At 38.7% G+C, this 109,036-nt stretch overlaps 9 protein-coding genes, 2 long non-coding RNA genes and 1 other non-coding gene across 23 annotated transcripts; 5 read left to right on the plus strand and 7 right to left on the minus strand.

Annotated features, from left to right (window-relative positions):
• Positions 1-5,660: 5,660 nt before the first annotated feature.
• On the minus strand, positions 5,661-6,786 carry PEX11B (peroxin 11B). The gene has a single exon (XM_077378256.1). It carries the CDS (start codon positions 6,553-6,555, stop codon positions 5,857-5,859), a length of 699 nt encoding a protein of 232 aa, XP_077234371.1. The 5' UTR covers positions 6,556-6,786; the 3' UTR covers positions 5,661-5,856.
• Positions 6,787-10,388: 3,602 nt separating this feature from the next.
• On the plus strand, positions 10,389-20,122 carry LOC143877323 (LUC7 N terminus domain-containing protein). 7 transcript variants are annotated; one of them, XR_013250596.1, is made up of 9 exons: positions 10,389-10,470; positions 10,607-10,651; positions 10,749-10,877; positions 10,965-11,004; positions 17,363-17,438; positions 17,537-17,737; positions 18,678-18,890; positions 18,970-19,564; positions 19,710-20,122. XR_013250596.1 is itself a non-coding variant. In XM_077379320.1 (8 exons), the coding sequence occupies exons 1-7, from the start codon at positions 10,609-10,611 to the stop codon at positions 19,375-19,377; spliced, it is 1,110 nt and encodes a 369-aa protein (XP_077235435.1). In that variant the 5' UTR covers positions 10,393-10,608; the 3' UTR covers positions 19,378-19,416; positions 19,508-19,678. The 7 variants fall into 7 exon arrangements, 2 of the variants coding, with proteins under 2 accessions (XP_077235435.1, XP_077235434.1); XR_013250594.1 differs by having other exon boundaries at positions 10,393-10,651; positions 19,710-19,799; positions 19,918-20,122; XR_013250592.1 differs by having other exon boundaries at positions 10,393-10,651; positions 18,970-19,416; positions 19,508-19,564.
• A 3,022-nt stretch (positions 20,123-23,144) lies between these two features.
• TRNAA-AGC (transfer RNA alanine (anticodon AGC)) lies at positions 23,145-23,217 on the minus strand. Its single transcript has one exon. It is a non-coding gene; the product is annotated as a tRNA-Ala (tRNA).
• A 4,715-nt stretch (positions 23,218-27,932) lies between these two features.
• Positions 27,933-37,489, plus strand: LOC143877325 (vesicle-associated protein 1-2-like). Of its 3 annotated transcripts, none has more exons than XM_077379322.1 (9): positions 27,933-28,297; positions 28,642-28,712; positions 28,847-28,928; positions 29,014-29,129; positions 29,254-29,424; positions 29,547-29,591; positions 35,513-35,590; positions 37,028-37,140; positions 37,234-37,489. In XM_077379322.1, the coding sequence occupies exons 1-8, from the start codon at positions 28,246-28,248 to the stop codon at positions 37,136-37,138; spliced, it is 726 nt and encodes a 241-aa protein (XP_077235437.1). In that variant the 5' UTR covers positions 27,933-28,245; the 3' UTR covers positions 37,139-37,140; positions 37,234-37,489. The 3 variants fall into 3 exon arrangements, with proteins under 3 accessions (XP_077235437.1, XP_077235438.1, XP_077235436.1); XM_077379323.1 differs by having other exon boundaries at positions 37,262-37,489; XM_077379321.1 differs by having other exon boundaries at positions 27,934-28,297; positions 37,028-37,489.
• Positions 37,490-39,696: 2,207 nt separating this feature from the next.
• On the minus strand, positions 39,697-44,937 carry LOC143877326 (KOW domain-containing protein). 4 transcript variants are annotated; one of them, XM_077379324.1, is made up of 6 exons: positions 44,787-44,937; positions 44,024-44,136; positions 43,849-43,944; positions 43,587-43,690; positions 43,333-43,469; positions 39,697-39,985 (listed from the first exon to the last, which is right to left on the minus strand). In XM_077379324.1, exons 2-6 carry the CDS (start codon positions 44,081-44,083, stop codon positions 39,903-39,905), a joined length of 480 nt encoding a protein of 159 aa, XP_077235439.1. In that variant the 5' UTR covers positions 44,084-44,136; positions 44,787-44,937; the 3' UTR covers positions 39,697-39,902. The 4 variants fall into 4 exon arrangements, with proteins under 4 accessions (XP_077235439.1, XP_077235442.1, XP_077235443.1 ...); XM_077379327.1 differs by having other exon boundaries at positions 44,024-44,149; XM_077379328.1 differs by lacking the exon at positions 44,787-44,937 and adding an exon at positions 44,461-44,658 and having other exon boundaries at positions 44,024-44,149.
• A 3,863-nt stretch (positions 44,938-48,800) lies between these two features.
• On the minus strand, positions 48,801-53,402 carry LOC143876331 (uncharacterized). The gene is made up of 3 exons (XM_077378053.1): positions 50,186-53,402; positions 49,663-50,023; positions 48,801-49,284 (listed from the first exon to the last, which is right to left on the minus strand). Exons 1-3 carry the CDS (start codon positions 53,400-53,402, stop codon positions 48,801-48,803), a joined length of 4,062 nt encoding a protein of 1,353 aa, XP_077234168.1.
• Positions 53,403-60,071: 6,669 nt separating this feature from the next.
• Positions 60,072-62,148, minus strand: LOC143876545 (uncharacterized). The gene is made up of 3 exons (XR_013250415.1): positions 61,982-62,148; positions 61,567-61,648; positions 60,072-60,440 (listed from the first exon to the last, which is right to left on the minus strand). It is a non-coding gene; the product is annotated as an uncharacterized LOC143876545 (long non-coding RNA).
• Positions 62,149-65,239: 3,091 nt separating this feature from the next.
• LOC143877327 (leukocyte receptor cluster-like protein) lies at positions 65,240-79,773 on the minus strand. The gene is made up of 2 exons (XM_077379329.1): positions 78,849-79,773; positions 65,240-65,815 (listed from the first exon to the last, which is right to left on the minus strand). Exons 1-2 carry the CDS (start codon positions 79,505-79,507, stop codon positions 65,809-65,811), a joined length of 666 nt encoding a protein of 221 aa, XP_077235444.1. The 5' UTR covers positions 79,508-79,773; the 3' UTR covers positions 65,240-65,808.
• Positions 79,774-81,509: 1,736 nt separating this feature from the next.
• On the minus strand, positions 81,510-89,198 carry LOC143876546 (uncharacterized). Its single transcript, XM_077378257.1, has 6 exons — positions 88,770-89,198; positions 85,664-85,768; positions 85,391-85,552; positions 85,204-85,264; positions 82,316-82,440; positions 81,510-81,999 (listed from the first exon to the last, which is right to left on the minus strand). Exons 1-6 carry the CDS (start codon positions 89,151-89,153, stop codon positions 81,922-81,924), a joined length of 915 nt encoding a protein of 304 aa, XP_077234372.1. The 5' UTR covers positions 89,154-89,198; the 3' UTR covers positions 81,510-81,921.
• A 1,820-nt stretch (positions 89,199-91,018) lies between these two features.
• On the plus strand, positions 91,019-92,833 carry LOC143876547 (uncharacterized). Its single transcript, XR_013250416.1, has 3 exons — positions 91,019-91,182; positions 91,968-92,049; positions 92,545-92,833. It is a non-coding gene; the product is annotated as an uncharacterized LOC143876547 (long non-coding RNA).
• A 5,545-nt stretch (positions 92,834-98,378) lies between these two features.
• G3PP1 (putative glycerol-3-phosphate transporter 1) lies at positions 98,379-104,248 on the plus strand. The gene is made up of 4 exons (XM_077379330.1): positions 98,379-98,529; positions 99,366-99,493; positions 99,633-100,717; positions 103,451-104,248. Exons 3-4 carry the CDS (start codon positions 99,724-99,726, stop codon positions 104,014-104,016), a joined length of 1,560 nt encoding a protein of 519 aa, XP_077235445.1. The 5' UTR covers positions 98,379-98,529; positions 99,366-99,493; positions 99,633-99,723; the 3' UTR covers positions 104,017-104,248.
• Positions 104,249-105,611: 1,363 nt separating this feature from the next.
• LOC143876332 (uncharacterized) lies at positions 105,612-107,858 on the plus strand. Its single transcript, XM_077378054.1, has one exon. It carries the CDS (start codon positions 105,612-105,614, stop codon positions 107,856-107,858), a length of 2,247 nt encoding a protein of 748 aa, XP_077234169.1.
• The last annotated feature ends 1,178 nt before the right edge of the window (positions 107,859-109,036 follow it).

A 109,036-nucleotide genomic window follows, 5' to 3' on the forward strand; every position in this document is an offset into this window, starting at 1 on the left:
ATAAACTAGATTGACCTAGTGGTCCATTCTCCAAGGAACTCTGTTTAAATCATTTCAATGAATTCATTCCATTCGCCTTATTTGATGATCTTATTTGAAATCATTTAAATGCAATTCCTATTTGATATAGTTATTTGTGCAAAATATATTAAGAAGAAGAAGCGAATGCCTCTTGTACAAATCATATCTTAATCGACCGTAACTATAGGATAATTTTTTTCTCACATGAAATCAGTTGATAAAACATATCTTAAAAGATGCATGCGTGTACCTAAAATAACACCATCTGTTACATTGTGAGAGTTGTTAAGTGATTACTGTGGTACTTAATCCTCGTTTCTAATCGAGAACTAAGTACACTGGAGTTAACCATTAGATCACTTAAAAAAGGGTTCATTCCAAGGGAATTAAAATCAGCTGCTTTGAAATATGGCGAATCAAGTTTCAGGCACTGCAACCATAGCATTCAACAGGACAAATTCTATCAGTTATAAATGGGAAGCGGTCATACATTCAAATTTCGAACAAGGTGGCCAAAAGGATAGCGAAACTACAAAGAGACTTATGGGAGTAGGAAGAATCAAATGAAATCAGGCATCTTACTAAATGGAAGAGGGTTTGTAGAATTAAAAAAATCTAAAGGTTAATGTTTGGGAATTGACAAAATGTTAATGTTTTGAGGCAATTTCAACATTTGCGAGAAAAAAATAATTTTGCAATTAACTCGTCTACAAAGGAGTGAAGTCATCTCTTTGATCTTGTGGGCACATGGTTGGGTTACATTCTTTTTTACGCTTTTTTTACTTTTCAAAAAAAATATCTATAGGCAGTTTGGGAAATGACAAAATTGGATTGTGCAACAAGGAATTGTTGGGGAAGTGGCTGTGGAGATATGGGAGGAGAAAAGTGCTGTTTGGCAGAAGATAATTGGAGACAATTATGGGTGGGCATGGAGGATAGCGAAACTACAAAGAGACTTCTTATAGGAGTGGGCAGAATCAAATGAAATCAAGCATCTTACCAAATGGAAGAGGGTTTGTAGAATTAAATCTAAAGGCAGTCATCTCTTTGATCTTGTGGGCACATGGTTGGATTACATTCTTTTTTACGCTTTTTTTACTTTTCAAAAAAAATCTAAAGGCAATTTGGGAATTGACAAAATTGGATTGTGCAACAAGGAATTGTTGGGGAAGTGGCTGTGGAGATATGGGAGGAGAAAAGTGCTGTCTGGCAGAAGATAATTGGAGACAACTATGGGTGGGAATGGAGGATAGCGATACTACAAAGAGACTTCTTATAGGAGTGGGCAGAATCAAATGAAATCAAGCATCTTACCAAATGGAAGAGGGTTTGTAGAATTAAATCTAAAGGCAGTTTGGGAATTGACAAAATTGGATTGTGCAACAAGGAATTGTTGGGGAAGTGGCTGTGGAGATATGGGAGGAGAAAAGTGCTTTATGGCACAAGATAATTGGAGACAATTATGGGTGGGAATGGGGGAATTGGGAGTAGGAACTTTGTGATAGGAAAAGGTTCGGGAGCATGGAAGTCTATTTGCGAGTTAATTACTTTGTATGAACCCCTTGTTAGATATAGAGCATGGAGGAAGAGGGCACAAGGTTCTGGGTAGACTCATGGTTAGGGGTGCAACTCGGGTCGGTTTTTGGGAGTTCGGGCTGAGCTTTTACCTTAAAATCAGGTCGGGTTGATTCCAATTCATTTTTTATCAAATGCTCAACCTGACCCGACCCATGCTACCAAGTGGCTCACATATTAAGAGAATGGCAAACGATCGTGAAGAGCAAGGAGCAAAGAAGATCATTGCTCCCAAATGGCAATCACCACTGGCTGGCTGGCTAAAATATAACTTTGACAGGAACTCAAAAGGAAAGACGGGACCCAGAAGCATCGGATATATTATCTGTGATTCAAGTGGTAGGATGGTAAGGCCTTATTTAGGAACAGCTGGAATATGTGACTCAAATAAATCTAAAGCTAAAGCCGACGTCCTTCCATGGGAGGCCAACAATGCGAAAGGCCCATGAAAATAGCCAACATCATAGATGAAATTAGGGACCTTATTCGGATTATTGATCCTCAAATGCAACATATGAGGAGATCAACAAATAAAAGCACAGGCAAATTCATAAAAGAAAAGGTGGATAAGACTAGAGAACAAATCGTAGAAGCCTATATTACCAGTGTCAAAGAACTGACCTCAAGGGTGGAAACCATAGTTCCTGTGGCGAAGTACAGGTTGAGGCTTGGTGCATAGATGATTAGGGAGTCACATGGAACCATTAAATCACTTATGCAGATTTCATTGGCTGCTGTGCCTGTACATGACGAGACAACTGCACTTGGTGGCATTCTTCACATGCATAATCTGGAAACCTATCCTCCTTTTTTCTTTGTTGAAATCCTCTTGGCTCTGTGTTATATGCATTTCCCTTATTACTTTTAGATAGGTCTGTTAGAGTGTGGGGGAACATTACTATAGATGCTTATGCAGGGGAGGGATGCTTTTGTAATTACATTAGTGGGACGACTTGTCCCTAAGGAAGCAATTCTTGCTATTGATGTTTAGTAAAATTCAGTTACTTTAAAAAAAATACAGTCAACTTGAGGAGACCAGGAGGGTAAGAATTCAAAGATACCTGTGTTTAGTTTTCTTATTCATATTTTCGTGTTTATCTGTTTATTTTATTCATGCAATATTTACTCTGTAGGGATATCAATTACTGAAGGGACCTGTCTACTGTCTTGTGTATTCTTTAAAATTGGCTGAATAAATAGTCGATGGTTTGTTTTCAATTTTTCTTTTTTTTATCTTAGATACCTAAATGGAGAGAAAGCAGGTTTTCTTAAGAACGAAATAATTGATCTGTTCAGTTCAAAGTAGAGCTCGATGACATGTGAATACTTCCTAATTCCTATACAAGAGATGTACAGCAAGAAAACACAGAAACAACAGAGCAAGTATTTTTTTTCTCAGTTGTGCCACCTCGAAATATCCACAACTCTGAAGTGGATGGAAAGCATAGACCAGTGGTCACAATCACTGTTTAAAAACTCACACCGCCAACTCACCTTATCCGAGTTCTCGTCCAAGTCTGGGTTTTGCCTACCAGGTTGATCAAAACTCTGGCTCACCTGAGTTGATGAAATATTAATCGCTGGCTCACCCAAGTCGCCTCCCTTTTACCATGGCCGAGCTGGTTTTTTAAAACATTGGTAAAGGTTAATGTCCATACTTTTGGCACAAAGCATCGCCTTTTCTTTAAAACCATAGAGATTTACATACTCCTGCCGAACTTAGAAGTGATTTTACTGCGCGTAGCTTATTTTGCAAAATTTCCTGATTCTTACTAGTTGTCACCTCCAAAATGCTACACTAGACATATGGGTATCATCTTAGCTTATTTTACTGCGCTTAGCTTAAGGTCTGTGTTTTTTATTCTCTTTATTGAATGGTTTTTTGGATCATGAGAGCAATGTTTCAGAACCCAAAGCAGGAAACTAGGTGGAAACAATTTAATGCAGAATGATACCCATATGTCTGGTGCCTGCAAAATGTGCATAAGAAAGCATGGTTACAGGGCAGCCTGCACAGACAAAATAATTAACTGATTTTTATTCCCTTACAATTTTAGCATTGGAAGATGGACTCGAGCACATGAAGATGGTGGGTTACGAAGTGGTTTATAGTTCACCCTCCTGAGAATATAGTGGCTGATAAACTAACTGATCCATTGGACATCTCTTGGATTCGGAAATAATTATCTCGAAACAGAAAAATCTTGCGAAGAAAATAGGCCAGCTAGTGGAACTGACCAGCTCAGTAAGTATTTTCTTGTCTTGGATTAATTGATTGATTCAACACTGGGAATTTCCCATCTACTGTTAACCATTTTTTGATAATTTTAGAACAGAGGTGAACATGTCTTTCAGATAAAGGAGCAAATAATACAATTGAGTGCAATCTGATGATCACATTGCATGGTAAAATTGAAGCGGAAGAACAATTGGACTAGTTTTTAGCCAATTTATAAGATTATTTTCTGTTAGGAGGATTATCTTTTTGTGTTTCCATATCAACATTATACTAATTTGAAGTTGAAATTCAAATTTGATGAAAATGATACAGTAAAACAACTCAGGTCAAATTCAATTATGATACTCAACTCAACTCAACTTAACAAAGACTTTGTCCCAAACTAGTTGGTGTCGGCTAAATGAATCCTTTAAAAAAAAAATCACGAAGAACGTGGAAGGAATCTACCTGGCTCTAATCCTGGCTCTAGTTGGGTTCTTCTACGTGGATCATTTTCTTCCATTCTATCCTATCCAAGGTCATGTTCTCTGTTATGTTCCAGCTATCAAGTCTTTCCTCACTATTTCTACCTAAGTTGTTTTCGGTCTGCCCCTACCCCTTTTTACTCCATCAACTTGGCACGAGTCGCCTCTTCTCACTGGAGCATCCAAAGGCCTACATTGGATATGTCCAAACCATCTCAAGCGGTGCTCTCTCATCTTCTCCTCAATTGGTACCACCACCACCTTTTTTCGAATGTCTTCATTTTTAATTCTATCTAACTTTGTGTGGCCGCACATCCATCTAAGCATTCGCATCTCCACTACACTTATCTTATGCACATGCTGCTTCTTGGTGGCCCAACATTCTGAGCCGTACAGCATGGCTGGCTTCACAGCTGTCTTATAAAACTTTCCCTTCAACTTGGTAGGGATTTTACGGTCGCACAAAACTCCTGAGGCAAGCTTTCACTTCAACCAACCTGCTCTTATTCTATGGTTAACATCCTCTTCAATCTCTCCTTCCTTATGTAGAATTGAAACAAGATAGCGAAAGATATCCCTCTTAGGTACCTCCTGGCCAGTCTAAAACCTTTGGATTCCAAAGTAGTTCTCCATAACTCTAACTTAGCAAATTCAATTATGATAAAGTTAATTTAATTGTCGTTGGCCATTTTTTTGTCCTTGGCGATTTTAAACACATCAACTAAAGTAAACAAAGAAGAAAAGCTGCAAATTGAAATAATGGAGCATTTGTTTCCACTGATCTCCTCAGCACCACAATCACATATGAGATTTTACTTTGAAGAACAACCCTCAAAATTTAGAAATAGAGAAAATTCAGTTCAAGGACCACTTGTACAAAGCCTAACCCCATTCTCAATCATCTTGTCTGTAAAATATGAGACTGACTTTTATATCTGAGAAAGCTGTGTCTATGGCATTAATCTCTACCCTTTAACCATCTAGGCATTTCCATTTACTTTTTCCCCCCCACAAAAATAGCATCCTAGAACACAAATATCAATTCAATCTTTGAAACATTCTCGAGTGACATTATTCAAATCCTAATTATCTGCAAGATCCCATGAGTTAAGGCTTCCTACTTTTAACTACAGTGTAAGCAGAAAGAAAGATAATACCACACTTAGCTCTCTTGATTCATAAGATTTATATATTCGTGGGCAGAGTTGATAGGGTAATTTTAGGGATTTCAACTGATCTATAGCAGTCAATGTACCAGCTTCTAAGTGTGGGTAGGTTAGTATATGCAATAGACTTGATCGTTAGAACCCATCTGCTCAGAATTTCAGTAAATACAATTTCTTACAAGCAACAAGCAGAGCTAACAGGGCAATGAAATTTTATTCACTAGTATGTGATAAGATGGTTGCCATTCCAAAAAAAAAAAAGAGTATGTGATATGATGGTGAATTAGGCTCTGATTGTGGCCCAAACAAGTTTACCATATGTTGAGATTTTCTTCAACGTACAACATTCAAGTGGCCTCACTGTAGTTTGTGGTGATTCTTGGAATTTATTTCATGAGGGCCAGTTTCTATACCAACCTGCCCATGCAGAGACCAACCCACTGATTCCCAGAGTTACCGCGTGGTTGCACAGAGGGTTGGGCTCAATATCAGCCAATGCTATCACCAAATCAGCAAGGTTGGCTGACACTGCCATCAATCTCATCACCCTATCTGCTTTAATCTTCCCCACCTTTTCTTTTCTCTCTGCAATTTTCTCACTCAAACAATCCTTATCAGACATGTTTGCTTGCAGATTTCTCTGTGCTTCCAACCCTTCTTTAATCATGATAAAGTCTGATATAATGAAGAAAACATAGCCAAAAGCCTCGCCGAAGGCAGAGATGAAGCTCATCCTCTTTGCTAAATTGGCATTTATCACCCCAACTCGCGATAGCCACAAAAAATGATCAAAAAAGAAGTAGATCATCTCTCCTGCATTGGCAAAAACAGCGAGAAAGCGAAAAACAGGCGTTGAACCAGGGCTCCGACGGAGAGTGTTGAAGCCAGTGAGGAATCGTCCGGTACGGAAAGCTTTGCGACTTAGACCAGAGGCCACTTCCCATTGTTTTGCTCTGTGAGCAATGTCAGGGTGGGTGGATTCGACGTGCCAGTTAACAAGCTTGGAGACATATTGGAATGTCTTGACTAGCTTGTCTATGCCATCTCTCTTTGCTAGGAAGATGACTAGCTTGTCTACTGTGTCATTCATGGTTCTAGTGAGGTGAGTTTGGTCTGGTGAGAGTACTGGGGATGAAGAGCTTACCTTGTTACTAAGAGAGGTGGATTGAAATAAAAGTATTGTGCACCGTAGAAACTTGTTTTGGATAATACACTAGCTATACTTCTGGTGGAACTGGATTTTTCAGTTTCTCAAAATATAAAAAGGATTTGTTTTGAACAAGGAATGGAGGAGAAGCCTTCTATCAGTTGGATACTGGCCACCACAAAGTTAAGTCCTTGTTAGTTGTCTTTTATTTTCAACAGTCAAGGTTTTGAGCCCATTTACCTGCACATCTAAAACTGCAGCTTTTTACCAAAGCTTGGCTATTTCTTTAAAGGCAGAGATTCAAGAAAATTGAGAAACCGCCAAAAAGATAAGAGGGCTGTTTGGAAAATTACATGAAGTAAAAAATAAAAAAAATAAAAAAAATGGGGTTTTTTGATAAGATGACAAATTTAGTGGTGTAGATATCAACTCCCAGACAGAAATTATTTTCTGTGAAAAAGAAAAATAGGGAAATGATATCAGCACAACCATGTTTTAATAATTGCACAGAACCATTTTGTCTTTTCTTTTTTAATTATTTGCATATGTTTTGAGTTTCCTAGCATATGCGCTTTAAAGTGTTATTAGCAGTGCTTTAGTGTTTATGAACCTTTGTACAGCTCTTTAAATGCTAAAAGGCAAAATGTGTTAGTGCAAATAACAAAATGTGGTTGTGCTGATATCATTTCCCTATTTATCTTTTCTCACAGAAAACAATTTCTGTCTGGGAGTTGATATCTACACCCTTTTGTCTTGTTATTTACTCTCAAATTGTTTGATTGGCTTATTGGGAATTATAGCAACCGATGAATCTTTTGAAATAAAGATAAGGGGTGTTTCTTAATCTACCAAATCGGGTGGGTGTAAATATCATTTCCTCTTATATTTTCACTGTATAGGCAGGACTGAATAAAGGGTGATCCTTAAAACTCTTTTTTTGCATGGCAAAAAAAAAGGCTTTGAATGTCACCAATTAATGGATTGACATGTAAGGAGTTTCTTTATGAAATGTGGCACAAGTTGGTCCACTTATTCGAGTTCAGATCTTCCAAAATATTCTCCAAAGGAGTCAGATGACACGCTACAATCACCCAACACCATCTTCTCTAGAGGCCCTTTCTAAAATGTTTCCATCACGGTCGAAGCCATGGAGTTGTACTTTGGCCCCGTTTGTTTTGGATTATTAAAATAATCAGTTATGACAAAAATAGCATTCATCTAACATCAATTCATAAGCATGGTTTCGTTTCGGCCGAAATATTTCGGTTGAGCACAAACTGGAAAGAAATTCACATAAAGTCGTTTCTTTACAAGATTTCACCGAAATTCTGAAAATGTCCTTCCGAAATTTCGATTGAAATTTTACTTTTTGACTTTTTTACAAAATTGACACCGAAATTTTAAAAATGTACACCAAAATGTAATAATTTCCACCGAAATAGCCGAAATCGATGAAATTGACACCGAAATTTTAGACATTTCGGTCGAAATTAAAAAAATAAACGAAATCATAATCATATTTTTACATGATTTTAGCCCGAAACTAAAAACATTTCGGTTTAGGTGGTGGCCAAAACCGACACCGAAACTGAAATTTAAAACCTTGTTCATAAGTAATTATGATATGTCATCCTTATTGAACCCTTTCTATAATGATTTATTGGCTGATATATCAGGAATATTCCTAAAAATTCATAAATATTCGAGATATATCAACATCACATAGACAGACACACACAGGGATTGTCTAGGCAATTTTGCCAAAAAAAGCCATTTCGCAGCTCACTTTTCGAAGAGAGAACAGCCACACACTAGCTGAGTAAGACAAAATCTGCCCGAGTGGATTGTTCTCTCCTGAAAAAGTGGGCCGCAAAATGGTTTTTTTGCCTGTTTTTTTAATCTTCAACTGGTTAAGGGCTATCCTATTGGTCTTCTTAACAAGGTGCATTTATTGTTTCTTTAATTTTATATGGGCGATGATATTTTCACCCTGCAGTACCCATTTGCCCCCCATTTAACATGATTTGACGTCAAAAAGCGTTAGTTGCCCACCTATCACGTTAGAGAGAGAGAGAGAGAGAGAGAGAGAGAGGGGAGGGAGGGGGGGGGGAACCCTAGTAGCTGGTTTTTGCAAGGGCGCGCTTAAATTTATCATGAAATCATCAGTTTATCAATCCTCTTAAAGACAAATGAGGATGGAACCTACAGCAGTAAGTGCTTCTGTTCCAAAGAAGAGCTATTATAAATGGCTAGAAATGACAGGAAGACACACTTATGCCTATGCTGTCCCAAACAACTCTCTTAATGTTGTGAATTGAACCAAATCAGTGATATGCTTGTCATTTAATCAAATGATTGGGATAGTTTTGCATGAAATTATCCGTAGATCAGAGGATCACGATCATCCAATTAATCAATTATAGGCCGTAGCGCAAGGCTACTAGGATGACGGTTTGGAATTCGGATCACGACAAATGGGCCCCACATGAACATCTGCAGACACATCTTATACCAGCTCTATATTAATTAAAGCCCTACTTGGATTAGAAATTTTTGGAAAAGTTTTTCTTCTCTGAATGATAGAAATTTTTATTAAGGATATCAGGGAAAGCCCTACAACCGAGATGGTCAAAACACACACAGAAGAAAGGAAAACAAAATGCACCACGGATCAAAATTCCTCAAGGGGAAAGAAAATAAACAATTTCCAAAACCTATCCCTTCAAACTCTCGCTTGGGTTGACTTATTATTAGTTGATCTCCTCATGTGTTGATGTGAAATCAGGAAACTCACCACTCGGTCTTGAATCTCATCGAATTTCACTCGCAAATGTCCAAGGGAACAACTCCCATCCAACCACCGGATAACATTGAGGGAATGAACGTTCAAGCTGCTCATGTCTCTGCTCTCAATAATCCTAATGTCATGTAAAGCCACTCTAATTTTCGCTTCATTAGAACCCATTGTCCCAACTGGGCCCGAGAAGGCCCACCTGGTTGAACCATTATCTTCCCCCAGGACTATGCCTACTCAGTCAGGCCCTGAGTTACCCAATTTCAATCCATCAAAGATGAGCTTTAACGGTCTTGAGTCAGATGGGGCCCACATAGGGAAGGGTCTCTACTCTCTACCTGCTCTCTACCAAGGTTTTAAATTTCGACCTAAATCCAAAATTTCGAGTTTCGGTGGAGAGCGACACTGAAATTGTGTAAACTCGAAACGCTACAAAATTTCAACCGAAATTTAAGGAAAATCCCCAAAAAATCTGGAATTTTAACATTTTTTAATATTGGGTGAAATTAAAGAAATTTCGGATTTTAGGACGAGATAAAATGCTGATTTATTGGTTTCGTCTGATTTCGTCCGAAATTTCAGTTTCGGTGAGGACCGAAACGCATTATGTTAAAGTATAAAAGATAAATAGCGCCTTTCTCCAACAGCTTAAACTTTTGTTGAAGTTGGTACGTTAACATGGTATTTAAAGTATAGAAGAGAGATAAATAAGGCGAAATTGCCTTAGAATACTTAATATAACGTGTCTCTCAAGCCCCACCAAGTGTACAAATCCGGCTTGGGTATTTTCTTTTCTCTTGCTTGTTTTGGCAGTGGTCTGCTAGTGTATCATCAATCTTTATTTAGAGTGGCCTTCCTTAATTAACCATAATCATATTATTTCCCTCAAAATTGTGAAAAGAAATTTTTTCCGGGGAAAATATTTTCACGAGAAATATTTTTCTTTCAATCCAAACCAGGCCTAAGAAAGTACAAAAACCGAGAGTTTCTCCAATTTCTCTGTAGAGTTCACTACAAACCACAAAATTGCCACCAACCCCCTCTCTCTCTCGGCCTCTACTTAGGTTTCCTTTCCCTTCCCTTTACCCCTTTATCCTTTCCTTGATTTATAGGGTTTGGTTGTTCTATTCCTTTTTCTTCTTTATTATTTCACTGCAAGCTAGGGTTTACTTTGAGGGTGCGTTGTTGTTCTCAAATCAGCGATGGATGCTCAGAGAGCTTTGCTCGATGAACTCATGGGTGCAGGTACCTCTATTTTTCGTTTTTTTTTCCTAATTGGATCAGGTCGTGATTGTTTCATGTTAGGGTTTATATTTTTATTCGTTTATTTTGGTGTGGTTAGCTCGCAACCTTACCGACGAGGAGAAAAAAGGGTTTAGGGAAATTTGCTGGGACGATAAGGAAGTTTGTGGATTTTACATGGTTCGATTTTGTCCGCACGATCTTTTCGTAAATACTCGCAGTGATCTCGGTATGTCTCTCGCTTTTCTGTCTTGAATTGTTGTTTTTTCGTTTACAATTTGAAAATTTCATGAATTCCTCTTTTGTATTTTGCCAGGACCGTGCCCTAGAATTCATGATCTGAAGTTGAAGGAGAGGTAGTTATGATTCAGTTTAATCTTTGGTACCTTCTTGGATTTGAATTGTATTGCTTGAGATTTGTTTTTTTGTATATTTTTCTTGTTATCATGAGTCCTTTTTGTGAATTTCCAATTTTTTTCATAGTGGGTTTAAAAATTCCTGGAGCTTGCGGAACATGTTATACCTGTTTCTTTCTTTGTTGTTCATCTTTTGGGATCACACACGGCGGGTGTTATCTATCTTGAAATGTATGATTGTTTGATGATTATTAATAACCTTCTTTTATGTTATTGCGTTTCTCATTTAAAGAAATTTTGGAAGTAAGTTACCTGCTTTATATGTGTGGTGTAGGACAGTAGGAGGGAACTTTTATTGAGTTACTGGCGTGCTATGCTAAATAAGACCTTTGGAGTTCTGGCTGTTGCAGGTTTTTCCTTTGAGGTAACTGATCTAAAGCTCTTCGATCAGATCCTTGTATGGAAGGGAATTGATTATGTTTCCCTTACAAGGTATCATGTAGATTTCATGGGCTGTTACCTCCCATTAGATCTCAGACCATTATGGTTTTTAGTCCTACTGGTGCCAAGACATAAACTAGAGCACAATAACTTTGATCACAATATTCATCATGGTTTAACTTACGGTAGTACAGGCAATTCTCACGTCAAATATTAAGTTGGTCAAAACATTTTTCACTACTTAGTGAGCAATCAAGGATTCGCTTGGCTTGTTGAATTAGCAGCTCGTGGTCATGTATAATTTTTTATTTTTTGGTTTTGATCCATTGAGGATAGTTCAACTTTCAAGAATGTGTGTGCCTGCTTGATATGACTTGGCCTTTGTTAAATGGTAAGAAATTCAGTTATGAAGATCAGGAACAGGTTTTGAAACATGTTCTTTGAAGAGCAAGGTCCACTTGTGCACTCTAATCCAGAAGGTGACCATTCTACCTCTAGATCTTCTGTAGGTGTCGAATCAATGGTCTATAAATGTTACTTATTGTTTATAGTTTTTACTGATGTTACCATTCCAAATTTTTTTTACTGATGTTGTGCTGTTTCGACCATGTTTTAGATTATTGTATACAAATGATTTTTGTTTATGATGAGTGAGAACCTTGATGCTGTATTGAAGTGAGAACCTCGATACATGGCAATGGTTTTGAAGTTTGAATTCTGAAGTTTAAAAAAACTCACTTATTTTTCTTTTATATACTGCAAGTAGTGTGAGCAGTTGTTGACTCGCCTGAAACATGTGAGAAAATGTTAACTTCGAAAGTTTTAAATGCTATATCACCCCAAAAGAAAAAGTTACAATATATTTGGAATTGGTAATGAATTTCTCAGCATGGCTGCTCTAACTTTTGGATGGAAAAGGTGCAGTGAGAAATGCTGTGTGCCTTCAGATGAGCTGAAAACCCTTTATTTTATTCCTATTATAAATGAAAAAAATAAATCAAAAGTAGATACTTGGAAGAATTTGGGAAATTCAGAAATGTTTATAGCTTGAATGCGAAGTAATTTGTTACACTTGCTTATGGCTAAATGGGTATAATTGATAACAAAATTAAGTTTAATAATGGTAACGTTTGACATCTACAATTGAGATGAAACTGGGCTCAACTAAAAATAGTGGAGCAATATGTAGAGATGAAAATAAGGGGAGGACAACAGAGGAGCATATATAATACTCAATTCACCAACACAAAATTTAACCCTTTCACTCATATTGAAGCAGTTGGTAATAGATTTGGGAAATGGATAATGGGAGCAGCTGTATAAAATGTCATCATACTTGTATGCATGAATCAAACTTTTTCTCTTAGAGGGCATTATTGATCCAAATGGGGGAGTAATAGACACCACTAGACCCAGTGATGCAGGAGCATCCCCTGGGAAAGACTACATCAGCCTTAGGATCTCTTTAGTGTAGGATTTCCTTTTGTCATTAGTAGTCATCACGAGTTGGGGTAATTTATTTTTTTCCACGTCCTTTATATTCATTTTTCAAAACTAAGGGTACATCAGCACTTTGCGAAAAGTTTATGGGTAGTTTAGGAAATTAGTGTCCATTGTAATTGGCTAAAAGCCAATTCTTTCTTATTTCATGTTGGTCTTTTGAATTGTAAACGAACTTGAAATTGGGGATCTGTATTTTCTTTGGAGGGAAGCTCTCTCTTGGAGAAAATTCCTCTTTTGAAATTTTTCTTGAGAATAAGTTGTTATTGTCTTGATTTTCAAGCTATTTTCTTGTTCTTCATCTCTACTCCCTTGTCAATTGCAAGGGATTATTCAGCTGTAATTAGGACCGAGCATCCCCTTGCTCAGTCCAATTGTTCTGTGAGAATGTGCTGGATTATAGCACTTTGGCTTGTGCAATAATTCTCCATGGAATGTGTTTTTTTTAATGGGTAAAAATTCATTAAAAGAGACCGAGATGGTCAAAAAATACATGATAGAGTAGCAATAGAGGAATGGACAAGAACATGAGAAGAAAATATAAAGCCACAGTCAAGGTGGAAGAAAATCGTATTGCTCCAAAGCCTCTGGGTTTGCCCCTGCTTTAGCAAGCTTATCCGCCTCACCATTGGCTGACCGTCTCACATGTCAAAAGGAGATGCTAGAATAACCCACAATATCCTTAATCTCATTAAAGAGATCCACGAAACGCCATGGAAAAATGTGAGAACCGGCAAGCCATAGTACTGTTGAACTCAAGGTTTTCTGGATGTTGCCAATCTTGCAAATTTTACTGTTCATGGTGTGCTATAATGAAATGACATTGGATGGTTTTCCTCTTAGATCAACAGGTACTTGAATTCATTGCAAGAAATTTCAAGAATCAAAGCAGAATTTTCATAATCCTGTACGTGTAGATTGGACTTGTAAAATCCTGCATTAAGGCCCTGTTTGGATTCCAGGAATTTTCTGGAAAAGTTTGGAAAGGAAAAATATTTGTAAAAATATCTACATATTTAACACGTGTAAAAAGATAATTTCAACCAAATTTATTCAATTTTTATGTAGATGGACCTTCAATTTACGATGATATCTATATGAATTAACCATAATCATATCATTTCGTTTTATGTTGTGTGAAGAAATTTTTTTTCCAAGAAAACATTTTTTCGTCTAAAATGTTTTTCTTGCAATCCAAACAGGCCATAAGAGTTAGTACTTTCAAATTACAATCCATGAGTGAAAGTAGCAGTACCATATTTGCAAATATAATTTTGAGTTTGTGAGTTTTATAGATGCTATTTTAAATTTATTACTAGTGCATCATTTTAAGTTGAATCTAGTCAAGTTTTATGATACCGTGACTTATCTCATGGTATGGGACACCTATATCCGTAACCATGCCCTAGTTTTTGGAAAATGCTGATTCATATCTTTGTTCCTGTGTTTGTGTTTGTATCTTATATCCGCATCTATGTCGTCTATATCTGTAATTGCATCTTGGTATCATAGCTTTCTGATTGATGAAGAATGATTGGAAGAAAGTCACGCTTTGATCTGATACCAAATCTGTTGTATGATGGATCTATAGAAGGGACAACCGTAGGAGGTGAAAGGATGGGTAAAAATTAGGGTTTCGGATTCTAAAATTTGTGATTAAATTGCCATTATAAAGATGTGATTAAATTAGAAAAAAAAAATCTACTAGGTTTCGGGTACGACGGGAAGGTGCAAACATATGTCAGGAAGCTCTACACGTATGTTAGGAAGCTGCAAACAAGGGTTTGGGGCAAAATTTAGGGGAGTAGGGTTTAGGATGAGATGGAATGGGTAAAACAAAAAGAAAAATTAAGGTTTCAAGGTTCTAGTTAAGGGAGAAAATATTTCCTATTCCCGGGCATATTGTTATTGTATGGGAAACCTATAAAGAAGAGATAAAATAGAAGAGATCTAGATTTAAAATAATGAAAAAAACAAGATACTTATCTCATGGCATCCCACCAAGAGTTTTTCTTGGCATCTCACCAAAGATGAAGAAGATAATGCTAGAATCACATTAGCAATTTTGGGACTTCGTGCTTTAGGAAAGATCAAGGCATCACTCCTTGATTACCTTTCAAAAAAAAAAGCATCACACCTTGAGGATGAAGGCTTCACACCTGCAATTTTTTGGAAGCAGCAAAGAACAATCTTTTTCATTCATTCATTCCATCGTGGCTAAAAGAAAAGTGCTCTGAGGCTACAAATCTAAGAAAAGAAAGAGAGCTTGGAAATTCTAGAACCCTAAGGGGCTTCATGATCAAGCTGTTGTATGCTGTCCTAACAGCGTTTCTTGGATTTTAAGTGAGAAATTCAGGTTTTAAAAATCTCTCCTGCATCCTGAGATTTCTAGAACCTGAAAATATGGGAGGATCTGCTACTCTCTTGCTGATGGAAAGAAGGGTGAGAAGTGAAAAACGAGTAAAAAACGACGGCTGGTCCGCTTCTGCTTTTGTCTCTTAGCTACAATTTTGAAGAAATCCCAGATTCTAAAATCCGCGTATCCAAAGGGCCCCTAAATAAAAATCTAATTCTTTTGGACTGAAATACGATTAAATGACTTAAAAACTTGCTCCCCACTTAAATATTCCTGTAATACCTCTGTGAGGCTTATCTAAAATAGTCATAACTCAAAAAACTTAAGTGATTTTTTATGGGAACATATTATGGTACCCCTACTATAACTCAAGGGACTTAAAAGACACCTAAAAGTTAAAAGTTGAACCTTAGGATGGTCCTTGTCACCGATGCATTATCTTTTGGGTGTGCTATTTGGTTTACAGAACATTGTACTTTTCCAAGTGGCTATGCTATTTGGTTTACACGATATCGTACGTTTCCAAGTGGTTAGGCTTTTGTTATTTGATAAAAAAATATATCTTGAAGCCCACTACAGACCAGGACCAACAATGAGTCAAATACCCACAGGCTAGTCCAAATGTGAACAAGGAAAACATGAAGACGTTAATCTTGTCAGTCCTACAATCATGGGATATAAGTAGAAGCCATGCCAAGCACATTGAAGGTGTTTCTAAGTGCACAATTTTATGTAATCTTCACTGAACCCCAGCGCTCGCCCATCATGTCTTCATTTAACTTGCATGCGTTAGACATTGAGTTGCACACTGGTAAATGCTTTTTTTTAATGGTAGAAATTTTATTAAGACTAGAATACAGAAGAGACTGAGATGGTCGGAAGAAAGAAAGAAGCCCAAAAACAAAACGAAATTTGCAAGCGCACTTGTAAATTTATTATGAATTAAACTGAAAATTTAATCATTTAAGTTAGTTTTTGAACAATCAAGATGTTTATGTTAACTCTTTTTTTATTTTCCGATTTATTCAAGACTTCTTATTTGCCTGAGTATGTCTTGGGGATTATATAGTATCTTTACTCAGCTATTACATACTGTTTCAAAGCACTTTTAACCGATGAAACATAGATCTCAGCATCGGTATTGGCAACCAATACTAACCGGTACTTGGGGCATCAAGCATTCGAGCCATCAATTTCATTGAGCTTTTAAGAGACATTGCCAGTTTTCATTCTCTATGGTCACCGTCTCGACTGATTATATTCAAATGCATTATTTTCTATTCTATTGATATTCGCACGACCATGTTTCAATAATGGGGTGAACTCACCTCGTTTTACATTATTTAACCAGCTGTCAAATTTGATTACAATTCCCAAAAAGCTGTAAGCGGTCAATTAAAAAGTGTAAAACGAGGTGAGCTTGCCCCATTATCAAAACATGGTCATGCGGATATTAGTAGCCATTTTCTATTGTTCACCTTATATTCCATTGCATTTTTTAATTCAACTAATTGTGATTTGGTCATGAATTTCCATCTAATCTGAGATGCCATTGTAATGTTTACCAAATAAATCTAGTCTAGTCTCTCCCGCTCATAATTGCTGTTAATTAAGCATTCCACAATGCACGCACATTTTTTGCTATTATGTGCTGTGTTACTGATGATGAAGTTCAAATACAGTGATTTGACTACTAAAAACTTTATTTTGTATCGTATTATTTGTACTTTTAACTGATAATGGATATATTTTGAAATTAAAGAACACATGATAAAATCAGATGCCGGTTTTGTTTTTTGTCCACAGCAGAGTGAAAAAGCAGAGCCCCAGTTGTAAATATCTGTACATTGTTAGCCAATGATTTTTTATTTTATTTTTTGAATGGTAATGGTTTTATTTTCTTCTCCTCTTCTTTTGTGTTGGTCTGTCCCTGACTTAAGATTTTTCTATAGACAACTGCTCTTCTCATGCTTTGAAGTATCATCATTACTTTATAAATAAGATATGTCCTCTCGCTCTTAGCATCATCTTTGTTAGAGTTTAACTTGTTTGTGGCTTTAGTTTTGAGAAGTCCCCCAGACACGACACATATGTGCCCAAGTTTGAAGCAGAGCTGGCACAATTTTGTGAGAAGCTGGTGGGTTTCTTTCCTAGTGGATTTTGTCTGCAGTAATCACTTGTTATACTGGTACACTGCTCTTAGATTATTTTCTTTCGACCATTATTTCAATTCAGGTGCTAGACTTGGATAGAAAAGTTAGGCGTGGTCGAGAGCGGCTTGCCCAAGAAGTGGATGTTACACCTACTGCTCCAGTTACAACTGAGAAATCTGAGCAGTTATCTGTGCTTGAAGAGAAAATAAAAAAACTATTGGAGCAAGTTGAAACTCTCGGTGAAGCTGGCAAGGTGGATGAGGCCGAGGCACTCATGAGGAAGGTGCGGCTAAGACAATGTTGTTCCTTCTTTGTCCATGCAATTTACATATAACTTTAAGAGAGCTGCTAGCAAAACAGGAATCTGTTTCCCTTGAAAAAGTGGGGCCTTATAAGAGTGACATGTGCAAAAAGAAAAGAAAGAATTTGGTGTCTCTCGGGGTCAAATATGGCTTCAAATAAGATGACCAAAATACCCATATGTTAGCAGTAAATTTTCAAGAGAATTTCCTGTAATCCCTGGTGGCTGGACATGACCAGCACCGACTGGATTCTATCTGGCCAATGCAGTATGTTGCATCAGTACATGTGAGTATCGGAATCTGGCATGTGTATGAGTGTCAGATTCGTCAAACCTGAAAAGGAACGATTCATGGATTCGCCAAATATTTTAAGCAATGTCTCAAATTTTAATTTTTTACATAATAATATGATTATAACAACTAATACATTAAAAACTATAATAGATTAAGTAGATATATTTTGCTTTCATGTAAGTAACTTTTTCAGATTAAACCTACCTCGAGAAAAACAGACAAAAGAGATCTGGAAGTGCCTCAGCGAATCGTAAAGTTATCAGAATCCGTGACATGACCAACGTGATTACTTTGCCTAGTTAGAAGAATCCATGCAACATGCCGGCATCAGAGGAGAGTCCTTACAGTGGAAGGTGGCCCGCTGGCTGCTGGTTTTCCAGTGGTTGAACTTTCCTCCGACGTCATATTGGCAGGGTGAAGAGAATCTGGTTGGCGTGGGTCACATCCGGTTGCCAGTGACTGTTTTAGTGGCGATGGCATTTTCATCACCACTAAAACAGTGGTGTTTTGGTTACCCTTAAATAATGCTATTTTTGTAATTTTCATCATTATTTTGTTTACCAAAACTGAACCGTGTTTTAGAAGTGTTCCTAACTTTAACGTGGAGATTGTGCCCTCTTTTTCTAGGTGGAGATGTTGAACATTGAGAAGACAGCCTTGACCCAACAATCATCAAATGATAAAGTGTTGATGGTTACACAGGAGAAGAAGATGGCACTGTGTGAGATATGCGGCTCTTTCTTAGTAGCAAATGACGCTGCTGAGAGGACACAGTCTCATGTAACTGGAAAGCAGCATATTGGATATGGCATGGTACGGGATTTCATCAGTGAGTGCAAGGTTAGTATTGACTCTGACAATGCCCACTTTCTAAACTTTTGCCATTTGGCGGATGAAGGTCATTGAGTTTATTCTGCAGGAATCTAAGGAAAAAGCAAGAGAGGAGGAGAGACTGGCAAGGGAGAAAGAAGCAGAAGAAAGGAGAAAGAAGAGAGAGAAGGAAAGTGAGAGTAGAGATATGGGAAACAGGGAGAGGCACCGTGAGCGAGATAGAGATCGAGATAGCGATCGTTACCGAGAGAGGGACTGGGAACGGGAAAGGCCTCGAGAGTGGAGTGGAAGAGGAAGCAGGGACGGAGGGAGGGGTATGGACTGGAAGCACAACCATTACAGGAATGGGAGGGACGGGGTTAGGGACAGGTATCGTGACCGCAATGGAAACATGGATATGCCACGGGACAGGGGGGGTTGGGAGAGGAGCAGATCTCGTTCCCCTGTTAGGCATCGTCGCATGAGGTCTCCGAGAAGTCCAGTTCAACCATATTAATGGATAGTGTAGATAAATCACTCAGCTGTGAAACCAGAGGTAGACCTTTTTAGTCTCTCTTTTTCTAAATTGCACTTTGGGTGTGAATCTAAATGTCGTTATGGATGAAACTCTTTCTGCCATCTAACAGCTCAGTTGAGATCATATATCATCTCCCCATATCAATGTTTTTTGAAGAACGGACGAGGTAGGTAAATTATATCCTTTGTGACTTCATTCTTGGTTTGTTCAGATTTGGGTCGAACCATAATCATTTACCTGCTAAAGCTATTTTATGCTATCTCTTAACCTTGTTTTGAGAGCATCTTTTGTTGGGTGAATGTGGGTTACAGTTTTCTCATGTTAATTAAGATGAGAGATCCAAAACCTTTGCTGAATGATGGTGCTGCCACGGATGATGGTTGTTTCTGAACTTTTAGAAGGTAACACATAACCTCAAACCTTGTTTATGTCCAGGTCTATGACTTGGAATTTCCGGAGCCTTGTCAATTCGGTTTTCTGTTCTCACTATTCTTCCATTTATCTTTGGGATGCAAGAAGTTCTTGTGCGTATTACATGCACAAACTTGAAAATGGGTTTCACAAACGATTGTGCGGAATATAGCAATTGTTGGTAAGAATTGTTCTCTGGGTTAATCCTCAAGACACACCATGTCTATGTAGACTGTGAAGTGTCTATTATTACAGTCGTATCCAAAGTTATTATTTTCTGCTTCATGGAATATTGCTTGCAGGAATGAGAATCTAGGAAACAGTCTCAATTTTTTGTTCTTTCCCTGAACTGCAGTTTTAGCTCAACATAATATTTTAGTTTATGTCATACCCGGTTCAGAACATCAAACCTAAATCAAGTATAACCCACACAACTGATACAAGTAAACCATTTCTTGTCAAGTGGAAATTATTCAAAGAAATAAAAGAATTTGTGCAAACCACTTGCATAACTGCTACTACATGAATTTAGGCATACGGTGCCATGTCATTAGCGAATCACTATTCTGTAATTGTCACTAATTTGTCAGCCTGGTATTTTATAATAGGAAACAACAGGGACTTTATTTCAAGTTTATATAACAGAGCCCTTACCAATAGTCTTCTTCCGGTGGGCCGAAATTGCAGGGCTATAGTCATTTGAGGTTCATCTTTTGGTAACCTAAAAATCTCATCTTGGATGGCTTCATAAGTTCCTAAGATGAGAAGACTACCCAGAAATCCACCTATACGATTAGTTGGGGTATTACTCCGATCACTTTTAGAACTCACTTCACAACATGAATTCTTAACTAATAAGCCACTTTTACAATCAGTTTTACCATTTCTGGGATATGATGCTGAACGCAGCACATGATCGTGAAAGCTGAGCCTGTGTGACTCTCCTGGATGTGACGTGGAATGCGTCCAAGAAAAATCCTCGTCGACTCAGTGCGGACCCGGCCAAGAATGCAGTTGACGTGGTCATAACTCGGGAGAGTCAAAGGAGTTTTTATTGACTCTGTAGGGGAAACACGGAATGCGTATGTGGTGCAACGCGGAAGGCGGCCAAGAAAAATCCTTGTCGACTCGTGTGACTTCCTTATCGTGTCAACGAGTTTTTAAACACTACCTAAAAATGCCCTGTTGTTTTATAAAATTAAATACAACAGGGGTGTTTTTACCAAAATAAAGTAGGACAGGCAAGTTGCTAATGTGCTGTATTGGGGAGCAGCTGGTGCATTAGGTCATTTTGGTGGTTGTAGCATTTGCTTGAAAATTTCACTACATTATTTGCATCAGTGAAAGCTTGTAACCCAAAGCTCAGAGAGAGTTTCTGCTCTGTTTTCTTTGTTTTTTTTTTCATTTCCTCATCCGTCGATCCGCTTTATTTTCTTTAATTCTATTTTTTATTGATCCGGGTTTGCATTCTAGATGCTTTCCTGTTTCATAACATACATGTTGATCTTTACAGAACTTCCCAGACTGGTTTCTTTTTGGTCCAACGTACAAGAGTACATGGAAAATACTTCAGTTGATGGATATCACCATCTCTATCATCTACTGAACTCATATCAACGTCTTTCTTTTTCTTTTGGTGCTCAAGAAACGCCCCCAAGTGTAAAAAGCCATGGTTGCAACGGGAGGTAAAAACAACTTATATAATAAGAATGCTGCTCTTTCTTCCTCTCTCATACACACACATCACTAGAGTGAAATAAATCTTTAGAAAAAAGTAAAGTGCTTAGAGAATAAGTACAAAATGCATCACTAAACTAAGTTGTTATTTGTTTTCGAACACAAAAACTTTCGAAACATATTCTTTTGGGCAGGAGTGCATGACATCTTCACCGGTTAATACGATTCATTTCTCATAGCTGCAACAAATGGGGCATGTTCCAAAATTCTCATTTAAGAGTTAAATCTTAACCTTTTGATTTGTGACCCTGAAATTCTCTTGGAAAATTTAAGGACAATGGTCCACATTTCACTGAGAAAACCTCCATAATCAAAGGGTAGGGAATTTAGGATGGTTGGAACGGGAGTGATCTGCGTGATGGTTCCAGTTTGGTCCAATTCCAAACGTATGATTGTAAAATCCAGGTTTTAGCCTCAAGATCTAGGATTTTGCAATCCCGTATTATAAAATCCTTGTATCCAAATGGCCCCTTAGAGCCCAAGGAAGAAGTAAGACCCTGCTCTTCTTAATCAGCCGGAATTCCAATCCCGAGGGACGAAATTGATTACCCCTCGAATTGAATTTTGGACATTCACTCCGTTCATGTGCTCACAACACTAATCAAAATTTACTGTATCAGTTGGCAGGATACAGAGGTTGATTCCATTTTAAAGAATAAATAAATAATCTATATTGTAACTTGAGAGAAACCTTAAAAAAAAAAATCATTGAGGCGGTCTCGTGAATAAAATGGTGCATAAATCTTTATAAATATAGTTGGTTCAGGAAATGGTCAGATGTTGATTTTTGTACAAATTTTGCCTTTCATTATGCGTCAAATTTTGGGGCTGAATATGCAGGCAAAATGAATACGCTATTGATATCTGCACCACCATGTTTCTATAACGGGACAACTCATTTTGTTTCGCTTCACTGGTTGGCTGCTGAGACCTTTTTGGGATGGGGACTGATATAATCCGGCCCCCACTTTTTTTTACTTGGGACAGCGAACTCTTCCTGACTGTAGAGTGTAGAGGACTAGAGGGGTTGATTTATTTCATTGGGACAGTGTTCAACGGGCCTGGTTGCCACGCACATTGGAGGTGGCTGTCCCATGTAAAAAAAGGGGTGAATTTATCATTTCCCTTTTGGGAATTGTAATTTTTTTTTTTGGCAACTGGCTAAATAAAAGATGTAAAACAAGGTGAGTTTGTCCCATTATCAATATGGTGGTGTGCTATGCATCAGTATATATCACGGCAAGTCGGAAACTGAATTTTTTTATAAGCATGTCTACTCATTTAGGCACTGCAATGTTTTGATAGTTGTACTAGCTCACTTTGTCTTTTACGTTTTAGCTGGCTTTCAAAGGTTATCACAATTCTCCAAAATGCTCCCACATGCTAATTAGAAAATTTCTAAAATGAAGGGCGCCCTTGCCAAAAAGGGTAAACTAAATTTTGGTACCATGGGAGTATCGGACAGCCACCTCTATATTTTGGTAATATGAACGGGAAAACCATATCCGCATAGTGCAGTAGTACTTTAGAAAGTAGACAAGCATGGCATGGAAAAGATAAATTTTATTTATCAAAAAAATAATTTCAATGCTTTACAATGGAGATGCGGGGTATCGATCCCCGTACCTCTCGCATGCTAAGCGAGCGCTCTACCATCTGAGCTACATCCCCAACTTGTTTTATTTCCAAAATAATATATTTAATTAAAATCAACTACAGTTTTCCCATCTATCGGCCGCCCAATTTAAAGCATTCGCATCACATGTACAATTAAAGAAAGGGCAGTGATAAATCGACTCGACCCACATATAGGGCAGTGTTTATATATATATATATATAGAGAGAGAGAGAGATGGGGTCAATTTAATACATTAGGCCAGAAAATGATATATTCACCTCTTTTTCTTCCTGGGCTGCGCCTTATTGTGTAAAAAGAGGAGCCATGAATACACTAGAGGGAGTGACCCAGGGAAGAAAAGGGGGCTAATATGTCCCTTCCTACAATTAAAACCAATATCATCAACCCTAAGTCCTTAATCAGGTTTGCTCATGGCAACTTTTTTTTTCTGAAAATTTACCAAAAAAAAAAAAAAAAAAAACCGTAGCAAGCTCAACATCACTGAGATGCATCCCAATCTGAAATGTTTTATTGTTTGATCAAGTTTACGAAACAACATCCGAAACTTCTGATTTCCATTGAAAGACTCTAATTCGATTGATAATTAAATACGTAAAGAAAAATGTCCTAAACTTTTCTGGCAAAGACAAGATATTGTTACAGCATATATACTGATCGAGATAGAATATAATTACATGGAAAATGTTCTCAATCACCAGGAAGAAATAGAGCTAGAGATTACAAGATTACAGATTACATCACAAGTAAGAGTAGACCCGGGATAAATTCCTTCGAGCCCTGGACTTGGCCAACAGATCTGCAAGGTCATTGACTTAGCTAATCTATACATATCAATACTCACACCTAGAGCCCAAGTACAACATTAGAAGAGTCACCTTCTACCTCCAACTTACCTTGTTTAATCCTTAAATATACACGAGCCGAATTGAAGAGCAAGAGCCTCAGCTTCAGTAGAATCAATTATACCAACTAGGCTAAAAAAGACGAAGATAATGGTACCATTATTATCTCTAAATACCCCTCTAATTCCAGCTTTGCCGGGGTTGCCAAGGGACCAAACATCAAGATAACAAACACCCTGCAAAAAATGGTACTTGGTCAATGTTGGTGTCGCTAATAGAAATATATTCTGCAGTGGCTCCAACTGCTGCGGTAAAGTAAGACGACATCCACTAACATTGGTCACATTGGTATGGGATATGCAATAAAACTTGGGAGAGGAAAAGCACTGGGCCCGTCCTTACAAGACCACATTGGTATTCGGGAGGCATCATTATTTGAAAAACAATTGGAATTTTTTTATATGGAAGATATCTTTTCGAGCATTTTGTAAATTCAATGTCTAATGAAATTATTTTCCAAAATAAAAAAATTTACCTATTTTTCAACAAAAATTGCAAACCTGCTAGAGCTTGATTTTTTATTTTTTTTTTTTATTTTTTTGTGAAATATGATTTTACAGGCATTTTTTCAAATGTCATGCATATCATTGGTGGGGCCTCCATTTACACCTCATGCTTTGATAGGGTGGGGTCCACCATTTTGCTCCATACAAAACTTTTCATGGAGAAAACAAATGTCGGCAAGTAGGGCTGCAACAGAGTCGGGTTGGGTCAGGTTTTTCAAAACCCTAGCTCAACCCTGGATTCCATTATCTCGGCCCTGACCCGCCCTAACCATAAGTCAAGGCCGAAAAGGGTCAGGGCCGAAGAACCTCAACCCATTGCCCACCCTACAGGGCTCAATGCAGCCTTGGCCCGCCCTGATTGGCCCTGATTGACCCTAGTGCAAATACTTGTTAAGAGTGCCAAAAATAAAGCAACCACATATCATATAGAACAAAATGATCAATAAACAGAGAAAGGAAACAAATAAGATAAAATGAATTCAACAACATGACGGGCAACAGAGATAATTAATTGTAATATAAAGAAACATCAACCTAAGATTATAAAAAACATTAGCAAAAGAAAAATACATAGATGGTTCAATTCTATAATAGAAAACTTAGGGTCGGGTCCGGGTCGGGCTGACCCAAGGTATTAACCCTGAACCCGACCAGACCCTGAGTCAAGGCCTAAAATACGAACCTTGACCCGCCCTCAGGGTTGAAAAATCTAGCCGAGATCCTGTTCGGGCTCAGAGCGGGTAAGGGCTGACAGGGCCAAACTTGCACTCCTCAGTAGGTATGTGAAGGTATTTATTCAAGAAAAAAAAAGAAGAGAGAGAGAGAGACCCCCTTGTTTGTAGATCCAAACTGTTCATTTGTTGGCCCCAATGTATACAGTGTTCTGAATCTCATCCCTTTATGGTGAAACTAACCATCTAATCTAAGCTATGGATGGAAGATACATTATAGAGACCTCTATTTGGGGGTGCAATCTATATTGAGATGTAAAAAATTGATGTAGACTTTTGAGGTTTCTGAGGTAGATATGCTGAGAGCTTTCAAAGTTGATCAAGACTCGATCAAAAACAACAATTGAATGCAGAATTTTAACAAAAATCAGTTTAAAATAGTAAATTGCTGATCAAGAACAAAATATAAGCAAAAAATATTATAATTGACGAAAACAGTAAGTAAGATGATAAAAAAAGAGATGAATACTTATAAGAGAATTTATATGATGCCCGACCGTCAAAATAGCAAGGGCTAGGTGGTAAATTACCCAGTCGGCCATCATATAAAAACTCTACTTATAAAATGAGTTTTTATTGAAATTTTGATAGAAAACAATAAGTAGTTAGCTTAGTGATGAACTCGTGCTAAGAAGAGAAGTGACTTGTGAGGTCTTTATTATGCAAAGGACTTCCTCTCTAACTTCCTTCAAAGAACTTCTTATAAACTGGAATTTCTCCCTCCAAGCTAGGGTTTACAAGGGAAACTCTCTGGTCCTTTCAAAAGCTGTTGAAAATTCCCCCCCCCCCCTTTTACATGGAAACTCATTACAGTCTACATCCCCCTCAATTGCCCTATTATGGCAAGTACACCCTTGCACATTATACCCCTATATTTCATGGCATTGCAAGGCTTACCCACACACACTACTACCTATATTCAACTAGGCTCTCACACTTTGGCGTGGACCCACTACACATCACAAATGAATGGTTTGGATCTTCGAACAAGGTGGGCCCTAGTAGTTTTTCAAAAAATATAAGTCCAGACGGTTTAGCTCATTCAGAGGTAGGACCCACCCACTTGGACACCAACACAAGTGCTTCTCACTTAAATTATTTGAATGTGCAACAACTTTCTAGTCTCCTTTAAAACCTGGCACATTTCTCAACAAGACAACTAGGGCTGCAACTCGGGTCGGGCGGGTCGGGTTTTGGAGAACCCAACCCTACGCGAGAAATATCTCGGGTTGGGTTGGGTTTTTTCACGTTGACGCAATTTTTTAAGGAAAATTCTTGTTTGGCAAGGCAACTCAACTCATAGAAGCAGAAATTACACTTGAATCAAACAATGATGTAATTACACTCACATTACACTTGAATCAAACAATGCTGTAATCAAACAATGTTGTAATTACAATCAAACAATGCTGAATCAAACACTTGAATCAACTCAACTCATAGAAGCAGAAATTACACTCACATACAATAACAGTGGGTGCGTGGGTTCACTTTTAACTAACAATAGAAAAAAATGTACATACTATAACTTATGTAACTCGGGTCGGACCCCTTCAAACCCGGCTCGACCCGAGATTCATGCGGGCTTTTGAATGCTCAACCCGGCTCGACCCGAGATTCATGCGGGCTTTTGAATGCTCAACCCGGCTCGACCCGAAACCCATGAAACCTGAACCCAACCCAGGCTATTTTCGGGTCGGGTCGATGCGGGTCGGGTAAAACCCGGCTCGAGTTGCAGCCCTAAAGACAACAACCCAATATTGTCTTGCAATTATGCAACCTTCAATTTTCATCGTGGATTACATTGGCATGAAAATTCCAGAGCAAATGCTTGGGTTTCCTATTTTAAAATGCCTGAGCATGAGAGAGCAGTCACCTCACATGAATTAAATGAATAAGACAAAATCTCAGCATATGTGGCTGCTCTCTCTCTCATGCAACAGCTGGCCCACGAAATCCCTTCTGCTATGGTCCCTAGCAAATCCCTTATCAGAGGGGTCCCATATTTAAATGACATAAACCATTCATTTGACAACTCATGAATTGGATCTTTCATGATAAAAAAAAACACAGTCAATTACATTCACTATTATTTACTTTCCTTCCATGATATCTGTATGGTCAAAAGATGTATTTAATCAATGGCCGATATCTAACAAATTAATACTCCGGGCCGTGTTTAGATTGCCAGAATCAAGAATCCATTCTATTCTGATTACTCTATAAATGGAATAAAATTAAAATTTTAATTCATGAGAATTCCAATCAAAATGTCATTCTGACCAGGGCAGAATCAAATCCCCCTTTAATTTTTGAATCAAATGTCAGGCGGAATCGAAATAGGATACCAATTCCTACTCCTGATTCCGCCAATCCAAACAGAAGTGAGGTAAATGTGATCTAAAGCACGATCTATCAAATAGACGATCCAGATCATTCAAAAAACGGGACCCAGTATACAGTCATACTTGTACGGAGTTCGAAAAAGGAATAATAAGTGTTAAATAAATTCCCAACTAATATTTCAATGAAATGACTAAAACACCCTGGAATATTCAATTAAAAAGCATTTTTTAGGGGGAAAAGCAGCAGCACTGGAAAGGGCAAAAAATAATATATGAAAAAAAGGGTGGGAAGAAAACCACATTTTGCCTGGCAGCGATGTTTCCTCTTCGTCTTTAAAACCTAACCTCCCTCCAATCTCCTCGATTCTCATCTTTCCTTTTAGAAAAGAAATAAAAAAAGAAGCCCTTTTAGAAAGGAAATAAAAAAGAAGAATCAAAGAAAATCCCAGGAAGGAAAGAAAATCGAGATAAAAGGCGAAGCAAAAAAAAGAAGAAGAAGAAAGAGACAGAGAATCTTTCCGGTTCCTAATCTCTCTGACAGCGTTGAGAAATCGGAGTTTTGGTTGCTTTTTCAATATGAGTTCCGGAGAGCTTCTCGGCATCGAACCTCAAGAACTCAAATTTCCCTGTATGCTCTGTTCTGTTATCTCTCTCTCTCTCTCTCTCTCTCTCTCTCTCTCTATACGTTCGATCCGTGCTGTTTTAGGGTGTGCATTTTATTTTTTGATATTTTTATCTGTTTTTCCCATGATTTCGACTCTCTCTCTCTCTCTCTCTGGTACGTTAGATCCGTGCTATTTGTATTTTAGCGTGTGTAAAGGTTTGCATTTTATATTTTGATTTTTTGTATCTGTTCTTTTGTTTTCCTATGATTTAGAGCTCGCTCTTTTATTTTATCTGTACGTTAGATCTGTGCTATTATAGTGTTTTTATTTTTTTTATTTTATTTTTTTTCTATGTTGTGTTCGGAAGTCGAGCTGAAGAAGCAGATCTCATGTTCTCTTCAATTGTCAAATAAGACGGATAATTATGTAGCTTTCAAGGTAATCTTTCTCACCCTTTTTTTTTTTTTTTTCAATTCCTTTCAATTGTTCTGTAATAAGGATGCCCTAAAAATGAGATTTATTGATAGTAAGAATGCAGAACTTTTTTTCTTTTTTTTTTCCTTCTATTTTAGGTAAAGACGACGAATCCGAAGAAGTACTGCGTTCGTCCTAACACCGGAATCGTCATGCCTAGGACCACATGCGATTTCATAGGTTTTTAATTCATGGTGTTTTATCTAATTTTGTTATTTATTATTGCTTAGTTATTAATTTATTTTTTTTGTCTTTCACTGTTTAGTTACAATGCAAGCTCAACGAGAAGCTCCCCCTGATTTGCAATGCAAGGACAAGTTTCTCCTTCAGAGTGTCATTGCGAATCCAGGCACGACCGCAAAGGACATTACCCCTGAAATGGTAAGCTATTCATGTATGCATAAATCTCTGTATTGTATGGGTTTTGATTTTGCGAGGGTTAAATAATATGGGATTATAACATTGGTTTGAATTTTTATTTTCTTTTTGAATTGGGTTTGTTTAGTTTAATAAGGAGTCGGGGAATCTCGTTGAGGAGTGTAAATTGAGAGTAGTCTACGTCTCTCCTCCTCAACCACCCTCACCTGTTGCAGAGGGGTCCGAGGAGGGCTCATCACCTAGGGCTTCTTTATCGGACAATGGGAATTCACATGCTTCTGATTTTTCCTTTTCTGCTGTGAGTATTTGAAGTGTTCTAATATTTGATTCCAATGATTGTTCCTTTTCTCTTGTTCTTATTTATGTATTTATATATGTTTTAATAGAAATGGCTTGGTTCATTTCTTATGATTCTAATAGGTTACGAGAGCGGGTCATGTTGATTCTCAAGAGAAATCTTCGGAGGTGAGTTTCTTCCTTAAGATTTTGGCAATCAAACTTTTTCTTTCGACTTTCAAGCGCAGGTTTTAATGGTTACACTTTTATGGATTTGGTGGATTTGCTCAAAAACAGAGTTTTCATGAGTTATAAGAGACACAGCTATGACTACATGTTTACTCTCAATATGAGCACATGGTAAATGAGGATTTTCTTAAGCTAGGTTAGGTGTTTGTTTTGATCTTAGCTTTATTGGTTGTTTGGAGCTAAAGAGCTCTGGTGCCAAATTTGAAAGTTTTAAGTCGTTTGTTGTCTTTTCACATTCCTTATATAGCAATAGGAAAATACCAGTTAGAGTGGTAAGAGATCGTGCAAGGTGATGTTGGACATAGATTTGGCTAAGAAATGTAAGTTGCATTCTCCAAAGTTTGTTTAGGGTCATTTAATGTCTTCTAGGGCAATAACTGAAAAAGCTAATCGAAATTCACCCTTTTCTATTGATCCATTTAGGACTTCTATGCACTGTATTTTGGTCCCCTGCCTCGTACAATTTAAAGTCTTTCTGATAAGCTTGAATGGATCCTACTATCGAAAGGCTTCACTAGATTGATTTACTGCAAGGGTGCGTCACACTAACCTGTAGTTTGTTTGCCTTGTAGTTCGCACAACATTATACATTTACCAGTGCTATGGTTATTAACCATTTGAGTACGCTCAATAGCATGAAAAATTTACTTTTGAGGTATATTAACTTTAAGGTGGAAGATTGAAGGACATTTTTTGGTTGGATATTTCATCCTAGGTTATTTTCTTTGCTAAATGTGTTTCTAGATTTGTTTGGCTAGTAGTGGATATTATGGTAGGGTTATGCGAGTCAAAATCATAGTTATGTTGTTTTGATTCTTACATGCATCATGCATGTCTTCACTGTTGTTAGAGTGTGGCTAGTAGTGGATATTATGGTAGGGTCATATGAGTCAAAATCATAGTTATGTTGTTTTGATTCTTAGATGCATGTATTCGATTCTTAGATGCATGTCTTCACTATTGTTAGAGAGTTCTTTAGGGTATTTAAGTATTTTTCATCACTGTTGTCGGATTTCTTTGGGGTATTTTGTAGGTGCAATTGTTATGGTACTTTTACCTACCAACCTGGATAGTAACAGATCCTCTACTTAATGTATGGGCTAGATAAACCTTCTTGGCAGGAGAGAACATGGTAATGTTGTTTTAATTCCTATGAGAAAGTTGTCTAAGCAGCTGTCCATGCCAGTCGCTTAGGGACTAAGGGACTGCCTAGAACCAAAGTCACTGCTTGGCCATAAGGTTGGTAATTTGGTATCTGCCACCAATAGAAGGACAAGCTCTCAACCACCAGTTAGATAAGTTTAAGGTGAAGACTGGTTGAGAATATATTAGCTCCTTGAAGTTATTTATAATCTTTTACAAAAGAAAACATGCACACGCACATCAATTAGCAATTTTATCATTACAAGTGAATTATGTGTGCCAATCTGCTCTATATTTATTTCTATATTTTTAGGTGTTTTGTCTTACCTTGTTTAGTTGGAAAAAAAAAGAACAAAGAGAAAGATAAATGAAGAGAGGAGAGGAGAGAAAAAAAACATGGAAGCGAAAGTCAAATCTCCTCGCAGAGATGACTCTTTTATCTTATTCACAAAAAATGATATTTACACTATTGCCATTAATGAAACATCATAATAAACACCAAAATGACCCTAACAAAGTATACTAACGCTCCTTCTCAAGCTGGCATCATTTCCAGCCTGTTAATGATCGTTTGATGTTGGCTTCTTGGTAACACTTTGATAATAACATCTGCTAGCTGATTTGCTGTGTGAATATAACACCTAGTTTTAAAACTCCTCCATGTCATCGTTGATTCCCCCGAGTCGACTCCCTTTTCCCTTGTTCGTATTCTACATTTTTTCCCTACAGAGTGAATAAAAACGCCTTTGACTCTCCCAAGTTATGACCGTGTGAGCCGAGTACACAACCGCGTCAACAGTGTTCTTGGCCGCGTCTGCACCGAGTCAACAACGATTTGTCTTCGGCCGGATTTCGCGCTGCATCCGCATTTTTAAACACTGATATAAGGAGTTTTGATATCCTTTGCATCTACTTTCTCAAGGACAAAATGACAATCTACTTTGATATGTTTAGTTCTCTCATAGAAGACAATGCTGTATACAAAATGTGTGGCAACTTGATTATCACAAAACATGTGCATACTTGTAACCGCTATAGCTCACTACTTAGAGCAACTATACTCTGCTTCTAGCTTGTCCAACTCACCAAATTCCTTCTGTGAAGGTGCAATATCATGTGAAAATTCAATGATTTCCAAATGACCATTATTCTTGCATAACACAACATGCCCTAGTGACCATTATTCCCACCCCTTTCTTTCCCCTTTTTCTCCAGATCAGCCTCTGAGCAGCTTTCTGTCCTCTCTTTTTCTCCACTTATTTCACTGCTGTTACATCGATTCTTCACCTCTTTTCTCATCCTCTGTTGGAGCAGATTGCTGCCTCCCCTTCGCCCCATTTTTACCCTTTGTTTCCCTATTCTTCATCCCCATCTTTTCTTCCATCCCACCTTTGCTTTCCCCATTTCAGATCCTTCTCTTGTGGCTAGAATAATCCCTTTACTTCTCATTTTTACGGCTATTTCTCTAGCACCTCTTAGAGACTCCTAACTCCTTCACCACGAAGACCAAGGTCGAAGCCTTGCATGACCAAGGTACGATTTCCCCTACATCCTTGCTTCATTACAACTTGGCTTAGTTATTTGAGCCTTCACCATCAGATTTACGACCCCTTATTTATCTAGACCTGCCCATCTTTGTCAACCTTAATCTCTCATACCCTACATACTCTCTTAACCCACTAACCCTCTAGTTTCCTTTGCCATAGACAGGTATTTTATGAAAGATCAGTTTGTTTGATAGACTTGTTAGAAACCTGAATTTTTTTTATTATTGATATGTTTTTCTTGATTTGGGGTATACTTATGGTTGACCAGCTAATCTCATTTTTCATTTTTGTCATATTGGGAGAGATGCTAAGCTGGAAGTTGACTTACTACTGCCGAGGTGGTCTGAACATGCTGGCTTTAGTTGTTAGTGGACACTTTCCGACAGTTGAAGATGGGCTCTAGGCATCTTTTCATATTTATGCAACTCTTGTATCTTCTCTTCTTTTCTCCATGGATAGCTCGGTCATATCTTTCTGATTTTTGTTTGCTGGTTTGAGAAACATCTATTTATATTTTTAGAAAATGTATTACGACGGATTGTTTCAAAACTCTGCATCAATCGTCAACTGTCTGTCTTGGTCGTGTTCTTGTTCAAGTCTGCATTTTTTTTCCTACCAAGTTAATCCAAACTCCTTTGACTCTTGAGCTTTGATCGCGTCAACCAAGTTCTCAACTGTGTCAACCGGGTACTTGGCTGCGTTAACTGAGTACGCACCACGCGAGTTGACTAGGATTTGTTTTGGCTGCATTTTGGACCCCATCCACATTTTGAAACACTGTTATGGTGTTTAATGAAATATTCAGGGGTGATATATGGAAATCTTTGTGCTTCAGGTTTGGCAGCGATTGGTTGTTTGGATAAACAAAACACTGCTAGCTGCCATATTCTTTACTACAGAATATTTAGGTAGGTAATTACAATGGCACACTCGGAATTGGTTTGTATTTTGTATTAAGGTTCCTCATGATTTTCAAGTAAGTGGTTTTCCTTCATTTTCTATCATCATTATAAAATTACTCGGCAAACTCATCTAGTCCTATTGACTTCCACAGCATCTTGTGCCACCACACTTGCACTTAATAAGTGTATTTATTGTCAGTGGAAAACTAGAAACAAATAACTTCAGAGGATGGCTGTAAGGCTAGTCAGTAGAAATATATAATCCAACCATCCAAGTCAAATTACTTGCACTCTATAATAACATTCTAACTTGCAGCCATTCAGCTTTTACATATGTAAGACTTGTGTTATTCATGAAAACGTTGAGTAGTTTCCTACTGATGTGAACTCCACGCAAAATTTTATGATTCAATTTGTTATTATTATTTTTGTTTGGTTTATGGGAGATTTTATATTGTGCCCGAGCATGAAGTCTATTGTAGGCATTACCACCCTTGATATTTGATCCAACAGCAGCCCACCTTTTAAGAGGCTGCTGTTGGATCAAATCTCAAGCGTTGCATGGATTCTTTGCCCCCCCTCTGCCGAATCCGTGTCGACACGTCTTCGCATCCGAATCGGACATGGATTCCCATGAGACACACCCGGATTCTTGTCGTAGCCGTGTCCCGTACGAATCCTGTTTTTTTCGGGCGAATCCGATTCATCGTTGTCTCTTTTGAAATGCGAATCCTTTATATTTTCTGTTAAACATATTTTCTTCTTAACTGTTTTTTATATGAAAGCATTGCACATACTCTTTTAATAAAAACCCTAGCGCCTCGGCCCTCGAACATCGACTCCCTTCCTCCTTAAACTCTTTTAATACAAAAGTTGCTTGAACCCTCTGCCCATTTTTTCATCCCACAAATGGACACCCTAAGATGATCCAATGGAGCTGATTTTTGGTGGACACCCTATCCATGAAAGGGCCTTCCAAATGAATGCTTTGGATCCCCCCAACAATGTGGCCCCAACCTTGTTTTATGCTACTGTTAGCAGCAACCCTTTCCTATTTATATCTACTACTGTATAGCAGAAGAGAAAAGATTGTAATTTTTTGATTTATTGGTAAACTCTATGAATTTAACATGTCGACGTTATTGATTTTTACCGTTTGGTGCCCTCGCCACATACATATTTTAAATCTATATGTGAGGGTAGTTTTGGATTACAGAAGGCCTATCTTATCCTATATATATATATATATATGAGAAAAGTGAAGCTACACTTACGTGTAGCTAACTTAGCTACACCGACGCCTTAAAATAAGGTGGGCCCCACATTGTTTCGGTGATGCAAACCATTCATTTGATGGGCCCTCACATAGATAGGGTGTGCCCAAAACATCATCTCCATAGGATCATCCCAACCCTACGATTTGTTGAGGCAAAAATGAACGTGTAAAAACCTTCACAAATCTGTCCATTTTTGCCTCCTCAGTTTGAAGGGTTGGGATCATCCAATGGAGCTGATTTTTTGGGCACACCCTATCAATGTGAGGGCCTATCAAATGATTCATTTGGATCACCCAAACAATGTGGGCCCACTGTATTTTAAGCCGTCAGTGTAGCTAAGTTAGCTACACGTATGTGTAGCTTCACTTAACTCACTCTCTCTCTCTCTCTCTCTCTCTCTCTCTATATATATATATATATATATATATATATATATATATATATATAATTTTGAAAATTTTGAAAATTTTGTTTTATTTGAAAATATCCAAATCCTACTTTTGGGGGCTTGCCGAATCCGTGTCGGATCCCGACACGCGAATCCGAATCCATGCAACACTGAGTGTGGTACTGCTGTCGTACTGCCCACACTGGACTTCACGCCATATAATATCGCTGGTTTCTGGATGGCGATGCGTTCATGGTACAAAATACTGTTTATCCAGTGTCCCAGATAATGTTGCGGAATCGTGTTTGAGGAGTTTTATGAAGGGAGTTCCCTTTTGTTTCTGAATTAAGCTTTTAAAATTTTTTGACCTGTACTTGCAATTTGATTTTCAGCCCTTTAGCAACGGGTGCTTGCTGTTCTGCTCACCAGATGTTCCTTATGATTTCATGTTGTTATTCCTTATTATGTAGACTGTTTGCTTAAAAGGTTTCATTCTGTTAGAATTCTGCTTAAAATAGATACTACTTTGATGGAAAATCTACTTGATCTATTTTCAGCACATCAGATTGTAGATACATATGTAATACTTAAAAATGTTTTCCAGGTGAAGGTTCTAATTTCAAGGTTGGCTGAGGAGAAAAATTCTGCCATTCAACAGAATAATAGACTTCATCAGGAGCTGGTGAGGGAATTTATTCTGACTTAAGCATTAGCCTTCTTATATCTGTGGAATGTTCACATGCTGTTGATAATCAGTTAACGTCACATAAATGATGGAATAAACTCTTTATATTATGCTTGCATGCTTTTTTTTATTATAATAATTGAACTATGTACGTTGTTTTCATTCCTATAGGATTTTATTTTTTTTTGGATTTTTGCTGAAATTGCTCTATTCTGCAGTTCTACCCTTTATTGTCTACTTCTACCCTGCTAGTTTATCAAAAGCCCCAAAATTGCTGGTGGGAATTTTTATATTTTTCTTATTGTTTTTTGGCAAAATAGTACAATTGACTTGCATTGTCTTCTACTAGTTTTATATATATTTCCTGTAGCAAGCATGTTAGCTTGAAAGTAAAGGTACATGATGCAGATTGTTGCTCACATGGTTATGCTTGAACTTTGGTCACATTTTATGTGTTATTTCTATTTTTTTTCTTTTTCATTTCCTATAATTTGGATTGTAACCTTTTTTATACCGGGATTTGCTAGTGTCCATCACAGAAGGCATGTCGCGGAGGGTCCGTTGCATGTGAATGCAGCCACCTCATGAGCCACCTCGTGAATGAAGACATAATCTGCTGAAAAGTGAGCCTGTGTGGCCGCACTCACATGCAACGGACCATCCACGAAATGCCTTCTGCGATGGACACTTACAAATCCCTTTCCCAAATATACTGATTGATAAACCCTATCGAATACCTGCTATTTCCATTTGGAACTGCTCTAGTATATTCAGTCATTGTTTATGGTTTTGATGTACCTTTTCTCGAATAAGCTAATATGATTTAGGTGTTCCCCGTAAGAAAGGGGTATCAATGCCCCGGAACATGGAATGAGTTGTGGCAACCAATTGTCAGCCCCAAACCGATTACTAGACTCAAAATTGCAGTTAATTTTGGGTCCAATAATAGGTTTGGGACCCACAATCAGTTCTCACATTCCAAAACGAGCAGGGCCTTAATGACGTGTTGTCGCACATTTATGATGATTCAGTACATAGCACATACTAAATTTCATATGTAATTCATATGAATATTTATTCATAATATATACACTACATTTCACATGCAATTCATATAAATATACTCATGTATTACATGCCACTAATGCACTTACAATTTTTGTTTCGGTATGCTTTTATGTGGGGCACAAGCTATTAATGTTTTGGCCCTACAATTGGACGGTTTGGATCATCCTATGGAGTGGGCCGTACTGTACTTATTGAAAAATAATGGACTCTCATATGTAAAATCTTTTTCTTTGCGCCCTTCTGACTCTGTGTCCGTTACATGAGAATCAGTTCACAGTTCCTGGTGTAAAACTCTAACTCAATAATTCCCAATTCGTACTCTTGGATGAAGTGAATGGCTTCTCATTCTTTAACTACTTTTTGTAGGAGCTTATGAGGCGAGACGGCAGTAAAAGGCATGGGGGATTCTCCGTCATGTATGTGGCGCTGGTTGGGTTGCTCGGCCTTCTTTTGGGGTATATTATGAGAAGAACATGAGGGTATGATCTTGTGTTTTTCTGTCTCGTCTTTCCGTCTTCTTTCTCATCCCCCCTCCAAAGTAAGAAAAATGATTTGACATGATAATTTGTTAGGTTTATTGGGAGTCTTATTGTTACATAGGGCAGGGAAAGACATCTGATTTGATCAGTTCTCAGTGGGGTTGGTGGGAGTTGCTTGTTTAAGTGTTTTAAGAGTAGGAGCTCATGATGGATGTGTAGTGATGCCATTTCTGCTTTGTAAGTAAGAGGTGGGTTATTTTATTAGCAACTATCTACCCAATTCTTTTGTTTCTCCTTATTTTAGAAGAATAAAGCACTGCTTTTAAATTAAATGGAAATTGCATTATAATTCGGAGAATATTGATATCTTAGTATCAGTAAAAAATGATATCTTAGTGACAGTTGTGAGTGCAGAACTGATTATGACTGTCTGCAGTAAATCCTGTTTCCTTGTCCGACCTCTCATTTTGCTTTTCTATTTATGTTTTTTCTTCTGACCAACACTTGATCAATGCATTCCTATGTAAACTAATGCTCATATGGCTATATATCCCTTCCTTTTTCAGACCCGATATTTAGGATTGTCCAACCAGATCAGTTCTTAGGCACAATCTTAGGGTGCATTAGGTGGAGATGGTATAGATCAAGGGAGATGATTTTTTCTCACCCCCTTCTTTGGATTATGCGCCTCCCTTTTAAGTGAATTGTGGCAGACTTTAACACTTTTTTTTATATGTCAGATCACGTTAACAGGGGGGCGCGTAATCCTACAGTGGGGGTGGAAAAAAACATCTCCCTAGATCAATCCATGTTAGGGCTAAACTGTACACGTTGGTCCACTACATCAACGGACCCACATTGTACTGTGTTGGGTAGGCATGTGGCTGGTTCGTTTTGGATTTTGAGAATTGATTTTGAGTCCAAAACTGATTCATGGAATCAAAATTGCGTTTAATTTATTAAAAAAAAAAAACTCAACAGATTGTAAGGGTTAGGATCATCCTACAGCCCCCATTTTGTGGGCCAGGCATATCTATGGCTATGACCAAAACTTGAATGGTTTATATCATCAATTCATGTGGGCCTCACTACTTTTTGACCTACACGAACAGTGCATGGTCGTGCACCATATAAAAACTACACTAATATGTATACGCGAGAAAAAAGGGTCTAATTGAATTGGGCGTAATGAACTGTGGCCCCGGTAGATGGATGGCCACATCTATGGTGTTTGAAACTGGGTCCATCTGAAGAGATTGAATTGCCCTAGTACGCAAATATCAGGTCATCTTTCCTGGTCGTCTTCAGACTTCCCCCTATCTAACAGGAATGCTAATTTCAGGCGCACAAAAGCCACATACGCAATCAGCTTGACAATAGAACCCATCATATCATTCCCCTTACTTCTCTCCATCTTTTCAATCTCGCAAAATAAATTAAGGCAACAAAGAAAGCCCGAAACATGAGCCCACATAACAATTGTTATTTCACAGATGTAGAGAACCCGTTTTTCATTTTAGTGACAGTAAAAGGTAGACGATTTTGCCGGTAGAGGGAGGGGGGAGTGATATTTCCACCCTCTTTTGCTTGGGTTTTCTGAAATTGACTACACTCCCACCCTTTTTCTTCTTCAAAGTTCATGTTTTGCAATCAGGAAAAATTATTCCATGGAATAATCGTGGTCACAAGTGGGTGAGGGGCGGAGCAGGGAGAGGGAGATATTTGAGCTGGTGAAAGTGGACAGCATCAACAATCCCTAAAAAAATAGTGGAAAACTGTTTTGCTCGTTTTTAGGTGCTTTTCAATTTTCGTGCTCCCCCCCCCCTATCAAGTTTCTCCCTTGGCCCATATTTCTCAAAAGTAAAAACTAGCCCCCCCAAATATTCAATAGAATATTTTTTTCAAGGTTGCCAAACATTGCCTTAAATCTTTTCCTAAAACTGAAATCTTTTATCTATCTAGTACATGGACACAAAAGGGGATGGAAATGCTGAGATAGAGAGAGCGTGGAAAGACATTCAAACAGGTTGGGCACAAGTCTAAACATATTTTAAGTCAATCCAGACTGTTGAAAATTGTCAATGGGGAAAGTTGTCGATGGCAACTGTGGATGAGTGATAATCCCAAGACACTCTGATTGAATGATCCAAACATCAATGGCCACTGATCCAATGGCAACATATTTCCCGAGTGGATTGTCTTGCCCGTAGGGCCTACCAGATGCATGGTTCGGATCATTGTACACCAGACGGTAGAGAACTAGAAATTGGGGTGAACTTCAAGCTAGGCAAGTGTTGCAGGCCCACTAACTGGAATTCAGAAGAAACCCAATAAGCTGTAATTGGCAAGCAGGGAAAAATATGGTGTTGTGGACAGAAAGCAATATATTGAACATAGATCATCGGGACACAATCAAGATGAGAGTAACACCCCTGAGAAACATTTTAAGTTGAAAAAAGATCGAGATCAGCCTCTTCAAATTTCAGGATATAAAACACCCCAACAAAATCGCATCAAGATCAGACGGTGGTGATGTCTACCGACCAAAATTCGGGATGGGTAACTCGAACCAAGTCTTCTTTATTCAACAACTAGAACAAAACATAGAGAAATTTTCATTTCCAGCTCCACAACTATTGTATCAGGGGTTGTGCTTGTAGATACCATGGGTTTAGTAAACATATGGATTGCAACACCCTTTCCTAAGACCAATGGGAAAGTATGAAAAGAGAAACTAAAACACCTACCATGCGGGCAAAAGTCTAAAGGTCCGGCATGCCCCTTCCAGCTTTAGCGTCGTACGTCCTTTCCAAGACAAGGTCCATCGGCGTATCTTTCGGCCCAACTGCACAAGCCAAAACACGTCTTTCTTCATATGCATTTTATGTTCAATTACCGAAATAAAATATGCGTGCCTGCTTATGTACCGAAGCACAAATATACAACTCAACTCAACTCAACTCAACTCAACTAAGCCTTTGTCCCAAACTAATTGGGGTTGGCTAATGAATCCTTTAGAAAATTTTCATGATACCGAAGCACAAATATGTGAAATAAAAAAAAAGCCATTTAAGTATGCTTACGCCACGGAGGCCACGCTAGGGAATTCTATAGACAACTCCAAAACTTTGGGCCTCTTTTCATATAAATTTCATAGGCAAATGGTTTTGAACTCAAATATGACTATTTGCAAATAATGGTTATAATAGTTTTAGAAATGATATAGTTAGTGGCTTCCAAAGGAGACCTTAATGCTGCACTTGAAATTAAGATTAAATTAAAATACTCTTAATTGCAAAGAAGAACCAACATTGGTAGTATCCAAAAAGGTCCTTAGCTAAAAGATCAACATTCGATAAAAACATCTATAAACATTCATGATACCGCAACATTAAAGAACCAACACTGGAAAAAAGGCCCATTAATGCCCAAGAAGGAAGCCAAACATTGTAAAAAACCAGGTCAGTGATATACTATGTTAAAATTGACAAAGGCCAGCATCAACTCACTTGAGCATAATACAATATGATGATGTACAATATAATATAACATGGAATTAACAGAGCATACTTTGATGCATAATGTAACTAACAATGAGATAGAAATGAATTCATTTGTGTAAATAATATTACGAAAATAATATATTATAGAACATAACACATAAACAAAGCAATGGCATGCTAAAATTGCAAATACAACACATTATGAGCATTTGATACGTACATACAGCAATTGAGATGGTCAAATCACAAAAAAATAATAAATTATAAAAATTACTAAATCTGGGAAAGCTAACAAGTTCGCGTGAGATCGTCAAATCACAGAAGGGTCACAGGTGATGATTCCTTCAGGTCACAAACAAGTCCCAAGTGGAGTCTCAGAACTCAAATGAATCTTTCCAGCAGAGGGTCTACTGCAAATGTGTAAATTCAGAAAAGTAACATGCTTATACTAGAACAACAATCTGTGATATTCAGCCACTGGCAGGATATAAGAAATGATGAAGGCTCGAGTATTTATACTTCAAAATTTTAATTTTCACAATTACTTTTGAGTGCTGATAAATTCATCCCCCAAAATTCCTTCATTCGCCTCTTTTAAAGTCCGATTCAGGTGGATTACCGGCTGAGGTGAGCAACTGGTCACCCTCAAAAATTTTTGAAAGTTAGGTCCTCTCTAAAGGAAAAGCATTTTGTAATGAAAATTGATGTGTCCTTAAAAACTACATTTATAAGGCCCCACATCTGCCTCCTGACTTTCTAAAACCATGTTATTACTTTCTTCTTCTGAAACCCAGCATCAGAGCCCCTCGACAACCCACCCATCAGAAAGGCTACCGCTGGAAACCTTCATCTTTAGATCGAAAGTCCCCGACATCCCTTATTCCAAACCTTATGTCTCTCCACACATATTGCTCATGCGAAGTGCCTGCTCTCTTTTTTTTGTAATTTCTGACACGAGAGGGAATTACCATCTGTTTTAGGCCTTTTGGCATCACCCCTGTAGAGAATTCAAACTGTTCTTCTCTGCCTATGCAAACATTGTCACTGGGATGTCTCCGGCCAAGACTACAGTGCCTTCCATGGTGAGGGGAATGGAGAGGCAACCGGTGCCGTAGACGGTTGAAACACAAGTCTGCAGCAGCAGCATCCTATCGTGCCAATACCAGTCACAGGCAACACATGATTCCAGCTCCAACAATGGTCGTCCATAGGTTAAACATGGCCTCTGGATAGGCAGCTCCAGAAAATCCAACGAGTTGGAGACTCTCCTCGTGCTTCCTTAGCAACAAAGTTTATGTATCAAATCACATTGTGGATCGCCGTATATGGAACTGTAAATAAAGGCTTTTTTAAAAAATGGGTAGGAAATAAAAGCCTATTCACAATCAAATCCGTTTTTCAATGTCAATGAAAAGACATCCAATCTCCTCTATCCATTGCGCAACAACTAGAGAAAATCGGATGAGAAATCTTTGAATGGTTTAATATCAATTGGGTGTTCCATTGCTCCTTCAACACCCTTTTCAACAATGGTGTAGTTGGTTCCTAGGTGCTAAAGATCCCTCTCTATTGAGTATGGTCCAATTTTCCATCTCTGGGGTGTTGTGGAATGAAGAGACCGTAGAATCTCCCAGAATAACGCACGATCAAGAGTTAGACTGATCTGGGAGGTGAAGAGTCTCATAGTTCATTGGGTGCTAGCTCATGATGAGTTTAAACAATTTTTTTCAAGAGATATTTAAAAAGTGTGGTGTCATTGCAATGCTCAGCAACCACGAATTGTAAAAAAAGGTGGAAATTACCCAATGCCGACATGCTGAAATTAAACTTGAATGGTGCTCTTTTGGAATCCCAGGGATAGTGGAGGTTATCTTTCGAAACTCTAGTGGCGAAGTCATTTTTTCCAAATCCAGGTCTATCGGTAAGACAGAATCTAACTAAGCAGAGGTTTACATTCTCCTTACTGGTCTTTATATCTTTGGAATGGGAGTTTTAGGGTGGAACCTGGGGACTCTTCTAATGCGATTTCATGGACTAAATGCCATTGTATGGGGACCTGGAGAGTTGCATCATTTATCCAACAGGTTTGGTCATTTGGGACATATGTTTGGGGAAAGACATAAGCTTCACTCTTATTCAAAATCTTTCAATGAATTCGAGAGATACAGCTGGTAAGCAACTTCAATGGAAAATAAGACGATGAACCCATACTTCAAGTGAACTCATTTGAATATGTGAGGTTAAATGCCAAATGGGTAATGCATGCAGTAAATTAATTAGTACACAATCCAGGTCCTGCTTTTTTATGTAGTGTTTACTGAATCTCATTTCATTAATGAAAAGAGAAGAAAAATGAACTACATCCACTCACAATCACATTAATATTATGCTACACGGAAGAAATTGCATTACACTTCTAAAATGCATGCAAGTATCTAAATAGTCGCTCATATAAAGAGTCAAAACCAATTCTACTTCTAATTTCTATCACCATAAGGCACAATCATGCACAATTTGATTATGATTCCATAAATTCTAATTCCACATAACAAGTGGAATTTCTCAGGTCATGCATTGCAAAGAATCATATAGATTAAACACAACACAGACAACTATTGCAGGAAGAAAAAAGTACCAGTACAAGATAAAGCATGCAATAGTGAAAATTATGAGGCTAGTACATAAATACCTATAGTAGGTCTTGGAGTTGTCCTTATTTTCAAGATCTCGGGACGAGGAATTATAGACCCTGATGCTCCTTGACCTCTAGAAATCCTTACTTTGGTACCATCTTCCAGATATCTGGTTCCAATTTTACAAGGCTTCCTGTAGAAGTAAAAACTAGCAACAATTAATTATACACAACGAGAAAGAAAACTGAAGATAAGAGAGGGCTTCAATTGAACATATATTCTATGAATAAAAAATCAAACACAAAAATACCCGGTGGCTGGGTCAACAACTTGAACATTGGAGGCATGGAGAGGAGCTTCTACTGTAAAAATTCCACCTTCATGGCCCTGCCCTTGCTTGATATGTTTCTTCACCTGTAAAGACCAAAACTCTCATCACAAGAGTATACAGAGGGAGAGATTGCTTGATTTAGAGGATAATTATATGTTGTAACTGCTTGATTTAGGGAGTAATTATGTGGTTGAATTAAGGAGTTAATTAGAAGAGACGAGTTAGGGTTTTAGGAAGTGACCAGATTTTTGCCTTCGACAATAACTCGATTCTGAGAGCGAATAACGCGCTTGATGACACCGGTCTCTCCCTTATCTTTGCCCCTGGTTATCATCACCTGCCATTGCAAACCAAATCAAGGAAAAATGATTCCATCTTAAGGGAGAGGAACTGAGTTTCGAATCATCTAATCTTACATTATCTCCTCTGAGAATTTTCCAGTTCTGTATCAGCTTCTGAGCAGCTTTCCAACCCATTTGAGTCCCAGCAAACACCTCTCTGCCGCTGCTTTACTACTCTCTCTGGGTTTCTAGGTCATAAATCTAGGGTTATAGATAGAAATACATAAACCCTTTGAGAAAAAGTAAAACCCACAACATGAAAAATCTAGGAAAAAAAAATTCATCCAAATAAATGCATAAACCCATTAAACCCTTTGAAAAATAAATAAATAAATAAAAGCAACTTCGACACCCTATTTAAAAAGAAGAAGACACATACCAAAATCAAAGACAAACATTATAAAACCTAAAACCGTAGATGAAAAGAAAACTGAAATAATTGAAGAAAATGATGAGAAAAACAAGTGAAAAAAAAAAATCAAAGTAAAGAGACTTTCCATGGAGAAACTTACAGAATCAAACCTTGAAATGAGTCACGGATGGTGTTTTACACTGCGATTTAGGGTTTAGGGTTTAGGTTTCGAACTCTCTCAAGACTCAAACCCTAGGAATCGGAGAACGAGGATGGGAGATGGAAGTAGCTAATGTCATATAGCTAATAAATTAATCCTTTAAAGAAGGGGTAAAAAAATCGAAGGATGCCTCTTCTAAAATATTTGAAACATTACCAATATAATAAGTTATAACTAGTATACAATCATTCTGAAAATATAGGAAGCTTGTACATTTATTAATAAGGGATTGATTGAAAAGGAAAAGAAGAGAAAAGAAAAAATACCTTGAGAGAGGCAACTCCAGTAGGCGGAATCCACGCCAATGACGGATTTGAGACGATGGCATTAGAGATTCGGGCATTAGAGAGGGTTGATCCTAACCCTCTATAGATCGGATGGTTAGGATCAACCTATGAAAATGATTTTTGGCCATCTAATGGACTGTTTGGAATTTTGGATCATCCTATGGTTCGGGCATACCGTACTTTTTAATAAAGTGAGGAGAGTGCGATCATCAAAATACGGCAGTGGTGATATCATTTCGCCAAAAAAGAAACAAAAAAAGGGAAGTGATATATCCGCCCCTTTTGATCATCAGAAACACCCCCGGTCAGTGTTTGTGGCATAACTACATAAGTAGAACAGCCCCTCTTTAGTCATTGATACACTTACAACGGGGTGTTCCTGGCGATCAAAAGGAGTGGGTATCTCATTTCCCAAAAATAATCTCTCTTAATGGTTGGATATATCCCGTAGGGCGCGTCCTCATTCATTGTCGCTACGATGGCGGACGGTGGATAAAGGTAGACCTGGCAAATGGGCGGGTTGGGTTGGGTTACCCACGGGTCATGCAGGTGCGGGCCAAACGTGTTGGGTAAAAAATGACCTGCATCCCTATGGGTCAGCACTCCAGTAACCCACACCCACTGCGGGTGGATTGGGTCAACCCGCTTTTGGTGAATGAGGAAATTATAGCAACAAAAATAGAAGAAGAGACTTAGAAAAATGCCTGGAGTACCCCCATTGCATTCGAACCCTTATCCCTTTTATACTGGGTTGCATTTCCTCTTAGGGTACATTTGGATCGTTGGAATCGGTTATTGGTATCGGCATTTGATACCGACCTAGGGGATTCACGTGTTTGGTTGAATTTGCTAGATGGAATGGTAAACGATTTTTACTCCCGGCGGAATAAAGGGGGGAATTTTAGGCGTATTTTGATACCCGCCCAACGCGGGGTGGTATTCTGATTCCCGGAATCAAGGGAAAAAAACTGGGCCAAATCTCGACTCAATTTTAGATTTGTAATTATATATTTTCTCGCAAGAAAGATGCTTCTCTCGTCTCCTCACCTCTCTCGTCTCCGGCGGTTCTGCAAATAGCAAGCAATAGGTTCTTCGGCAACTCTGCAAATTGCAAGAAATAGGTATACATCTCACTAAATCTCTCGTTTAGTCGAAACCCAGAGAAGGGTTTTGTTGGAAAAAATTGAGGGTACTGTTGTCGATAGAAAACAGAAACTTGTTGCTTCAAGGCGTGATATCACTTTCTTTAAGACAAGATTCGCCCCCACTAGTAGTGTGCAAAGGGGATCCGCGAATTGCCTCCAAGATACAATGAAGCCCAGTAGGGAAGCCCTACTAATGTTTGATGACGCGTAGCACTAGCGGAATCAAACCCGAAATGCCCTTCCGAAATTTTTAGATATTGTTTCTGCAGAAAAAACAGTATCTAGAACAGTAAACAAAAGAAAAACAGTATGTAGAAATACTTGGGGATTTTGTAGGAGTGTAGAAGAGAGTGTAAAGTGTAACGCCCCGGTTTTTCTTGAAAATACCAACTCGGTGCGTAGAATAATATGACATCATCTTTCTCAAAAACTTTCATTATTCTCAAACACTTTCATTATTCCCAAGATCTCAAATACGTTTAGAGGATTTACAGAAATTAGGTCTAACTTATTACATCGTAATTCAAGACATAGTTGATACACATTTAAAACATAATTGTTCTTTAGAACAGTTCTGCATTCAACTCTAGCATTCCTCATCTTCCATCTATACTTCACCTGGGTTTTGGAACCATAAAACAAGGAAAAGAAGGGGGTGAGCTCAAATAGCCCAGTAGGGTATAAACAACAAGTGATGTAGAATTGTCAAGCTCATAAGAACATGATATTTTGCAGATATGACATCTCATATGGAAAGAAAGAATAAGCACAACAGGCTTTCCAAACGTATAGAGAAAACTTTTAGAACTTGATATCAAGATATATAGACTTCATTAAGCATAGATGCTTTCATTCATAGCCATATCTCGGCTCATTCATAGCCATACCTCGGCTCATAATCCTCTAGATTTACACTCTCTAGAGTCGTCATTACCCACGTGCACATGGAGGACTATAACGCGTCCATCCGTCATCATATCATAACTCAGTCCATATTCAGAATTAGGGTATCACAAGATAAACCCTAAACATAAACATATCTCATTGAAACAAGTTTCGGAGAAGAAAAACCTTTATATCAGCAAAAGAGAATCAATAGATAGGCAACCCTTACCTCAAAAACATAAGGCAACCCTTACCTCAAAAACATGAAAGGAACACTCCTTACTTCAAATATAGCAAAAGAGAATCAATGAGAGAATCAATGATAGGGGACCCTTACTTAAAAGAGAATCAATGATAGAAAACCCTTACGACCCTTACCAATAGTTTTCCGGTCACAGGTTTGTTTGAGCTTACACCTTGGAGTGAATAACCTGTAAATATTCTAATTTGTATCAAAGTCATGTTTTAAGATCATGTGGACCCCACATGCACTATTCATGTGGACCCCTCATGTTACTATTCATGTGGACCCCACATGTTACTATTCATGTGGACCCCACATTTTACATTCATGTGGACTCCACATGTTACCATTCATGTGGACCCCACATGTAAATTCATGTGGACCCCACATGTTACTATGCTCAGCAGGTTTACCATTCTTTGATTTCGTTTATTTCTTGGCTACTATGCTTAGCAGTTCGCCTATGCTTAACAGTTTGCCTTTCTGTGCTGAAAGTTTACTTACGGTTACTATGCTTGCATTTCACCGTTCAAATAAGAGGGTAAAACTTGCATAATCTATAGCGAGTTATCGCCTCTTATACATGTTTTATCCTAATTTACATAGATGGATATTTACATAGGTGGTAGAACCAACCATTTACTTTACTTTACGGTTACTATGCTAGCATTTCACCGTTCAAATAAGAGGGTAAAACTTGCATAATATATAGCGAGTTATCGCCTCTTATGCATGTTTTATCCTGATTTACATAGATGAATATTTACATAGGTGGTAGAACCAACCATTTACTTTACTTTACGGTTACTATGCTAGCATTTCACCGTTCAAATAAGACTTGCATATAAAAGAAATACTTTAACTATTGAAAGATTTACCTTCTCCTCTCTCAGATTTCCTTTTCCTTCTCCTCTCTCAGATTTCCTTTTCCTTCTTCTCTCTGATTTCCTTTTCCTTCTTCTCTCTCAGATTTCCTTTTCCTTCTCCTCTCTCAGATTTCTTTTTTTTTTTTTTTCCTTCTCCTCGTCTGCGAGCCTCTATTTATAGCCTTAACCTGAATTATTATATTATTATTTTATTTATTATTTTATTTGCATGAACAGTAACTTGAATTATTATATTATTAGTTTATTTGCTTGAATAGTAACTTGAATTATTGTGTGGGACCTACTTGTTGTGGGACCTACTGTTGGTAGGACCCGCTTGTGTGGGGCCCGCTGATGTGGGACCCGCTTATGTGGGACCCGCTTGTGAATAGTACTCGGTGGGTCCTACTGTGAATAGTAGTTTTACATAGTACATCTCAATAGTAAACTTGCATAGTATTTCTGCATAGTAATCTTGCATAGTGACTGTTGTGAATAGTAATTACGCATAGTGACTATTGGTAAGTTTTAATATATGTAAATATCTAAGCCTTTTTAGTTGACATCTGGGGCGGTGGCTTAGTGGTAGGAAGCCGTTCAATCCTAGCTCAGGATTGGGTTCGAATCGCGTATGCCCCATTATGCCAGATGTCCTCATGCCCGATTAACTCGGGGAAAAATGAGTAATGGCCGATGATTACCCACCTATGAGGCCATTTTTTTTTTATTTGTATGTAACATATATATATATATATATATATATATATATATATCTATCTATATATATATTTTACCGGTTCTTACATTCTACCTCCCTTAAAAAAAAAATTTCGTCCTCGAAATTTGACGTACCTTAAGAAGTAAATAGATGAGGATACTTTTGTTTCATCTCCTCCTCCGGTTCCCATGTTGCTTCCTCGGTGGCTTGGCTCCTCCACAGAATCTTCACCAGTGATATTCTTTTTGTCCGAAGAATTTGTTCCTTTCGATCAAGGAGTTGTACTGGTTGTTCTTCATAAGACAAATTTTGTTCCAACTGCATTGGTTCTGTTTGTAATACATGTGATGGGTCCGCCAAGTATTTCCTTAAAAGTGAGACGTGAAACACATTGTGAACATGTGACAAGGCTGGTGGTAAAGCTACACGGTATGCTACTGGTCCAATTCGTTCAAGTATTTCGTATGGTCCAATATATCTGGGACTGAGCTTCCCTTTCTTTCCGAACCTTATCACACCCTTCCAAGGTGATACTTTTAAGAATACACGGTCACCCACTGCAAACTCCAGGTCTCGACGTCGATGATCGGCGTAGCTCTTCTGTCTGCTTTGAGCCGTCCTCATATGTTGTTGGATCATACGTACTTTGTCAGTAGTTTCTTGTACTAACTCTGGGCCTAGAAGTTTTCTTTCTCCGACCTCATCCCAACACGTCGGTGTTCTACACCTCTTACCATAGAGAGCTTCATAGGGTGCACTCTCTATACTAGAGTGATAACTGTTATTATAAGAAAATTCAACCAATGGTAAGTGTTGGTCCCAATTACCTTGGAAGTCTATTATGCAAGCTCTAAGCATATCCTCCAGTGTCTGAATTGTCCGTTCGGATTGACCATCTGTTTGAGGATGAAAGGCAGTGCTGAAGTTCAACTTTGTCCCCCAATGCTTTTGTATACTCTTCCAAAAATTAGATGTGAAGCGCGGGTCACGATCGGACACAATGGATGCTGGTATGCCGTGTAATCTGACTACTTCTTTGATGTAGAGCTTCGCCAATTGATCTAAGGAAAAAGTTTCTCGTATTGGGATAAAATGAGCGACCTTCGTTAATCGATCAATGATGACCCATATTGCGTCATTTCCTTTCGTAGTCCTCGGTAGTCCTGTAACGAAATCCATTGCTATCATATCCCACTTCCATATAGGCACCTCAAGTGGTTGTAAGGCTCCCTTTGGTAGCTGTCGTTCTGCTTTAACTTGTTGGCAAACCAAGCATGTAGACACGAACTCAGCAATCTCTCTCTTCATATTATTCCACCAATAATGGGTTCGAAGATCTCTATACATCTTCGTACTCCCTGGGTGTATGGAGAATGCCGAACTATGTGCCTCAGTTAGCAACTTCCTTCTTAATTCTGGATCGGAGGGCACACATAGTCTTGTATTGAATCTTAAGATGTCATCTTTATCAACATTGAATTCGGAAAGTTTGCCTTTCCGAACTGCTTCGATCTTTCCTTGTAATTCAGGATCGTTGACTTGAGTGGCCTTGATTTTCTCCAATAGTGATGGTTGAGCAACCATCTGTGCTATGTAGCCCTTAGTTCGCGGTTCTACTATTTCCATATCAAGTTTTCTCAGATCTTGGAGTAAATGCTTTTGAGTGGTTAGCATTCTTGCCAAGGTTCCGGAAGTTTTTCTACTTAATGCATCTGCCACTACATTCGCCTTTCCAGGATGATAATGAATGGTGCAGTCATAATCCTTGAGTAACTCTAGCCACCTTCTTTGTCTCATATTCAGCTCCTTCTGGGAAAATATGTATTTAAGACTCTTGTGATCAGTATAAATTTCACACTTTTCCCCGTAGAGATAATGTCGCCAGATCTTCAGTGCAAAGATTACTGCCGCCAATTCCATATCATGCGTGGGGTAGTTTTGCTCGTGGTATTTTAGTTGGCGTGATGCATAAGCTATAACTTTATCATTTTGCATTAATACGCAGCCGAGCCCTTCCTTTGATGCGTCACTGTAGATCACAAATCCTCCGGTTGGTGTTGGTAATGCTAGCACAGGTGCGCTGACGAGTCTCTTCTTTAACGTTTCGAAGCTTTCCTCGCATTCTTTGGTCCAGATAAACTTCGCGCCTTTCCGAGTTAATTTCGTTAAGGGATTTGCTAATCGAGCGAAGTTTTCCACGAACCTTCGATAATAGCCGGCAAGTCCCAAGAAACTCCGAATTTCTGTTGCTGTCGTGGGTCTTTGCCATTCTTCAACGGCTTTAGTCTTCGCTGGATCCACAGAAATTCCTTCTCGGGTGACTATGTGACCCAAGAACGCCACTTGCTGCAACCAGAAGTCACATTTACTGAATTTGGCATACAGCTTCTTCTGTCGAAGTGTTTGTAAAACAATCTTCAGATGTTCCGCATGTTCTTCGCGACTCTTAGAATAGACAAGAATGTCGTCGATAAATACCACGACAAACTTATCAAGATACTCGTGAAATACTCTGTTCATTAGATCCATGAATACGGCTGGGGCATTCGTGAGTTCGAATGGCATGACAATGAACTCATAATGTCCGTAGCGTGTGCGGAACGCCGTCTTTGGAACGTCTTCTTTCCTTACTTTCAGTTGGTGATAACCAGATCTGAGATCGATCTTGGAGAAGTACATGGCACCTTGAAGTTGGTCGAACAAGTCGTCGATTCTGGGCAACGGGTACTTGTTCTTTATTGTGACATTGTTCAATTCTCGATAATCAATGCACAACCTCATTGATCCATCCTTCTTCTTTACGAACAGGACGGGAGCTCCCCAGGGTGATACACTGGGCCGGATGAATCCTTTGTCTAATAGTTCTTGCAGTTGCTTCTTTAGTTCCTCCAGTTCTATCGGCGCCATTCGATACGGTCTTTTGGATATTGGATTTGCTCCCGGTACTAGCTCGATAGAGAACTCCAGTTCTCGATTCGGTGGGGTTCCTGGTAGATCGTCAGGGAATACATCCACGTACTTTTGTATAATAGGCACGTCTTCCAATTTCATCTTCTTTTCACTCGTGTCCACAACTTGAACTTGAGCGAGATATCCTTCACAACCCTGTTTTAATAATCGTCTTGCCTGCAACGATGATATTAGTGCTGGAGTTTTGTTTATGTCAAGGCTTTTATATACAAGTTGGGGTTGATCAGGCATAGTAAACCTGACTTCTTTCCGGTAACAGTCTATGTTGGCATGGTTTAAAGTCAACCAATCCATTCCTAATATAACATCGAATTCTAAAATAGGTAAGGAGATAAGATCTACTGATAAGTGTCTACCACAAATATCAACAGAGCATGCTCGATAAACTCCTGATGTAACTAGAGAATTTCCACCAGGTGTTTTAACAGAAAGTTCAAGATCTAACTTCTGAAGCGGTATGCTTAAATACTTGGCAAACTTTGGTGAAACGAAAGAATGCGTAGAGCCAGAATCAAATAAGATATGTGCATTCTTCGAATTTACAGACAAAGTACCTGTTACCACATCATTCGTTGCCTCCACTTCAGCAGTTGTGATAGCAAAAGTACGGGCCTGTCCCCTTGGCTGTTGATGTCGACCTCCTTCTACTGCTCTGGGCTTGGTGCATTGATTTGAATAGTGTCCCATTTCGTTACAATTGAAACACTTGATGTCTGGGTGAGCATTCAGAGTCTGCTTGAGGGTTGGCTGACTGTTCCGAGTCAAAGTTGGATTTTGTTCCCGTTTTGGGACCATCTTGCAGTCCTTTGCCACATGTCCTTCCATTCCGCATTGGAAGCATTTTTGTGTCCCCGCGTAACAAACACCTCTATGTCTCTTTCCACATTTGGAGCAATGTTGCTGGTTTCCTGCTTCCTTGATATTCGGTCTCTTTGTTCCAGATCCTCCTGGTTGGCTTTCATTCGTTCTCTTTACGCCGGTCAACTTGTTTTTGGACTGCTGAAAGTCCAAATGTTCAATTTCCACTTTCAAAGCACATCTCACCACGACTTCGTAGCTTTGAAAATCTAAAGCTGCTAATGCTCGCCTGACACTAGGCTTTAATCCGTATTGGAATTTGTCCACCTTACTTTGAACGTCAGTCACTAGGTGGGTTGCATATCGAGCCAGTCTTGTGAATTTTGCTTCATATTGAGAGACTGTCTCTCCCTCTTCTTGCTTTAAGGAGATAAATTCTCTTACTAGCTGAGCTTTCAGTGGTTGTGGGAAGTACTTTTCGAGGAAGATGCTTTTGAATTCATTCCAACACATTGCGTTCATTTCTTCTTCAGTTTTTGTATTTCGAAATAAATTCCACCACTGATCCGCGTCACCGTCCAATCTATACGTCGCCAATCTTACACGTTGTTGGCTGGTGCAGGCAATCACCGAAAAGATCTTTTCGATGGAGTGAATCCATCTTTCAGCTTCTAAGGGATCTGTAGTTCCCAAGAAGGCAGCAGGACGTTGCCTGATAAACTGTTCCAGTATAGCTCCTTCGTTTTGAAGTGGAGCAGGTGGGGCTCGTTGTTGGTTCATGTTTGTCATTGCTTGGGCTAGCTGTGCCAATGCAGTGGCAATGGCATCATTTCCTGCGTTGTTATTTCTAGCGTTGGCTGCGTTGGCTGTAGGTTGTTCGTTTCTTGCTTGCCTTTCTCTGCGTGGCCTGCCACGTCCCCTCCTTGCCTCAGCCTCAATTGCAAAATTCTGTTCCTGATTTTCCGCCATCTTCATATCATAGGATCACATTAGTAATCTAAATTATAACTCATCTTAAAAGCATTTAGATCACAGAAATCATAACTAGCACAAGTTCTATATTAACCAACGACTATTGGTATACTTAACATCTTTTAACATAACATTTAGATAGGGTAAAATCAAATCCTATCTTTTTGAATCCTAATTTCCAAAATCGACTAAACTTCGCTCTGATACCAAATGTAACGCCCCGGTTTTTCTTGAAAATACCAACTCGGTGCGTAGAATAATATGACATCATCTTTCTCAAAAACTTTCATTATTCTCAAACACTTTCATTATTCCCAAGATCTCAAATACGTTTAGAGGATTTACAGAAATTAGGTCTAACTTATTACATCGTAATTCAAGACATAGTTGATACACATTTAAAACATAATTGTTCTTTAGAACAGTTCTGCATTCAACTCTAGCATTCCTCATCTTCCATCTATACTTCACCTGGGTTTTGGAACCATAAAACAAGGAAAAGAAGGGGGTGAGCTCAAATAGCCCAGTAGGGTATAAACAACAAGTGATGTAGAATTGTCAAGCTCATAAGAACATGATATTTTGCAGATATGACATCTCATATGGAAAGAAAGAATAAGCACAACAGGCTTTCCAAACGTATAGAGAAAACTTTTAGAACTTGATATCAAGATATATAGACTTCATTAAGCATAGATGCTTTCATTCATAGCCATATCTCGGCTCATTCATAGCCATACCTCGGCTCATAATCCTCTAGATTTACACTCTCTAGAGTCGTCATTACCCACGTGCACATGGAGGACTATAACGCGTCCATCCGTCATCATATCATAACTCAGTCCATATTCAGAATTAGGGTATCACAAGATAAACCCTAAACATAAACATATCTCATTGAAACAAGTTTCGGAGAAGAAAAACCTTTATATCAGCAAAAGAGAATCAATAGATAGGCAACCCTTACCTCAAAAACATAAGGCAACCCTTACCTCAAAAACATGAAAGGAACACTCCTTACTTCAAATATAGCAAAAGAGAATCAATGAGAGAATCAATGATAGGGGACCCTTACTTAAAAGAGAATCAATGATAGAAAACCCTTACGACCCTTACCAATAGTTTTCCGGTCACAGGTTTGTTTGAGCTTACACCTTGGAGTGAATAACCTGTAAATATTCTAATTTGTATCAAAGTCATGTTTTAAGATCATGTGGACCCCACATGCACTATTCATGTGGACCCCTCATGTTACTATTCATGTGGACCCACATGTTACTATTCATGTGGACCCCACATTTTACATTCATGTGGACCCCACATGTAAATTCATGTGGACCCCACATGTTACTATGCTCAGCAGGTTTACCATTCTTTGATTTCGTTTATTTCTTGGCTACTATGCTTAGCAGTTCGCCTATGCTTAACAGTTTGCCTTTCTGTGCTGAAAGTTTACTTACGGTTACTATGCTTGCATTTCACCGTTCAAATAAGAGGGTAAAACTTGCATAATCTATAGCGAGTTATCGCCTCTTATGCATGTTTTATCCTGATTTACATAGATGGATATTTACATAGGTGGTAGAACCAACCATTTACTTTACTTTACGGTTACTATGCTAGCATTTCACCGTTCAAATAAGAGGGTAAAACTTGCATAATCTATAGCGAGTTATCGCCTCTTATGCATGTTTTATCCTGATTTACATAGATGAATATTTACATAGGTGGTAGAACCAACCATTTACTTTACTTTACGGTTACTATGCTAGCATTTCACCGTTCAAATAAGACTTGCATATAAAAGAAATACTTTAACTATTGAAAGATTTACCTTCTCCTCTCTCAGATTTCCTTTTCCTTCTCCTCTCTCAGATTTCTTTTTTTTTTTTCCTTCTCCTGTCTGCGAGCCTCTATTTATAGCCTTAACCTGAATTATTATATTATTATTTTATTTATTATTTTATTTGCATGAACAGTAACTTGAATTATTATATTATTAGTTTATTTGCTTGAATAGTAAATTGAATTATTGTGTGGGACCTACTTGTTGTGGGACCTACTGTTGGTAGGACCTGCTTGTGTGGGGCCCGCTGATGTGGGACCCGCTTATGTGGGACCCGCTTGTGAATAGTACTCGGTGGGTCCTACTGTGAATAGTAGTTTTACATAGTACATCTCAATAGTAAACTTGCATAGTATTTCTGCATAGTAATCTTGCATAGTGACTGTTGTGAATAGTAATTACGCATAGTGACTATTGGTAAGTTTTAATATATGTAAATATCTAAGCCTTTTTAGTTGACATCTGGGGCGGTGGCTTAGTGGTAGGAAGCCGTTCAATCCTAGCTCAGGATTGGGTTCGAATCGCGTATGCCCCATTATGCCAGATGTCCTCATGCCCGATTAACTCGGGGAAAAATGAGTAATGGCCGATGATTACCCACCTATGAGGCCATTTTTTTTTTATTTGTATGTAACATATATATATATATATATCTATATATATATTTTACCGGTTCTTACATAAAGTCTGTCAGAATTGTCAATTCGTTTTCCTATATGAAATGACTGAATTCTACACATTTTGTAGACCACCTGGTGTCTTTTCAGTGTGAAAAACACATCTACAGGGCACCTTTTCAGAATGTTTGAAATCTGACCGTTAGATCACACTGCGCCTAAAAAAGTGTCACTATGCGCCCTATAGCTCATTGCCCATGCCGCGCGCGCGTGCGCTTGTGCTAACGGTGGGTTGCACCGTCCCGCGGGTCCAACCATGGGTTCAACCTAATGTGCAATCAACAAGTATTAGAAAAGTATAGTGCTTTATAAGCCCTTCTCTTTTCTTTCTCTCATCCGGTACGGGACTATCTTTTCAACTACACTTCTACATCCTTTTGTAAAAGCAAATCTTTCCAAGAAATATTTTTTTTTTTCAAACGCTTTTGATAAAACATTTTCCAAAACACTAAAACATGCAAAATATATGATTTTGAAAATCCAAAATCACTAACAGGTTTTTCTATCTTATGAAAACCCAGAGATGGGTTTCTCTCTCTCTCTCTCTCTCTCACTCTGTTTTTTGAGAGATTCTCATCTCTCTCTCCCCCAGAGATGGGTTTCTCCCCTCTCTTTCTCTCTCTCTCTCTCTCTCCTGGCTGAACCCAGAGCCCACTCTCCGATTCTTTGCTGAAACCCGGACTGACTTCTTATTGCCAAAGACGATTGCAAAGCTAATGTGTATACATATTACAAACAGGGGCTGAACATATTAGTGTTCTTTCTCATTTAATAGCCCCTTTTTCAATATGGTGACTAAGCTTTGAAGTTTGGTGAAACCTACTAGTTCATTAAAGAAGCATATGGCATGTTTTCGTAGGATGATCACCAATCTAAAGAAATGGCTTAAGAAATATATGTCAGCATTATGTTTCTAATAGATATATATTTATTAATTAATTAAGCTCCTGTAGTTGAAGTGGGATGTGATGAGGAAGTAATGATCCGAGAGACGATAAGGTAGGTTGGTCGTTAGCCTGGCTGCAATTCAATGGCTGAAACCAGGTTTCCCCATTCTCTGTTGAAACCTCTCTCTCTCTCTCTCTCTCTCTCATTCTCAATTATGTGTGTTTTTTTTTCTTCCTTTGATTAATCACAATTTTATATGGGAAATGAAATTTCCATCCTTTTCATATTAACTATGTGGTACAATTCTTATTGATTGAAAGATACAATTATTATTGATTGAAATAATTATTCAAAATTTGATTCCATTCCGACACTGGTATGGAGGGTACCAAACGCTAGAATGGGAATCATGATTGATTGCCTAGACAAATTCCAACGCTTATCCAAACACTAGAATTGGAATCACTATCCGTTTGTGAGGGGAATTGGAATTGGATTGGAATGTGATACTAATACCGATTCCCAATTCCGGCTCTCCAAATGCACCCTTAATCTAGATAGTCCATTTCTCTTTTTCTTTGATCTCACGGTTCGTATGGATGGCTTCTCAATGAAGTAACACAAAATACCTGGAGTACCCTCCAATAGAGACAAATCTCCTCATTTATCTGAAAGCTGCCCTTTGATGCGAGTTAGGAAATGCAGCCGGTATCTATTCGAACAAAAAAAAAAGGAAATACAGGAATCTGCGGGTTCACCCGACCCAACCCATGTTTTGGTGGGTTGGTGACCCGCGGGTCAATTTTGACGGGTCACTCAAATGCCACACATACCCGCAAATTTGCGGGTGGGTTGAGTCGACCCCCCTTAAGCTGAATGAGAAAAAAAAATTAATCCGGTAAAATTCTATTCCAGCCAAGGTAGAATCAGAATTACCTTTGGGGTGGGATACAAATTCTGTCATTTCCCTTGTCTAGGGCACTTTTGTCTACCATGAATTTTTTTTCTCCAATGGTAAACCAGTGTCTGGGTGAAGTGGCTAAAAATTAGGAAACTAGCGTCTCCTAGTGGTGAGAAGTAGCTAAAAATTAGGAAACAATACTCAAAATATGATGAATTTTTTTCTGATTTTTAGCCACTTGTCACCCTCAATGTGACCTCACCTCTCACATTTCTCTCCTCCTTCCACCTACTCTACCCCTCTCTCACCACTTGGAGACACTGATTTATCATTAAAAAAATAATTCATGGGTGCCAGACAAGGACCTTATTGCACCCGGATGACAATTCTATCCTCTTGATTTTCCTTCTTTTAAACAAATAGCATAATTGAGAACGTCAATTCCAATTCTAGTGTTTGTATAAACATTAGAATCAGTATTAACACCTAAGACTCCATCATCCTCAGGAGTTTAGAGAGAATGTGATCGTTGATCCTTCCCTCTTCTTTGAGAATCCTCAGCACAAAGAAGCCTACATTGCCTTGAAGGCATGGAAGCAGGCTATCTTCTCCGATCCTCACAATATGAACAAAAGCTATATTGGATCAGAGGTCTGCAACAACATTGATATCTTATGCACTCCATCACTCGCCAATCCAATGGTCCATGTCGTCACCAATCAGCATGGCATACTGAATGTAAATAACGTGCAGCTTGCATAGTCTTGACTGAAATTTCAGGGGGAAAATTGAACTTTCCGAAATGGAGATTTTTTGGATGCGTTGAAATTGGAGAGAGAGGGAGAGAGAGAGATTCAGGAGGGTGCATGGAGAGATTGTCACAGGAGAGAGCCATCCGGAATTAAAGAATACCACTTCTTCGGGCAGTTTCAAAATCCACCCAAAATTCGCGCAAACATTCCACTCCAAGTTTCCCTTTATGCAAACAATGCCAACCCAAACATCGGAATCGCAGATAGGGAATCTGACGCCTATTCTGATTCCCAATTACAACAATCCACACGCTGCTAAAGAGTGTCAGTTGGGAATGTGTGAAACAACCAATTACTCCAATACTCCCCTTCCACCTGTTGGTGTTATTTAATCATTTAAGACGTTGGAGTCGGTGTAATTTAATCATTTATACTTCAGTACTCCCCTCACGTGTGGCCCCTCTTTTTTTGGGTTGGCTTTTAACAAAGAGTCGTGAGTTCTAAACCAAAACCTATTGCGCTTTGATACCCTGTCAATAGACTCAATACAACCTATTGCGCTTTAAAAGTTCTAACCTGCTATTTGTAGAGGCCTGGTATCTTGATGACATAATGTGAATCACTACTTTAATATTAATCACTACGTTAATTAATCACTACTCTAAACATTTCTAACCATTTGAGTCTTAGAACTTTAATATGGATCGTTGGTCATTTTTATTAATTACTTTTTTTGTAAACCACTAGTTAGACAAGCAAATCATCTAACGACAGAAAATTTTAATGGGCTGTTCAACAAGAGGATAGCTATCAGGGGATACTTATCCCTTTAGTGGTCGACAACAAAAGGAAAGGGGACAAGATAAGGGCGGGCACGGGCAAAGACAAATCCCACTAAGAGGGAGGGAGGGGAGGGAATTAGGAAAGTAGTTGATTTCCATTTTCCAATCACATGTCCAATGGTTTTTTTCCTTTCCTTTTCTTCCCATCACATCATTTTCAAGGTCATTCCGACCCACAAAACACAACTGAATGGAAGCGAAAGATGATTGGAAAGGATTGAAAATAACATTAAGTGGAGGAGGAAGATGATGGCATGTCATACTTTTCTAGTCCACAAACTGAGGTGAGAGAATGGGAAGCAAGTTGCACTGGAAGGTGATGACATGACATCAAGAGAGATTTTAAAAAGCAATATAGTGATGGCACCAAAGGAAAGGTAGAAAATGTTTGGGCTCATAATCCGATAGGGGCCCCTAGAGGAACAATACAATGAGGGTCTTGGCTAATCTAATTTCAATATGATCAGGCGTTTTCTATGCATTTCTCATACGATCAAGGTTTCTTCGTACTATCATATTATATTTGCTTTTAATTGGACTGCTAACTCGGTGGCCCTATCGTGGAAGAGCCATGACCGGAAAATCAAATTATGAAGTAATCCTAACCGTCCGACGGATGATCCGGACCATTACCCATTTTATTTCAATGGCGGATTTGCATACCATTAGATAAACATTTTGGATCATCACACATGCAAAACGGAGAAATTGCAACTGTAGGTATTGTATGTCATAGGGAAAACTTGGGTGGCCCCAAGTTTGATCTTAAATCTTGTAAATGTAAAGTTTTCTTTAACTATTAAATACCTTATAAATTTAAATTACTTAGAGCTGTTTCAGATTATGCCAATTAATCATTTATACATGAAGTTGGATCAATCTTGACCTAGACATGGTGGATCCAATCGAGTTGACACCCCTAGTTTTCAGCCATAAGTTTTTTTCTTTTTCTTTTTCTTTTTAACATACAAGTGTAGAGAGAGACAAACTGGTCTAAACATAGCTGAAAATCTTATGCATCTTTTTCCATTCGGAAAATCCTTTCGCGACGATCTGTTCTTCAAATCCACGACGCCTCTCACAGTCACTTCGCCTTTGCCTACGTCTACCACATAATCCAGCAATCCTGCTAAATCTCCATGCCAAAATAATTACGAGAGAATTAAACACCTTCTAGTGGATTTGAAATTAGAGGAATGCTGAAGTGAAGGGTGCTCTGGCTGAAACCAGACTCAAGGGCGTCCCATTGGAACCAAGTCACCAAAGTTCATTAATTATTTCTTTACTTTAACAATTTTCAGTGCTATTATAAATGCATTTTGATGATGCATATCCAATGGGGGCGCCCTTGCAGCTGATTTTTTGTAAGGATGCCCTTCAATTTAGCATTCCTCTCAGCGCCCTTAAAATTAAGAGAAACTTAATGCCGCCCTTGTAAAAGCCAGCCACAAGGGGCCCCCATTGAATCCATGCCACTAAAGGACATTTATATAATGAGAAATTATATGGTGGCCGAACATGAAGTTCCGTCACGTACCACCCTTGATATTTGATCCAACAGCAGCGCATGCACTTTTTAAGATGACGCGGCTGTTGATCAAATATCAAGGGTGGTACCATTTTGACCCATATGAAAACTCTCATATAATAGAGGAAAGAGGAGTTCTAAAATGAAGGGCACCCACGCAAAAAGGGATGAAAGGGCTCCCCCATTGGCTGTAAAGCACCAAAGTGCATTAAATATTGTAAAAATCATCTAGCAGAAAATATAATAGTAAAAGCGCAATAAATTAATGCTGTTTGGTAACATGGATCCAATGGGGTGCAAGGGCACCCTTGGCTGATTTTTGCAAGGGTGCCCTTCAGTTTAGCATTCCTCATACTATAATAATATACATTTCATCAAGGACAATTTGTTTTCCTTAATTGGTAACCACCCAATCTCCAGCAAACACGTGGCCTATGTGTTTTGATTGAAAACGCATGCAAATATTTCTGGCCAGGAAGGTAGCTACTTGCTAGCAATAATCCTTTTTCCTATGAAGACTTGTAAATATCTTGTATCACCATAATTCGGATTTGAGTAATGCTAAACTCAAGGGTACCAAAAAATGTAAAAAATCAAAGATATTAAAAGGACTTTGGTGACTATCAACCAATGGGGTCGCCCTTTCATCTTATTTATTCAAGGGCGCCCCTAAGTTTAGCATTCCTCTTCTGGTTTATGTTCTGATTTTTATGTGACATTTTCTCACCGTTCATCTTAGAGATGATGTCAGAGACTCTTTGGCGGCAATGGCTGCAACTCATATTAGCCCTCATCACAATCACCTGAACCTGTATTTGTATCACTAAAATCAATCATCCATGCGTGCATATATGAGAAATGATATTTCCACCCCTTTTCCAGCATTTCCAAGCAGGTAAATGATATCTCTATCTATCTATCTATCTATATCTACATCACGAGAATGATATTTCCACCCCCTTTAGTGTCCAAGTCCCATGTGAGTTCTCAGGTGTGATTGGTAAAGAGAGAGCAAAGTTCACAATCAGCTAAAGAAGTAGTTCTCAAATCCTTCCAAATTTCAGACCAAAAGATGAGAAGAAGAAACAGAAAAACAGTAAAACAGAAACCTATTGAAACCAAAAGAAGAGGAAAAAACTCACAGTAGGAAGGGTTAGATTCTCAGCGATTCTGAGGGCTTGTTTGGTTACCACCTCCGTCATCTCACATTCCCAAAGCCCCTTCTGCCTCCCTTTGAATTGCACAAAAAATTCTACATCCTTTATATGTATAAAAATCTCTCTCTCTCTCTCTCTCTCTCTCTCTCTCTCTCTCTGACGTAGGAAGAAATGATGCAATTTGCAAACAAAAGAGACTTTCCTTTGTCCAAAATCCTTAACAGCCGCCCGAAATTCCTTTAATTAACCTATCCTTTTCTAAAAAAGACAAGAGTATCCTAACATTTCCGTAGAGTCCGAGTCTGGTATTTGGGTCCGACAATAGACCAGGTCGTAACAAGTCAAGTTATTAACCCCGGACGGCTCAATACAGGTCAAGCTTGACCCGCTATGCCCCGGCCCGATAAGGTCAGGTTTGTTCACATTTCATACACACCCATATCCAAGTGCATTATCGTCTTTTTAATAAACTTTCAGTTTTGTTTTCTCTACTTTTTTTATATATTATTAATCTAGTAGCTTGTAGGCTCAGGCTAAGAGTTGATGGAATCTCGTCCTTCACACTTTAAGGGGGTTTGTTAACTTACTCCACGTCGGGATTTAACAAATCCCAATAAATTACACAGTAAGGATCTTATATATGAGAATTTATAGTGATTAAGCCTCTAGCTCAATGGCTAAGGCTTTGTTCTTCTACCTAGAGGAGGGAGGTTCAATCCAAGAGAACCTCCAACCTTACCCCAAAAAAAATAAAAAATTTGAGATTTTATATGATGCCTGGCCTTATAATAGTCTAGTACTTTTCCAAAAGTGCTGTGCCCACTTCATAGGATGATCCAAACCATTCACTTCTTAGGCAACACCATACATACCAAAAATCATTTCCATAAGTCCTTTTAAGAAGGCTGTACATTACTTACTTTTGGAAAAATAATGGACACACCATATAAAATCTCTAAATGAGGTGGCTGCTTTTGTAACGTAAGGATCATATTTTATAGATGTGGCACATGTTTGACATGTGGAAACCTACCAATAGGTGGGCCCATCGGCAACTGATTGGAAACCTAACATCTCATTCATTGGTTCAATATTTGGACCGTGTATCATTGACAATTAGATATCACTGGTACAAATATTAGCCACGTGTCCAGGATAAAACCTATTTTTTTTTTTAACAAAGGCTTACTGTCCCATTGTATCCGCCATATGGGGCCCTTCTCTCTAACAATTTTTCAAAAGTATGTCCCCCGTTGGCAATTCTCTTATTTTTATGTCCCCCATTCGCAATTTTTCCCAATTTTACGTTGAAAGAAACAGAGCATACTATTTAAACTTATGAAGGCGTGACCTATGTGTGGGATACAGCCTCAGTTGCAACTGGGCCTCGACGCACAGAAAATCAGCCATACAAATTTGAAGGATGGTTGATATTGTGAACAAAAAGAAATAAATCATTTTGTTTTGGGGTGCTCTCACAAACAGTCCCAATAAAACCTTCTTAAACTTAGAAATTATAACTAAGTCACTGCTTTTTTACATAATTTAAACAGCTGACTTGATAACTGATAAAGAGATGAAACCTTTAATTTGCAAAAAGGCAAACGCATAATGAAGGGTATTATGATCATTTTTAAAAATACTGGCAGTGATGTTCGATTATATAAAAGTGGACTTTAATTACAATTTATAAATTTAATAAGATGTTGCTATAACAGGAAAGGTTCTTGGAGACTTCTTTATAAATTTCATTTGTTTATGAGATTAGATCACCATCTAAAGGGCTTGAAAATTTCTTTTGCCTGATAATTTCAACGAAATCCAAATCCAAGGCACTCATTTTCAGATTTTAAAAACCATATTGAGAGAAGTTTCCATTTCTAATAGGCGGTGGTGTTTGGCGTCTTAGGCTTGTCAAACACCACCAAACTAAAAACCTTTCTTGCACACCGCAATAGGAAAATTTCCTCTCTATGGGTTTTTAAAATCTTAAAAAAAAGAGTGTCTTGAATTTGAATTTCAGGGCCACCAAACCAAATCCTTTCTTGCACGCCTTGTTCAATATACTATGGTCTTCACCTTCCCCACCCCGGCACCCTTTAAAAAATAATAAGGTTTTTAGAAAGAAAAATGACATGTTGGTGATAATATCTGGATAGACTTTCGGGGCATTCACTTGAAAATTGCGGATATGGTCACGGTAAGAGACTTAGGACATGTTTGGCTACGATGGCTTTTTTTTTCCTAGAATATTAGCTTAACCAATGGTGAGCGAGGGAGGGTAGGAGAGGAATAGACACGAGAGGGATGGAGGAAGGAGAGGGTAAGAAAAGCATGAAAAACAAGGGAACAAAAAATTCCATCCACAGTGACTCATTTTTTCCTTGTTTTATTGCCACTTCTCACCATCTACTCATTCAAGCCCTCTAAGTCTCTCTTTTCCCACCTGCTCTCTCTACGCCTCTCTCACCACTTGAAAAACTAGTTTATCATGAAAAAATATTCATGGTTGCCAAACATGGCCTCAAGTTCTCATCTTAGGACCACAAGGTGTGCTCGAAAGTTCGCCTTTATTTATGTGATCTGGTCCATCGATGAGCAGCAACCACAAGTCCAGTCATCTACAAGATTACAAGGTGAGGTGTCCCCATCAAGATGTGATGGCTACGGGTGAAGCCTCTCATATGCTTCTCCTAGATAGTATGTTATGGTAAAATAAGACAGATGTTAGGGTTGGCAATTTCACCCGTGAAACCGGGGATCCGCCCCGCCCCGAACAGGGCAGGGACAGGGATGGGGACTTAAAATATTCCCCGAAGCGGGGACGGGGCAGGGATGGACCTGCCCCGTTTTACTATGCAAGCCATTATCAATATCCTCTTATTTTAGTATTGTTTTAGTGTTTTTTAAGTTCACAGTAAATATTTTTTTTATGCTAGTGATATTGGCACTACCATATTTTGATAAGTGCATAAATATGGCTTGTCTTTTTCTTTTTTTAGGGTGTTAAAAAGCTTTTTTGAGGTGAGGATTTTTGTGTGGGGCGGGGATGGGGATTAGGTATTCCCCGCGGGACGGGGATTCCCCATCATCCCCGAAGCGGGGATAGGGACGGGGAATGCAACATCCGGCCCCGCCCCGTTGCCAGCCCTATGATAGAATGCTTGATTGGGCATTTTTGAACTAAAACTTAAGTAGCATGATTAGGTACATAAATACCACGCTATCCAAAATCCTAGGAAGTGAGGAAAATGCAACTCAGGTTGCACTTTCATAATTTTTTTTTAAATTTTAAAATGAAAAAAAGGAAAAAAATAAACATAAAAAAAGAGAGACAAGGATGCAATTATTGCAATACCAGAACTTCTCAGCAGGTCACCCATTCTAGCACTACTCTCACCCAAGCCCACTTAACTTCAGAGGTTTAGTGCATTTCTGCTGCCATGATCGCACTTTTGTGGCACTTTCTGCCACTTTCACGGTAACTTGACCTTGCTACTGATTACTATTGTGTACTGTCCTTGGTTCAGAATCTCTCAATTGTAGAGCTTTTTTGTGAGTAGCCTATGCTTCTAGTGGTACAATGCACATAAAGACATGTTTCTATTGTCTGATATGTGTTCTGTTGTGTCAAAAAAATAGAGCATATCTGATACAATGCATGGGACTATACTGTTTGATACAAAATGGATTCCGATGGGTCTGGGACATACTGTATTTCTGAAACTTTAAACCATGTCCAAACATAAAACATAAGCTGCAATCTTTGGTAAACTTTTTTGTGAGTAGACACCTCTTTGGTTGACATCCTTCTATTTCCTGGAATTCAAATTGTGTTGTTTGGTTGATATTGATAACCATTTTCATGAAAATTTATATATTAACAAAAAATAGAGCTTTTTTATTCTTTTGAAAGTAGTATAGCGCTAATCTGGTAATGCATAAAATAGTAACAATGTCCAAACATAAAACAAGTCACATTACATAACACAATGTCTACATAAAATAAAACATGCTCAAAAGTTACAGAAACAAGTCCACATCAAAGAAACATGTGGACACATATAGCATAAAAAAGTTTCAAGAACATATTCTTCAGTGAGGAAAATGAAGCTACAGCTATTGATACTTCTCATGCTCATCAAGCATCAACAATATGGTTGATCAGTTATTGCTGTCTTTTTTTATGGAATTCGGCTTTGGTGTTCTCGTTGTGTGAGTATTCTTCAGGCAGTTATTGCTGTCAACGTTTGATATGTTCTTAATCTTCACATACAAAACCATAAAATTGTTTTTTATGGGACCAGGCTTCACGAAAAAGAAAGGGGGCTAAATCAATACTGGGGTTTATTACGAGTTATGTTGGAAGCCTATGGAAAGGAATATATAACAAAAGAAAGTTCTGAACAATTGCAGGGAATTGCAGATCTAAAAATGCAGGGTTCTCAAACAAAGAAAACACAGATTTAGAACCCAAAAAAAAAAAAAAAAAAAACTGTTTGTGGCGTTGGAAACAATTGATTACAGTCCAAGGTAACTAGAACATTGGAAACAGAAAATCTATTGGATGAACTATGGAGAAAATAAAGAACTAAGAGGAAAAGGCTAAAACAACAATCGGGAGACACAAAATAAAGATCTTAATATGTAAGATAGGTTGAAGGGATATATTTTCAGGATGGAATTCACTTTTGGTTGTCTAGGAATCCAGCAAGAGAAGAAACACATTGATATCAAAGGAATCTACCTTTGATCTCTACGAATCCACCTAGAGGGTCTGCTCCTCTATCAATGGAATTCACACTGAATCTTCTCTCCTCCTTCTGCCCCCCCCCCCCCCCCCCCCCCCCCCCCAACACACACACACAGATTTCTCCCATGACTTACTAGAGACTTGGGCTCCCTAAAAACCCTGATGTGTGAAAATAAAAAAAAACACTAACATGTTGGTCCTACGTCGCTTACCCGAAACGGAGCCTGTGCGGCCGGCAACCATTGGCGTAAGATCCAATCTTGAACTTGACAAGTGTAAAAGAAGACACTGTTTTCATATATGCAATTAAAAGCTCACGACGTTGATTCGAACCACCAAAGAGGCTACTTTCCTTTATAATAGATCGTGAGATGGCAGTGGGCGACCCTCTCGAGTTTCCGGCTCTTCCCTAAATTGAAGTAGCCTTTCGTTGCTTTACTAATAGATCCCGCCGCCCTTGAGTCTTATGCAAGCGATTATACCTTCCATTTTTTATTTTTTTTTGAATGGTACCTTCCCAATTACATTAAATTAAAATTCTCAATATGACCAATACAGTCATGCCCCCTAGTAAAATAAAAGATAGTTATACCCTTCCAAATAAACTAAAATCCTAAGGCACTTCTAATGGACTCCAGTATCAGATTTAGACCCTTTTCTTTATCATGGAGGCGGGTCCCCATCATTCTCCACAACTTGAAATCATTTGTCTCCGACGAATGAATGCAGATGCATTGCTTGTAGAGATTTGGATTGAAACATTGAAAATCCATTGCCAATTGGTGTAGCTATCCAACTTTGGATGACTCTTCCATTTAAAGTAGCCTTTCGTTGCCTTACTAATAAAGCCCGCCGCCCTTGAAGAAGTGGCTAGAGAAATCTTCGGGGACTTCAGCAAAATATGAGGTCCTGGAGATTGCTAATGGGGAGTTCGCTATAACTTCCTCTCCGGATTCTTCGAATGTTGATTGCAGGTTACAATGGTCTAATGCAGAGGATAACCCTTTTGAAGTGTTATGTGACTGGAAGGATAGATTTTTAGGGACTCTTACTTCTTCGTGGTGGTCGATTGAAGGTCTTCCTCCCCATGCATGGCTAGTGGAAAATTTCAGAAAGATAGGATGTTGAATTGGAAGAGTCTTGGCAACAGATGGTTCCTGTGTTGAAGGTGGCGGCTATGAGAAAGCGTTGATCCTGCTTATGACTTCATTATCAGCCCCAGATTCTATAAAGCTTTCGGTCTGCATTGATGAAACAGTACATTGGGTGTTGGCGTCAAGAAGTTTCACTCACCCATCTGTATATAATGTTCGACAATCGGAGGAAACAACAGCTTTATTTCAGCAACCTTGGTCGGGTTCTCTCAGTTGCTCTGGAATGGGTCCCCCAGAGAAGATGGTGGCACTCGGTAGCAAACAAGGGACAGTGGGGCTAACAGGCGCTTCTTCCTCTTTTCACCTACCGAGCTACGTGTCTCCTATTGCTAGAGATAGCGTGAGAAATTTGGAAGATGTGACAAGAGATAAGTACGAAGATTCTGGGTTACAGTGGCTGGGAGACGTGTCGTGCGGTGAATGCTCTCCCATTCGGCGGAAAACAGCTTTTCTCTTTTCAAATCCCTTTGTTGTTGCACCTCCGTTGATTAGATTGGAGAGTCCCCCTCCGTCCGATTCTTTTAATCTTTCTTCTTGGGAAACCCGGAGCCCGCGAAATGTGATGGGCTTTCCAAAAAGTTATTGTTATGGGCTTTCGCCTATTCAGATGGCATGGACATCGAAAAGGGGTGAAGTCCATCATGGATTATTAAAAGGCGGTGAAGTCCATCAGGGATTTTTAAAAGGCGGTGATTGCAGTCCTTCTTCTCCGTTGATTCTTTTGACGGAGTCTGTCGAGCCCCTTCTCAAGCTTCCAGAATCTAGTATTGTCATGCACGGCGATAAGGGCACTTTTGGGAACTCTCGTCTATTTGTAAACCTCATCGACGATTTTACTGATATTTCCCATGATGTGCCAAGATTAGGAGATGGTCAAGGGGGTTTTGGTCCATTACAGGGGGTGTGCCAGGGCCAATATTGGTTGGAATCTACAGAACCGGGCAATATTTCTCTTGTTCCAAGTGAATCGATGCAAAACTCCGGGGAGGACCGCAGGGGCTTTGATTCATTAAAGGGAGTATGTCATGGTCAATTATGGTTGGAATCAGCAGAGCAGGGCTTAAATTCTCTCTGTTCCAGTGATCCGTCGGTTGGTATTGCGCAGATCGATAGATGGGAGAACATGGATGAGGAAGCATATAGAGGTTGTGAGTCATCCACCCGGGCCACTTCAGATAGGGATAGCCTAGCTTTGGTTATAGGTGTGGAGGAAAATCTAAGACCCATTTCCTGGGTTGACCCTAAATATGAAATTTTAGAGATTTTTGTGAATCATATCATATCCACTAGCGCAGGGTTTTGGGGTTGTCATATTCAGGTCCGGAAGAAAGCTGAGGAATATGTTCAGAGTTGCGGAGGGAAGAGAAATGGATCAGCGGTTTTGTTCTGATCCTTCAAGCTTTGAAGGGGTTAGGAAGTTGCTACGGGAGTTAGCAAAATTAAAATCAGATGTGAATTATGGAGACTTTGCCGCTAGTAAGCAGGATGTTCGAAATTTGAGGGGTCATAGGAGAAATTACCCTAGGGGAAGTGTATCTCAGTCATCTGGTTTTCCATGAAGATAATATCATGGAATGTAAACGGTTTGGGGTCCTTAGAAAAAAAGGCTCAGGTTAAAGAAGTAGTAAAAATTAATAAGCTTGTTTTAGTATGTATCCAAGAAACGAAGATGGGGGCAGTTAACAGAGCTATAGTCAAGAGTTTAGGAGGAAATGCGAACTGGGATTGCTTATCTTTGGATGCAGTTGGAGCTGCAGGAGGCATATTATTTATGTGGGATCAATCAAAATGGGAGATCCAAGATTCTTGGCTAGGCAAGTTTTCTGTCTCAATAGTTCTCAGAAAGGTGGGAGAATCAATTTTGGTTAATTTCTCCGGTATTTATGGTCCTACAGATAGGGTGGAAAAGCAAAAGCTGTGGGAGGAACTTACTATAGTTAGAAGTAAATGGGTTAATCCTTAGTGTTTGGGGGGAGATTTTAATGAAATTAGATGTGTCGAAGAAAGGCTGGGGTGTAGAAGATCTACTCAGAATATGGTTGATTTCTCAGACTTCATTGCTGAGAATGAATTGTTTGATATTCCAATGATGGGGGCTAAATTTTCTTGGTCCAGAAATTCCAGTAAAAGTCGTTTAGATCGTTTTTTGTTTTGTTCAGATTGGATATCCCTCTTCCCGGAGGTGTGCCAGAAGGCGCTCGTCCATTCCGTCTCTGATCATTGCCCGCTTTTGTTGGCTTCCAAGACTGGATTCGTGGGGCCATTCTCCGTTCAGGTTCGATTTAGCGTGGTTAGAAATTCCGAAATTTGAAGAGATGATGGGGGGATGGTGGGTATCATACAAGGTTGAAGGGGCGGCGGATTTTATTATAAGGGAGAAACTCAAATTTGTGAAAAAGAGACTCAAAGAGTGGAATTCCCACAAGTTAGGGGCAATCTCTGAGAGGAAATTATGGTTACAAAATCGAATCAAGGATATTTCTTTGGCTGATGAGGGAGGGTTAACCTCAGAGGAGGATTTGAATGATCTGAGAAGAGCAAAGGAGGAACACAGAGTTCTTCTATTGCAGGAAGAAATATCTTGGAGGCAGAAGTTCAGAGTAAATTGGTTAAAGGAGGGTGATAAAAACACTGCTTCCTTTCACAGCATTGCAAGTGCTAGGAGACGAAACAATAGAATCGAGGCTTTGGAGGTTAATGGAACTTTATCTTATAGCAAGGATGTGATTTCCAAGGAAATTGTGGACTATTACAGATCGTTATATTCTTCGAAAGAACTAGTCAGGCCTAGGCTAGATGAGGTGGTTTTTAAATCTCTTGATGAGAATTATAAATCGGCATTGGAAAGGCAATTTTCGGAGGAGGTGGGGAGAGGGGTTTTTTCGATGAATCGTGATAAAGCTCCGGGGCCGGATGGTTTTTGCCTAGCTTTCTTTCAGGCATGTTGGGAGAGTGTGAAGAAAGATAAAATGTCATTTTCCCGAGAATTTTACGAAGGCATGGAGTTGGAAAGAGGAACTGGCGCCACCTTTATTGCTCTTTTGCCAAAAATTAAAGGTGCTGTGAAGGTTTCTGACTTCAGGCCAATTAGTCTTGTGGGTTGCCTTAATAAGGTTTTGTCAAAAGTGTTGGCGGATCGTATAAAGGTGGTCCTTCCTCTTATTATCTCCGAGAATCAGTGTGCTTTTGTTCAGAGGCAGATATTGGATTGCTCGTTGGTGGCAAATGAGATGGTGAATTGGATGGCAAAAACAGGTGAGGAAGGTGTTATTTGCAAGTTGGACATGGAAAAAGCTTATGACAGAGTGGAATGGCACTGTTTAGATTATTTTCTTGAAATGATGGGTTTTGGTAATAAATGGCGGGGTTGGATGAGAAGTTGTTTATCTTCGGCCTGTTTCTCCATTCTTATTAATGGCTCTCCAAAAGGTTTTTTCAAATCTTCGAGAGGTTTACGCCAAGGGGATCCTTTATCTCCATTTCTATTTGTGATTGTAGCCGAAGCTTTGAGTCTGCTGATGGAGAAAGGAAGATCTTTGGGTCTTGTCTCTGGGGTTAAATGTAGCCAGAATGGGATTGAGGTATCGCACTTACAATTCGCGGATGACACTTTACTTTTAGCTCCCTTCAGGTTTCGAAGATTCTTAACCTTAAGGCGATTCTCCGATGTTATGAGAAAGTTACAGGGCAAAGATCAAATTTCTCAAAATCAGGGTTGTATGCTGTGAATGTTGAAGAGGCAGAAGCCGCTAGCCTAGCCAATCTTATGGGTTGCCCCTTAGAAAGGTTGCCTTCTTCTTATTTGGGCCTCCCGTTGGGGATGGGAAGACCTCACAAATGTGCGTGGGATCCCATTGTGGAAAGAATCGAAAGAATACTTGATACTTGGAAAAGGAATTTGGTCTCTAAAAGATGAAGGTTAACTTTGATTAAGGCAGTTTTGTCTAATATTCCCATTTATCAGTTATCTTCATTTAAATGTCCTGTGAGTGTTGTCAAGCGTATTGAACAGATTCATAGAAGATTTTTGTTGGGGGGATCAGAGAAGAAGAAGTCTTTGGCTTAGTTAGTTGGAAAAATGTCTGCATGCCAGTCAAAGGAGGAGGCCTCGGTATTAGAAGGATAAAGCAGGTTAATCAAGCATTAATGGGGAAATGGTTGTGGCGGTTCGGAGAGGAGCAATCGCGACTATGGGCTAAGTAATATCAGGAAAATATGGTGCTGAACCAGATAACTGGCGTTCTTTAAACTGTTTTGGCAAACCTGGAGTGACAATCTGGCGGGATATTCTATGTTTAAGTTCCAGTTTCGATCATGGTGTCAGATATAGAGTGTATTCTGGAGATAGGATTTCTTTCTGGTCCATGCGTTGGTGCTCTCTTTCCCCTTTAAAAGATTTATTCCCTGATCTTTTCTTAGTTGCTGTAGATAAGTCAGCGTTAGTGAAATATTGCTTTGAGAGAATAGCTGGAAAAGTTATTTGGAAACCTACTTTTCGGAAGAATTTCTTTTATAGAGAACTGCCTTCGGTGCTCAGATTCTTCCAGGTCCTGGAACAGACGTACATCAGTTTATCAGGGGTGGATAAAAGGCTGTGGGTTTTCGATTCTTCCGGTTTCTTTTCAGTAAAGTCTTTTTATAAGGGCTTGGTTCCTTATCAGGAAAATCCAATGGCAGCAAGGATGTGGAAAATCAAGGCTCCTCCAAGAGTTTGTTTCTTCGGCTGGTCAGCGATATGCGGTCTGATCCAAACGGTGGACTTTCTGAGCAAGAGGAAAATGATAATTGTTGATCATTGTGCTTTGTGTATAGAATCAGGGGAGTCGGTAGATCACATTTTCATTCACTGCAAAGTCGCCCGTGAGGTATGGGGCAGGATATTAGCCAGGTTTGGAATTGATTGGGTTTTTCCTTCCACTCTTAAAGATTTATTTGAAGGTTGGTCCTGTAATTCTTGGGGGGAAAAAGGAAAGGTTTTATGGTGGCTCTCATTGGTGGCCACGTTGTGGGTTCTGTGGATCGAAAGGAATAATAGAGTTTTTGAAGGTAAAGCTAAATCTTCTTATTTTCTGTTTATCAAGGCCATTGCTTTAACTATCTCTTGGGCTAGGGCTCTTCCGCTTTTCCAATTTGTTTCGGCTTTCGAACTTTGGGAGAGTTGGAGAGTAGTCTGTAATAGTAAGGAAAATGTTGATGTTATTATTCAGGCCTGGAATCCTCCCCCTGATGGGCTCTTAAAGTTAAATTTCGATGGTTCTAGTTTGGGTAATCCTGGCCCAGCCGGGATAGGGGGTGTCCTGAGAGACTGCGCCGGAGAGGTCATTAAGGCTTATTCCAGTCCGATTGGGACAGCTGATTCGAGTGAAGCTGAGGTAAGAGCAGTTCATCAGGGCTTTTTGCGTATGGAAAGGAATAGGTTAGGCAGTTGCATTGTAGAGGGTGATTCGCTTAATGTTATAAGGTGGCTCAGGGGCTCATCGATTCCTCCGTGGAGATTTCTCCGGTTCTTTGATGAGATAAAAGACATATCGGAAGGGCTTTCGATTATATATCAGCATGCGAGAAGATCTGCTAATGCGATCGCAGATAAGTTGGCAAAAGATCGAGTTTCTAAGCAAGTTTTAGAACTTTTTGATTTTTTACCGCCCTAATTGTGTAATGGTGGGGTTGTCTCTGTTTTCTTGGTTTGTATATGTGTCCTTGTACTTGAAGGGGGACCTTTTCAGTCTTCTTTTAATGCATTCTGTTACCATTCAAAAAAAAAAAAAAAAGAACCAATCATATAGTCCTTCATCCTAAAAATTGTCTACCACTCAACACCATGTTGAATTCTAATTTGATTGTATCCACACTGTAAATCGATCCTAGAAAAAATTGTAAAACCCGAAAGCAAGTCCTACATCCGTTAAGATGAGTAATAAGAAATCGATACTTCATGCTGATCTTTTTTTTTTTGGAATGGCACTTAATGGTGATCTTATTAGTAATTTTACGATGCATACTCCAAGATCCATCTTTCTTTGACGAGCATTGTCAATGGAATAAGACTCTCGCGAATGAAACCCTTACTTAACAAGTCTTCCACTTGCATCTTCATCTTTGCATGTTCAGTTGGATTCATACAGTAGGTCCGTAAGTTATGCAATACGAATCCCATCACAAGATCGATATCATGTTGTATAACACGCATTGGTTGCAGCTCGTCTGGAAAGTTATGATGACACAGGGGAGTTTTAAAACTATGTGAGGAACCACCCTAATCTATGGATCCATATATCCTCAACCAGTTGATTCAATTCTTCATCCCATAGTTACCAGAGTAGGAAGCAAATGCGAGAAGCAATGCCAGAATCAATGGGTCTGAAAAAGAGAAAATGGGGGGAATCGTGAAATCACCAAGGGTCCATTTGGATGCCACTGAAATTAGGAATCACTAGGATAGAGGTAGAAAATGATGTCATTTTCTCTTTCCCAGAGCAATTTGGTAGGTTTTCCCTGGCAGGACAACAGTCCCTGTCGGTCCTTATTTTTTCAATTAAATGCCGTTCCTCTTTCCTCTCAAATCGAGAGGAAAAAGGTGAAAAGTCGGGTTGGGGTTCGGTCAGGGTTGCACTCTCTATCCCAAGAACATGAGGGTGGTACCTTCTTGTGAAAATGGAGCATATGACGAAGGCATCTGGTTTGAGAGTATGGCTTTTGTTCTTTGGGATAGAGATCAGTTTTTTAATTTGTTGCAGTGTGGGTTCTGATTTCTTATTAGAGTAACCCAAATCAACCAGCAGTTACTTTGAGTGGGTTCTGATTTCTTATTTCTATTGCAGAGTGGGTTCTCATTTCTGATTTCTGGGTTCTGATTTTTGTTGCAGAGGGGTTTTTACAGTGGGTTTTGATTTTTGATTAATGTAATCCTTCAATAAAAATATTAACCAGTAGTTACTTTGATGACTGATTTTGCAAGTTTTTTTTTTCATTGCAGGGTAGGTTCCAGTATCAGCTATTGTTACTGATTTACCTTAGTCAATTTTACAGTTATTCAAAGGAGTTTTACACCATTTTAGAATCTACTCTACATCTCTTCCTCCCCATTTTCATTCTCAAACTACAGTCAACCAAATGACGCTTGGAATTTTTTTTTCTTTACTTCTACGTAAAAAATATGAGCTATTTACAATATGGAAGGGCGAGGGGGAGGGGGAGGGGCTTGCAAAGCCAAATCTCCCAAACTTCCTGCGCACTTTTACCCTTCCATCCTTCTTCAACCTAGAGTTTAAGGTAGGATGTCTAGCCTCGACAGTGACAAAAGAATCAATGGGACCACTTAGCATCCCACTAATCAGAACCCCTCTCCACTTGGGCTATCTTCACTCCTAAAATACCTTTTGCAAGAAGTTCATTTCTTAATTTTTAATAACTTTTATAAATTTTCAAAGCATTTAAACATTCTTAACTAACTTCGGGTGGACACTTTCTTTATGGTTTTATTCAACAATATGTTCCCGCCGAATTATTCTTTAGGTGGTTATTACCCATTGTGCGCCTCTGGTCCAAAAATGAACATTTGATATATCCTCTCTCCCCGCCTCTCCCTTGATTTCTGATGCATATTTCCATGCAAAAATCATATATGCTTCTATAAAAAAGATCAAATGCACTTCAAAAACCACTAAATCTTCGAAAAGAATATATATATATATATATATATATATATATATATATATATATATATATAGAGAGAGAGAGAGAGAGAGAACGGTTCCTACACATATGTGTAGAGAGTTCTCTACACACTAGCTTAAAATACAGTGGGGGCCCACATTGTTTGGGTGATCCAAGCCATCCATTTTAAAGGCCCTCACATAGATAGGGTGTCTACAAAAAATCAGATCCATAGGATCATCCCAACCCTACGATTTGTGGAGGTAAAATTAATGTCTTTAAACCTTCACAAATTAGTCCATTTTTTGCCTCCACAGTTCGAATGGTTAGGGTGATCCTATGGATCTGATTTTTTGTGGACACCCTATCTATGTGAGGGCCTTAAATATGAATGGTTTGGATCACCCAAATAATGTGGCCCCCAATGTATTTTAAGCTAGTGTGTAGATAACTTATCTACACATATGTGTAGGAACCGTTTTCTTTTTTTTTGAATGGTCGTATGATATAAAAAAGAAGACTGAGGGAGTCCCCCTTACAGAACTAGAAGAGAAACAAAAACAAAATACAACAACTGCTGAGAGATGAAATTAAGGAGGGAGAAAATCATAAAGAGTGAGAACTTGATTTGACACTCCATCTTTTGCTAACTTATCAGCCACCTCATTAGCCGATCTTCTCACCTGCTGAAAAGATACCGACATATCTTGGACGAGGTCTTTTATCTCATCAAAATATTGAAGAAAACGCCAAGGGGGATCCCGCGAGCCACTGAGCCATCTTATAACATTCAACGAGTCCCCCTCCACCACACATCTAACTGAGCGCCCCTTTAACAAACTTAAAAAGCCTTGATGCACTGCCCTGACCTCTGCCTCGTTCGAATCAGCCCTACCGATGGGCCCCGAAAAAGCCTGGAGGACTACACCGTTACTATCTCTTAAAACACCCCCAATCCCAGCTGGTCCAGGGTTCCCCATACTGGAACCATCGAAATTGAATTTAACGATTCCGGCAGTAGGGGGGCTCCATTTAGGGGTTAAAACAGGCCTGGTTTCCTGACTCTCGCAGACCAATGTCCACCCTTCCCACAGGTCATAGGCCGACACAAATCTGAATAAAGGGAGTGCCCTTGCCCAAGATATAATCAGAGTAATGACCTGAATAAATAGTAAAAGCGGAGATTTAGATTTCCCTACAAAAACTCGGGAATTCCTTTCTTTCCAGATGACCCATAAGAATGCCATGAGTGTCAGCCACCACAAACTCTTGCCTTTTCTGCCCCATGGTATACATTTCCATCCGACAATCAAATCTTGCAAGCCGGAGGGGAACACCCAATTGATGCCAAATCTTACTAGAATCTTCCCCCAGACCTCCCTAGCTACTCGACAATGAATGAAAAGGTGATCCACAGTCTCCCCAGATTCAAGGCACATAGAACAGTGATCTATAATCAGCATATGCCTCTTTCGCAAGAAATCCACTGTTTGGATCCTATTTCTAATGGCTGACCATCCGAAGAAGCAAACTCTAGGGGGCGCCGCAGATTTCCACACCTTTGCTGCCACAGCATTGCCTCCAACAGACACCATACTGTTGTAAAATGACTTTACCGAGAATCTACCTGAAGAAGTGTTTACCCACAACCTTTTGTCATCCCCCTTGCCACTGACGTAAGTCTCAGCAAGAAGCTGAAATAGATTGTTCACCGATGGCAGCTCGCGGTCAAAAAAGTTCCGACGAAAGAGAGGCTGCCATATAACTTTACCATTATAGCACTCGAAGCATTCTTGGACAGAAGCAAACTTATCTGTAGGAACCGTTTTCTCATATATATATATATATATATATATATATATATATATATATATATATATATATATATATATCTTTGTGCAGTAAAGCATACCCGAACAAAAAGGAATGCTTAACCTATAATAGGAAAATGTTCAAATGGAAACCCAAGATGTGAAAAGTGAACGCGAAGTAACAACGTTTGTGATTGGAATAAACAGGAAAAGGTGGTGGCTAATCACCTTGTAACAGATCCCCTGATATGGAAAAAAAGTCATCTCGTCAAGTGCTCCATGAATCACAACAGCACAATAAATGGAGGGACACACTAGTGCACTGCAAAATGCAAGCTCCTGATTGGGTCCAAAACACATGCAGAATCCACATAAAGAACAACCACTTGACTCTAAAAGTTGAGAATTAATCATCTGAACTCACCAAAGTCAGCAGGCATCAATTGCTGCATGAGCCATCATATTTCCAATTCCGTCCTAGACCTGTTTCTCTAAGATTGATTCGAACAAGTGGGTTTCCAAAAAACCATTTCATTTTTTCTTACTTGAGCCCACAACAACTAGCTCTACCATAATATGTAGATAAATAAGCCTTAAGCAAAATTGGATTTAGGGGCAACTAACATATGATGAATAAGACAGGCAGACTCAGGCACTTTGAACTCCAGTACATGGATGTGAACCTGTCCCTACATCTAGAAAACATGCAAAGGACATCGTCTCCTCAGGGAGAACAAAATATACCCCCAGCCTCAATTGTAGACTAAAAACCAACATCAATCACGGCTATCTCTTACCGTTCAAAAAAATCATGGCTAACTCTCAACTCATATGGCAATACAAACCCATCAAGTAGGGCATGCTAGAAACTAATCCGTGTCCGACCCCTCAACCTATTGTCCACCATCTCCCACCATAAGTAATAGCGTTCAAACCAAGGACAAGACGGAAAGTGAAACATAGAGAACTAAATAACACACAGCCATGTGAAGTTCAAAGTCGATTCACACACAATATAACACTAAAAGTTATCTCGCCTCAAAATAAATGAGTAGAACAAATTGGATGAACAACATTACCAGCAAAAACACACCTATCCCTCTCAGAGATTAGTTCTTTGCCAGATGGAAGAAAATATCATATTAGCCAGGCCTTCAAATTATGACCCATGCCTGTAGCAAGACTGACTCAAGAGAATGACGAAAACATGAAATGCTACTTGTATTACTATGTGACAATGGCTGCCATTCTGTTAATTAAGGCAGAATAAACCTCACACAATAAGATAACACATGCATATATATAATTTACAAAATGCATATCCAAATGCAGAAACAAAAGTAAATCATAAGAATTCTACAATGTACCAGAGTTCATAATCTTTGGTGGGCACAAGAGTTCTCAAATTATATAAGAGCCCCTTAAAAGAATCCTTAAACAAAGACAAAAAGCATATTTAAGTACACATAACGCATTACCTAGAAAACCCTAGGAGCTTCTCAGCAGTTCCGCCTCTGCTCTTGTTCTTCCCAAACATCAAAGCTCGTTCTCTTTCCTTCTCTCTCCTTTCCCTCTTCACTCTCTCCTCTCTCAATTCATCCAATGTCTTTTTACCCAATTTCTTCTCCGGCCGGCACGATCCAGAACCATTCAAATCTCGTTCCGCCACATCAGCATCAGCACCATCGGACGGCCTCGAAAGGTACCAAGGCGCCTTCACGCCTTTTCCTGCAACCCCATAACCTAGCCGGAACTTCTCATCCTCCGGTAATACAACGGCCTTGATAGATTCTCTCTCTTCCTTCCTCTGCTTCTTGTTTGGTTCGTCTTTTCTAGGGTTTTCGGATTCTCCGAAATTGGGGAAATTGGATAGGCCTTGGAAGAGATTGATGTGTTTTGTTTCGGAAAATTCAAGAGAGGGATTAGGGTTAGGGATAATTGGAGGAGGAACCACGCCGCGGGTTGTTCTGAGTCTCTCGAGGCGGAATTCGGCGTCACGCTTTCTGGATTGTTCTCGCTTGAGCTGTTCTTCTTTGGCTGCAGCTTCTTCGTCGCGGCGGACTTTCTCCCTGTTATCGTTTCTGTAGACGTTCCATCTCTTTTGAGGGAGGATGTTCAGACCTCCATGCCCTCCCATTTTCTTCTCTCTTCGGATGATAATCGAAACAGCGAGGGATTTTTTTGTTCTATAGAGATTTTCTTTTTTGTGTCCAGTATTCTGTTTGCAGAAGAGGAAAAGGAAGGGTTTTCGTGGGGATTTCAGGTTTGACGAGGAACAAATTGGAATCCCGGTAAAAGGAGGAGGAAACGGATGGTTGGAGGTCAAGAATAGGAAATTAGGGTTTCCGTTTTGGATTCCTCTGTTTTTTTATTGGGTGACGATGGAATGAGATAAAATTCAGTGAAAAAATCATCTCACTGAATTTTTTAATCTTAGCCCGTGCCTGGCAGCCAGGATTTTTTCTCACCACTTCTTGTAACTTTTGTTTCACTTTTATCCACTTCACCTGCCCTACCAAGGATTTGTTTTTTTCATGCTAAATTACTGCCTCCCAACTTGAGTAGTTTTTCGTTTCCTGATTTTTAACCACTGGCTTTTGTTTCACTGCTATCCACTTCACCTGCCCTACCCAGGATATTTTTTCATGATAAATTAGCGCCTCCCATCTTGAGTAGAGTTTTTTGTTTCCTGATTTTTAACCACTTGGAGACAATAGTTTCCTGATTTTTGCTTCACTTTCACCCACTTCACCTGCCCAACCCCTCTCTCACCACTTCAAGACACAAGTTTATCATGAAAAAAAATTCATAATATAAAAACATGCCCTTAGGGGACGTTTGGCTGCCATGATTTTTTTTTTTTTTAATGATAAATTGGCATCTCCAACTGGAGATGAGGGCGAAGTCACCAAAAATTAAGAAACAAAATCCCAAAAACTAGTCTCCGTTTAAAAGAAGTTGCTAAAAATCAAGAAACAAAAAACTCTAGGATCAACCTATTTTAAATGTTTAGCAATTTCTCATCACCGGAGGCACTAGTTTCCGAGATTTTGTTTCCTGATTTGTAGTGACTTCACCCTCATCTCCATTTGGAGAAGCCTATTTATCATTAAAAAAAAAATCCTAAAAGCCAAACGTGCACTTAAAGTTTTTCTTTTCCATTGCACACATGGGTGCAACTTGGGTCGGGTTCAACAAAAAGTCGGGTTGAGTTCGGGTTCCGGTTGAGTTTTCCCAAACCGGGTTGAGTTTGGGTTAGGTTCGGGTTGAGGGCTTGGGCAACCCGACCCTGAGTGTAACCCGACATTTTTTTTATCGTTTTTTTCAAAAGTAAGCTTAAAAATTCAGGTTGAACTCCGGTCGGGTCAGGTTCAAGTTGGGAAAAAGGGTTCTAGGGCTGGAATTTGGGTCGGGTTCGGGTCGAGTAAATGGTTCCTGGGGTTGAGTTCGGGTTGGCCTCAACCCGACCCAACCCGAGTTGCACCCATAGTTGCTCGCAATAAAACAAGATGTAAAACAAATACAACCATCCAAAACCCACCAAATAAATCACTACATTCTTTGTCATAATTAGTAATTTCATAAATTCTTGAGCTTCCACTGCTCAAGATTGGTTGGCATTCAATTAGTGGCTTTACTAATGAAGATCTAATCTCTCTAGAGAAACGAAAAAGACATGGGCATGTTTAGGGTTTTTGTTTTTATGAGGAAAGCATTTTTCCGACATTTTTGGGGGTAAAACAGTAACGACCTTTTGTCGTAAAATGGGGACCTTTTGGAAATAGTTTGACCATATTAAAGAGACACTTCTGTTGATTGGAACACGTACATGAGGTATACAAATATATTTTTTTCATGGGTTTTACATCAATTATGATGAATTAAGTGAAAGTGAAGTACCGTTTAAAAATATAATCAAGTTCATTTGTTAAAAAAAGAAGAAGATGAAGAAGAAAGGGTGCAACTTGGGTTGGGTTGATTGGTTGAAGCCAACTCTCTCAACCTTAACTTGTGTTGGGCCCTCAGCTTAGAGTAGGGCAAAAACAAAAAATAAATATAAAAACTCAATCCTGAGATGTAGAAAACTGAAAAATACCTTCTCAACAAGAATCAAACGTGATTTGCATGCTACAAGCGGATGAAAATAAGAGAAACACAATCACACAAAAGCAAGAAGACAATATTTACATGGTCCGCGGAAGAAGAGTTTCACTATTTTAGTTTTAGGGACTAAGAAAACACAGAAAAAACCATACAAACTGTAACCCTAATACGCGGCTTATATCAATGCCACTACATCATCGGGAAATTTTCTGAATACACTTAGCACGAAACTGAAAATAAATTTTCCTTCCGGACGCTGCCCGAAAACCCCGTTCACCAACTGCTACTGCCATTTGTGCTGCCTGTCATGCATTACTTGATATGGACGAAGAATGCACATCTGACCCATCAAAAAAAAAGAATGCACATCCAACAATTGCTGATAGCTTCCCAGTGACATCAACTCATCTTAACATTTTCTGAAGTAGCTTCCCATGACTCGTGACATCAACCCATCTCAACAGTTTCCGAACCTTGGATCATGTTGCATCGTGACATAATCATCCGAAAATCACTCAAATTTAGCTGCAAAAAAAAAAAAAACATTGGACAATTATTTTATTTTATTTTTGAATGGCAAGCATTGGGCAATTATAGATGATCAAAGACTGAATATATCCACGATCATTTGGAAACATGCTCATCATGAAATCCAAAAAATTGTGCTACAAATATAGCCTGGTCTTTTTCTGTAGAATGTCTAACCTAAATGGACTGCTTTTTTATTTTTTCATTTAATCCACAAACCCAAGGCAGTGCAGCCAATTTTCCTAAAGAGAGATTACAGTACCAAAATGATCCAGGATATAACAAGTTACAGCGACAAATTTTGCGCACTGACCTTCCCATGTCCATCACCATCAAAGCAATCAATCATATCAAACACCTCCTTGTCTGTCCAAACAAAATCATTGGCTTTCGCTACCCTCTGCAAATCTCGAACTGTAATGTTCCCCTTTCCTGCTTCTGTACACAAAACACAGTAAGTCACAAGCGAAACTGTGAAGGAAATACCAAAACATCAAGAAATCCCAACATTGTAGGTAAAGCTGCATGATCTTAAATTTCGGTTTCGGTTTTGATTTCGTTCACCATGGAAATGGAAACGTTTCGGGTTCGGTTGGAAATTTCGGTGGAAATCCTGTAAAATAAAGGAAACGTATGCAAACATATGCAAATGAGAGTTTTTATATGGTGGCCGACCGTCCACCAACAAGGGCAGAGAGAGAAAAAGCTCTCCCCCTTGATTTTTGATCCAACATGAGCCTCTTTTTTTACTTTTACCTTGATCAAAAATCAAGGTGGTTGATATTTTCTCTCTCCGCCCTTTTTTTTTACTTTTACCTTGATAAAAAATCAACGTGGTTGATATTTTCTCTCTCCGCCCTTTACATATAAGGGCGGCCACCATATAATTTCTCTGCAAATGATAGAATTTAAAGATGAAACTTCCGGAGATGCTAGAATAAGCACAAATACACACTTAGAAACCATCATATAAGCAAGAAAACCATCTATAATGGTTTAAAAACACCAAATACCTAATGACATGCACTGTCTCGCATGTCTGAGAATTTATTAACTACCAAATTTCACATGTAATTCATATAAGTATTTATATATCATGCATGCACCGCATTTTGCATGCAATTTGTATAAATATAATTATATAATACATACTAATACAGTATACGAATACTACACTTACGGTTTCGGTGTCAGTTTCAGTGGAAATTTAAAACCATGATATCATTAGTGAAGAAGATATACCGAAAGAAATTCATGCATCTACTTCATTTTTTATCATTCACAAGTTAGATCAGAATGGCAGGAGGAGATCAAGGATGGCAAAACTACTGTTAGAGTGTGCCAATGGTGACCCCGGCATGTCACTGTTGAAAAGATGCATATTCTTTTTTGTATTTTCATATTGGTGGTGTATGTAAAGAGAATGCTGGATAAATCTAGTATCTTCTAGCAGGATGAAGAAATATCTGAAGTATCTTAGTTAGCAAATCCCTGAAGCGTTTCTAAGGAGTGTCAAAATCCCATAGGAGCCGTTTGGATACGCAGATTTTAGAGTCCAGGTTTTAATTTGAAAACAGTGTAAAAGAAGGTTCATGATCAAGCTGCTGTACACTATACTGACATCGTTTCTTGGATTTTAAGTGAGAAATCCAGGTTTGGTAAATCACTCCCCATCCTGCGATTTCTAAAACCTGGAAACATGGGACGATCTCTTGCTCTCTTGCTGTCGGAAAGAAGAGCAAGAAATCAGAAAACGACGGCTGGTCTCTTTCTTCTCTCATCTCCCATCTACAATTTTGAGGAAATCCAAGATTCTAAAATCCGCGTATCCAAACGGCAAAATCCCTGAGAGCCTGAGTTCAGTAATCATTAGTTATCTAGGGGTCTCAAAATAATGCATAGCATGGAGATAAATGGATTAGGACTTTTTGTTTTTTGAATGGCAAATGGATTAGGACAGATGGAGAAGACAATATTTCTGCACCAAAAACTCAACAGAAGATAATCAGTGTGGCGTGTGAGTTTCTCACGGGGATACCACTTGTGGCTTCAGGAGATAACGGAACCTAGATATTGGTCCGTATTTGCTTCTGAATCTTCACAGAGCCTAAAAAAGCTCAAGATAGATACTAAGAATGTGATTGACTAATTTTTTTAATCAACATTCATTATGAAAGTAGCTTTTACTATAGGTTCCAACACCATGTAAAGAGAAAAAAAAAAAAAAAAACCTTGGCAGGGTAAAATTTTGGAGAAGAAAACTAAGAGGAAGGTAGATAGCAAACACAAACTATAAAGTGCCTGCTCTCAATAGCAGGAGCAAAGCGGGCCCTATCAAATGATAGAGACCCTACTGCCACTCATTCCAATGACACAACCAATGGGAGTGACACACTATAATCTTATAAATACCAGAGTTGCCAGAGTGGGAAGTGAGTGCGAGAGAAGCGATACGGGAAAGCGAAAGTGGGACAAGCTCTAAAGGAAGTAAAGAGAAAATGTGAGTCAATCATCATCGAAAGTCAACATTAAGCACATAATAAGCCTCAGGGAAGCAGGGTTAATATAGGTCAGGATTACAAATAGAAAGAAGACTTCACAACTAATTATGAAAAAAATTGAGATAAATTTCATTTGAAACTTAAGTTTTCAATTTTTAAATGCACTCTTTTTTTAAAAAAATGCGCTCATTCGGCATTATCAAGAGGAGAAAATATTCTTTTAGGAAGAAATTATAACCTAAAAGGGAAGAGTACTTTCAATTAAGAAGAAATGTGCAGGAAGTGTCTGGGAAGCGTGCTTCCCCGAAATTTGCGAAGCGAGAAGAACTTAGCTTCCAAAGCGAGTTATGGGGAAGCGAGCTTCCCATCCAACTAGGAAGTTTCCGGTAACTATGATAAATACCAACAAACTGGTCCTCATTTTTTTAAACACAACTCTTCCATCTTAAAAACTTACAATGGAATACTCATAATTCTGGTCCTAAACAGAACCAACCAAGGGTGAAGAATTAGATAAACAAAACTGTGCTCAGTCTTTGAAGCTTGCTACAAATACAACACAACAGTGATCATAAATAACTCAATTGGAGCAAAATGCATGAACCAGTGAAAAAATTCAGTCAAAGTAAAAGGTTATTGGAAAATGCGCATTTTACAGTACTTAAACAAAAAAAGGCCAATAATGTAAGAAAAAATTTACCATCAAACAAGAAGAAGTATGCAATCATTTCATCTTCAGACATTTGCACTCGACTGGTAGTCTGGCCACAAACAGAAGAGGGGGAAATACATCGTAAATATGCAATCAATGCATTCCAGGGTATTTAAGAAAGAAAACAAAGCAACTTCTTATAAAATCGATGACGTGCAGAATCACATAGACGAACCATTTTCCTTTTCTTCCTTCTTCCGAAAGTTTCTTGCACTTTGGTACCTTCTTTTCTTCGGTTAAGACCAGCATTATCCATGTGTGTGCTAGAATTTAGAGGAGACTCGCTAACTAAAGCACCTGAATCCTCAGGTAGCCCTCCAAGTGAAAGAGCAATGGCCTATGTATGAATTTTGAAGAAGTATAAATGTAGCTGCAGCATCCATCTAAAAAATAAAGGGGAAAATTGACAAGGAAACCGAAATTTCTGTAAGCATGCACTGTTACCTACCTGCTGTAAAGAAATATCATCGTCAATGGTATCTGAATCATTCACGAGCCTTTGAACAGGTAATTTCTTAAACTTTGTTGCATTCAATGGACTTTTGTTCTTTTCCTAAAAAAATAAGATAAAGAGATCTCAATAAGAGATTGCATATGTAAAAATCATTGTTGCATCAGTACAGTTACGAGTGTCGGAATCCAACACGGATATTGAGCGTCAGATTTGGCAAACTTCAAAAAGAAAGATTCATGGATTCACCAAAATGTTTTAATCAATTCTTAGATTTTAATTTTCTTTTTTACATAATAATATGGTTATAACAAGTAATATATTGAAAGTTTAAATAGGCTAAGCAAATACAAACTTTTTATTCTATGTAAAAGCTTATTATTAGGATAGATAAACTGAAAAAAAATGCGGTAATTGTAAAGTTGAGGTATTAGTAGTATTCAGGAAAAAAAACAGATAAAAGCGATAAGTGTCGCAAAGAATCCTGGAGTATTGTAAACCGACACATGTCCGACACGGATACTTCACCCATTGAGAATAATCCATGTAAAATGGGTAAAAATATTCCAAATCAATATTATATAAATCTAAATAAACATTCAGGTGCTAATCCAACTATTCCCGTTTCATATATGAAGCAATTCTATGTTCACAGTTACATTGAAAAGAGACTACACTTTATGTACCACACTGTCCTGCTGCAGTCATCAATTAACTTGGTTGAGCACCATGAAGAAATTCTTGAATTTGAAAAGTAGGTAGTGAATTATAGACCCAATGTTGAAGATGAGAAGAGAAGATAACCCCAATTTCAGAAGTTAGCATCGGTGTAAAAAAATAAGATTTTGGGAAGTCCTCACAAAGCACCCCATGACAAAGTGCCAGTATCAAATTGGCACACCCAACATATGACTAAAATGAGAGATCATAACTGCATGATCAGTGTCCAAAGAGAATACCAAATGAAATTCATAATAAATTAGTTTAGCATAGAAACTATTTAGGCCCTGTTCGTTTCAGATTATGACAACCGATTGTATGTCCAAGACCTATTATTGGAATCAAAATTACATTTAAATTTGCGTCCAATTATAGGTTTAGGGCTGACAATCGGTTGTCATAATCTGAAACGAACAGGGCCTTAGAATGATCTGTGGAGAAGCTACTTTAACAATCTATCTGCATGCAGCCTCTTAGAAAAATGTATGAATACAGCACTTGAGATCACCCTCACCATTGGATGGGAAAAATCAAGATTCCAAAATCTTATTCACAGTTAAGTGTGGCAGTGGCTGGTCTGTGATAAACCAGTTGGGAAGGAAGATGGAAGCACATTCAAAACACAATGAATGTTAGGAGAAATTTCAGGGCATAGGTAAGCAGTTATGTGGCTTATATCATATAGAACAAATTTTTTGAACAACGGTATCATACAAAGAGAAAATGGAATTCTACGAGAGAAACCAAACGATTGAACTGCCATCACAACAATACTGGTGGAAAGAGGCTTGTTATTTATTTCTAAGAAACATCACAGAGAGCGCACCGGGTGTACATGTTGAGATATGTTCCAACGGTGGAAAGCATCTTCTGATTATAGACGTCAGTTTATGCAGATTTTAATCATTTAATCATCTCCATCAATTCTTCAAAGTTTCTCACTGGTTTAACACAAAATAATATTCGGAAAATTCCTTCAAAACAACAGTTTAACATATAACTTAGGGATTAGTTACTACCTGAAAGAAACTATGACATCACAACCCTGCATCAATTGACTAAAAAACAAAAGTACAATTCTTCCCCTCTTACTTGTAATTGGTGCACCGTTTAAAAACTCCCAAGTCAACTAGCTTTTACCTTCATCGGAATCTGAGTTTTGCCCTACCAAGTCAATTAAGAGTTCTATTACTAACCCGATGTTGGGGTTCCACGCAAAAGCAAATAGTGCCATGCTGGATAAGTGAAACGGATGGGGATGGGTTATAAGGGAATGGGCACCCTCCCTCTAATGGCTAGCTTATAGGGGTGAGTTCTACACGGTTAAATTCCCTACAAATGGTATCAGAGCTTAGGGTGTGGTAACCCCAGTTTGCCTCTGAGGGCGGGAATGTCCCTCAGGGAAGATCACGGAAACCCCGGTGTAGTATCTCTTGGTTCCCACGTTGCCTCCGCGTGGAGGGGCGAGATTTTCCACATTGCTTCCGCATGGAGGGGGAGATTGTTGGGGTTCCATTCAAAAGCAAATAGTCCCAGGTCGAATAAGTGAAACGGATGGGGATGGGTTATAATGGAATGGCCACCCTCCCTCTAATGGCTAGCTTTTAGGGGTGAGTTCTGCCAGGTTAAATTTGCTTTGAGGTTGTGGTTTGTTGGCAATATTTTCTCCACCTTGTTTGTGCAAGATCTTGGGTATTTCCGTTTGTTCGCTGATGGTAGAATGTCGGAAGTTATTGGCGGTGGGTTCGGCAACAATTGTGTCTTCCCAATTATCGTCCGACATGGCAACCAGTTCCCCCCAACACACACACCCCACACCACCACCCCAAGCTCTGTGATACCCAATTTGGATCAACAAGTCTTTTACCTACATTTTGTCAGGGAACTTAGACCAATAATCAGTTTTGGAATCACAATCAATTCCCAAAATACATAAGAAACAGGGCCTAAGTTGACCATTCAAAAAGGAAGAGGGAGTGAAGGGGGGTGCGGGGGTCTAAGCTGAAGAAAAGAGCCCTAAAGCAACAAATCAATCACTTCTTCACAAATAGAGTTGAAAATCTATAAAGATAAAAATCAGTAACATCCAAATAAAGTACAAATAATGCATACCCAACAAATGAATCGAAATGCAAAGGCTTAACCAAAGTAAATCCGAAAATTTAAAGCATAGTGGCCAAATAAACTATCCAACAGCTACCCATTTCAATCAAAGAACAACAAAATAAGATTAGGCAAAATAAACCTTACAAAACATGAACTTCAGTAAAAAAGAAAAAGAAAAACATAATGCATAAACCTTACAAAACATGAACTTCATAAAAAAGAAAAAGAAAAACATAATTAAAAAGTTAACTTGAAAGGAAGAGAAGATAAAACCCACCTTACGAATCGAACCTCGGTGCAATCGAACATTTAACTCTTCCTCTTCGTACTCTTCGCTTGACGAACTCTCACCATTTTCTTCCTCTAGCGGTCGGTATTCGTCATCATCGTCTCTTATTTTCCCTTCAAACTTTTTCTTTCCCTTTGCCTTCCCCTTCACCTTTCCCTGATGCTTTGGGACCGAACCCAATAAGGAAGACGCAAGATTAGGCAATCCCAATGCTTCCAATCTCGCCCTGTTTTCCTTAATTCTCGACATTCTCTGCTTCTCGTATTCTGAAATCACTTCGCCTCCTTCATTTACGAGGTCTTTCTCTTCGCTGGAGCTCGATTTTCCCGAGTTTTCATCCGCTTTTGAATCGGAAGGAGCTCTCTCTACCATCTTCTAAAATTGGGTTTACTCGTGTAATTTAGAGGGGTGTGATGCCTGTTGAAAGACGCAGCCCGTATGCATATTTATTTCTCTCTAAAGTACCGAATGGCCTCGTTGCCAAAACATTTGGGAAACGATATCAGCACAACCATGTTTTGTTATTTGCACGGTCCTAGCTTGTCTTTTCTTTTTTGGTATAGCCTAAAATGTGCCTGAGTACAAAACCATATGTTCTGTTATTCATATAAAGTCAACAAAAATTGCTTACAGGATTGTAAACAATTCCATATCTTACACATGAAGTCCACAAGAGTAAAACTTAAGAGTGAATTATAAATCAATTGATAAATAGAACTGTCTTACAAAGCCACACCAATAAGATCTTAACATCTCTAACTAGACCTGCCAAGACCCTGCATGTATTGACGAAAAAATATTTCTTGCTTAAGATTTTATTCTAGGATTTTTATTTCCGTTTCCATAATTTAGAGGGAAATGATATTTGAGAATTTATATGATGTGTGGCTGTATAAAACCATATTTTTCAAAAAGTTTTGTACGGCCCGTGACATAGGATGATCCAAACCGTCCATTTGTTGGGCCACGACGTAAATACATAGTGCCCCAAAAATCATTTCCGTCTTATGATCCTCTTCCTCCGTTTACTTAATGTGCAGTCCCTCTATAGATCGAAGGAATCATCCTATGGAAATGAGTTTTTGGACACAACCTATTTACGCTGCGGCACGTTCTTGCCCAATAAATGGATGGTTTGGATCATCCTATGACGTGTTACTTTTTAAAAAATACGGGTTTATACGACCACATATCATATAAATTCTCATGATATGGTTATGACTTTTTTGGAAGAATATCATTGTATATTAGAGGTCCCTACAATAAATTTTGAACTACAGTTGTTCAAGTTACTTTTCATTGTGTAATCAAACAAATGCAAAACAAGAAATTCTGAAGAACTTTTTCTTGTTTCAACTTTTCAGGAAAAATCTTGCAATACAAACTGGGCCTAAACGAACAATTTGCGTTTGATGTGGCACAACATGGCCTTGATCAGAGGATAGGATGGTGTACGTATGTGAAACAACCAATTACTCCAAAAGGTTAAGCTGTTGAAGATGGCGTTAATTAATCTTTTATACTTCAACACTCTTCCTCACGTGTGGCTCCTCTTTTTAGGGTTAGCCTACACGTGGCACATGTGGCCCCTCTTTTGGCTTGGCCAGTACACGTGGGACAACCAATTACTCAAAAAACTTAAGCTGTTGGAGATGGAGTTAATTAATCTTTTATACTTAACAACATATCACCAAAAGGCATTCCCCACTTCAGAATTTCCTACTGGCATCGTTCCTCTCTAGTCAGAGAACGAAACTAGAGAAAAATTTACATTGTCCAAACCCCACCAAACTCACTACCTTGAGTAAATAAATCCCTTCCATGAAAGAAAACTAACTATTCCATTGTTGTATTATTTTATGGGGCTGGAACGTGAAGGCCAGGGAGTCTACTAAGGCGTGCAAGGTCGGTTTGGTGGCCCGAACATGCCAAAAAAAAACCGCTAAGCACGACCATACCATATTAAAAAAATAAGAAAGCTAAGCCTGTAACGTTTTTAGTGCGAAAAGGTGCCTTCCATTTTCATTTCATTACATTACATCTTGTTGGCGATAGAGCCCTGCCTTTTTATAATCTTAAATGACGGAAATACCCTTCTGAAAAGGTCGGCAAGTTGGGAAGACAATATCCTTTTACAAGGGTAATTTCGTCAAAAGAAGTTGCGCGATATTTCTTTGAAAGAGATTGGGGGCTGGTGTGCGTATCAAATATTTCAACGGTTGAAAATATATTATATACGTAATAAAGAGCGTTTCTTCTTCGAGGAGAAGAAAGAAATCTCTGTGAAGATAAAGAGGTTTGGGGTGCACAGAGAAAGCATCAGCAAGGATTTGAAGGTGCTCTAATGGAGGTAGTAACACACCAATCGCTCAGACTCGCAGAGAACTTAACGCTGCCCACCGTAAGTTTCTTTTTTTCTTGATGGGCAATGATAGATTCTCTGTCGGATAATTCGCACACCTTATAACGTTAATTGCGGCGGACAAACGTTTTTTAACGTTGAACAGTGGTGCGAATTATCCTATAGGGGGTGCGAATTTATCATCACCCGTTTTTTCCTTTTCTTTTGGAGATTCTAGTAAAGGGAACAAGGGGAAGAACAATCTCCACTGTACACTTTTATGGTTATGAGGCTTTTGGAATTTGATTGGCCATGGGCCCATGGTGCAGAAATTCATATAGATTAGTATGAATCTAGCCGTCTGTTCTCGTGACCTGCAAATAGACGGGTGGAGAGACGCAGACGTTTATTTGGTGGGCCCACCATGAAGATGCCATAGGATCTGCACCATGTATGACCCACGCGATGAATTACACGTGGCTTATCTATGGCCGTCCTTCTTTTCTTCTTTTTTTCAAAATCTAAATTATTCTGTTAGTTCCTTGGAAAGCTCTTGTCCCGGAAACATGTTTGGCAGCAAAGAATTTTTTTTTTTTTTAATGAAATATTAGCTTATCCATTATTGGAAGAGGGGCAAAGAGCCAAGGAGTGAGTGGAAAACAAGGAAAAGAAAAACTCTACTCAAAATTAAGCACTTCGGACCATCTCCTCAGTTGTTACCTACATTTATTTTTCTTGGAAAAAATTTATCATGAAAAAGTTTTCAGTGTTGCCAAACATGCCCGTAGTACAAGTTTTCAGTTTTACACTTCTGCTGTCATTGGTTAACCATTTACTTGATACAGGTCCAGGTAATTGTGTTGAAGGCTAACATGGGTTGCTCTCATTGCCGCCAAAGAGTTTCTCTCGTCATTTCCAAGACTAACGGTGAGGAAAATAGCTCTCCCTGTCTGTGTGTATGTACATATAGGGAAAGTGAATGATATTTACACTCCATTTCCCACTAATTTCACCCCCTTTTGTTTATCGTTACTTCATTACAAGAAAGTGAATGTTACACTCCATTTTCCACTATTTTCACCTCCTTCTGTTCATATCTACTTCATTACAAGAAACGACAAACAAAATGGGTGAAATTGCATTCATTGTAAAGGAAAGAGAAGCAGGGAGGAGAGAAAATATCATTCCTCATAAGCTATTGATATACGCATGACCATGTTTTGATAATGGAGCGAACTCACCTTGTTTTCAATTGTTTAACCAGCTGTCAAGCCTATTTATTACAATCCCCATAAAACTCTCAGGAGTTCGCTCCATTATAAGAAAATTATTGTTCCGATACTAGTAGGCATATATAAAATTATATCTATCTTAATATTGTTTATTACTTTTTTGCTAACCATGCACTTGGATGAATAACAGGATTACTGGATTATGTGGTGGATGTAAGAAACAGAGAAGTGATAGTGAGGGGGGTGATGGATTTAAAAAAGATGCACTCTCCTATAAATTTTCAGAATCATGTGAAGAGTAGGAGAAAGTTCCCATTTTTCTTACCTTTTTTCAGACACTAGTTCAGGCTAATATATTTTAGCTCTTCTATCGACATTATGGGCAAAATTAACTAGCCGTTGTAATCAACAATTTCATATTCCATTTACTTTATATTGCAACGATGTTCCACCTCCACATAATATGGCTGCACACTGTTGAAAAACCATGAGACCTTGAAACAATTGGTTGTTGGATAATCCAAAAGTGTTAAAATTATGTGAGATCATAGGCCTTGCAAGAGCCATGATTGAGTGTAGTTTCAGAACTCTCCCGCTTCATTGTAGACTCCCCCAAGTTGATTCACTTTTACCTTGGCTGTGTTATTGTTGGATCGGCATTAGGCCCAATCAAGGCTCCTTTGGTTCTCTCGAGTTATTTTTTTTCTTTTGAAAAGTAGCGGAATATATTAATTAAAGAAACCGACCGAGATGGTCAAAGTACAAAGATAGCCCAAAGACTAGAAAAACAACAAAGAAATAAAAGCAAATAATAAAAAGAGACACATCAAAGGGGCTTATCGAAAAGGGCTTGATCATTCTCGAATCGTCCGGTACGTACTTGACCGAATTTTGCCAAATCAACTAGGTTTTACTCTGGCCTTGTTTTAACCCGCATCTGCATTTTGAAACTTAGTGATTGAGATAATATAGCCATAGCTAACTGAACATTCTTATCGCAGAAAAATGGGCCCTATCATAAATGGGTCGTAACCAAGGTTTTAAATTTCAGAAATTTAGGGTTTTGGTGGAGAACGAAACCAAAATTGGGTAAAGTTGGAGCGTTACAAAATTTTGATTGAAATTTCGGGGCCAAAATTTAAGGAATATCTCCAAAAAATCACTTTTTTATTGATTATTTAATATTATCCCGGAATTTCAGCTGAAATTACCGACATTTTTGGCCGAAATTACCGAAATTTTGTACCCCCTAAAGTATTGCTTTACTTTATTTCGATCGATTTCGCCAAAATTTCAGAAATTTCAGAGGACCGAAACGCAATCCGGAACCAAAATTTAAAACCTTGGTCGTAACACAAAAATTGCACCTACTAGATGATTTGAACCCTTTCCACTTGCTGGAAAAAAAGGGATTTAGGGCCTCTTGACGCGACTAATTAAAATTAGTTCTTATTTGCAAATAAAATTATTTTAATTTAATCTTATTTGCACATGGAACAGTAAGGCTTGTTTGAAAGCTATTAACTATAAAATTTCAAACATTATTATAATTGTTATTGCAAGTAATTAATCGTATTTAACTTCAAACCTAATGTAATAATGAGGGCCTGTAATTCAGGCCCGTGGTAGGCATCTCATGCACAAGTGCGACATGTATACCATCAAAATTGGTACTTATTAGTAAATATGGAAATGATACCCCCCCCCCGGATAAAATCCCCCCCTTTAATGTTATTCGTTAAGTTTTAGTTAAGTTTTCGAGGCAAAGAAAAACTTGAAGAGGGTGAATTTATCCTGAAGCAGTGAACCATTCTCACATAAACTGTTAAGGGGGGGATTTTATCCGTTTGAATTTCTTCTTAATTGAGGGCTTACATTATCGAAGGAGTTGTGGTGTTTGTACTTATATACATTGGTAATAAGGAAGTTAAACTTATTATTGTCAAACTCCATGAAGGCATTTGCAGTGCGCATCAGGCAGGCCCAAAATGGGTTGAGTAATTTGAAGAAATGGCCAGAATTTGTCATCTGTCCAACAAGATCGCCTCAAATATGCAGAGAGTATGCAGATATTTCGAATTTATGGACAAATAAAACGAACAATACTCGGCTCTGCAATGCGCAACGCACTAAAATCGAGAGAAAACAGGGGGTGTGGAAATAGCAGACCATGGAATTGATTTTGCCACACCCCCTGCTATTTAGTGTATTTTAGTGCTTGCGCAGGAGGGTCCTGCACAACGTTGCTAGCCAATTTTTTTTCAAATAAAACAATGGCCTTTTCGAGGATAGGTCATGGATATAATCGGTATAACAAAACAATCCACTTTTATTCTTAGTAGCTACATATTATATTATGAAATCGGGTAGAAGCTAGACCAATGTGATTAGTGCAGATTTTATATAGCTATTGGTATTATGAAAACTATTACAACAGCTCAGGGGCATATTTTATTAGTCACGAAACTAAGGTGTACATTTATGGAAGAGTATAAGATTAAGTTGATGCAATGCTCAACTCAACTCAACTCAACTAAGCCTTTGTCCTAAACTAGTTAGGGTCGGTTAGTGAACCCTTTAGAAAATTTTCATGAAGAAGGTGAAAGGATATACCTAGCTCAAATCGACTAAGTCTAATCCTGACACTGGTTGAGTTCATCTACATGAATCATTTTCTTCCATTCTATCCTCTCCAAGGTCATGTTCTATGTTATATTCCTAGCCCTCAAGTCTTTGCTCATTGTTCCTACGCATGTTCTTTTCGGCTACCCAAGTTCTTTTCAGTCTGCCCGTGCCTCTTTTTACTCCATCAACTTGGCACGAGTCTCTTCTTTTTACTCCATCAACTCCTTCAATTAGTTGATTAAGTTGTTGCAATAAGATAAATAATATTTGAAAGAGGGGTGTTTTGTGCTTGCATCAATTATTAACTTTATTTATGTAATATATCTTTTATAGGAGCTTTTAAACGGTGTTCTCACGTATTATGTATTTTTTTTAAATACATTGGTGCCCATATAGTCTGATGATCCAAACCATTCATTTATTTGGCCTCAACTTACATGCGGTGTTCGTAAAATCATCCCCATAGAATGATCATAACTCTCAGATCTGTTAAAGGATGATGCATTACAGAAACCTCTACAGATCGAATGGTTAAGATTAGCCTATGGAGATGATTTCTAGGGCACAGCCTATTTAAGAAATATTTTAGGTGTGGACACCATATAATATCTCCTTCTAGAGTTTGAATAGATGAACATTCACTCTTGGGATCAATCTTAACAATCAATGTTTTGTCCCACAAGGGAACGTGTATGTGCAATCAAGACCATTGATCTTGTAGAGGGAACATGTATGCATAATCAAGGCCATTGATCTTGTATACCATCGTGAGCCGACTAACATGGTTTCGGCCCCATACCAAATTGCATCCCATCAATAAGTCTACACTATGCTAGTGGTTTAGCCTTTGGCGGAAAAGGATCCGCGGTTAGCTCCAGAGATAGCTATCCCGGCGATCCAACCGTCCCCATGACGTTTAAGTTCAAAATATCATATTTGCAAATAAGAACTAGTTTTAGTAAGCATCCAATGAGGTCTCAAAGCAAAATCATCATCCTCCACCTAGTGGAAGTGGCAGGCAGTGATGACTCAAACCTATGTAAGATAGGTGGATGGCGTGGGAAAGTCAATATTGATGATCCGATTAAGTGGATCGAAAATCAGATGAGTCAAATGTGGGACCCACTCTTCGACATTTATAATCAGAATGGGCACCACTAAAGCATCATTTTTCAAAAGCAACATGTAGTAAAGGTTCCAAATTTCGATTTCGAGGTGATGGAAATCGAAATATTTCTGTTTCGGTGGAAATTTCAACTAAAATCTAGTGAAATTCGGTGAAAATATTTTGGTTACTCTAAAATTTCACCGAAAAATCTTGTAAATAGATTGTACCCGTGAAAAAAGAAAAATTTTGGAATTTTTTGCAAAATGGAATAAATTTCCGATTCAATATGAAATTCGTTTCAACTTCAACTTCAACCAACACATTTTGGCCAAAATTTTAAACCATACATGTAGTTTTAATAAGTTTGTAACGCAAGTTATTCCATTCTTATTTTGGGTGGGTAAGCTTATGTTTGCAACATAAGTTATTCCAATTTTGGCTTCTCTATTACCCTATCCTCACATTTATGGGCAGAGTGTGACATCAAATTCTTACGTATGTAATTCCATGGCTTTGCTCATCACCATCCCGATCTTAATCACACGGTTGCAAAAGTTTTCAAGTCTGTCGGTCCCCTTATCAAATGGTTCGTAACAAAAATGATGGTCCTGCGACCCACAACTTACACGTGGCACAAGTTGGAGCCGCAGCTAGGACACATGTGGTGGGTCCCACAGTAATCACATGTCTTATTATTATCCCGAGTATCAGATTCTAAGCTATTGGGGGGGTCCACATTTGATTGGATCGAGCCATTTCTGAAGCACACAGAAGTGTGAAGTCCAGATCATGGCAGTTATGATCATCAGATTATATGCCACGTGGTCGGTGAGGGATAGGGGCAATTAACTGCACGGAAAACAAAACCATTTATTCAAGAAAATCCATAACGCACGACACGTCAGACAAATGCCGTAAAACAGTAGCAGACGACGAAGCTTCATAGAAAAAGCAACGAACAAGACTTCCGTTCTCTTCACAAGCAGAAATAATACTTTGCACGTGGATGGGACCTCAAAATTCTATTTCCCGATTTATCCTCCGCGGTTTGCCCACGTCATCAACTACAAAGGTCCTAATTGCGCCACGTGGCCAAGTATCTTTAGAAGAATATTCGTTTTACGAAAGGAATTATGCCATGAGAATATACTCTTAAATTATTTTTTTGGGCGGCAAATATGCCTCGGCTCTCACAGTGAGAAAATAAAAATAGAATAGTCTACGCAAAAGCCCGTGTTTTAGTGGAAAATTACAAGGATACTCCACTAAGAAAACCTCCTTTGACCAAGATTCCATAATATTCCCATATTGCCCTTACTTAAACCTTTATCCTAAGACACTTGTACACGTAACAAAAAGTATCTAGATTATCTAAGAGCCACAAAAAATATTCTCTATGGGATGATCTTAACCTTCAGATATATTTGTTGTAATATAGATCACCTAAAATGTTCAAAAAAATGAGGGTACAAGAAACTATACAATAGGCATCCTATAGTGGAGATTTTTTTATGTGATTTATTGATGCAGAACGTGATGTGTGGATCAAATCTTTTAGTTTTTATTTCTTATTTTCGTCATTTTTTTGGTGGTATTTTTATTTTTTTTGTGTCAAAACTTATCTATTTAGCTTAATTTTGGTGTTTTTAGAAAGGTTTTTCGATTACCTATCCAAAGAGCCCAAGATTATGAGATTTAGCCTTGATTTGGCTAAGTTATATGCAGTTTTGAGATATGGTAAGTGTTTATTACAGGGATTACTATTTTAGGATTATTGTGGTCATTTTTCTTGCTTTTAATTTATTTTGCATTAGTTAAAAGATTGAGAATAATAGGTAGGCAAGAATTTATGGTTGCTATTCTTAAATTTTGACTTTTTATATAATGTAATGGCATGAGGAAAGAAGAATATTTGAAATAAGTTTATTTTTGGGACATCTTTTGTGAAGAGCATTGGCTCATTCACGTGGGTGAAGGAGCTTCGCTCATGTCATCTGTTATGTTGGAGCTTTTCTTCAAACCCTGGCATGCGTTTTCAAACCCCCACGAGATTATTTTAATTGCTGCTTGTGTTGCCGCTCTCCACGCGACCTGCGTCAACTATCTACGATAGGGATCAACAAATGAACCGGTTAGATCTTGTAAGTGGGCCCACTTTACTTTTTGGTTTTTTGTGGACGTGTCTTTACACAAATTGCACGCCACGTATTCTACAAAGGGTATTCCTGTCAATGTCTTCGCTCGATGGATTCCAAACTACGTGCGTAGTAGAGCTGTGGCTGTGAGGTTGTTTGTCTACCTGAAAGTCAAAAGAAGGGTTATTTTAGTAATTTCGCTTTTCGAAATTTGCGAGATTTGGTCTTAAAGTATCTACATTTGCGTGGGCTTACATGTTTGAGCAGGAGTAACCGAATTAGAGAATTGAAGAATTTTAGAGCTCAGGTATGTTGAGACTTGAGATGGTTTGATGTTGTCTCGTTTTTTTTCAATTGGAGTCTGAATTTATGCTGTTTATTGCGTATTTTTTCTTTATTCCTACTCTTGTTTTTATGTAAATCTTTCCATGGGTTTTCGTGGCTGATGGATGAAAAGACAGCTATGTTTGCAACGATAGGGAGCGAACCCTTTTTGGGGTTTAATCTTTTTGTGAGTTATAATGATAAATTGTTTTTTTTTTTTTTTTTGGGTGAAGTGATGAGATGAATTTTCTGAGCTTTCATCAATGGCCTTCTGTTATGATCTTTTGAGAACAGAGGGTTAATGGGTATTGTACCAGAAATCAATTTGGAAGCTAATTTGATTAATTAATCAGTGTAGAAATAGAATTATAATTTTTTCAGTGTTTGTAGAACAATCACAGTTAATATAAATCAAATCTGTGCTTTTGAATCTGAAGAGAGAATTTTCACTTTTGAATTCTAAATTTCTTTTTGGGGTTTTGTGGATGGTTCCTTTTATCTTGCTTGTAAATTTTCCTTTTCATGTGTTTTCTGAATTGTTGCCTCTGATTGTTTTGATGATTATTGTTTGGAATTTCTAGAACTGTTTATTCAAGACCAATGGGTTTTACTGGTAGGTGTTTGACTAAAAGTTAGGATTTTTTTATGGCTAAATCTGAATTCTCAAAACTGATGAAAGAACAGAAACCAAAAGAATCATAAAGCATGAAATGATTAAAAAAGGAAATCTAAATATGAATTCTTGTAGTTTCACTAAATACAACTAAACGTACCTACTGAAATTTGATGGCTAATCCGATGGACAAACTAATTGTGCAGACAGGAACCATTTCCCATACAAGTTGCATAGATATCAACAGTTTATAAGGCTCAGATGCTGTTTATTACATAAGCTACCTTCGAGATTTATGACAGCTTCCTCCGGCCATTGATTCGAGGAACCCCAGGTATTTTACTCGTAGATTCTTTATATCCTTCGCACCCCTATACTACAGGCATTAGCAGCATTCTTTGTAATTGAGTAGATTTTACTAAGGCAAAGATATTCTGTTATACTAAATTCATGTTTTGCTTGTTGGTTTTCAGATGCCACCCTTGCTTCTTTAAAGGCATAAACAAATCCTCTCCCCCCCTGTAAATAGTGATCACCTCCCAATTTGGAGCAGAGTTTTCATTCATGGATTCAGTGGAACACCCACAAAATGAAATTAGTAGTTGCAAGCCCTTTGGTATTCGTTACTTAGAATACAGCAAGAAGTCCACTCTCAGCTTTAGAACATATCAAGCAATTGTCCTAATTGTAACATTTTTTGCCTATGCAAGCTACCATGCCACCAGAAAAACCACAAGCATTGTCAAAAGCACCCTTGATCCTGAGTCATCAGAATTGGGCTTTTCGCCATGGCCAAATTCCCACTTTCTTAGATCAATTCATAAGAAACAGGAAAAACAGGTCTTAAAGAGTGGTTGGGCTCCATTCAATGGTTCAGATGGCACTGCCCTGCTAGGAGATATTGATCTGGCTTTCCTATCCGTATACTCGGCTGGAATGTACTTTGCTGGACATTTAGGTGACAGAGTGAATCTAAGAATACTTTTGACTGTAGGAATGGTGGGGACAGGTCTGTTCACGTCGCTCTTCGGTGCTGGTTACTGGTTAAACATTCATAGCTTCTATTACTTTTTGATAATTCAGATGATTGCCGGTCTTTTTCAGTCGACCGGATGGCCATCGGTAGTTGCAGTGGTGGGGAACTGGTTTGGGAAGAGAAAGAGGGGGCTGATTATGGGAATTTGGAATGCACATACTTCTGTTGGTAATATCGCTGGTTCGTTGATTGCTTCGGCTTTACTCAAGTATGGGTGGGGTTGGTCTTTTGCTGTTCCCGGTCTCATTATTGCCATAGTTGGATTGGCAGTCTTTTTATTCCTACCTGTTAGTCCTGAGACTGTCGGACTGAACAGAGAAGAGGAGGAATTGTTGAAATCCCCGAAGAAGACTGGAATTTCAGAGCCTCTTTTGGAAAGAGTGGAGGTTAGAGAGAAAGCAATAGGATTCATAGAGGCATGGAAGATCCCTGGGGTTGCACCATTTGCCCTGTGTCTATTCTTTTCCAAATTGGTCGCTTATACATTCCTTTACTGGCTACCTTTCTACATTAGCCACACAGGTACAAATTTCTCATTTTTTGGCATATATTTTACAAATTAACTGAAATCAAGGTTCTTCTAACTAATGTCATGGATATGCCAACTTATCATGTGTAGAATAATATGAACCATAAGACTCTCATGGGCTGTAAGCAGCACAACACCTGAAAAATTACAATACCATTGATCCAACAAGCATTGATGGTTGAAATCTTGACAAGCCTAAGTAATCTCGTGTAGTATGTGTTATCATCGCGAACTCTTGTACAACACTAGAGGATTAGGATTAGTGGAGTGTCCATATTAGATTAGCATTATTGGAATGTCCATATTTGACTAGGACTCTAGGATTATATTAGTTTGTGGTTTAGATGAAGTAGGTTTTGTTATTGTTGGAGAAATAATTTGTATCTGTTGGAAAGAAAAAATAGTAACCAGTTTGCTTCAAGGCGCGAAATCGCTTTCCTTAAGACAGATTTCGCCCCCACTAGAAGTGTGCAAAGGGGATCCGTGAACTGCCTCCAAGATACAATGAAGCCAGTAGGAATGTCCTACTAATTTGACGACGCTATGCACAAGCGGAGTCAAATCCGAAATGCCCTTAGAATCTTACAAGCCTGAGAGAATCAGTCTAATTTCTGTTACTGCAGTATAACAGTAATTAGATAAACAATAAGAAAATAGTTTAGTAAAACGAATTTTGGTGGGAGCAAGAAAGAGAGTATAATGCACTGGAAGTCTTAAGAATTTTTCCAGAAATGGGTAAATTCGATTCTCCCTTGAAATGGCTGGGTTCTGCAACTTTTATAGAGCCTCTGGTGACTTTTCAGTGTGAAAAGCACCCCTGTATAGAGTCTTTCCAGATCGGTTTGAATTCTGGCCGTTAGATCGCGCCCATACGCGATTCAACGAACCAGATCAATCCTAGAGAGACTGTTGGGATATTTAAATTCCCGTCCTCCCATCTAACCGTTAGATGATCCATCTATGGTACAGATCGCACCCCTTAGATCCTTGACCGTTGGGGAAGGGACACAACCCAATGGATCGCACCCACTGACCGTTGGAGCACTGGGCCCGCTGGGCCGACCGTTGTGCTCGAATCAAAGCCCAACCCAATCGAACTATTCGACACTGGGCTTGGGCTTGATGGGCCTATGAACTATTCAGCCCACCCACTAGACCGATCCACAATCATCTAGATCCAACGGTCCAGATCAAATCTGGAAAAATTAAAGGCTCCAATCGCTACGATGCGGCGTGCGAAGTGCGCCTAAAAAAGCGCCAATAAAGCGCCCTATAGCCCATTGCCCACGCCGCGCGTGCGCGTGCGCAGACGGTGCGTTGCACCGTCCCGCGGTTCGACCCACGGCTAAGACCCCATGTGCACATAAACAAATAAGAAGAAAGAGTGAAGCTTTATAAGCTCAACTCTTTCTTTCTTACGAGTCGGTACGGGACTATCTTTTCCCTCTACACTCTTCTCTTTCTCTTGCAAAAAGTAACTATTTTCAAAGAAAAGTTTTTCCTTTTCCAAAACACACTTAAAGAAAATATTTTCCAAAAATTGTTTTGACCAAAAACACTTGATTTTGAAAAATCTTTAACAGTTATTTCCTATTTTTCTTCGAGGAGTCGTCACTGTTTTCTATATATAGAGGAAAGCACACACTTTTGTATAAGCAAAGATGTATTTGTTTTTTTAAGGGAAAAACTCTTCTTCCTCTCCAATTCTTAAGGTTTCCTTTTTTTGCGTCTCTTCTCCAAATTTTTGTATTATTCTTTGATACTTTATTTGAAAGCTCCATTGCACATTGTGCTGCTTTAATCTCTACAGTTTGTGTTTGTAACTTTGTACATGCAATAAATGGAGCTGTGTCACTTGTTTTGAAAGAGTCACCCATATATTTTTTTTCTGGAGAGGTTGTAACACATTTGAAGATTAGAGCAGAATACCAGTGATTTTTCAAGGAAAACTCAAAGTTATTCTTATTTGGACAGTATATATGGGTGTCTTCCAGCTTCCTTTATAAGGCACTAAATTTTCTTTGTTTCATTGCTGAAATATTGAAAACCCTTCAGGAGTAAGGAATGGTAAACCAACAGAGTGACAATAGCACCCATCTAGCTATATACTTAGCTTGCAGAAGTTTCACTGTCCTTTCAACCAATAAATGTTAAAGAAATATGTAGAGTCCGTAGAACCTTCATTAAAATGCACAGAAAGTCAAAGTTTTTTCTGTAGATTCTTTAACAGATTATACTCAATACATGCATTGCTCTACCATAACTGATAAAAAAAGAAGGCAAAGAAGAAACTAGAGGGTGGAATCAAAAGAAGAGCACTGATTTTGGATTAGTATAAAGTATAAACAGATTCCCATTGTCCATTTGAGGATAATGGAGTTAGTATTGTAATATTGGGCTTGTATACAAAACACACCAACACATTGTTATAGCTATCCATTATGAAGATGTTATCAGCTCTAATAACAATCAGTTACCTATCATGGGGAGAAAAAAGAAAGAAAGATTATAGCATTTTTTTGAGTGATAAATAATTTCATTAATGAAATAGGTGGTCCATAGAAAGAAAAAAGAAAGATTATAGCATTTGTATTCTGTTCTTCTCAATAGCTGGTAGAGATGGTGCTATTTAATCATTTATACTTGTACAGTATGTTTTTTACAGTCCTGAAAAAGGATATAACATGTGCTTTACCTTTTAATAATCTCATAATGTTATCTTGCAGCTATTGATGGTAAGTATTTATCCGATGAAATGGCTGGCAACCTATCCACCCTGTTTGATGTTGGGGGGGTGGTTGGCGGGATCCTTGCCGGCCACATTTCTGACCAACTCGATGCCAGAGCAATAACAGCGGCGAGCTTCATGTACTGTGCTATCCCAGCTCTCTTCTTTTACAGGATATATGGAGATGTTCACTTGTACGTGAACATCGCTCTCATGTTAGTTGCCGGTATGTTTGTCAATGGACCATACGCACTTATAACAACTGCGGTGTCAGCCGACTTAGGCACACACAGCTCTCTGAATGGGAATTCACGGGCCTTGGCCACAGTCACCGCGATCATAGATGGAACAGGGTCTGCTGGTGCGGCACTGGGTCCAGTGCTTACGGGCTATATCTCTGAAACAAGCTGGAATGGTGTGTTTACAATGCTTATGGTAGCGGCGTTGGTGGCCGGGCTACTTCTAACACGACTAGTTGTGGCTGAGGTTGCTGCCAAGATTGAGATGTCAAGGGCTCAAGCGAGTGATCCTTTGGCTTTGCCTCCACTGAGAGTGGAAGTGTAAGAGATGTTGAAGGGTATGGAAATGAATTTTGTTTCGATGTAATGATTATTTGAATGGCTCTGAGAGTGAAGGGTGGAATGAATGGAGGAGGCCTCCATGATAGGAGATGAGGGTGCCTCGCAGTTGTCCTTCAATTTGGTGAGGAATGGAAGTTGGGCCATGTGTTTGTGTATGTACAGGTTTTTCGAGTGTATCAACTGGAAAAAAAATCAGATTAAGATTGGCACTCAAAGCATTCCCTTTTTTCGATGGGTAAGCTGGGGTTTGGCAAGACCCTCACCAGTTTATTAAGTATAGAATAGATTTACATTCTAGCATAACAATCCCCATTTCTATCTTGAGATACAAAGTCAAGTAGCTTTTTTTTTTTCCTTTTTCTTGGCGGGGTTGGTTCTAAGGGGTTAATCACAAAATATTTTGACCATTTTGTATTGCAGTTTGGTGGTGCTCACCAGATTTAACAGTCCTGATGCCACACACACATGCCATATAGTTGGTGAGATAAGCGAGCTAACAAACAACCTTGACATGTCTTTTATAATTAGTGATTACACTGAAAAAAAAAAAAACTTGAGATAAGCAACTATTCCTTACTATCCTGATTTTATTAAGGCTCTGTTTCTTTCGACGAACAAATTTTACGCCTATTTTAAAGTGAAAATGGGCACAAATTTGTTTTACCCCCATTTTGCATCAAAAGAAACGGATCCTGAGTACTCTTCCCTCCTTTCGACCTTTGGGCAGTGACAGATCGACCCCATCACTCTCTCTCTCTCAGCACTGCCCTATATGGGGGGCGATTTATCACTGCCCTTACCTTTTTCTTCATTTTTTTATTCCAGTCTTCGTTCGATTCCAGTAAAAAGGATTCTCGTGGCGATTGATTTGATTACAAGCCATGGGTTGTCGCACAGACCACAGATTTTAAAAATCAAGAAAATTGATAGATGTGAACCAAACATTAGAAAGATACGGGTGTTGGCTCTTCGGCATAAGTAACGGGCTTGCTCCCCGGAGACTTGTGATCGAATGAATCCCACCCGGGATTACCCTTATGGGCGATTGCTCGCATCCGTAGGGAATAGTCCTACTTCCAAAGGGGTAGGGACACCCTATGTAAAATAAAAAAAAAAAAAAAAATCATAAAATACTTTCCAGGGGTGGCCCGGGGAAGAAAAGGAGGAAATATATGATTTCCCTTAATTTCCCTTAATTTCCTTTTCCCTACATCCAAATATTCCCGAATTGTATAACAAATTTTTTCCTACTAAGCTATGTTCGTAGGATTTGGGCATAACTAGTAGGGATATAAAGAGGGTAGTGCAGACATCAAAACAAGAGGGCGCCAATATCACAAATATGCTCCGCAACAACTTCCCTGAAACGTAGCAGATTTTTTTTTTAGTTACCAGACAAGAAAAGGGCCGGATTCACGACACGTGTGGCTTAAGAATTGCTTTAGTAGAGAAAGAAAAGTCCACTTCAGTCGACGACAAAAGGTAGTGCATTAATTAAAATACATGGCTAACGAATCCAATTAGAAAAGACGAGAAAACAGAGACTGAGAACATACCCACAAAAAACTGTACGAGGAGATGGGCTCCCACCCCTGCACCGTCAATGGAACCCTAGATGACTCAAAATACAGCAACCCTCTCCCATGGATCGGCCTCTACATAGCAGGAGCTTCTTTGCTATGTGCCCTTGCCATGGCACTCGATACCTTCTTTGGCTTTCGCCGTAGAAAGCTATGGTTCCCTTGCAAATTCTTCTCCCTCAATGCAACCTCCTTGACACTACTAGCTATAGCCACAAAACTACCCGTTGATCTGAATACCTCCATGCCTCGCCGTCAAGATCAGCTCACTAAGCTCAGTGGTACTGTCTTGATTTGCATAGTTATGGGCAATTTCATGCCCTCTTTAGCTGCAATGGGAGACTCCGAAATGCTCTCCAATGTTGTAGCTTTGGGTATTCTCGTGATCACTGTTATTGTTAACGTCGGAATTCAGATCGGTACTGGTGTGATCTATGATTTCTTGCCCGAACATGCCGCGATCATGTTTTTCATGCTAGTTTTGCTCGTGCTTATCGGTTCCTCTTCTTTAGCCGTTCCAACCACTAAAGAGTTGTTAGAACAAAAGTACGAGCAGATCTATCAAGACCATGCTTCTGTAGAGGAGCCATATAAGCTTGAGAAACTAAATGAGGATGTGAACAAATTCTGGATGATGGCTCACACTTGTAGTCCTCAGTATGTTATGGGTCGCTCGGCGCCGTGCACTGCTTCGGGAGCTTTCTGTCTCCTCAGTGCTCTGATTTTAATGGAAGCTATGCTCAGATCCTATATCAGAGGGTCTTTGAGGTTTTGTAGTGGCGAATCTGATTATAGCTGGTCTATTATTTTGATTCTCATTGCTCAAGTTATTGCAATTGGAGTGGGTACTATTGCTCCTGCTTATAGATGGTTCAATGTCATTAGCTTTAGGCACCCTGATAAGGGAATCCGTTGCAGTGCAGATGAGTTTCGGATAGAGAGCTACTGGGTTCAAAGATTGAAGGAATGGAAAGAGAATCCTTTACCTTATCACATTAGTAGGAGACGGTGTAGGAGGATTGCACATAGCTTAAAAAATCAAATTCTGGATGTTTGGATAGGAATGCAAAAGGCAGTAGTGTCCATGAGCAAAGGCATTCAACTGGTTTCTGTACTGCCTGTGAGTTGTTTCAATGTGTTCTTGCGGTTCTTCCACTGCAAGAGATTACGAAGGAAGTCAGAATCCATCGGAAGTATTTCAAAAGACTCTAGACATGAGTCAGAGGCTGATTACAATCCAAACCTGGAGAAATTTGTATTACATCTTGAGGGAGAGGATGATTTGGTCCACTTGATCATGACACATAGTTGTAAGGCCACCGAGCAATGGATTCACAAGGGCACAAAGAATCAACCAACTTACTTGATAGATCTTTTGAAGTCGTCATCGCAGGATTTCAAGGGAGTAGGAGACTTTGATAGCAACCACATTCCACCAATAGGTTCTGAAGAACCTCACAATTGTTGGGCTCTGGCTGTAGTAACCCTCACAAGCATTGCTGTTGCACTTCCCTACATAGACCCAACTATAATCAAACCATTAATGCGAGCCGTGAGTGAAGGTCTCAGGTATGTCAGACTCATAGAGAAAAATCTGGATGTTAAAGGGTTGATAAACATGAGGAATGCCGCAGATACTGTCTGGCTAGGGATTGATCTTCACGATCGTTGGCTCAATGAGGATCTTCACAAATTGGCCCATGAACAGAAAAATCCTAAGAGGATAATTGAAAAACTTGCAGATGTTGGAAAGAACCGTGTTTTGGAGTTTACAAATAGAGATGGACGAGGTAAAAAGACTCTTGAATGGCCTGTTGAGGTATTAGCAGGAAATTCGATGTACAGGCTTGCTCGAACTATTCTCCAGGACTACGACGACAAGCTTGGGACAAGTGACAAATTGTTCCAGTGGTTGAGAATAACAATTGCTGATTTATTAGGTGCTTGTCTTACGAACTTACCACGAGTGATATCCATGGAATGTACTTGCAATGCCATTGAAGTCAGGGAAGCAAGCGTAAGGGAGGCAACATATCTTCTGGGCGAATGCAAGAAACTTTTGTCAGATCTTGAACAAAAAATGTTCTCTGATGTCGACCCTGACTGTATGGCAGATTTTGACAAATGGCATTCAATCATGCAGGCAACGAATGCCCCTTCATGCTCCTCTTCTGCTTCCACCAACATATATATGTCTAGTTTCACTTCAAGTTCATTGTGTTTGTCTATTGAAACCCAAACTTAGAAGGGAAAGAAAACATAATATTATTCCGTGATGCAGCCTATGTCATCAGTACCTTGATGTGGCTTGATGTAGCTGGTCAATATGTAAGTAATACATCCTATCTTTCATCCTATTTGATAAATGTAGCGGCACATATTTGTAAATTAGATTATATAATGAGACCAAAGTTTTGAGGAAGTGCAACTTCCATTCTATCAAGAAGTGAAAGAAACCTAAATTTTGCAATGGAAAATTTGTTTCCTTGTCTGGAAAGTACAGAACTGGATGAAACAATTCAGTATCTGTGCCAGCCATTGCACATTATAACATATGGTGGGGATTAATTTGTCGAAAAGGTTCTAAGAGATGAGAACATAATATGACCATCATATCTAGGTCAACATTTAAAAGATAACCAGTTATGTTTCAATTCAAATTAACTTCTTATGAAAAAGTTGTGCAAAAAAAAATGTGCATCTTGTTCACGGAGCATAACTATGAAATTGCATCCTATAGTTAATGCTGTGATAGTTGTACAGTTGTTACCCATGCCCCGCTGACCCTAAAAAAAAGTCAGGTCGTAAAATAACAGAAACATGTATCAGGTTTTGGTCTTCCTAAACAGATCCCAAAATAAGAAAAACTTGTCGAATAACCTAACCTATGTAGAAGATGTTTAATAATTAAGAACCACAATAGAATTTGTCCATGTACAAACTGGAACTAGCAGAGCTAACATGTTCAATAATTAATAACCATAACAGAATTTGGCCATTTTCACAACAGGAACTATTGATTTTCATCTGAAATCTGCAAAACTATAATGTTTTTCTGAAAATATACCTATCAGGAAACATAGAACAATGAAACACACATCAATCCATCTTCAAAAAAGTCAATGTGAAAATAAAGTTACAGAAAACAGATGACCAAAATAGGCCATCTTAGTATTCATTCTCTCGAGAAGTTGAGGTTGCCTCTTTGAAACTTATGATTCCAAGAAATCTCAATGCTCCAAATTTGCATGGGAAAATAAGGTGGGACCCTTCACCTTGTGAAGTACCTAACCATCTTCCCGTCTCTCTCAGTATAGCGTGTGACATCTTTCATATTGCCCTTGTAGCTTTTCACACTTTTTTTTGGCCTTTGTTAGGACATTGCTACAATTTCATATGCTTTTCTTGCTCCTTTAATTCGCT

This window comes from Tasmannia lanceolata, unplaced genomic scaffold (assembly GCF_043159265.1).
Source record: "Tasmannia lanceolata isolate RefF3 unplaced genomic scaffold, GAP_Taslan_0.1 ptg000005l, whole genome shotgun sequence".
Classification (NCBI taxonomy): domain Eukaryota; kingdom Viridiplantae; phylum Streptophyta; class Magnoliopsida; order Canellales; family Winteraceae; genus Tasmannia; species Tasmannia lanceolata.

What these genes read in the sequence shown, in the direction of transcription:
- PEX11B (XM_077378256.1), bottom strand. Translation starts at nt 6,555, where the DNA reads ATGAATGACACAGTAGACAAGCTAGTCATCTTCCTAGCAAAGAGAGAT.
- LOC143877323 (XM_077379319.1), top strand. Translation starts at nt 10,609, where the DNA reads ATGGATGCTCAGAGAGCTTTGCTCGATGAACTCATGGGTGCAG. An exon ending in CGATGAACTCATGGGTGCAG is followed by an intron (nt 10,652 to 10,748) that starts GTACCTCTATTT and finishes TGGTGTGGTTAG; the next exon opens with CTCGCAACCTTACCGACGAG. An exon ending in AAATACTCGCAGTGATCTCG is followed by an intron (nt 10,878 to 10,964) that starts GTATGTCTCTCG and finishes GTATTTTGCCAG; the next exon opens with GACCGTGCCCTAGAATTCAT.
- LOC143877325 (XM_077379322.1), top strand. Translation starts at nt 28,246, where the DNA reads ATGAGTTCCGGAGAGCTTCTCGGCATCGAACCTCAAGAACTCAAATTT. An exon ending in ATAATTATGTAGCTTTCAAG is followed by an intron (nt 28,713 to 28,846) that starts GTAATCTTTCTC and finishes CTTCTATTTTAG; the next exon opens with GTAAAGACGACGAATCCGAA. An exon ending in AGGACATTACCCCTGAAATG is followed by an intron (nt 29,130 to 29,253) that starts GTAAGCTATTCA and finishes GGGTTTGTTTAG; the next exon opens with TTTAATAAGGAGTCGGGGAA.
- LOC143877326 (XM_077379324.1), bottom strand. Translation starts at nt 44,083, where the DNA reads ATGGGTTGGAAAGCTGCTCAGAAGCTGATACAGAACTGGAAAATTCTC. An exon ending in AAATTCTCAGAGGAGATAAT is followed by an intron (nt 43,945 to 44,023) that starts GTAAGATTAGAT and finishes TTGCAATGGCAG; the next exon opens with GTGATGATAACCAGGGGCAA. An exon ending in TTGTCGAAGGCAAAAATCTG is followed by an intron (nt 43,691 to 43,848) that starts GTCACTTCCTAA and finishes TGGTCTTTACAG; the next exon opens with GTGAAGAAACATATCAAGCA.
- LOC143876331 (XM_077378053.1), bottom strand. Translation starts at nt 53,402, where the DNA reads ATGGCGGAAAATCAGGAACAGAATTTTGCAATTGAGGCTGAGGCAAGG. An exon ending in AGTCAACGATCCTGAATTAC is followed by an intron (nt 50,024 to 50,185) that starts AAGGAAAGATCG and finishes CCATACACCCAG; the next exon opens with GGAGTACGAAGATGTATAGA. An exon ending in GGCATACCAGCATCCATTGT is followed by an intron (nt 49,285 to 49,662) that starts GTCCGATCGTGA and finishes ACAACATATGAG; the next exon opens with GACGGCTCAAAGCAGACAGA.
- LOC143877327 (XM_077379329.1), bottom strand. Translation starts at nt 79,507, where the DNA reads ATGGGAGGGCATGGAGGTCTGAACATCCTCCCTCAAAAGAGATGGAAC.
- LOC143876546 (XM_077378257.1), bottom strand. Translation starts at nt 89,153, where the DNA reads ATGGTAGAGAGAGCTCCTTCCGATTCAAAAGCGGATGAAAACTCGGGA. An exon ending in ACCGAGGTTCGATTCGTAAG is followed by an intron (nt 85,769 to 88,769) that starts GTGGGTTTTATC and finishes TTATTTTTTTAG; the next exon opens with GAAAAGAACAAAAGTCCATT. An exon ending in ATGATATTTCTTTACAGCAG is followed by an intron (nt 85,553 to 85,663) that starts GTAGGTAACAGT and finishes ATTCATACATAG; the next exon opens with GCCATTGCTCTTTCACTTGG.
- G3PP1 (XM_077379330.1), top strand. Translation starts at nt 99,724, where the DNA reads ATGGATTCAGTGGAACACCCACAAAATGAAATTAGTAGTTGCAAGCCC. An exon ending in TTTCTACATTAGCCACACAG is followed by an intron (nt 100,718 to 103,450) that starts GTACAAATTTCT and finishes GTTATCTTGCAG; the next exon opens with CTATTGATGGTAAGTATTTA.
- LOC143876332 (XM_077378054.1), top strand. Translation starts at nt 105,612, where the DNA reads ATGGGCTCCCACCCCTGCACCGTCAATGGAACCCTAGATGACTCAAAA.